This window comes from Vanacampus margaritifer, chromosome 14, assembly GCF_051991255.1.
Source record: "Vanacampus margaritifer isolate UIUO_Vmar chromosome 14, RoL_Vmar_1.0, whole genome shotgun sequence".
Taxonomy (NCBI): Eukaryota; Metazoa; Chordata; class Actinopteri; order Syngnathiformes; family Syngnathidae; genus Vanacampus; species Vanacampus margaritifer.
Window position 1 is genome coordinate 8016774 of NC_135445.1, and position 144179 is coordinate 8160952.

Sequence of the window (144179 nt, forward strand, 5' to 3'; positions counted from 1 at the left end):
GGATAAGCACAGAACACCCGGAGACACTCCTAACAAGGGAGACCGGGAGATAGAAGGATGAGGAGGGGGCGTCTAGCCCAGACATCTCTATCAAGCGGTGGGGGGGTGGAGCCTGCGGCAACATGAGCGCTCTCTGATTGGTTATTTGTTTTACCGGCGCAATTTGCTGGAGTTTAACCGCACCGCAGGATGTGGAGACGAATGCCATCTCGTAACGGAGGATCTTCGAATAGAAGAAGCGAGGAGGCTTCACTTTGCAATCATGATAGCAAAAGCACCTCTTAGCTTGTCACATTCCAGTCATCTATTTTCTATGCTGTTCAGGGTCACTAATGTGTTGGAATGTAGCCCGGCAGATTTGTTGGGAGAGGCAGGATATACACAGTCAGTGTGTATATATATATATATATATATATATATATATATATATATATATATATATATATTAGGGGTGTGAATTGCCTAGTACCTGGCGATTCGATTCGTATTACGATTCGATTCGATACCGATTAATCCCGATACAGCTCTATAAATTGATTATTGCGATTTTTTTTTAACTCAAATTTAGAAAATACTAATCAGTAAACGTGTACATGTACACTGTTAGATTTGTATGAAAATTTATTTATTCATCTGAAAATTCAGGTTGCAGTCTTTTTCATGTCTGAACAGCACTGAAATAAAATATTAAGGCTTAATGTTCTATTAATATAACATTCTTCCATGCTTAATGTGTGAATCCTAACCCTAAGTAAGACGTTTTGTTGAATATTCCCATAAAAAATTGATGTTCAAAAATCGATTCGGCCGCACATCGAATCGATTCGAGAATTGTGCGCTGTAATATCGCGATATATTGCCAAATCGATTTTTTCTAACACCCCTAATATATATATATATATATATATATATATATATATATATATATATATATATATATATATACATAATGAATAGCCTAATTCAAAATGACTATAATAAATAAGTTCACAAATTTGATCCCGCCAAGTGACAGTTTCCTGGCAACACAGGTGTACCAAGGATCCATTTCCGCAATCATGAACTGTGGGCTAAATGCCACTTTGTGTTAGTTAATCCAACTTTATGGTGTTAAAAGGCTAATTGATCATTAGTAAGATTCTGAGCAACCTTGCCAATACTGCTGGCAGTTGTTCAAAATGCACCTGAGACCCTCCAATGGCTCTCTTTTTTTTTACTCAGCTTTGTATTGGGCATTATTGGATTTAAATCGACAACATTCTTGATTCAAGGCTGGATTTCTATTTTGGACGCTTAAATTTGTATTAAAAGTTGCTTTCCTAGACTACACATTTGATCAAATCAAGTTATAATTAGGGGCGAAGTGTGGCCTCACGGCAAATAGGATTATAACACAAAATCTACAATCGGATGTTACAGCCAATGAAAATGCCGTGTTATGTCACATGATCTTCCACAACAAAACTTATGTTTCCAGATATCAAGGCAAACCTCTCTGTACCAGGTAGTGGACGCCATTTTTTTACCTCACTTCTCGATTAGCAAAAATTTCAAATGTAAATTGTAAAAAGTAAATTGGCCCCAAATTTTTGTCTTTAAAAATATTATTTTTTTTAAACATTTTCACTGACACAAAAATTTCAAAGATCTCTAAAGGTTACCTTTATTACTGTTCATGAGGGGGGGGACCAAATGCTCCCCCCTTTCTTTTCTCTCTCTTTTCTCTCCAGAAAACAAAACAAGAAGAAAAAGAGAGAAAAGAAGATGTAGGGGGGGGGGGGGGGGTAACAGTCTTCGCTATAGTCTTCGTTTCTCTCTCTCTTTTTTTTTTTTTTTTTTTAAATCTTCCCTGCCACCCCCGTGCCCTTTCCTCTTGATCCTCTTGAAGTCTGCTGACACCCGTCAGTGGAACCTTCATGTCGCATTTTAACGGATGACGAAGTCGTCACAAACACTTGTCTGCTGTGGTGACACGCATTGCGTTATAATATTTATATATATATATATATATGTATATTGGATAGAAAGCTTACATTTGTGTTCATGTGTGTTCTAGTCAGTTGTATCAAACTGTAATGTGAAATAGGAGCTTTGCCAAGTTGCCTCAGGGTTAGTGTGTGTGTGTGTGTGTGGTTGCTCTTTGTTTATATTTGGGTCAACCGACATCACACATCCTGTGCACCACTAGTTCCTGTTTGGTGTGTGTGTGTGTGTGTGTGTGTGTGTGTGTTTGCATTGCCTTCCCATTTTCACAGCTTGGCGATTGCACAGGCAAAAACCCTCATAAAGCTGTAGATAATATTTGTTTGTCCATAACTCCTCTTCCATATTTCTCAAAGAATTCTCCAATTCTGTTTATCCTCATTTTTTATTGTCTGCTTGACTGTCATGGTCTGGCTCATTTCCTCTCTTTTTCCACCCCTCCACCTTTTTTTAATCTCTTTGACCCCCGCAGCTATTTTCCCGTGCCCCCGGATCCCACTTCTGTCACCCCCCCAATTATATCCCTGAATGGGCATTTTCCTGGTCAGTTAACTTGATTTTGTTGAAACCAGCAACATCACCTCCTTGGTTTTCACAGGCATGGGATCGACCCAATCTCTTACTGTAACCTCAAACTTCAGGCTATGTTCAAACAGAATGTCTTTTCTTTTTTTTCTTAAAAAATGGAGGCAAGCTTCAAAAGTGGGGGGAAAGTGCTGATAAAGCAAAACCCTCCATCCAAAATCCTCTGGGGGTCAAGAAGCGGAAAAAAAGAGTTTAAAAAGTAGTGAAAGTCAACAGCATATTATATACAGTAAAAAATGAAATCCATACCTCTAAGGCCGAATAGCCTCCAATTCATTCAGGAGTAGGACGCGGTTGACCTCTGAGTTGTTTGTATTTTGAATGGGAATAGTCCAGTTATTTTGATTCAACCTTTGCAGGCAGTAAAGAAATGGAATGATGGAAGGAATAATGAAAAAAGAAAAGGTTTCGCACAACGGCAGTTCAAATGTCAGATTTTTGTGTGACTATTTTCATCAGACTCCAAAATGAGAATCCCGTACACCCCCCGGGATCGTGCAGTCATGTAACGCAGGGGTGTGCAATCTCGGTCCTCGAGGGCCGCAGTCCTGCAGGTTTTGGTGGTTTCTCACTTCCAACACAAGCTGATTCCAATCAACAGGATCGGTATCAGGCTTACGCAGAGTTTGCTGATGAGCTGATCATATATCAGCAGTGTTGGAGAAGGGGAACATGCAAAGCCTGCAGGACTCCGGCCCTCGATGCACACTTCTGATGTAACGGGAGTCGGGACTTGCCATTCTGTGAGCAAAATATCACGTACGCTAGGGACACGGCAATTTCACGGCCCGATAAAATGAAGTTATACCGGTTTTTAAGTCTACCAATATAGGGCCCCTTGTCATAAACCAAATTATGATGAGAATATATTGGCCAGTCTCAACTTCTGCAAATTACAGTGACCTTTACAACACGGACTTCCACGTGTTTTTATTGTATGTTTTAACTCATTCACTGCCAGCCCAGTAAAAAATGGGCCATTTGACGGCTATGGTCGTCAATGGCAGCGAATGAGTTGCGCCAGTTCGGATATTAACTCATTCACTGCCATTAACAGCTATGGACGTCAAAAATTTATTGTAACTATTTTCTATTAGTTAAGCTTAGATTTTTTTTTGTACATTTAGAACAGATGTAAAATTTGTGATTAATTGTGAGTTAACTAGTGAAGTCATGCGGTTAATTAATTACAAATTTTCATCACCTGATGCCCCTAATTTTTAATAACCTTTTCTTTAAAAAAAAATCTTTTACATTTTTTATGTTTTTTTTTAAATTACGATTACAAATGTTCATCGCCTGATGCCCCTAATTTTTAATAACCTTTTCTTTAAAAAACAAAACAAAACAAATCTTTTAAATTTTTTGTGTTTTTTTTAAAGAAAAAATTATTAAAATACAAATCTTTTACATTTTTAATGTTTTTTTTTTTTTTTTTAAGAAAAAATTTATAAAAATTAGGGGCATCGGGCGATTAGAATTTTTAAATGTAATTAATCGCATGACTTCACTAGTTAACTCACAATCCATCCATCCATTTTCTTGACCGCTTTTCCTCACAAGGGTCGCGGGGGTGCTGGAGCCTATCCCAGCTGGCTTCGGGCAGTAGGCAGGGTACACCCTGAACTGGTTGCCAGCCAATCACAGGGCACACAGAGACAAACAACCATACTCACAATCACACCTATGGACAATTTGGAGTGTTCGATTAACCTGCCATGCATGTCTTTGGAATGTGGGAGGAAACCGGAGTACCCGGTGAAAACCCACGCAAGCACGGGGAGAACATGCAAACTCCACCCAGGAAGGCCGAAGCCCGGACTCGATCTCACGTCCTCTGCACTGGGAGGCGGACGTGCAAACCAGTCAGCCACCATGCTGCCCTAACTCACAATTAATCACAAATTTTATATCTGTTCTAATACCAAAAAAAATCTAGGTTTTTATACTTTTGATAACAAAAGTGGGAAAAGTTTAAAAAAAAAATTGTTAAAATGAATTTTTGACGCCTATAGCCGTCAATGGCAGTGAATGAGTTAAAAGGCTCACCAAAATGGATGCCGTGCCGAATGGACTGCATCAGCCAAATTGCCCATTAAGCCAAGTCCAAGGCTCCTTCTTCTCTGCAGCCTCCAATCCTCTTTAGCGCCTTCCTTCCTTCTCTCGCTCTCTCCTTTTTTTTTGCTTTTTTACTTTCTCTCCTCTCCTTTGGAATGGCGGGATTATGGAGATGTGGATGTCATTGTTGAAGACAGGAAGTCATCTGCGATTCGGTGACATTTCTCAATACAGCCGGGAAGAGACTTTGGCATCACCAGTATGGAAACGAGCATACCTCAGAAGAAACCACCATTATTGTTGGAATTTGGATGTTTCTGGGGTTGGTGAAGGACTCTTACTTTCTTTTCTTTAGTCCTTCCTCGGGTCTCCTGACGGCCTCACGGCTCTGACTGGGTTCTGAAGTGTTCGATTTAGGTGAACGGTGTGGGATTTTTTAATAGGTTTTAGGTTAACTAATGAATACACACTCACACGCACGCACATGCACATACATGCACATAATCACCCACATACAAAATAAAAATAATAAAAAAAGAGAGAGCAATGATGATGACATGATGAATGAACAATACTGAGCTCTCCAGAAAAACAGGAAAAAAAAGAAAGAAAGAAGAAACTACCATTATAGATACATAAATATAAACACGATCAGACTGGGGACTTTTTATGAAAACACATATAAGCAAACGGCAACACAGTTTTAATTTAACGAAGCTGTCAAAGTGGTGGAACGAACTCGATCTGGCAACCGCCAGGGGGTATCATACTGCAGAGGGGAGGGGGGGCTGGGGGGGGGTTTCTTTGTTTATGTAGCTCTTCCTGAATTTACCCTTTTGAAGTTTTAATTTCCCGCTGCTCTTGCTTGTTGGTGCACCGTATTAGGGAGCCGACGAGGGGGGGCGACTTCGGAGGAAACGTGATCCATTTGTTACAGTTACAGTCAGGCACTCAAATAATTTCATTTAATACAGGTTGTGTCTGGCTATATATTATATCTGCCTGCATTATTAATGGTTTTGTACTGAGCACGAGTTTATTTCCTTTGTAATGAGCCGACGCTGTAGGCAATGAAACGAAATGTGATTATGCTGTTGATTTCATACACTATCGCAATGTACAGGATAAATGACCGGTAGCAGGTAGATGTCAATAAAATATACGTCCCAGTCTGTCACAGTCCCATCTTGATTTTTGATTGACTTTGGGTTTATTGTATCGGGTTTGAACTGTTTTAGTGATTCTGTTCCTGTCTCTTCAAGTCTATAAAACCGGAGCAGCAGTCTCTTGTTCCATGTCTGTATTAAGTCAAGATTCTGTGGTAGCACATGAGGTACGGGTATGGCAGTCCAGTCTTCTGACCAACTTCCTTTTCCCAGTTTCTGGTTCAGTCCATCCAGTTTCTGTGCAGCGTCCTGTACAAGCTCCTGTCCAGTATTTTTTTTTTTATAAATTTATCCTGCCTTTTTTTTTTTTTATCGTCAGTCCTACCCGTTCTCGTTCATGTCTCCTATTATGTCTTTTCAGTCCAGTTCAGCCTAACCATTTTCTCATCCAGTTTTGTCAAATAGTCTTACAATGCTATACAATCAGGGCTGGACTGGCCATCGGGTATTCAGGGCAGATGCCCGGTGGGCCGGCCTCTTTTGTGATTTTTAATTATTATTTTCCTACATTTTACCCAAATAGACTGGCCCACAATTTATCCCAGTTTGACTATGGATAGCAAACTGAAACATCATCAATAAACATCAGAGTCAGGTCGGGCCGGTGGGCCAAAGTCTAAATGCCAGGGCTGATTTTTTTTGTTTATTTTTTTGCCAGTCCAGCCCTGGATACAATATGTTGAGCTAGCAAACTTTCCCATCTGTCCTTTCCGGTACAACGAGTCCAGCCTGCGTATTTCCTTTCCGGTCCGGTCCCTACTCCATCTCCATTTCAACCTGGCTCGTCTCTTTTTCCATCTGCCCAGATTTCTCTTGAGGCTTTCAGTCCAACGATCCAGTCACCTGTCCGGCGAAGTCTGTCTTCAGGCAACTGTCCCAGCTCAAGTATTGCATCTCGGAGTGCCATTTTTCATGAGGGCATCCATCTTCCACCCCTGTTTACAGTAGATTAAGACATTAGACACCTTTTGGGTTTTTTTTCTCCAGAAAAAAAAAAAAGACACCTTTTTTTTTCTGATGATCTCACACCTAATCAATTGGCAACCGTCAAGCATTTGGGGAGCAATTTAGAGATTAATTAGTTTTGAATAATGACAATCAGGGCGGATCAAAGCGTCTTGAACCCACTCAATCGCGCCTCTGTTTATTAACTGAACACAAACCATCAGAAACTTTAGAAATGATGACAAAAATATTTGGATGCATCGTGTGTCACATATCTGAATTTTGTGGGGGGGGGCTACTGTCTAAAAAAAACAAAAAAACATGGAAGATTGGTTTCGGCGTGTTTTTTTGTTACAGCGCAAAACAGAAGCTGCTATGTGAATTGTCGGTGAGGTATTTAATCCCTTTTCTCTTCCAATGACATTGTGACAAGTTAATACCAAATTATTTTCCACATTGTTTTACAAATAAGGCTTGATAATGGAATGCAGCACCGCCTTTGTCATCTGCACAATATATGCGGAGATGCACTCCCCGAACCGCCATAAAGCAAGATTAAAATAAGCCGGTCCATTTTCTGTTTACACAAACACACACACACACACACACAACAGTAAATACGCAAACATAAATCACCTTGTTAAAGCCCCGCTTGTATCTGTGAGCGTGTTTCGTTTTTATTTAGAAAAGGAAAGCTCAATGGTAAATTGGAATGTAACCACTTTTACACAATAATTATTCAAATAGTGACAACAAATCCCTGCAGTGATTTGGGCTAGTTTGGGAAGGGGTGCGGCTGTTCCTTTTTCATCATTTCCATATGGTACGTTTTAAAACCTGAGAAATTAAATAAATGTCGAAATCCGAGACGTAAATCGGTAGTTTGAGCATGTTGGGCCACACTGTCTCCTTCCAGATGAGAGAAATTTCCAGCCAGAAGGTCTTTTATGGCTCTTTTCATCGCTGTCCTGAATGTCTGACTGCAAGCTGTTCTTGCAGCACAACTGCAGCGTCACCAGCTGTGCTGCCGCCCCCCCCTGGAAGGTAAATGATGAGAACTGATGAGACGAGCCAGCGTTGTTGCACATCAGCTTTTTAAGTCAAAAATTGCTCAGCGTCAGTGGCTGCATTTAACCTTAAGTAGGGGGAAGAAAATGAATGTTGGCAAATGAAAAAAAGAAATTATACTCACCTACATACAAAATAAAATTAAAAATTAAAAATTAAAAATTAAAAATTAAAAATTAAAAATTAAAAATTAAAAATTAAAAATTTAAAATTAAAAATTAAAAATTAAAAATTAAAAAAATAATAATAAATAAATAAAAATAAATAAATAAATAAAAAAATAAATAAAAATTAAAAAAAATAATAATAAAAAATAAATATATATATATATATATATAATAATTAAAAAAAAGAGAGCGCAATGATGATGACATGTCAAATCGGTAAAATTACCAAATGAACAATACTGAGCTCTCCAGGAAAAAAAAAAAAAAGATTACCAAGTTGACCTTCAGGCAATCTAACATATTAACATGAAAAGAATAGTAGTTCAGTGTAAATCTGCTATAAATAAAATACATTTAAACAATAGTAACACAAATAAAGCCTACTTCCTGGTTAAATGAAAAAAGCACCCTTAATCCAGATTTTGGACCAAAATGAATCGAAATATAATTGGTCATTGGTTTGTTTTTCCTCTACAAAGTTTTGTGGATCTGCTGCATCCTATTTTGTAATGTTTTACAAGTCGCACAGACTGCTGTGAAGAAGGGTCATTATAAAAACAAAGCTACTGGTGAGCTAAAATTGAGGCACATAAGTGTGGATGTTAATGTTTGTCCACCAGTATGGCTACTTTCATTATAACAAACAAATGAACAAAATCTTCTAGCATTTGTTGTCTTGGGCAAGTGTAATGGTTTTATTCTGCTTGCAAAGATAAAAAAAAAAAAAAAGAGGAAACTTTTATGGACATGGGTTGGGCAGGTTTTCCAAAACCGAGAAACACTTCTTAACATACTTTTGCTTTCCAACTTTGGAAACACAGAGTAGACTTCTTTGCAAAGGAAAAATTAATTATATAAAAGTCAAAGAAACAATTAAAAAGTGAATGTATTTTGTTGCAGAAATTAGTACGCTGGCAATGTAATGTAATGTACACTCTAAAAACAGTTGGTTCAAAAATGGACCGATCCTCTACTTGGGTCTATTTGACCCAACTTTGAGTCAAGAAATTGGTCTTTTAGTGTAAAACAACTCATAAATATTGGTCAGATCCTATACTTGGGTCCAAAAAAATGGGTCCTTTTGTATAAAACAACCCATAAAGTTGGGTCAGATTGACCCATAAAGTGGATCGATCCATTTTTGATCCATAATTGGTTTACCTTAGACACAACTGTTTTTAGAGTGTATTGTATTACCCAACTTTGAGTCAAGAAATGTGTCTTTTAGTGTAAAACAACTCATAAATATTGGTCAGATCCTATACTTGGGTCCAAAAAATGGGTCAGTTTGTATAAAACAACCCATAAAGTTGGGTCAGATTGACCAATAAAGTGGATCGGTCCATTTTTGATCCATAATTGGTTTACCTTAGACCCAACTGTTTTTTAGAGTGTATTGTAAAGTGTATGATTAAGACAGACTGAAGTGGACCTTTTGGATTGTGGGCTGATAGAGAAAGGTCCATTGTTCCAAATAAAGCCCCCCTAACTCTATTTCCATTCAAATTTATTGTAAAATTGAAGTGTTTCTTGCTCGGCACTGAAAACACTCTCGTACAGTGTCAGTAAAATTGACACAAAAATACAATCAAAACAAGCTAGTGTAAAACAACTCATAAATATTGGTCAGATCCTATACTTGGGTCCAAAAAATGGGTTAGTTTGTATAAAACAACCCATAAAGTTGGGTCAGATTGACCCATAAAGTAGATCGGTCCATTTTTGATCCATAATTGGTTTACCTTAGACCCAACTGTTTTTTAGAGTGTATTGTAAAGTGTATGATTAAGACAGACTGAAGTGGACCTTTTGGATTGTGGGCTGATAGAGAAAGGTCCATTGTTCCAAATAAAGCCCCCCTAACTCTATTTCCATTCAAATTTATTGTAAAATTGAAGTGTTTCTTGCTCGGCACTGAAAACACTCTCGTACAGTGTCAGTAAAATTGACACAAAAATACAATCAAAACAAGCTAGTGTAAAACAACTCATAAATATTGGTCAGATCCTATACTTGGGTCCAAAAAATGGGTTAGTTTGTATAAAACAACCCATAAAGTTGGGTCAGATTGACCCATAAAGTAGATCGGTCCATTTTTGATCCATAATTGGTTTACCTTAGACCCAACTGTTTTTTAGAGTGTATTGTAAAGTGTATGATTAAGACAGACTGAAGTGGACCTTTTGGATTGGGCTGATAGAAAAAGGTCCATTGTTCCAAATAAAGCCCCCCTAACTCTATTTCCATTCAAATTTATTGTAAAATTTAAGTGTTTCTTGCTCGGCACTGAAAACACTCTCGTACAGTGTCAGTAAAATTGACACAAAAATACAATCAAAAAAAGCCCAAAAACTGTTAGCATAAAAGTCTAAAACAAAAGTCAAAATTCTACATTGCGTTAGCACACAAACCCCTGCCAAGGCTAAACTATTAACATTCCCTCCTTCTTTAAATGCATTGATATTTTTGTCAAATAAATATAACCCAACCAATAAATCAATGCATATTCATGAAGATTTACATATCAGGCAATAGATGTTCAAAGGCTTTATCTAAAGATCTTGATAGCATTTGAATCTCGCATACTAACCAAAAACGTTTTTCTTTATTTGACCCATATAGAAGCATCAGTTACCAACAAAATATTAGCATGATTAATGATTTACCCAGCACAACAGATTTATTTATTAATTTATTTATTTATGTATTTGTGATTCAACTGGGAGCATCGGTTGGTTCCATATTGAAGGTGTTATTAGAGATCCTCTGCAGCGTCCAGCAGCTGTGCCAGCTCCCTCCTGGCAACCGCACGACAGTCATGAAACCATCTGTGTGCGCAGGCAAGCACAAGTATATATAAATGTCCTCCTTAGAACTCGAAGCCTACCACGATACCACCTCCGCAGCTATGATCAAATGCTACAGTCTTTAGTCCAATTCCGTCTATTTTTTATTTTTTTTTGCATGAATCTGTTTTTACCTTTTTGCTATTTTAGCTCAAAACCAGATTAAAATGCCTTCAAGCTTCTTTGCTCAGGTGTTTGATCCGAGTAGCAGTTATTCTCCAAGAACCCTGGAGAACCCACGGAGTCAAATTTGGCCCCTATAAATTCTGCTACTCAAATAACAAAGACCTTCTTTTTTTTTTTCCAGCAGTGATTTTGTCCCTGTGTTCTTGTTTCCATTGGCCAAAGTGTGTTTGTACATTCAAAATCCAGTTCTAAAATGCAACAAATAAAACAAAAAAATGATATTGTATTTGATTGATTATTTTCTTAAATTCTAAATAGTTTACTGACAGTTTTTGTTATTCTGATTTTTTGAAATGATACCCCTAAATCCCAAAAGGGTCAAATTTCGCCCGAATCCTAAATTAGGGAATAAAGGGTTAAAATTGAAAAAAAAACATATATTTTGGTGTTCAGTGAATTTATAGCAGTCATTTAATGTATAATTCATAATTTTCCAAAGAAGAAAAGGGTTCTTGGGTTCTCCAGGGGTTAAGATGTTGAAATAGTAAAACTGCAAGGTGAAATATTACGACGCAAATAAAAGATTAAGAGGAGCAGCTGAAAAGCAAATGAAGAGAGGTGGCAAGGCTGAAAGTTATATTATGGCCAAATTATTGTATGATATTATATATAGTGGCTACAGTAGCTATACAATGGCATGTTGAATCAATTTGGCTCACTATGGGGTAATACAGGTGCCATGTGGAAAAAGGCAGACTGAATACAAGACCACAGTAAATATCCGACTGTGGCAAATTGGAGTGTTTGGGACTCAGGAGGCTCGTGACGTGACCTTACCTAACATGTTTGCCTTTAAAGAGTTTATATTATGTACTTCACTACGCGTGATAATGCCTATTGCTCGCTTTCCTGTCCAGACATTTTCCTTGCCAACCAAGTCCAATTCATCCAACCTCATTATCACACCTTCCATGCCTACGCAGATTGAAAATGTTCCGCTGGCTCTTTTGTCTTCCCCTAGTTCAAATTATACTGAAATCATTATGAAAATTGGCTGCCGTATGCGCTCGGCATAAAAAGAAGAAGAAAATTCAGCGATATGAGCAAGTGGTAGATTTTTCCATGTGAGGACAAATGTATTTTTGTGACTTGGGTTCTTAACACTGTGAGACTTTAGCGCAATTAGCTTCGAAATGATTAACTCCACTCGTATTTTCTTATTTCACGTGTCCGGGTCCGTTTTTTTTGTCAGTAAAATGTCACAAATATGATTGAATTCACTGCAAACAAAGTGGGGGAAAAAATCATTGAAAAAAAAAGTATTAAGAAGCCACGTTTGGTGGCCCGGTGGGTGGTGTCTGGTCGGTGCTGGATTTTACTTTTCTTTCTTTTCTTTGGTCCTTCCTCTGGTCTCCTGACGGCCTCACAGCTCTGGCTGGGTTGTGAAGTGTTCGGTTTTAGGTGAACGGTATGGGATTTTTTAATAGGTTTTAGGTGAACTAATGAATACGCACGCACACACGCACATGCACATACACACACACACATACAAAATAAAAATTAATTAAAAAAATATATATTAAAAAAAAAGAGAGCAATGATGATGACATGTCAAATCGGTAAAATTACCGAATGAACAATACTGAGCTCTCCAGAAAAAAAGAAAAAAGAAAAAAAAGAAGAAGCCAAGGTTTGAATTTTTTATTTTTTTTTAAAGCTGCTAATGCGTAGTATGTACGTGACGTTTAGCATCTTTCTTATGCCTACACATCCCTATATTTGGTTAGGCAGTGAAAACATATGTACTTAAAACCTCCAGTTGCTGTAAAGTGTTCTATAGATATTTATTAGTTGTAGTAGTACAGTAGTACAATATCCCACCAAATCGTTGCTGGGTTTTTCGGCGTTGTAACGAATAGCGTAGCCACCAGCTAGCTCGCAGGCTAACAGGCTCTATGATGCCGCGGATAGGACACGATAGCCCAAATAACTCAAAATACACTTTTTTTGGGTGGTTAGCTAACTCACAGTCAGCAAAGGTCCCGAAAGGTCCCTATATCGTGGAATTAATTTAAAAAAAAAACATAATATTTTAAACGTAAATAGCATATATCCGATAGTATAATGGCTAGCAATGACACCATTTTATAGTTGAAAACACTTTTTTTTATTTTATTTTACAACCAACCACTGGATAGTACTTTACATAAACTACAACATAAGCTACAATGTATTTTTTTCTGTTACATACTTCTTGCTAAGGCTACATGCTAATTATAATTTTAATGTAAGCATTACCATAACCACATGTCACATATATAGAAGCAACTAAGGATGCAGTATATGCAAATAGACTGCATTCAATGGATACGTTGAATTTTTTTCAATTAAAGTCGCATATTCAGAATTGTTTAAGTGCATCAGTGTGACAGTTGTTCATCTGTGTGTTCATCTAAAAAAAATTAAAAACAATTCTCACACACATAAAAGCGCATGTGTACATTTGCGCATGATTGCTTCCCTTGGGTGGGATTCAAAGGCAAATATGGTATGTGCTTACTCCCCAGGGAACCTCTAATGGTCCTTTTCCTTGCATGCATCAACACACACCTTGCAGTTCTTTACGGGCTCTTCTCATCTTCACACACAACGTTCAAACCAATCCTGAGGGGCAGGAAATGCAGCTCATATAGAGATTAAATAAGAGTGCCGTAATGATGTGAAATTATGCGGTCGAGCTCTTTAAAAAAAAAAAAATCATTAGATACCTTTGCACACGCTACTGATATCCAATACAGGTCTTTGTTTACAAAAATAATGATGCCAAATTTTGATTGGCATTCGGTGTGCTGTAAATATGTGGTACAAATGAAAATGGGAGTCGGAATATTGAAGAAAAAAAAACGGTTCAATTAATTGATTTTAAATATGACTCAGATGGTTTGATGTCTGCTAATATCATATTCATAAATGAGTTGTGTCTGACATCTCAATCTGTCTGCCAGCGCCCCAATTAAATTCACCAAAATCACATTAGACTACCTGTGCGAGTGTTTACACATGGTCTACGCACGCATATCCTTTAGCGCAGTTCTCTGCCACCATCGTCATTCTAAACATCGTTTTCTGCACGTGCCTTCTATGACAACAAAGTCCATAATGTTGTTTTTGTCTTTGTTGATCCATCTGGTCGATATTTTTGCGGCTAGGCTAATTTCTTGTTCATAGAGTAAAAATTTGCCGGCCGTACCAATTAGTCTAAATTCCACTGATGTCATAGTGAGAAGAAAAAAAATCCAGAAAAAATTTCCATCAATATTCATGCGAAGTATTTCTGTGCTCCAATTTATTATGCTACAATATGAAAGAGATGCTGTGAAAAACGTGCACAGTAAAAGACAAATTAAACATAAATTACGGATGGTTTACAGGGTAGCTCTTGTCACTTTCTTTTAATCTTTCTGGACATGTGATGCGTTATTGTGTTTGTCCTTGCATGGAATAAACACAATGCCACATCTTATTGTCCAACTCTTTACTTCCCTGCAGCAAGAGATAAGCTCTTCTTCTTAGCGGACATTACATTGTTCTTTTGTTTCTTCCACTCCCTAATTCTTTTCAGGTCCATGTTAAAATGTTGAGCAGTAAGTTCTGAACTTCAGCTTCCCAGATGTTGTCTGATGTGAAAGCGGTGTATGTCGTGGTAAACACATTTACTACTACACTTTTTTATTCAATGCAATCTCCTTAAAGCAACACTAAGGAACTCTCAGTTTACGTTGATTATGAATGCCGCCATATGGACAAAAGCGGTATTGTCATGCCTGAAGGAAGACCATATTTCCCATGAGGACAAGCGCATTGCCGGGTAGCTTCCCTTTTTCTTTTTGTCTCCTCAAGACAAAACTTTACAGTTGTTTGACAGCTTCTGCCAGGAAATCATTAATCGTGTGTCGACATTCAAATTGACTTCCGTCTTTATAACGAATGGGGAAAGGGGGAAGTGACGCATGCCATAAAGCATTCAGCACATTTGTAGTTTTTTTCAGTGGCAGTGTTCCTACCATCCTCCTCAAAGTTGCTTAGTGACAGGAAAAATGATACAGACCCCCTCAGGCCATGGCAAAGGTGCCATTCAACTAGTTTTAAGTCGATGTTTCATCAGAAGAGTTATGAAAATATTTTATTAAGGTTGAAAAATTCCTTAGTGCTACTTTAAACAGGGCTCTGTATTTTTCAGAGCATAGTAACTTACTTTTTGAATTAGATTATGCTTTCACCTTTTTACCGCTTTCAGCTTTTTCCACTTAGTTTCAACATTATTGCAAATCAAACTGAAATTGGACTCTGTAGAGCGCAGTCTAATTTTGATCTTCTCCAAATTGTCCGCCTTACCTTCTGCATATGGCATTATTTTCTTTTTCTCTTGTCTGAGAGAAGAAAAAAAAGTGAACAATCCAATTTAGCAAAATGGAAATTTTATGGATGTGGACCTCTAACCAAATCTATCACGCAAAAATGTAATTGGTTGTTCCTTGGTCTCCTTCAAAGTTTAGTGGAATCTGAGTTAGTAGTTTTTACGCAGTTGTCACAAAAAAATAATGTGCTGACTGCTTTATGGCATACGTCACTTCTCCCTTTACCCATTCGTTACAAAGACGAAAGTCAATTTGAATTCCTTCATGTACAATGTTACTGGCTTTGTCCATATGGTGGCGCCATAATCAACCTAAGCTGAAAGTTCCTTAGTGTTGCTTTAAATCAGTGGTGTCCAAACTCGGTCCTCGGGGGCCGGTAGTCCTGCAGGTTTTGGAGGTTTCCCTGCTCCAACGCACCTGTTTCAATCAACAGGATTGTTATCAGGCTTAGTAGAGCTTGCTGATGAGCTTCAGCTGTGTTGGAGGAGAGAAATATCCAAAACCTGCGGGACTACCGGCCCCCGAGGACCGAGTTTGGACACCACTGCTTTAAATAATATTTTTTAAATACAGGAAAAAAAGTACAATAAAAAGGAAAATTCTGTTGTTGTTTTTTGCAGTGTATGAATATACTGCATATCAACTGAATGTTGTTTAATACCTTGCAATGAGAAATTGCATTGAAAATAAAACCCTGTCAACAGAAGCCATACGAAATTTTGTGTTCGACTACATTTCAAATAGAATAGCGCATTTCATTTACTGTAATAAAATTATCATAAGCTCCACTTAGAGTCTAAATGAGAGCACTTTGTCTTTGAGGGTTTCTGCGGAAGCTTGTCATGCATTCCCAGGCTTCTTTCATTCTGCTTTTCTGAGGATTGCACTTAGAATAAGTTATCCCTGTGGCCCTATACGCAGCCCTTCTCGCATGAAGTATATATTCTGTAAGTCCTGAGTTGGGAGATAAAATGTGTGAAAAAAGAGCAGCAGGATTTGGAGCAGCATGCAGAGGGGGAGCAGCCAAAATAGAGCGAGAATATCAGCAGCGCTGCCTGCCAGACTCACTGAGCTGCTAAGCAGGGCTTAACGATGCCCAAGGGTGTGTGTGTGTGCGTGTGCAAGTGTGTGTATGTGCGTGTGTATTTTTGGGGCGCTTTCCTTCTCTATAAGCCCAAAAACATGAGTTCCATGTTTCGGGTTCAACTGGAGGCCAAAGAGTCTGAATAGCAGAACTTTGGTTGAAGGTTGACAACATGACAATTAGTTGGTTAGTCAAGTGTGAGTATAACTAATTACAAGGGTGGAGGACAGTGAGGTGGTGATTCGTCATCTTTTTGCACATGCTGAAATAGTTTAATTCAAAGTAACACACTCTTGACGTTCATCATAGTTAACTTTAAGGATCCTTGTGCAGTTTGTCACTTTTTTTTACTCGTGACTGTCACCTCTGGCCCAAAGCGTAACTGCAGCATCTGTGTCAGGCTCGTTCATGGTGTACGATCTTAAAGCGACAGCCACAGTTGAAAAACAAAGACATGACTTCAAGAAAAACTCCGCCCCGCCCCTTCCCAAAGAAACCGCGGAGTGTGCGAGTCCGCGCATTCTACTATAAAGGGAAGATAAAAGCTGATAGGTGCAATCAGAGTAAAACGGCTCTTCATACTCATTTGGGCATTGGTGGAGCATGCATGATGTGGAAAAAGCTTAAAGATGATCTTTTTAAACGTCACAATGTACCTTTAAGATGTATGTAATTTTTTTACGTGACAAATTCCCACTTACTTATTTACTTTTAGATAATTTTAACACAAACCTATCAAATAAACCTTATATGATACATATTCATTAGTCTAATAAAGCCTATTTATTCGAAATGCATAATCCTCAGGTTTATGTACTTATTAAAATATCATTACTTTAAATTGATAATAATGAGAATATTTATTTAAAATGCATAAAGTATATTGTTTGAATTGCTTAATAATCAGATTACCAATACAATAAATATACTGCTATGTGAAAAACAGTTATGTCGATTTTTTTTATTTTATTTTATTTTTTCATATTTTTACATTTTTATGTTTTTGGGGTGGCAGACAGCCCAAAAACGAAAAATAAAAAAAATACTTTATTAATACTAAATACATAAACCTAAGGATTATGCATTTCAAATAAATAGGCTTGATTAGACTAATAAATATGCATCTTATAAGTTTTATTTGGTAGGTTTGTGTTGAAATTATCTAAAACAGCACACAAAAAAAAAAGGCCAAATGTACATTTTTAAACTTGTCAAAGAAAATCAAAAATACAGAAAATGTTGTCCTTCCAAATTTTTTTTGGAAACCATTCAACTGTCTGGACCGGTCTCCAGTCAATCGCATGGCATAACATATATACCAGCTGCGATCAACCCTCATAATCACACTAATTGGCAATTCTTGTAGTCAAACTAAGATGCATGATTTTGAAACGTTTTCCACAATGGACACGTTTTTTGTTCAGCTGCTTTGGCAAAAGAATACCAGCCAATCTTATTATCATCTCACAGCTCAGGGTTCTGCTTGAGAGCACTTGCTGCTGCTTGTTTGACAACAAAAAAATTAAGAACTAAACTTTCCTTGATCAGGTAAGATATCCGGCTACACGTTCGATTGTGAAAATTCTAACTCAACTTCAGTGAGTCAGTGTAGTTTTCTTTCCCCCCATGCAAAAAAAAGCATCCTGTGATTAGTCAAAGTTGTGCCGCAGTTCTTAGAGGAGCATCGTGTAATCAGCACTTCTCTGCACTCGAGGCCAGGTGGTCAGGCCCTTAAAGCTGATTATAAAAACTATAGTGTGTTAGGGTGCGCATTTCACAGAACATGTGGGAAGTCTTGTTGGAGGGATAGCATCCTGTTTTTTTGCTTCTTTCTCAAAACAACCGAGATCGTAAACCATCAACATTAGAGATCATTATTATATAGTACTGTAGTTAGTAAGAACACAATAAAACAGTAAAAGGCACAAAAGTTAATTTCATTAAAGATCATTAAAAACTATCAGAGTAACAAAGTCAACTCTCTTAACTCCTTCACTGCCATTGACGGCTATAGACGTCAAAATTTCATTTGAACTATTTCTATTAGTTTCACATTTTTTCCCCACTTTTGTTAACAAGAGTATGAAAACCTAGAATTGTTTTTATTGTACATTTAGAACAGATATAAAATTTGTGATTACTCTTGAGTTAACTAGTGAAGTCATGTGATTAATTACAATTAAGAATTTTAATTGCCTGATGCCTCTAATTAAAAAAGAAAAGAAAAAAATAATTAATAAAAAAAATTAGGGGCATCAGAGGATTTTTTTTTTAAATTGTCATTAATCGCATGACTTCAATAGTTAACTCACGATTAATCACAAATTTTATATCTGTTCTAAATGTACAATATTTTTTTTCTAGGTTTTCATACTCTTGTTAACAAAAGTGGGAAAAAATGTGAAACTAATAGAAATAGTTCAAATGAATTTTTGACATCTATAGCCGTCAATGGCAGTTAATGAGTTAATAGCCAGTGAGAATAAATGACTTTTTAGCAATTACTTAAATATGAATATGAAAAATGAATGGGAGATTGTTCCATCATAGTGTTATGAAGAGAAGTGTTGTTACTAGTTTAGTAGAAAATAGTTTTTTTGGGCATCTTTGCCTATTTAGAAAAGCTCTAGAGTTATGTAAAACAACGTTATTAGTGGGCCGCTTAAAAATAGAAGCAGGGCCACAAATGGCCCCCCGGGCCATAGTTTGGCTACCACTGGTTTAAAACATGAAAATATAGCATGATTCAAAAAATATAGTGTGACTCATCTTCACTCGAATGCCCAAAAGTATGCATCACCGACATTTTGACGTGTAAACGAAAAAGAGTGAAAAATGACTAACAGCTCCGATTATAATTCAATGCTATTTTTACACCACTGCCAACTGTACTGCAAGCCCCATATTGTAAAATTAAATCTCTGGCATGAAAAGTTCATGAAAATTAAAGATTGTTATCTTTGTAAAAGCAGACAGTTTGATACTTCTTTTCCGTTGGGTCTCGTTACGTTTTACAAGTAGCCATAATGTTGTGGCCGCTTGTCAGTTTAGATCGTGTGTCACAGTTGACCTTCCTTCCTCATTCGCTCCCCTCAGCGTCCCACATGAGCGAGCTGGCACAAAACAACAGTTGAGCGTTGAGCCCACAAGGTACCATCACTTCTCATTGCGCCCAATCAGTGTGTTTGGAAATAAAACGCTGCCGCATCCTGGAGTCAAGCCAGTTGCTACTCACCTTTCGAAAACTGTGAAAAATGGTTCACGTGTTGAAGGGCATGGCCTACTTTGACTAAAGCAGGGATCGGCAACCTTTTTTTTTGGTCAAAAGAGACGTTTTATTGTCTTAAAAATAATAATAACAATAATAAAAAAAACATTTTAAACAGCAGTCGGCCCCTTTTCGACACACAATTGGGTTATTGGGGTTGTTTTGTAATGCTTTTATTTATTTATTTATTTTAACAGCAGTCATCCCCTTTTTGACAGACGACTGGGGTATTTTCTTTTTGTAATTTGTTTTTTGTATGAAACAATCAATTTTTAGTGTTAAAAATAAAGTTCGATTAAATTGATCCAAAGCAGTTGGCCCTTTTTTTGACACATAATTGGGTTATTTTTGACACAGGTCTTTTTTGTGTGTGTGTGCATGAACAAAACTACGGAAGCGTATTGCATTCACTTGAAAAAAAAAGTCCTGTTTTTCTGACTAAGTTCTGAGGGGAACTATTTTTTTCTGATTTATTAAATATTTTCCCCCTATTTTTTTGTATTTTTTTTCTGTTTGAAAAAAAATATTTCCCTCTGTTTTTCTGAATACTTTTTTTCTGTTTTTCAGATTTTTTTTAAAGGCGTTTTCCCTCAGAGATTAGAGAACAAACCACTATACAGTATACACATTCATTCCTTTATTGAGAGCCAGTAAATAAACATGACCATCTTATTGCATATGGAGGTATGCGGGAAAGTGTCCGCTTTTAGCGAAGAAGTCACCTGGAGTTCAGAGGTTAAAAAAATAAAATAAAATTGCGATTATTTTTTTTCTATTTTTTTCTAATATTTTTTTCCTATATATATATATATATATATATATATATATATATATATATATATTTTTTTTTATAATTCCCCCCTATTTTTCTGAATATTTTTTTCAGCCTGTTCTTCTGAATATTTTTTTGACAGACAAAAAATATTCCGTAAAACAGAAAAAAATATTCAGAAAATGAAAAAAAAATACTCAAAAAAACAAAGCTCCCCCAAATAAATTTGTCAGAAAAACAGAAGTTGTACAGATGCAATACGCTTCTGTTCAAAACTATACAATTTTGTTTTGATTTTTTTTTCACAAACAAAGAAAAAAAGAGAAAAAGTAGCGGTTGATCCGTTTTGACCCATAATTGGGTTATTTCTGACCCAACTGCTTTTAAAGTGTATTGATAAACCATGCAAGAACACAATCAAATCACAATCACCTGAGAATGTGCTTTTGAGACTTTAATTGTTTTTCTTTCTTCTGGCATTATTCTCCACAAACATTGTGGAGAATTAAGCAGCAACACCTTCAGAAAACCACACTTTTCTGGCATCCCACAACCACCTCCACACCCGCTGTCACATGCGTAATACACACACACACACACACACACACACGTGAACACCCTGGTAATACACCTACGATGCTTATCTTTCACATGAAGATGCAAGCGATGTTTAAGATTCTATTTCTGACTTGGAAAGAGGTGAGAATGTTTAGAATGCACATGGGAGGTGATGCCGGTTGGAAGGTAGCATCCCACATTTTTCTCAGGAGGTGTACACAAAGTGCACGGGGGTGTCAGGAATGGTGAGTACAGTTCGATTGTTGATAATAAGAGAAATAAAATATCAGAAAATAACAGTTGGAAGACTTAAATCGTGATTAATAAAAGTTTTAATGAATCAGGAGATTGTGCCTTTATGACCTCACAAAAAGGGATCTTTAGTCTCAACAAAGAATATTTATTTTGATTTTGTTGGTACAAGATTATCTAAAGTGAAAGCTACAGTGAGAAGGTCAAACTAGGGAACCAGTAGACAATAAATGTCCTATTTAATGTTTTCAATTGAATTGTAGTGAGTGAATATTGTATACATAAAATATATCAAGAAAACAAACAGGCTTACTGTGTGGTTAACAACAGACATCCGAGTAGGAGTGCGGCACTTGTCGGTGAGTCACGATTCCTAAAGTTTACACCACAGATTTGCACCTCGATTAGCTGTCGCCTGAGGGTGTCTGAAAAGCCAACAATGACACAATGGAGAATTCATCACAATGCAGTAAAAGTGATCAAAGAAAGGAAGAAGCCAGGAAAGTCTATCTATCTATCTATCTATCTATCTATCTATCTATCTATCTATCTATCTATCTATCTATCTATCTATCTATCTATCTATCTATCTATCTCTTACTAGCTACTTATTAGAGCTAGCTAGCTTCTATCTATCTATCTATCTATCTATCTATCTATCTATCTATCTATCTATCTATCTATCTATCTATCTATCTATCTATCTATCTATCTATCTATCTATCTATCTATCTATCTATCTATCTATCTATCTATCTATCTATCTATCTATCTATCTATCTATCAGGGATGTAATGATAAATGTAACGATTTGATTAACCTCAAAGCCAGATAGCTTTTGGTGGGAGTCAGCTGTCATTTCAGTTAGCTGTAAACAAAATCATTCAGTCAATGTATATGAATGAGCTCTCTCTCATTTAGTGATTAAAGAATGTTTTGATGTTTTGGCGTACTAATATTACAGTGGTTAAATGAATATTTCCCTGACACGATCATGAAGCAAAACAGATCATTGTTATTTTTGTACAGGCAGATATTGAGGCTACTTTGTGTATACGTCACATTCAAATAAATGGCCGCACTTGGCGCAAGTAAAACCATAAAGAGGAGGAATTTCGTGCCTTTTGTCACGACGAGGGTCCTGCAGTGGGGTTTACCTGTGCGCGCCTCGTGATTGGAGACGTTCGGATCTTAACCACGCCCCCTTTCCGGCGGGCCGCCCGTCTCCAGCTGGCGAGCGCACAGTCGCTTTCAGCTCCCCGCCGCAGAACATGAGCTCGAACCCCACTGAGCGGACACTCCACGTCACTCATGCTTTCTCCACGCAATTACTGAGGGAACCTGCCGCTCTTTAGGCACCAAGTCACATTTCATTCGCCCTGCGTTTGTTTTCTTTTTTTTTGTTGTTGTTGTATTTTTTGGATGCGCCATGAAAGCGCGTTGGAGGAGTTGTGACGCTGGGCTGGTGGCGTGGACGTGGGTTTGGAGTGTGGCATGGTGCATCCCGGCAAATGAAGGTAAGCTCGTGTCTTCGTCTCATTTTGACCTTCTGGGCTTGAAAAGTGTTTCATCAGTTAGTGGAACCGCCGCGCGCGTGTCTGCTGTTGCACACGCGCGGCTCCATCTCCGCCTCCTTCTGACATGTTGTCAAACGTTTGACTTAAACATGCACCTTTACAGATAACCAGGAGCGGAATATGTCCTAAACGTTGACATTTAACGCCTTTTACTGTAGTCTATTTCATAATTGTTAAGCCTTATTTTTTTTAAAGAATCAAGTCATCAGCGTTGTTTATCTTGTACCATAAAGATAATACACGGCAATCATTTGTTAGTATCATTTCATCAGCCCACGCAAACATGACGACATAAGTGACACGTCTCATTCACCTGTCAGTGTGACATTCGACATCGAAAGGGTGATGTCAATACAGCATGGAACGGAGTGTCAGGTTGTGTTCCCACGCTGTATTGTCTGCACACTGTGCAGAATTCTAATAGTGTGAGATGAAGGCTATTGTTGAGGGCTATTAGGTGGCATTATCCTGGGAAGGAGAGAACATTCTTCAGCCTGCTTATTCTTCACATGATAGATTGATTTGGACAAAGTTTCGGGTGCACTGAAGTGCTTGTCCATTGTGTTGCTTGCTCCTGATGTTTTTTTTTCTTTTCTTCGTTTATAAAGTTGGAATTCACCTAATACATCATAAGAAGGCACAATAATCTGGGTTTATATCCTGTCACACACACAGCAGATGTGTCTTCACTTTTATAGTATGCACATTTGATGAGAGAAGTGATAGAGATAGACCAATATGTTTTTTTTAGGGCTGATACCGATACCGATTATTAGTTGTCAATGAGGTCGATAACCGAAATTTTGAACCGATATTTACTTTCACTAAAAGGTAATGTATTGGTGTAAAAAAAAAAAAAAAAAAAAAAAGTCAAATTTTTTTTTTAAAGATGTTTATTGGACAATTTTTCAGATTTGCAGAAATGTCGATTTAAAAAAAAAAATCCTGTTGTTTTCAAATTCTAACAAAAACTTCAAGGAGCGTCAGGGTCATTAATTAGCATGTCAAAGTTAACTGAAATCTTAAACAAGTAAATTGTTTTCTATAGTTAATCAAATGTTCCAAAAATTGCAATTTTTTTTCCACTTACCTTAGTTTCAATTTCAAACCTCCCAAAAAAACAAGGTGCCGAGAGTTCCCAGGGCCAGCAGTATCTCATAAAGTTAAGTGAAAATTTAAATAAATAGTTAACACAGTTTTAAATTGATCTATTTTCATTTAAAAAAAAAAAGAAAAAAAAAAGCTGATATTCATCAAAATGCTTAATATCAACGCTGATAATCAATAATTAGTCTTAGGAACTATGACTGACAGTGGCAGAGGCCCGATCAAACAATACATCGATTTTCTTTTTTTTTCTCTGTGTTGCCAAAAAAGACCCCGTGTTTACAGAACAGTTACTTCCTGTTTTGATTTCATTTGCAGCCCGTTTAGGCAACAAACTAGTTAAGTTACATGCTATCATGAGTGTTGCCAAATTGTGAAACCTGTCAACTGTTTCTTAATTTGGCATCTACATAATACAGTATATTGTTATTAATATACATTTCCCGACTAACCAAAAGTCAAATGATTAATAATCAACAGAATTATGAGCAGGTTTTACACGATTAGGATTTTTCAGCCTACCACTGATCAGCAATAAACGAGTTTGGTAAAGAAAAATAAAAGATCACCGATTTGATCAGAAGATGAAGCAACATATGTATTTAAAAAAACGAAAAAAATATTTACTTTACAGTCGATTGCTGCCATTCGCGTGTGATATTGACTGGGCCGGCCTACAAACACCCACAACGCTGATAAACATTAAATATAAAATATAATGTCTTATTTGATGGAGCCGATCAATTACGTCATTGATTGATTGGTCATGTTAACTCACTCACTGCCATTGACGGCTATAAAATTAATTTGAACTATTTCTATTTGTTTAACATTTTTTTTCCCACTTTTGTGAACAAGAGTATGAAAACCTAGAAAAAATATTGTTCATTAAAACTAGACTAAACTTAGATATAACATTTGTGATTAATCGTGAGTTAATTATTGAAATCATGCAATTAATTACAATAAAAAAAAGAATCGCCTGACGCGATTTAAAAAAGAAAAGATTATTAAAAATTTGGGGCATCAGTCGATGACATTTTTTAATCGTAATTAATTGCATGACTTCACCAGTTAACTCATGATTAATCGCAAATTTGATATCTGTTCTAAATGTACAATTAAAACAATTCTAGGTTTTCATACTCTTGTTAACAAAAGTAAAAAAAAATTTAAACTAATAGAAATAATTAAAATGAATTTTTGACGTCTATAGCCGTCAATGGCAGTGAATGAGTTAAAACATTACAGCTTAGCTGATCAGCAATTTTGCATAAAATGTAAAATATCGTCCGATCCAGCCGATCAGATCAGTGTAAAGTTTGATTATGAGTAAACAATTGTTTGTATTATTTTCATACAATTATATACATCTAATCATGCTTTGCAGTATAATTTGTTATTTCCATCAATCTAATAGCTAGAGACAAATGCAATTTTCATTCTTTTGTTTGTGAGACTCATGATTAATCGGAGGAACAAACTGTGAATACCAACGACCCTAATGGCTTCTTTAATATTTAAATACGGGCTCCAGGAGTGAGGAAACTTCTCGTCGAGTTTAGTCAAATCACTGATGAGCCTCTTTGGAGGGAAAACATTTACACGTTGATGAATTCCCGCTTCTGGAGCGAGTCCATGCTCATTTTAATTGATGGCTTTCTCCAAACATGTCAATTTGCTACAAAATGCTCACACATCTGTTTTAGTGACGATCATCGGGTCCTATTAATAATAATAATAACATGGGATTAATGAGGATGGTATCGGGTATGCGAGGGTGCACATTAATGGGGGGTCAAAGCCATCACGCTTAATGGTGTTGATTTGCCACATTTGGCTAAATTACATGGAATGAGTTGAATAAAGTGGCTGTGTGTGTAATGCTTGAGAAGGTAAGCCATTAAACTCATACCGGTGCGATTCAAGCTAACGGATCGTTTTGATAGGAGTGAGGTCATATAAGTGCTACCAATCTGAATTTTGAACAGGATTCCCCGAGCTAAAAATCTATGCACTCATCAGAATATGTAAAATATCCTTCAAAATGTCTCAGTGTGACATTCGAAAGTGCCCAGTCTTCTTTATTTATTTTTTATTTATTTTATTTTATTTTTTAATTTTTTCTGGAGAGCTCAGTATTGTTCATTCGGTAATTTTACCGATTTGATATGTCATCATCATTGCGCTCCTTTTTTTTCTTTTTTCTTTTGTGCCGAGTCTTCTAAATGCCCTGAGTAGATCATTGTCACGAGTTACTGTAGATGGTTGGAGGTAGAGTGAAAGCAGACACGTATCCCATATGATCTAGTTCAGCATCACTTATCTCTTCTTTATGGCCTAATTAGTTGACTAATCGCCGCCAAAGGACATCTTTTATTATTCTCAGCAGAGCAGTAGAGACTTTAAGACTAGCGGAGTGTGTAGGAAAAAGGCGTGGAGAGGGAGATAGTCTCAGGCACAGTACAAGGTTTGTCCTGTGCCTGAGACTGTTTGTTCTGTGCCTGTGGTCTTCTGCCATACAAAAGTCTTTTCCGTGTCCATTTTTGGAGTTTGGAGTTCTTCTTCCAGTTTTTTGTTGTTGTTTTTCTCCAGTCTTTATATCCTTGAATTTTGATGAAAATAAAATACTTTGAATCCTTGAAAACCTGTCCAATTGTTTCCAATTAAAAAAAAAAATTTAAAAATTTTTTTTAAGCAAATTTACAGAATTTTTTAAAGCAAATTTACTGAAAATGCGCAAAACGGACATGCGACTTATGCCCGCTTCCATCTGTTCTTTTTTTTGCAAATATTGAGAGGGGACTCCGCCGCTGTAGGTGGCGGTATACACCATAAAGATGGCATCCACCAGTAATCTAAAAGAAGAAGAAGAAGACAAGGAAGCAGCTGTTTGTTTTTGTAATTCTTGATAAACTGTAGCGTTTCTTTGCTGCTTTACATCTAAAATAGCGTTAATGTTCGCTTCTTTAATTAATTCCAAAAAGATTTCTGTTTCGTCGTCCCCCCCCAAACATACCTTACTTTATCGTCTGACATTGCTTTGGTTGCTTTGTGACGTAATATCCGGTCAAAACGTGCGATGTGTTTCCATAACCAAAATTTGCATGATCCTTTTTCCCGATACGCTTCAAAATCCACCCCCTCTAAGCCTAAAAACTTTTTTTGCGAATTTTGGGGCGCTTTTTAGAATTTGTAGCATTTCCGTTCAGTTTGAGTTTCACATTTCTTGAAAATTCAAATAAAAATGGGTTGGATGGAAACCTAACTAAATAGAAAATAAATTAAAAATAAAATAATAATATTCAAAATAATAGTGATGGCCTCTTAGGGGCAGTGTTGTGCCCAACATCCATGGTGTACACACAATGACATTGAAAGAAAGTTGTGATTCAGCACCATTAATGCAACTCGTTTTTCACAGATTGAGAATAATTTGTGTTTTTGAGTATTGTTTTTACTTATGTGTATGTGCTTTCACAGCATTTGAGTGTGAGCTTTCGTTATTTTGTAGGAATATTACTCCTAATTTTGCTGTTAGCATGTCAATGGGATTTTACATTGACTTTAGCAGTAGCGCTAGCGATGTTTTAAAAACGAAGCATGTCTCGTATTTAAATACACAATGTGTGTAATTCTTTTTTTGTGGCGTGCTCAGTTTTACAGTCATCTCCAACTGGTGTGCCATTAAACAGTTTGAAACACACTTTGACGGCAGAACCGCATTCACATCCCACATTTTCGACACAAACATGGTGCATTTAAGGCATTTTGACAACGTTGGGAACTTGTAAATGCTTTTGATTTATAATATTTTAAAAGTCAAGAGGAAAAAAAAACTACACATGAGAACAGGTTGTTTTTCTACTAACTAACTGGCAAACATGGACAGAAAAACAAAAGATCCTTCATGTTGGACTTTCACTTTTATTGTTTGAGTACACATGATTAACATTATCACTGATGAGATAAACACAAGTGAACTTTGCCCACAAGAAATAAAGCCATCTGTTTTTTACAGTGCATAATTTTCAATCATGTTAACAGTGTAGTATTTAATGTGAAAATTACCTTTGCACACTTAATTAGTTTCTCACTTGCCAACACATTCCACCTGTTCAAAGGCAAACCATTTGAAATGATAATAACAACAAAACGTTAAACATGACATTTTTGTCAAAGGGGTATTTTTCGGCAATGTGAGCGCCGCTGACAGTTACAGTGCCGGGTGTAAAATTTATGAGCACGGAGTAAAGGCTTTTTCTTGCATCACGCTGGAGTAAAAGTGACATATGTTGTCACCAAAAAAAAAAAAAGGTTTGCTATCATTTTGAAAGCGGCTACAGTACAATAATGACATTTTTTTTCATCTTATAAGTCACTCAAAACGGACGGACGGAAGTCACTCAAAAAGAACTAGGAAATAATAGAAATGTAATCAAACTGTTCCAGGGTCAACAATAGATTTTTTAATAGGTTTTAGGTGAACTAATGAATACATACACACACTCGCACGCACGCACATACACATACTCACCCACATACAAAAAAATAAAATAAAATAAAATAAAATAATAATAATAATTAAAAAAAATAAAAAATAAAAAAAAGAGAGAGAGCAATGATGATGATGACATGTCAAATCGGTAAAATTACCGAATGAACAATACTGAGCTCTCCAGAGAAAAAACAAAAAAAACTGTTCCAGGGTCAAATTGCAATCGCCGCCGTAAAAGAGGCAATGAATCCGAAGCAGTTTTGGGTATGAAAATGTGAATGCAGTTTGGAACGGCAAACTCACCGGAATTGAAACGTCCGCATTAAAGTAACGTCTCGTCGGTTTCGTGACAGGTGGTCATAAATGTGTGAAGCGCCGCACTTCATGTTCACGTCTTGCGTGACGTCATGCATGTCAGCGATATGGAATGTCGAGTTTGTGTGCAAAAGCTCGAAGCGTATTTGACTGTAAACGCTGCTCGGATTGATGTATGTAAATTGGTGGTTATGTTAATGTGATCACATTGGCATTTCCAACACCGTTTGATGCCTGGAATGCTGCTTTGCATTCTATCAGCAAGTGCATCACACAAAACCGACGCCACGGGGACATCAGCTATATGTGATACCCTTTCATGGGATGTCTTTTATTTCAACACGCTGCTATTGTCATTTTTACAGTTAATCTGCTGGATTCCCGCTCTGTGATGGGAGACCTCGGATGGGTGGCATACCCGAAAAATGGGGTGAGTGTGCATGAAAGTCATTCATTCACCATGAATAAGCGCATGGGGAAAAGTTATTGTGAAATGGCTGGATTTGTTATAGGAAAGTTAAAGGTCATTCAAGTTTTCAAGAACTCCTAGTTAATTATAAAGGGTGGATTAAATTTGAAAGTCGTCACTTAATTCTCAGGCCAAGAATTGGATTTCCATGTCGCGAGTGGATTTCCATGTCGCTAGTATTCCCCGTAGAAGGGCTAGTTAAAGATTGACTTGTTACTTTAAAAAGTAACTGAGTTACTTTACTGATTACTTGGTCTTAAAATTAACTGAGTTACTTTACTGATTACTTGGTCTTAAAAGTAACTGAGTTACTTTACTGATTACTTGATTTTAAAATAATGTAATTTAGATTACAAGTTACTTCATTAGTTACTTTCAGCAGACGCCGACAACTCCGCTTAACAAAAATGACAACTGCTTTTGCCAATACTTTACAAGTGCATTTTTAACACTAAGGATACAGCGTTAATTGAAATATGAAATAAAGAAAGACTTTTTGATTTTCTGTATTTCACTGAACATAAATGGTCTACTTGTTTTATATATATATATATATATATATATATATATATAAATATATATATATATATCCGTTCCGTTCCGTTCCATCTTCAATTCCGCTTATCCGGGGTCGGGTCGCGGGGGCAGCAGCTTTAGCAGGGAAGCCCAGATTTCCCTCTCCCCAGCCACTTCAGCCAGCTCCTCCCCTATATATATATATATATATATATATATATATTTAAAAAAAATCTTTCTAGACTTCACATATTCCAATATTTATGAAGTCAGTCTGTTTTGACCTCATATAATTAACTGGCAAAAGTTAATTTACTCAACTCTTGAGTGAATACCAATACCAAGTACCAATTCTGGTAGTACTTTTGATACGCGTCATTATTTATTATTGATAAATAACACAGTTGTCACGAAAGAACTAGCTATCCCAATATAGCATTTTTCCTTCAAATTGCATGAAATTAATTTTCAATTTTTCTATTAAGCCACAACAGACCGGCGCAAGTACTGATACCTTGAACTAAGCCCGAGTATCGATCCGATATACCGATACCTGGTATAGATACTGTACAAACATCAATGTTAGTCGTATTGTTGAATGCTCGTCTTGCAGTCAAATGTGTTATGATTCCTGGGATAAATATAATCTCCACAACATCATCCCAGAAAGCTCCATTTAATCCCCATTGATTATCCCATATATGGTAAAGGCTCCTGCTTGTAAATATTCAGGTATACCTGTCGTGCTGACCATAGTGATTTCTCACCTCTCTTTTTTTTTCTTCTAAATTCTAATCACGGCTCCTCTAAGGCTGCTTGTTGCTCGATGGTGGAGATGTGCTTAAACTGCAGACATATTTACAGTCATATTAATCCAGTGTGATTATGCCTCATGGTTTTATCCAAGTGCGTATATATCTACATTCATGAGAGATGGTAAATAAAAGACCCCCTAACAACATTTTCACATATTAAATGTTTTTTTTAATTTAGTGCAAGCTGGTGTTTGTTTTCTATTTAACATATTGTGTCATGATAAAATGATTTGTGGGAGGAACAGGAATTACTGTTGTTCGCTAGTAGAATTCTTATTGTGGAAGCTGTTTACAATGGAACCAATCTGGAGCGCCCTCTATTAGTTTGCGCACACACACACATACCGGCATCCACACACACACACACACCGACTTGGCAGCAGCAGTCTTCTACGGCTAAATAAGATGTTAAGGAGGGGGATTTTTTTGGGCTCGTATTCCAGATGGTTTGTTTCATTCTCCTCCTCCTCCATCCACACTCGTATCTTTTACATTGGCTTCTTCTATCTATCCTGTTTGCCTCCCGTTTCTCCTCATGTCCTTGTTGCCATCTGCTTGTCGTTTTATCTCGCCATCCTTCCTATTCTCTTGTCTGCGCTCCCCACCAAATGCTTCGGTTTGCTTTCAACACAAAGCACATGGAAGGTGCGTTTAAGGACAGGCCTACTCGGTCCCATTATCATTTTAATGCAGATTTTCCGTTCAAAGTCAACCGTGTACGACACTTTTTAATTAAAGGAGCAATATTTTATGAAAAACAGTTATAAAGGCTTGATATCAAGAACATAAATCTACCTTTTCAGCAGCCATCTCTGAATGTTGTTTGTATATATTTCATATCCAAGTGCATGTTGAAAAAATGGAGGACAAGCCATTTTGTTTGCCGCAGATATTGTGTATGAAGGACCAAAACATGCAAGAGTAAAGTTAAGTCAAATGATTTTATTTATGTAGCCCTTACTCACAAAAGAGTCTCAAAGGGTTTCACAGGCCCTAAATTGACTATGATTGTTGACATCCCATGATGCAATCCCCCAATTGGGCAAAGAAAAATTCATTTTGGGGAAAAAGAAGAAAAAAGAAGATCCATTTGAGGTTTAAGCGCAATTAAAAAAAAAAAGAAGTTATAATTCCAACGTGCCAGTACGCCACAGTGGCCTGGATGGCGAGGGTCCTTCATAGCTGCTTGCAGCTCTAGTTAGGGCCCGAGCAGCGACCGCTGCGAGTTCCCTATTGTTTTTGTGCCACTATTTTTTTTTTAATTTTTATAGTGGTAGCGCAATTACTAGTTTTATAGCGCAATTACTTGTAATTCCTGCACTGGGGGAATTCCAGTCGCAACGCACCAGACACGTCCACGTCAAAATCTAGCAGCAATAAATGTAACAATAATGCATATATTTGTGGAGACTGGGGTCAAGTTTTATTTTACAATTTTTTAAATGTGCAGAATTGCACGAGGCACTTAATGTTAAATATTAGATCGTTTTTAATATGAAAAGAAAAATGCATTGAGCTGTAACCGTTTTACAACTGCAATTATGCCATCTAGTGGCAGAAAAATGACCTCAACACAAATCAAAGAAAACACAAAGCACATTACAAGTATAAAATATAAGTTGGAGTAAAAAAGAAAAACGAGAATAGGGAGAAAGAAAAGAGTTTATATGTTCAAAAGTTTTTATTTTATTTATTTTTTTATTTTTTTTTGTTTTTACAGTACAGAACAGTACATCAATTTTATGAATTATTATGAAGTTACTGTATCAATGACTAAAAGATGTAGCTGTGTTTCTATTAATTATTATTTTTTAAACTTTTATGTTAAAAGAGTATAAAACTTTTTTATGGCACATTTTATTGTACATTTAGAATAGATATAAAATTTGCAATTAATCGTGAGTTAACTATTGAAGTCATGCGATCAATTATGATTAAAAATTTAAATCGCTTGACACCCCTAATTTATTGATTTATTTATTCATTTGATTTGTAATTGTCGAAGCATGTGGTAGTGTTAATTTTATCCACCATTTTTAAAATTTTGTCTCAGTTTGAGTCCAGTTTCAAACATGCTTGTTAGTTTTCATCATAGTCATACGTAGTCAACCTCATCCTGTTTTTATTTCGTTAACATTTAGTCGACTATAAATCTAGCATTTTAGTCTTTGTTTTAGCCAAAGGAAAACGTAATTTTATTTGTCTAGTTTGAGTCAACAAAAACGGTCAACATTTTATTCTAGTTTTAGTCAGGACAATCACTTAACCGTTAGTTAACGGTCGGAGCAACATTAGCAACAATGTTGGAGCGTTGTAGCCGTTAATATTACATTATACTATAGTTTATTATTTTTTATTTTTTTTACCTTTCATCTGTGAATCCACCTCCTGTCTATCCCACGTGTTTGTGTTTGTTGCACTAGCTAGCTGCAAATTTGAAAGCGGGGGGAGGGGGGGGTCACAGTGACAGATTAGCAGAGATAAGATCTTACAAAATAATATAATTTTCGTCTCATTTTTGTTCACGAAGTAAAACGTCCATAGATTTAAGTCCAGTTTTTTTTAAGTGAAGTACATTTTCGCCTCGTCTTTGTTAGTTGATGAAAATGCATACTGATTTAGACCCAGTTATTGTTTATTAATGAAGGAAATTAACACTAGCATGTGGGAGCGCTAAAAGTATGTATTGTACATTAAAAATGAAAAAAAACTCTCCTATGGTCTCTTTATATCGCAGAAGTACACAGCTTGTAGACGGGTCTGGAATGTATCCTCCACAATAAACAGGGACTAATGTACTCCCAATGCACCATATGCTTTCAAAAATTGTTGCAATCTGTAATTTTCTTAACTTTAACGTGAAGCGTTTCATGCGGTTACCAACAGATTGATATGCCAGCGTCGCGCCAACCGTTGTAAAAGAAAGACAAAACGAGCACAACGTGGATATTTAGAGTTTTTGGATGGAAGTCAACCCTGAAATATTTGCAAGTTACGGCCAGGCCGCAAAAAAAGCAAGTTCTGGCAAGAACACTTAACTTTGTTCTTTCTTCCATTGGGACCATCCCTCCTCCATTTCGACTCCCATATTGTGTCGGAGAGTGATGGCAGATTAGCTGAGCTGCTGCTCGCATGCCATTTCGTAAAGGCTTTTATCGACTGCATCTTCAAGCGAAAAAAAATAATAAAAGAGGGCACTATAAAAGGGATGGTTGTCACAATAAGGATTATTTTTCCCCATCAGCTCCATCCATGTCACCTGTCTCCGTTATTCTAACCAAAACCAGGCCCATTTTGATCCGTTATCTGCGCCGTCATCTACTGGACTCATCAAGCGTGTTGACAAAGGCTGACTGATGGAAATATTTGGGCTTTAAAAACTGAAGCTGAAAACTCACGTGGCAACTGATTGCCAGCTGCCAGCTGGCGTGAGATTGGAGGGAACAAAACAACTCTCAGAACAGGCAGGCTACAGTGGCTACTTACTTTTTTTCACACCTCGAAATCTGATGGGGTTTGGTGCATGCTTGGAATATGAACTGCCTTTCTGTGGAGGCCTCACGGTTGAATGATTTGAAAATCAAAATCTGGCAAGAAAACGACAGTAAATGTTGTACAGAGACGATTTATTGCAGGGGATATGTTCAAAACCTGTACTAGAGAAAAATCTATATAATTAATCAATATTATATACTATTAACTCATTCACTGCCATTGACGGTTATAGACGTCAAATATTCATTTTAACTATTTCTATTAGTTTAACTTTTTTTCCCCCCTCTTTTGTTAACATGAGTATGAAAACCTAAATTTTTTTTATTGTACATTTAGAACAGATATAAAATTTGTGATTAATCGTGAGTTAACTCATGAAGTCATTCAATTAATTATGATTAAAAATTTAAATCGGCTGATTTTTTAATAATCTTTTCTTTTTTTTAAATCGCGTCAGGCGATTAATTTTTTTTTAATTGTAATTAATCGCATGACTTCAATAGTTAACTCACGATTAATCATAAATTTTATATCTGCTCTAAATGTTCAATAAAAAACAATTTTTAGGTTTTCATACTCTCGTTAACAAAAGTGGAAAAAAATGTTAAACTAAATGAATTTTTGACGTCAATAGCCGTCAATGGCAGTAAATTAGTTAATATTGTTTACATGATATGTGTTTTTGTTGGTTTTGTCTTGTTGATATGTGTTTTTGTTGGTTTTGTCCTGTTGTCCATGTCTGTGCTCGTTATCCCGGTCCTTTTTGTTGACCAATCAGCTCCTTCAGCCACGCGTGTCTTGTCAACCAGGTGGTCCTCGTTACCTCGTCAGTTTCTTGTATTTACGTTTCCTGGTTGGACTGAAGATGACATCAGTGTTGCTCAGGGCTCAGGCGACGACCAATCGCAGCTCACCTGTTTTCTGAAGCAGAGCTGTGATTGGTTGTTACCTGACGTCATCTTCAGTCAACAGCAAGTGGCAAAATGGCCGCTCCCTAAAATGGCTAAAAATGGCAGGATTTTGCTTCATAACTCTTATTCCACAAATGTTATATTAATCAGAATGTCATTTAGACTAGTGAAGTCACACATAACATATTATTGTCAAGAAATGTTTAAGGTTGACTTTAATGTCATAACTGCTTTGCGCTTGCATTATAATCATCACATGACCAAACCAAAATGTTATGGTAACGAGCAAAACTACAGGTTGAGGACATGATGGACCATTTTTAGCATTTATGTACGTATTTTGGGCGACATTTAGTTTTTTAAATTAACCTTATTACTTAAAACTAACTAACTTTCTGACTGCACTATTAGCAAAACTAACAGACTTCCAGGCACTCATGCTGGTTTATATAAAATCCTTTCATCCTAGACAAAGAACACATCTGGCAGTCTGAGAGCGTGATCTCCTTCACTTTTCTAAGGTCCCGATTCAAACCATTTGTATGTAAACTTACACGTGATCACTCTTCAGCTCAAGTTGAAGATTTGATCACTGTTCACCTGCTGCCTGTCCTCCGCTCTCAAAATCTCCCCCACCAGCTCGTCTATGAAAACACATTGGCGCAACGACGGATTCACTCGCCTGAACAAAAATTCAGGCATGCGTCGACTGTCTTGCTGATTCAGCACGAGAAGCCCGAGATAAGGGCGGACGAGTGACAAAAGTGCTGAACACACACATACACAGTCACAAAAATGGCTGATGGTTAAGCACCAATGCTCAATGGCAGACTACCAGCTTGAATCTAAAACGAGGAGAAAGTTGAACGATGTTAAATATTAATGACCTTCACTTACTCTTCATTATTGTAGATTTTTCTTTATAATGAGTCGAATTTGCATGTGCATGAGGACGACATTGTTGGTGCCCTTTTGTTAAAACCCCTAAATATTCTTTACAAAAATATGTTAAATGTGCTTTCACGAGTCTAAATACAGCATTCTGATTAATATTGCATTTGTGGAATATGAATTAAGCGGTAAAATCCACCTGTTTTCATGCATCTCTGGAGGCGGCCATTTTGTCTCGTGCTGTCAACTGAAAATGACTAATCACTGTTTTCCGAGTTTGGTTCACGTGACATTTGCAAGCTGAGCCGTGATTGGTTGTTTCCTGGGCCCAAAGCAACTGTGATGTCATTTTCACATGTCGGCAAGTGACAAAATGGCCGCCCTCTGAGTTGGCTAAAGACAGGTGGATTTAGCTTTTTTGGGACTTTTTTTTTTGGTGGGGGGGGGGTGCTCTCTCCATGTCCCCATGTCCTCTTAAAGGAGCAAAATATTTTACAGGTAGTATGAAGAGCTAAACCTAGCTAGGAAATCTAGACCTGTGATGTTGTGTATTTTAAACCGTGTGATTAAAGCAATAATAGAGGACACGTAGTAGCAACATGATTATAGTGATGGACAGCAGAGTCAGCTGGGAAGTTTGAAAAAAAAAAAAAAAAAGTGAGGGTGTTGCCAGTGGTGGTCGCGGTGGTGTTTATTTCATGGATAAAGAGCGGGGAGGGCCGTTCTATTACAGTGTCATGGCGGTCAGCTGTAATAGGCGGTAATAATAAGTTGGAGACAGCTTCGCAGTGCCGGGAGGGCACTCGGCGCAGCCGCGGGGGGTCCGCTGACTGATGTGACAAACACGCATGCACGTAATAGTCAGCAAAACAAACACACACACTAATGAGGAGCTGGAGGGAAGCCTACAGGGACTCTGGAGTGTTTGCATGCCAGTGATAAGGACGGCAAGTGGAGCAGGATGCTGAGGTGAAATAGAGGCTGAACGGATGAACCTCCGGTGATCAAAACCTTGTCATTATTTTCCCAACTCTTCAGAGCAACGTCTGCGATTTATGTGGAATATTTTGCTGCATTTCTGTTACAGAGAAGATAAATCTCTTGTCTTGATGTCTTGAGGGGGTTAATTGAACTGCATCAAAAGGGAAGTTGGTACAGTGAGATTTAAGTTTTATATATTTTTTGTTTGTACCTCAATTACTTATTATCCCTTAAGGGTAACATGCGTTCTTCTAGATGTTTTATTTTTTAATTTTTTTTTTTATCACAGAGCTCCAGATCACAGACATGCATGCGAGAAGAGAGTGAAATAGGCACACAATCACTGATTTTCAGGGGTTTTAGGTTGTGGGATCGGTGCCTTGCTCAAGGGCACCTCAACAGCACACAGTCAATTCTGTAGAGTATATTTGACTCTATTTAGAGCGGGACCAAATAGACTCAGTTTTAGAGTCATAGTTACACTTGGAAGAGAGTTAAAATAAAGAATTGAAGGGAAAAAAAAACCTAATAAAAGTCACTCAAGGGTTGAGGAACAAACTGGTGTGATTCTGAGTATGGTTGTTCGTCTTTGTGTGCCCTGCGATTGGCTGGCAACCAGTTCAGGGTGTACCCCGCCTACTGCCCGAAGCCAGCTGGGATAGGCTCCAGGATAGGCTATATATATATATATATATATATATATATATATATATATATATATATATATATATATATATGTCTCTATATATATATATATATAATTGTCTTAATTTTTGAATAAAGGTATCCCAGCATGATAACTTTTTTATATGATTGTAAGTCAGCAGTGGTTTAAATAAATCAAGTGAATTCTTGACTTAAGAAATTAAGAAACTTAAAAAGTGTGATCTTGTTCTGCCGATACCGTTCAGCTCAAAATCACGTGATCGTTGCAATTTCTCAATTCTCCCTAGGGGATGAATAAAGTTATATTGAATTGAATTGAATTGAATAAATGGTTGGAATTTTGCTTTCAAATTATGAATCGAAAATAACTTCTTTTTTTTATAAACACTCACCATCAGGTCCACCTCCACAACTTAATAACGTCCTCTATGAAATCTGTATCACACGGTCATACTAAAAGGCAACCGAAATGGTGAAAACATTATTCATAATGACCTAATACAGTTCTATTCCACAGCAATTTACGACCACAATAATGGAACATATTGATAAATGATTACCTCTTAATTAAAACAAAACATTTAAGCTTGTGTCACATTAGTCAAGTGGACCTAAATAAATATCCGTTGAGGATTTATTTAAATGTAAACCAGTATTGCCGTTTTGTTTCATTTTACCACCAATTAGACACTATTTATTGAGACTCGTTGTGTCCGTGCTCACTGGTCGCCTCATGCCTCAATGCCTAACACTAATTCACTAATCATACTCTTAATTAAAGTTTTAATGGCAAGGGCCTTGTCTCTATTCTTTGTTTCTCGTCAAACAAATTGGTCTTTGATGACTTATTAACTTGGTTCATCGGAATGTATTTAGCTCCCATCACGTTCGTAATACAAGATTTTTTGCTGCAGGGGTTCCAGCATGTCAATGTCTGTGTATGTGTGTTTGTATGTGTGCTAAGCTGCGTGTGTGAAGCTCACTGAAGGCTGCAGGATCTGTGTGTCATCTAACCAGTAAGAAGCTTAATGTCTGCGCAGGGGCTCCGGTCTGGGACGCATAACTGTCGCGAAAACCCATAAGCATGCGCGTATGTTCAATTCTTACTAGCAGCAAAATCAAAATCAAAATCAATCAACAATACTGTCTACAATACGGAAATGGCCCAACAAAGTGGATGATTACGACCTAAACAAAAGGAAGAAAGATGGGGAGAAATGAAAAGTAATCAGGTGGAAGAAGAGTGACGCAGAGAGACGGGGGGGAGACAAAGGCACAAGGTTGTGTACAGCAGCCGCAGAAAGGATGATTAATATGGGCTATTAAGCTATAACACCAGATCATAGTCTGCTCCCTCTGGCCATATTACGCTGACATGATAAAGCGCCTGTATTAGCCATGGGAGAGTGCTAGCGATGCAGATAATAGCCACATCCCAGGAGAGTTGCAGAAGGAATTAATGCCACTGTCTGACACATACACACACTGGGAATTGTTCGCATCCAAACTCTCTAAATGCACACACACACACACACAGTTGGGTTTACATGTCTAGTGGGGATATTTGATTGACATAATGCATTTCCTAGCCGCTTCCCCAACCATCAAAAATGATTGCCTACCCCCATTCCTTACCCTAATCTCAACCATAACCCAATTCAAACCTAAACTCTAAAACCAAGTCGTGACCCTCAAAAAGAGGTTTGGACTCAGGGGGACCACCAAAATGTCCCCACAAGGACACGTGGTCCCCACAATGATAGTAAAAACCCAGAAAATAGTCCCCATGATGTGATATAAACCCGCACACACACACACACACACACACACGTAGTTGGGTTTACATGTCTAGTGGGGATATTTGATTGCCTAACCCTATTCCTTACCCTAACCTCAACCATAACCCAATTCAAACCTAAACTCTAAAACCAAGTTTTGACCCTCAAAAGGAGGTTTGGACTCATGGGGACCACCAAAATGTCCCCACAAGGACACGTGGTCCCCACAATGATAGTAAAAAAACAGAAAATTGTCCCCATGATGTGATATAAACCCGCACATGCACACACAGTTGGGTTTACATGTCTAGTGGGGACATCTTCATTGAAACAATGCGTTTCCTAGCCACTTCCCCTAACCCCACCCAAAAAAAAAAAAGATTGCCTACCCCCATTCCTTACCCTAACCTCAACCATAACCCAATTCAAACCTAAACTCTAAAACCACGTTTTGACCCTCAAAAAGAGGTTTGGACTCATGGGGACCACCAAAATGTCCCCACAAGGACACGTGGTCCCCACAATGGTAGTAAAAACCCAGAAAATTGTCCCCATGATGTCATATAAACACGCACACACACAGTTGGGTTTACATGTCTAGTGGGGACATCTTCATTGAAACAATGCATTTCCTAGCCACTTCCCGTAACCCCCCCCCCCCCCCCCCAAAAAAAAAAAGATTGCCTAACCTCGTTCCTTACCCTAACCTCAACCATAACCCAATTCAAACCTTAACTCTAAAACCAAGTTTTGACCCTCAAAAGGAGGTTTGGACTCATGGGGACCACCAAAATGTCCCCACAATGATAGTAAAAACCCAGAAAAATGGTCCCCATGACGTGATATAAACCCGCACACACACTCAGGGATGACTAGACTGTAACTTTTCAGCAGGTTTGGCTGTTCAAGACTCACAGATGAGCTCATCTACAAGTATGCTAATTCAAAAAAAATTTGCTGTCAGGAACGCCGCCCCTCGTTTATGGTAAATGTATAAACTCCTAACTCCCTCTACTCTTTTGGACTGAGGGGAAATGAGGTGGAAGGGATGAGGATTAGTTTGCTATCCACATTGAGCCACTCACAGCTTTTTATATACTTTCCTCTTTCCATGTTAAGCCTCGTAAAAGGGCTTCGCCGTGCCTCATTTTGACTCGATTTTCATGGTTCTTACTCTCTTCACCTGTGTATAATGTTAAATCATTTAACTTCCTCAAAACGCAGATGAATGCTTGAAATGGTTTCCAAACCGGCCCGTAATGGTCTGGAGCCTTTGTGAAGCTATTTGTGATGAAATGTAATCTGAGAAACCCTGTTAGATTTGATGATTTAAAACTAGACTAATAGCCTTTCTGCCGTTAGCTAATGCTAATAGCTGAATGCTAAGATTTGAATGCATGTGGAATGCTTATGAACTAAATTGAGAGATAAATTATAAAATTATGACCTCCTGCTGCTATCAGACACCTGGTAATGATGTTAAGTTATATATATGGAAGTGAGCGTGGAAAGTGATATCAAGTTCAATGTCTGTCCCATTAAAAAATGAATGGGGAAAAGTTATTTAATGTTAAATTGTGCGACTACTGTAAGTCATGTGGAATCAGACAATATTTACCTTGGGAGGCGTGAATATTTGAAGCAAGTTGAAATTTGAACAATGTAAATCGGTTTGTGGAATGCTTCCGCGTTCCCACAATCAATAAAGTTCTTAACACACTGATTTTGAAGAAGAGAAATTGTGTCCATTAGGGGTGTTAGAAAAAATCGATTCGGCAATATATCGCGATATTACAGCGCACAATTCTTGAATCGATTCGATATGCGGCCGAATCGATTTTTAAACATCAATTTTTTAATCGGAATATTCAACAAAACGTCTTGCTTAGGGTTAGTATTCACACATTAAGCATGGAAAATTTTTATTTTAATGGAACATTAAGCCTCCACGTTGAGAGGAACCAGTTGAGGTGGCTCGGGCATCTGGTTCGGATGCCCCCTGGACGCCTCCCTGGGGAGGTGTCCCGGTCATGTCCTACCGGCGGGAGGCCCCGGGGACGACCCAGGACACGCTGGAGAGACTATGTCTCTCGGCTGGCCTGGGAACGCCTTGGGATCCCGTCGGAGGAGCTGTCTGAAGTGGCTGGGGAGAGGCAAGTCTGGGCTTCCCTGCTAAAGCTGCTGCCCCCGCGACCCGACCCCGGATAACCGGAAGAAGACGGACGGACGGACATTAAGCCTTAATATTTTATTTCAGTGCTGTTCAGACATGAAAAAGGCTGCAACCTGAATTTTCAGATAAATAAATACATTTTCATACAAATCTTACAGTGTACATGTTGACGTTTACTCATTAGTATTTTCTAAATTTGAGTAAAAAAAAATCAAAAATAATCAATTTATAGATTTGTACCGGGATTAATCGGTATCGAATCGAATCGTGACCCATGAATCGTGATACGAATCGAATCGCCAGGTACTAGGCAACTAGTGTCCATGGAGTCTGACTTGAGTTTTTTTCTTCTATTCCTGCACCAGTGGGAAGAAATCGGGGAAGTCGACGAAGACTACGCCCCCATCCACACCTACCAAGTGTGTCGGGTCATGGAGCAGAACCAGAACAACTGGCTTCACACCAACTGGATACTGACCGAGGGAGCCCAGCGGGTTTACATCGAGCTCAAGTTCACCCTGAGAGACTGCAACAGCCTCCCCGGAGGCGTGGGAACTTGCAAGGAGACGTTTAACATGTATTACTATGAAACGGACGGGGGTGAATTGGAGGATGGAGAAATGGGGGACGGCGAGGGGATCACGGAGGAGGAAGACAGAGCGTTGAAAGAGAGCCAGTACATCAAAATCGACACCATCGCGGCTGACGAGAGCTTCACTGAGCTTGACCTCGGGGATCGGGTCATGAAGCTCAACACCGAAGTCCGCGATTTGGGCCCTTTGACCCGCAAGGGCTTCTTCTTGGCCTTTCAGGATTTGGGAGCCTGCATCGCTCTCGTTTCCGTGCGGGTTTTCTACAAACGGTGCCCGCTTCTTGTGAAGAGCCTGGCCGAGTTCTCCGATACCATCCCGGGTTCGGAGGCCTCGCAGTTAGTGGAGGTGGTGGGTCGCTGCATCAACAATTCTCTGCCGTTATACGAGCCTCCCAGGATGCATTGCAGCACCGAGGGCGAATGGCTGGTTCCCATCGGGAAGTGCGTCTGCCAGCCGGGATTTGAAGAAATCCTCGGATCCTGTCAAGGTGAGCACAAAAAACTTTGCTTAACTTGTGATCGCGTTGCCTGCTTTTGTTCATCTGGTGTCTTTATTTATCCGAGAGTGTTTTTTTTTTTTGTTTTTTTTACTGAGTGCATGTTTTTTCTTGGCTTAGTGGAGGGTTTGTTTCCCCTGAGCCTCGAAGCACTTTGCTGCTCTCTTACAGTTGCCTTTCCGCTAAGCCTGAAGCCAAACATTCCCACCTCCGACGTCAACTGACATTCCCATGTGCACGCTGTCCTCTCTTGTTTTCTCCGATGCTCTTTTTAACAAGACCGTCTGCGCGCTGTCACAGCATATATGCGATTATCGTTGTTATTCTGTACATCTTTAAGAAAAGTTCTGACCACGCAAGCACAAAAAAATCACTCAATTCTCAAACGACAAGCAACACTTGAGACGAAAACCCACATGCTTTTTTTTTTTTAGTTTCTTGTCATTCGCCAGCAAAACGGGCACCCTCCTCTGAAATAATTTTGGGGTTTTCGAGACATTCCTCAACGTTGTTGTTTAAAATGTTTGGATACGCCGAGTAAATTGAAGCCATAACTTGCTGAGGGACGAACGTTTAGCGATGCTAGCGAATGCTGATTTCCTGTCAGGGTTCGTTCAAGTTCGTAACGTTCTCTTATTTTAAGGTATCAATTCTCGTGACGGTGGCCAATTTCAGTATCAGCCGCCCACTTGTGGCCGAAATTAGAAGGTTAGAAAATTACACATTATGTTATGCAATTTTAAAGAAAAATGCTATACGGTATAAAATGATCTCTAATTGTTTTTGGGTGAATTTTATGTTGTATATATTTTTTTATGTGTATCAAACACCATTTCCACCAAATGGTTTGATTTGTATCAGACTCGAACTGAGCTAACTTTCAGTTACCCTTCTTTAGGTTGCCAGGTGCAGTGGAAAAACAGCTAACGAGGTAGCTAGCTAGATAGCTAATTGCTCAACAGAGAATTGTTCACCTTTTTTTTTTTTTAGATTTACAATAAAATAAATTGAATATTTCTTTACACACTTACAGTACAGTTTTGTCTTTTTTGTATAAACCGTATTTGAATAATTTATTTAGGCACTGTCTCATGCTGCAGTGTGGCTATTTGCATGTTGTAGCTAGCTAGCGCTGAACCATTTGGCGGAAACAGTCATACCGTTAAGTGAAATATAAGGTCAAATTTGTAAATGACGCCAACCTATAAATTAACTTTGGATAGCAGTTTTATCAGAATCAAACCTCTTACTAACAAAAAAGAAAAATTCAGCGCAAAAGACTTTTGAGTCATTCTTTGCTAGCTCAGGCTACATCTCGACCCGATTATCCGCTTGATCTTGAATCCAAGTACCAAGAAAACTTTTCTATACAATCACTTTAAAGTGCTCTGTTCTTTCCCAAACAGTTACTGGGACCTTTTGACTGTATCACAATCCTAGACTAGTATTTCACGCACATGTTCCCGCTCCATCGCGCACTTGAGTCGTTAGTCATTTGGGGTTCAGTGTTGCTCAAGGACAAACAATATGAGCTGTGGAGCTCAGCGAGTCGAGTGACCTTCTGATTACAAGACAGCCAATCTACCCCCCATGTGTGCCCCGCCGGTCCACTTTGTTGTTCCATTGTCCCCAAGCTGTGTGGCGGGTTTTTATCAAGGACCATTTAGCACGTCTAGTTTTCCATCGCGCAACCCTCCCGGAAAGTCGCGATAAACTACTTTAAATTACTTTGCCGGCTTCACTTCAGTTTGTGATTAAAACCCTGGAGAACACACAGGGTCAAATTTGGCCCCTATAAATTCTGCTACTCAAATAACAAAGACCTTTTTTTTTTTTTACAAATTTTACTTCAAAAGTCCAGAGTGCCACTTCTGACCCCTGCATGGGGCCATCTAGTGGATGAATATTGCACTTACATGAGCCAGAGTGGCGGTGACAAGATGGCTGCCAACATGCTGTTTTGTTGAGCTGGAAATCAATCCAAGCAAAACCATCTTCTCAGCAAACCATCAGATGGTAAAATTGTGTTTTTTTTTTTGTTAATCTATTTCATATCATGTTGCAGAATGCCTAGGAGTATGTTTTATATATATATATTTTGATAAATTAGCAACTCTGAGCTAGTTCAAAAAACAAGGGTTAAAATTTAAAAAAATATAAATATAAATAAATATAAATATATTTTGTTGTTCAGTGAACTTATAGCAGTCATTTAATGTATAATTCATGATTTTCCAAAGAAGAAAAGGGTTCTTGGGTTCTCCAGGGTTAAATGCGACAAGCTAATATGTAGCGTAACAAGCTTAAAACCACATCTGAGGAAATAGGGTGTCATAGGAGTAAAATGAGTTACTTGAGAAGACTTGTAAATTCAATTTCTCATAAAGGCGTGGTGCGAATATCAGCGTTTTATAACTGACAGCACAAAGTGCAGACCACGTTTTGTCTGAGCCTCAAGGAGAATTTCTCCTTCTGGCATGAAAACCACAAAAACAAATTTGGCTGTCAACGTAAAATACAATGTGAGTCCCGTGTCTTTGCTGCCTTTTTTAGGGCACGGACATTTGAAGGTTACGGAACATTACGTGCTGTTCATTTGAACGCGTATTAGTGTTTTCCGCTTCAGGAGGAAAAAGTTGTGTTAAATGCTAATTATTACTGCTTGTTCAACATTCATTTCGGCATAAAAGATGTCTCACTGCTCGCCAGTGCACATGGCTGGCATCGGCGATGGAGCAAAACAAATAAATGTGACTCGTCGAACGATTAATGAAGCTACAGTAGTTTTTACGCTTCTGCATGCAAATGAGGCTGTCACTCTGCCAGCTCTCTGAAAGGTTCTAATGAGAAAGAAAATATTTTCTCCATTTGAGTTTGATATCTGTGTCGTGTGTTTGTTGTTGTGTTTGTTTTGCGAGGACTTCCAGAGAGTTTATTTGAAAACAAGCTGAAAAAGATTTTGGGAGGCGGGGGCTGAATGTAGATCAAATATATTTAAATTATAGTATTTTGCTGTCTACCCCTAGGCGTTATTGTGACCATTTTTTGGCTTTTTGTTGGTTCTGACCAAGCCATTTCAAAATAAAATACTGCCCACGGGTTAAGAATCATTCTCCAGTCACGTGTGTGACGTTCAAGCTAAAGGTAATAATTGAGAACTTATAAATTCTCAGCTACAGTATTTAGTGTGTCTTAGTTTAGCTCTGTCAGCACATGTAAGTAGTTTCACTTTCTGAGATTATACTGAGGCAAATGTGCTGCGTTTCAAATTTTGCGAAGTTCGCTTAATCAAGTGAAAAACTCAGAGAGGACAAAAACAATGAAAAATACAAGAAATGCGATATCACCTAACACGTTATTAAACTATAATTTAAAAAAAATATGAATAACCAAAAGTAAGTGTATAAGAAAAAAAAAAAGTTGTGTGTGTCACATGACCAAGTGTGAAATATAATAATAATAATAAACAATATTATACAGTCAGTTTGGCTGACGCCAATGCAAAGTAGTAAGCCGAACATTGTTCACCAGTGACCCCACAGTTACGTACGGCTCGGAAATTTTTTATAATATGCGGTTGCCACGGCAACGGCTATAAAGTTTTGCATTCACTTCAATTTAGACCTTTCTTGCTGTTTTAAAAAGAGAGGCGATGCTGTGAAAATAATCCAATTGCACATTATTGCCACGTCCAGCCTATTCAGCACCTGTTTTAAGCACGCATGCCTGACTGAGTGGGAATTGCTGCAGGTCAGAGGGCAACACAATCTGGGGAAAATGTTGCCCGCTGCCTAGCCGAGCATGATTTAACGCGGTCTTTGTAAACGTGGGACACAACCGGCGGTGGGCAGCTCGTTCGCACCTCCTTTGTCTCGCTCTCGTTTTATTAGCGTAGCTCATTCGCACGCCGCTATTTCACGGCCTCGTTTTTATCTTTACTTGACTTCCTCCAATCTTCCCCCATGCTCGCGTTGTCTTTTCTTTTCCATTTGCCTTTCTCAGTTTATCTCCATGTCACTGTCAATCATTTATTGTCTCCCAATTTCTCACTTCCTCCCTCTTTGGCTTTTTTTTAATACAACCACCTACATTAGCACTCCAACAGCATAAGCAGCAGGACCCTCTTCATATCGCTACATTATGTCTCTGTTTGTGGAAAACAATCACTTGAATTACAGTATACCCGCTCAGTGTTAAGTGGTTTTCACAGGGAACATATTGCAACGTAGGTCGTTGTCACTTCCCTACGCGGTACACACACATTTGGAAATGCATATTTGGAGAGATACGAATTTGCTGTATTTGTCCCCCCCTAAATTGAGATTTTCAGTTTATGCAGCATGCTTACAGGATAGACTGGTCACTTTAATTTGGCCAAATAAATGTCCAGTTTCCACTCTATATGACTTAAGGTAAAGTTAACCATTTACCGGTACATTAGGGGTGTCAGGCAATAAAAAAAATTAAATCGTAAATAATCGCATGGCTTCAATTTGTATCCGTTCTAAATGTACAATAAAATATTTTTTTCTAGGTTTTCTCACTCTTGTTAACATAAAAGTGGAAAAAATGCTAAACTAATAGAAACATGGCTGCATCTTTAAGTCATTGATACAGTAATTTCATAATAATTCATAAAATTGAGTTACAATTAAAAAGATGTACTGTACTGTAAAAAAAAAAAAAATGAGTGTGATATTGATTTGTGTTGAAGTCATTTTTCTGCCACCAGATGGCACAATTGCATTTGTAAGAAGTTGGCGACAGCTCACGTGCGTTCTTCTTTTCATAGCAAGAGCTATTTAATCTTTAATATGAAGTAACTTGTGAAATTCTGCACATTTTTAAAATTGTAAAAAACACAACTTGACCCCAGTCTCCACAAATATATGCATTATTATTACAATTATTGCTGCTAAATTTCAACGTGGACGCGTCTGCTGCGGTACGACTGAAATTTCCCCAGTACAGGCTTTCCAAGTAAGCGGCAGTCATTAATTAACCTCGCCAGCCAGATTGATAATTGTGATTTACGCAAGGGAGTTTTTCACATTATCAATCTGGTACTTAACGGGGCAGACCCGTTTTGGGAAAGGCGGGGCTTGCTATACAATACGTCGAGCTGATTGGACGATGCACATTTTGTTTCAAGGCAACGGATGAAAATCTCTTTGGGGATCACGAACATCTTTACCAGATAAAAATGCACAAAACTCCTCACGCTGTTAAAATTCAACAAAAAAAAACGGTGAGAAATTCTGCGAGAACATAATTTATTGCAGCATCCATTCGTCTGTTAGGTTTGTTTCCGGCCGCCATCTGCGCTCATTGGTTTCGTTCTGCTTAAACCACGCCTGTTTGATCTGATCGAAAAAAAGATCGGCTGTAAACGTATCGGCGGGAGCGGTACAAGATGTATTGGGGTTAATCGTGCGTTAAAAAAAAAAAGAGAAGCACACACACACACGCACATACATATTCTCACCCACATACAAAAAATAAAAAATAAAAATAAGAGAGCAATGATGATGTCAAATCGGTAAAATTACCAAATGAACAATACTGAGCTCTCCAGGAGAAAAAAAAAACACACACACACACACACACACACACAAAAAAAAGAGAAGCGTTAATGGAACTTTAAATTAACTCAAAATTAACGCACTCATTTTGCCCCCCCTAATTTTCATAATTTATTTTGTGGTTCACACTACATGGCAGACTTCCTGCTAGTTAGCATTCCCACTTTCGACATATTACCGCGGGTTCAGGGTGGCCTTGGAATTCACTTCCACACGGTCTTTAAAACTTATATTACACGTAATGACTGTAAAACTATTATTTAACACTTTAAAAAAAACAGAACAGTAAAGTCGTTTTCTTTACGTTACGGCCCAGGAAAAGACGACTAGGAAGTAAATAGATTTGCATATGAAGCACGTTTTGATACTTCCTTGTTTGTTACATTGCAGTTGTGTGAGGTGGCAGATACTGCGCATTCCTTTGTGAAATGTATAAACGTTGGCATAACTTTATCCGGGATAATTGGTACGAGCCGGCGGCACTGTCAGCACATTGAGCCTATAGAGCAAGACAAGAACGGGTGGGGGGTGGGTTTGGGGGGCGTTATACTGCAAACAAGGGGGTGTGCATAGATGGACGGACAGATAAAAAGCACGAGAGAAGTGATGGGAAAACAAGTGGATGGGAGAGAAATGGAAGATTTCGCACCACCGGGTGTGAGGCCAAATAGACAAAGAGATGGATGAGTGTTGTTTCTGGGGCGACGGCCGCTGAGGACGGATAACTGAGGACACAAGTGGGCAGATGGATGAAGAGAGAGATGAAGTATGGGAGGCGTGGGTAGAACTTGGAGATTGAGTTCGCTCTCCCAAACTCAGGCAATGAATTTTGGATGTAATATGAGAGTAAAAACATGATTCAATTGAATTTGGGGAGCAGGTGGAGAAAGGGGGAGAAACTTCAGTAGGACTTCAATAGCATGTGTTTGAGAGAAACTTATGTTGCAGTCTCATCTCGCCTTTTTACACTTTATACTCACTATTGAGACTTTCCATTGGGAAAATTGGGTATAGGTGCAATTTTAGTACTTACGCTCTAAAAACAGTTGGGTCCGAAATTTAAAAAATTATGGGTCAAAATGGACCAACCAATTTGACAATTTGATCCAACATTTTCTCTTAGTTATTTTTTTTTTTGTGAAAAAAAAGAAGAAAAAAAGACCTGGGTCAAAAATAACCCAATTATGTGTACAAATAACCCCCCAAAAATTATTAAAAACAACAACAAAAAGAAAAAATAACCCAATTGTGTGTCAAAAAGGGTCTAACTGCTGTTTTTGTTTTTTTGTTTTTTTACAGACAAAACAACACAAAATTTTGATTGCTTTGTACACAAAAATTGACTCAAGTAGCGGTCAGTCCCTTTTTGACCCGTAATTGGGTTATTTTTGATCCAGCTGTTTTTAGAGTGAGGTATCATAGAATGGGTTATTTTGATCCATTAACTGATTTAAAATGTTTGAAGAAGATCATCAAGGTATTGTTAAGTTAAAAAAATAAATAAAATAAAAACTTTTTTTTTAAATAGTTTTGTACAAAAAAAAAAAAGAAAAGACCTGGGTCAAAAATAACCCAATTATGTGTCAAAATAGGGCCAACTGCTTTCGGTCAATTTAATCCAACTTTTTTTTTTTTTAACACATAATACAAATAACCCCCCAAAAATTATTAAAAACAACAACAAAAAGAAAAAATAACCAAATTGCCTGTCAAAAAGGGGCTAACTTCTGTTTTTGTTTTTGTTTTTTTTTACAGACAAAACAACACAAAATTTTGATTGCTATGTACACAAAAATTGACTCAAGTAGCGGTCAGTGCCTTTTTGACCCGTAATTGGGTTATTTTTGATCCAGCTGTTTTTAGAGTGAAGTATCATAGAATGGGTTATTTTGATCCATTAACTGATTTAAAATGTTTGAAGAAGATCATCAAGGTATTGTTGAGTTTAAAAAAAATATATATATATTTTTTAATAGTTTTGTACAAAAAAAAAGACCTGGGTCAAAAATAACCCAATTATGTGTCAAAGTAGGGCCAACTGCTTTCGGTCAATTTAATCCAACTTTTTTTTTTTTTAACACATAATACAAATAACGCACCAAAAATTATTAAAAACAACAAATATCAACAACAAAAAGAAAAAATAACCCAATTGTGTGTCAAAAAGGGTCTAACTGCTGTTTTTGTTTTTTTGTTTTTTTTACAGACAAAACAACAACAAATTTTGATTGCTTTGTACACAAAAATTGACTCAAGTAGCGGTCAGTCCCTTTTTGACCCGTAATTGGGTTATTTTTGATCCAGCTGTTTTTAGAGTGAAGTATCATAGAATGGGTTATTTTGATCCATTAACTGATTTAAAATGTTTGAAGAAGATCATCAAGGTATTTTTAAGTTTAAAACAATAATATTTTTTTTTAAATAGTTTTGTACAAAAAAAAAAAGACCTGGGTCAAAAATAACCCAATTATGTGTCAACATAGGGCCAACTGCTTTCGGTCAATTTAATCCAACTTTTTTTTTTTTTTTAACACATAATACAAATAACCCCCCCAAAATTATTAAAAACAACAACAAAAAGAAAAAAATAACCCAATTGTGTGTCAAAAAGGGGCTGGCTGCTTATTTTTGTTTTTGTTTTTTTTACAGACAAAACAACACAAAATTTTGATTGTTTTGTACACAAAAAATGAAATAAAAAATTGGGACAAATTGACTCAAGTAGCGGTCAGTCCCTTTTTGACCCGTAATTGGGTTATTTTTGATCCAGCTGTTTTTAGAGTGAAGTATCATAGAATGGGTTATTTTGATCCATTAACTGATTTAAAATGTTTGAAGAAGATCATCAAGGTATTGTTAAGTTAAAATTGTTTTTTTTTTTTTGTACAAAAAAAAAGAAAAAAGACCTGGGTCAAAAATAACCCAATTATGTGTCAAAAAGGGGCATACTGCTATATATATATATATATATATATATATTTTTTTTTTAGACAAAGCATTAAAAACCAACACAAGAATTATTGGAAATAAAGGTATGAGAGTTGGCCGCCATGTTGCAAATAAAAGTGGAATCCAGTGATTGACAGCTTTGTGGCGTTCAGATTCATGCCAGCCTGATGAAAGATAAAGCGCTTGAAGTTGAGACGATGGCCAACGAAACTGAGCGCAAAGAAGTTGGGGGGGGGGGGGGTTGAGAGTAAGCAGGAAAGATGAAACGGGATGCCAGTGGATAAAGAATACAAATGAAAATGAGGACGCCGCTCGGTATCATCAATGAAAAGAAATTCCTGGAATGCTAAAGTGCCGCGGAGAATGCTGCTTCTATTTATGTCGTCCAAGTGTGTCATTTGTGAGGCTGGATGTCCCTTTGCGATACTTGAGCTCAAGAGGCGGGTCTTTCCTCGATGCTCTTCTGTGTTTGCATGCCTGTCAAATGTCACCGCAGCATACGTCAAACTTCATCTTGTCAAACCAAACTGTCCGCGTTGCTGGCATCGGTACTCGAGGAAGCCTTCTTCGGTCTCCCTCTTGGCAATCCTCGGCGACGAGGAATGGTGTGGTTGTCGTCGTGGCGACAAGGGTGTTGCGGTCGATATATACATATGCATCTGCTTCATTTCATACTTGTCAAAGTGCAATTACTGAAGAAATTGCGTGGGAATGATGACAAGCTGAATGCTAAGTAAAAAAACTAATCATTTGAGAGAAATTATAATCCATTTCCTGATATGATAGCCAGTTAGCATCGAACCATCGAATGTACTAAAATAATAAATAAATAAATAAAATAAACCTAGGCTCAATCCATCTTACTTGTTGCGTATGTATCACTTCATTATCTCTGCAAAACTCTGGGAGTTATGATTTTTTTTTCTGTTACTCTGCAGGATTACACTACATTAATTTCCACGAAACTTTGTGGAAAGTAGGGATGGTACGACAACGGCAATATCGGGATATCGTGATATTAAAACTGCCATGATATTGTCGTCCTCATGTCACAGTATCATTCACTGCCATTGACGGCTATAGACGTCAAAAATTTATTCGAACTATTTCTATTAGTTTATTTATTTTTCCACTTTTGTTAATTTCTTTTTCTTAATCTTTTTTTTTTTTTAAGAAGAAAAGATTATTAAAAATTAGGGGCATCAGCCAATTACAATTTTTAATTGTAATTAATCGCATGACTTCACTAGTTTTTATTTATTTATTATTTATTAAAAAGAAAACATTTAACAAAAGAAAACATAAAAAATTAGGGGCGTCAGGCGATTAAAATTTGTAATCCTAATTAATCGCATGACTTCACTAGTTAACTCACGATTAATCACAAATTTTATATCTGTTCTAAATCTACAATAAAACAAAATTTCTAGGTTTTCATACTCTTGTTAACAAAAGTGGGGGGAAAACGAATAGAAATAGTTCAAATGAATTTTTGACGTCTATAGCCGTCATTGGCAGTGAATGAGTCATAAGGTAGTTTGTAAAGTTTTGAACATTTATTTCTGTAATTCTTTTCCGTACCACTAGAGGGAGCAACATACTCCTAGCGCAGGGGTGGCCAAGTTTGGTCCCCGAGAGCCCCTATTCAGCCTGTTTTCCATGTCTCCCTCCTAACGATCAGCTCATCAGCAAGCTTTGCAGAAGCTTGATAACGATCCTGATCAAAAGTCCAATTCCTATTCATTTGCCATGTGAAGTGGTGTAAATTTGGGAGAAAAAAATCTAAGTAGAAAAGAAAATTGACGTTCTTTCTTTGAAACTGTATTTGTTTGGTTAGTCTACTAACATGAATACATTGCCTTTTTACTGCCATCCATTATATTCTCAGTTCAGAGTAGCCTTTTTGGTAACGATTAAGTAGAAATGCCCTCAGAGAGAAGCGACCTCAGCCAAGGCATATAATCCCCCAATTTTATGCAAATCCGATTTATAATGTCACCTTCGGTGTGTCTTATTTGTATGAATGGCAAATGGTGTTTCTGCATGTTTGTACTAGATTCATGTATGAAGTTGTTCACATTAAAGAAAATTAATATATATATTTTTTTATTAAAAACAAAATATTCCCCAAATTTTCTTACCACCTTTTGCTTTAAACAAACAAAATTGAGCTCAGTTTTTCCGCATAATTATCGTTATTTTTAATATCAAACCATTTATTTGTTTTATTTTTCCTATCTCATATAAATAGGTTGTGTTATGAAAGAAAATAAATAAAAACAAAATATTCCCCAAATTTTCTTACCACCTTTGGTTTAAACAAACAAAACTGAGCTCAGTTTTTCCGCATAATTATCTTTATTTTTAATATCAAACCATTTATTTGTATTATTTTTCCTATCTCATATAAATAGGTTGTGTTATGAAAGAAAATAAATAAAAATATATATATTAAAAACAAAATATTCCCCAAATTTTCTTACCACCTTTTGGTTTAAACAAACAAAACTGAGCTCGGTTTTTCCGCATAATTATCTTTATTTTTAATATCAAACCATTTATTTGTATTATTTTTCCTATCTCATATAAATATGTTGTGTTGTGAAATAATTTTTTTTTTTTTTTAAATTATTAAAAACAAAATATTCCCCAAATTTTCTTACCACCTTTTGGTTTAAACCAACATAACTGAGCTCAGTTTTTCTGCATAATTATCTTTATTTTTAATATCAAACCATTTCTTTGTATTATTTTTCCTATCTCATATAAATATGTTGTGTTATGAAAGAAAAGAAAAAAAATGAAAAAAAAAATTCCCCAAATTTTCTTAACACCTTTGGTTTAAACAAACAAAACCTAGCTCATTTTTTCCGCATAATTATCTTTATTTTTAATATCAAACCATTTATTTGTTTTATTTTTCCTATCTCATATAAATATGTTGTGTTATGAAAGAAAAGAAAAAATTTTTTTTAAAAAAAATTCCCCAAATTTTCTTACCACCTTTGGTTTAAACAAACAAAACCTAGCTCCGTTTTTCCGCATAATTATCTTTATTTTTAATATCAAACCATTTATTTGTTTTATTTTTCCTATCTCATATAAATATGTTGTGTTATGAAAATGCCTGGATCCCCCACCATGTTGCCCGAAGCTTCAGTTCCCCTTTTCCTAATGTCCCTTTTGAGTAAAACACTTAGAAGTGAGCTGGAACAAAAACGGACGAGCCATCAGGCGGCACTAACAGAGACGGCCAGTGAATGATAGCATAGAAATCTGCAAGGGGCGGATGGAAGCCTTTTCCATCATCTCCTCAAGTATGAATTGAGTCAATTTGCTGCAAAAAGAGCTGCCGTTCATCATTTTAGATCCTGCTCCATTGGAAACCGACAGGCTGCTTTCAATGCATGCTCCCGTTTTGTGAGTCTCTCCGTCGCTCTCCTCCTCTATCTTCCCTCCCCCCCTTATCATCCCATCATCTAAACATGGCGATGCTGTCATGACAACTAAAGTGCTTCCTGAGTGCTTGTTGGGTAAACCAACTTCCCCACCAGGGCATCCTCTAGTTTACCCTCCCCTGCTGCTAGCATCCACACACACGCACACGTTTTACTGCACATGTGAAGCCATGCAGTCACCAACCTACAAATTGGGTCGGTTTGAGCCCACCTGATTTAGCTCATTCATTGCCATTGACGGCTATAGACGTCAAAAATTCATTTGAACTATTTCTATTAGTTTTAACATTTTTTCCCACTTTTGTTAACAAGAGTCATCTTTATTCACCACTGTGTTATAAAGAGAAATGTTGTTGCTATTTTTGTTGAAAAAAACAACAACTAGTGTCTTTGCATATTTAGAAAAGCTCTAAATCCATATAAAACAAAAGGTATTAGCAGCAAAAGTCATTTTTAGTTCAGGACGTGGGCCGCTTAAAAATGGCCTCAAATGGCCCCCGGGCCATAGTTTGGACACCTATGAACTTGGTTGAACTGAAACTAATCTATTCAATTTAAGTGTGGTTCGAAATAAAATAGCTGATCCAATTGTAAGCCAAACCAACTTCCACCCTTTTTTTTTTTGTTTTCAATTTTCTAAACATTACAGGAGGAAATTGTTTGCTTAATTTCTCTGACTCATGCATGAATTTTAATGACATCATTTAGGCAGCAGGTGTGTATCTATGAAAGTTTTCAATTTGGTACTCATCCAAATTGTGATGGTTCAGGCTTGGCCAACGTCGGTGCTCTGCTGAGTTTGCTAATGCATTCACAATGCACTCAACGATTCTACTATTCATCAAATTGTTCTACAAACTGGACTGACATTCTGGCCCGATGATGATCTTCATCATTTTTTAATACGTTGACAGCTGTTTCGGTGTAAAACGTCACCTCACGTGCGCCTTTTCTCATGCATTTTGTTGTTTTGCTTTACAATAGCCTCCTAATATCACATTTGTTTTGGAGGGAAAAAATACATCCATAACAGCTTCCTCATTATCTCTTTGTGTCCTGAGTCGGAGTGCGTAATATATCAGCGACGCCGTGCATGTAATGTTAATGAGTTCCAGCTGCACACACGGAGCGCACACAGACACATGCGTTGCTTTATATGCAGATTGTTTATTGTGAACGGTCCACATGTGAGGTGCTGAGGTGACGATGTTCGCATGTTTTGTTCTCTGTGAGAGGATTTCTCTAGAGTACTGTGATACCAATGAGGTCCTGACCCTAGTTCACCTCATTTCTGCCTTGCAGTTGGTGGTCCTTTGTGAGACATTTTTACCCCCCCCCCCCCCCCTTTCCCTTACTAGCTAGCTAGTTATCTAGCTAACTAGCTTGCTAGGGTGACCAAACGTCTTTTTTTGCCCAGACATCCACTTTCTGGAGTGGGGGTTTATAAATTCATAAAAATGTCCGATTTTCATTTCAGGACAAATATGAGGCCGACTGCTCACAAGTGTGAGAGGATTTTTTTTTTTTTTGTCTTACCGTAGGTCATCTTTTTATGTACCTCACTTCCTCAAATAAGGTCATAAGCTGTGTCAGAAGCCCAGAATTTTAGCTCAGTGGTAATGCCCTGTGCTCACAAACCAGAGTTGTGGTCGTGTGCGGGTTCGAATCACACCCTCAAACCCCCATTAACTCATTCACTACCATCTATTTTCACTGAAGCAACCCCCTTCGCTCCCAGCTGTTTTAGTGGAGTTTGACAGGTTTTTTAAGGTCCACAGAATATTCTGTTCTATTGCTATAAAAAAAAAACATGGAACCTACTAAAATAAAGTCTCTTCACCAAGAAAAGAGTATATTTGTATCTGTTTCCATTTTGCAGCATGAGAACATAGCTAAGTTTCATCATTATTCACAAACCTGTTGAAAATAGTGGGAAAAAAAGCTTGTTGCAACATGGCCCTGGCTGATCTCTTATACTCTGCTGCCACCTGCTGGCCGCTTTTTGTAATAATTATCATTGCATTCAGCGACCTGTTCATGTCAGAAGCTGTCTCAAAGCCTTCTGTATGCTCTAGCGTAAAAAAAAAAAACATAGGAAGTGCAGAACAAAGTATTAAAAAAACATATTTATACGTTTTGGGTTTGAAGGAGTTAAATAAAAAAAAAAGAGGATCGCGGGAGCAAATAAAGTTGGGCTTAGAACGTTATGTCATTATTTATACATTGGTCAAGTAAGACTAGTTTATGTTTTTTGCTTTATTTTCTACCCAGAAGAGGCATAAGTTAAATAAATAATTACGATGTCATGTATGGCATCTTTGAGTAAACTTCTGAGTATCATTTAATTTCTCAAGGCCGAATTTTTTTTAGCTAGCTAGTTACCTCCCTACCTAGCCGCCTAGCTACATACATAACTAGCTTACTAGCTAGCTAGTTTGCATAAATATTTAATCCAATGTTATCTATATTTGTTAGATATATTTTGTCTTGGTATTTAGCCAGCCAGTAGTTACTTATTTATGGTGGTGATGTATTGCTAATGTCCAATCTTCTTCATTGGTGCACTAAATTGGTTCAGGTTCAGAAGCTATTGTGACCTTTTTGCTTGGCCTTTTTAGTTTTGTGCTGGTGGACTGATTGTTTTATGACAGAGAGGACCATTGTCCTGCATGACAGGAAAGCCCGATTGACTCGATTGTATATTGCTGCATTATCATCTGGCATTGTTTGTGTTCACACAATCTTATTCACAAATACGAACGCACACTGGCACGTAGACTGGGAATGTACACAAACAGTGGATGAACAACAATACACACGGCTATGGAATCCTGATACATGCCCATACGCGCGCACGCACACAAACATTTAAATATGTTCATGTATTCTTTGTTTGTGTTGCTTAGTATCTCGCTGTGGGACAAATACAGGAAGAGGATATTTACTTTGTTTCCTAATGCGTTTTTTTGGTCCACAATCCTATCTGGAAACGCACTAGTGTTGTATTAGGGTTCAACCTAACCAAATTTGTGTCCAAGTTTACTTTGGCGTCAATATGTCCACAATCCAAGTTCAAATACAACCGTGAGAAGGAAAAAAAAAAGTATGTTTTGCCCTTTATATGTTGCCAAATAATCCCACCTAAACATTAGAAACACCTCCTAGTCCGATCTAAAAAAAAAAAAATAAAAAAAAATAAAAAATAAAAAAAATGGCGTCAATATGTCCACAATCCAAGTTCAAATACAACCGTGAGAAGGAAAAAAAAAAAATCTACGTTTTGCCGTTTATATGTTGCAAAATAATCCCACCAAAACATTAGAAACACCTCCTAGTCCCATCTAAAAAAAATAAAAATAAAATAAAAAAATGGCGTCAATATGTCCACAATCCAAGTTCAAATACAACCGTGAGAAGGGAAAAAAAAATCTACGTTTTGCCCCTTAGATATTGCCAAATAATCCCACCAAAACATTAGAAACACCTCCTAGTCCCATCTAAAAAAAAAAAAAAAAAAAAAAAAAAAAAGATCTTGCAGTATGAATCAACATATTTTAAGTGACATCTTCAAGTGAAGAGGATGCTCGTTAAGAGCCGTCATAGGACACCACCGGATGCTTAATTGCCTGGGATTGTGGTTTGTGTGATGCATATTAATTACGTATTAGGCACACACATATACACACAAATGACGCATTAGCGTGGATTGCATATTAATTACCTATTAGCCTTTGTTCTGTGCATTAAAAGCTGTGTGGCATCAAAAAGACAGCTTGGCCAAGGGCACGCGCACGCGGGATGCGTTTCAGTCAACCAGCCGTGACCATAAATAGTATCGCCGCAGAAAACACGTCAGAATGTGTATGTTGGAATTTATGACAACACCCATTGGATTAAGTATGTAAAAATCATGATATCATGATAAAGGATTATGTCATAGTAGTCCAAAACCACGCATGACGTTACGTCCTGCCACGTTTGACAAATCCTGCTTGTAAGTTAATTTCCACTCATGATCAGTGTTCACTTTTCATGTCGCGCATGTGTGATGAATTTAACATAAATGGAAATGAGCAACACGTAATTAATACCTCAACATCAATAATGTTGGTTCCTATGAGATTTGGCCTTCTGACTTTCATTAAAATAGCGTGCAGGTGTGTGTGTGTTTTTTTCTTCTTCTTTTTACCGCTTTTGTGTCTCTCCTCTCATCATTTGTAACATTGCTGGATATACATTTCCTTTATTTTTATTTTTATTTTTTTCTGGATATACATTTCCAATTGAGTACTTTAGTACTTATAGTTTAACTGACATTATTACCCTAAACCTTCAAACTACTACTACCAAATACTTGAGGCATGTATAGACAAATTTCCGATATATATATATATATATATATATATATATATATATATATATATATATATATATATATATATATATATATATATATATATATATATATATATATATATATATATACTACAAATGAACAGTTACTCCTTTGTAATGTGTGTGTGGGGGAGTTAGAGGTTGAAGTCAAGGGGAGCTACCGGAGATGATGGTGGTGATAAATTTTGTGTGTGTACACGGGGGGGGAGTCTGGTTTGGTCTGTGGGTGTTTATAAAGAACAGATCAGGTGTCCAATTGTCTCTCCCACAAACTGGGTTATGCACACAGAATGAAATAGAACTTTATTGTGGCATTCATAAAGTCTCGGAAAGCAGTTTAGCAGCTCAATGGTTTGGACCGAAACTCCCGGTCCTCAGTCGAGCGTAGACAGTGATGACCACCGGCAAGGTTGTTAACCGTTAACAAAAGAGTTTTCTTAGAATGCTGCTTCCTCCTTCACTGAGAATGCCGTAAACTCTTATTTTTTTATGGATGTGATTTTAGTGGGAGGGGAAACTGCCCATTATCACTTAAATGTTAGGAAAAATAATGTATCTAAAATAACACAAATAAAATAATATTGATCACCATAATGTCTGTGTTTTTCTCTCAATTTGCTAGTTAGCAGGCTACTCTTTGGTTTCACTTCTAGCACAAAACAAATGACATGGTTAATATACAATCAATTCCACACAAGCCTCTAAATTTAACAGATAAATTAAATGACTAATTAGTAAAAACAATGCCCATCTGTTTTCCATACAGCTCATCCACGGTAGGGGCGCGGGTTAACTGCAGCTCATCCCAGCTGACTTTGGGCAAGAGGTGAGGTATGCACTGGGCTGCGAGCCAATCTAATCACAGGGCACTTAAATAAACAAACGGCCATTCCCGCCTATGAAGAATGTAGCCTTCAATTAACCTAGCAAACAGCCTAACCAACAATTCAAACCTCAGAACGGTAAGGTAAGGCAGGCGTGCTCACCACTACCCCACCGTGCTGTCATAAAAACAAACAAAAAAGCCAACTCTAAAACATCTAGCTCATTGTTACTTAAATGACAAAGTGTTTTCTAAGTTACTTTAATATGTTGAAACGTACCGTATACTATATGGCTATATGACTAGCGCGAGCTAAGTATGTAGCTTTGTGTCTGCTAGCAAGGAGGAGCCCGAGTTAGCTTGCAAGCTAGCTGGTGGCTAGCACCTCTCATTGTGTTGTAGATTAGTCCCGCAATGTCCCAGTGAGATTATTACAGTTACGGGAGGCTTAAAGTGGAGATATTTTGTCAGTTCAAACACCTAGGAATGTGCTGACGTAAGAAAAATGTGTGGTATTTGATTGATAGTTGTGTAGTAGTAGTGTGTGGTTTCAGCACACTTAGCGGAGATGCCCACAGAGTTTCAGCATGAAGAGAAGTAGCCTAATTTTTTATTTTCTTGACGGCTCATTTTATATCTTAGCAAATTTAGCATCGCTTAAAGCATGTTTATTTTCACTTTACAGGAACTTTACGCTCACATTCATCGGTAGACTATGTGCGGCATCTTATACGCCAAATGGATTTGTGTTTGTCCGTATGTGTGTGTGGGGGGTTTGCCTGTCAAGACAGCAAGGTCAGAGAAAGAATTTTTCAGGCCTAACGTTCCATGACAACTGGCCAAGGTTCCATCAAGGTGACTCACTGCTGCCTGAGACGCACACAAATCTTCCACATCTCTTTTGTCCCGCTTTTCTATCCTCCCCTAATTTCCTCCCTTCCTTACCTCTCTGGTTTTATCTACGCTTAATGTAGTTATTAATCACAGTTGCGGCCTGAATGGTCCACAAAAGAGAAACAAAGGAGCGATCAAGCACATAGACTTAAGAGGACGAGGCTCCCCTGTGGAAGCTCCATTATCACACGTGTCTATTTGTATCTGTCTGGGAGCAACGGCAACACAAGGGAGAGGATGTTGCAGCGATAAGTCAGTGACTGGATAGCTGCGGGGACAGAAGTTGTTGATGCATTCTTGCGTGTTAACATTCTGTGTGTGTCAAGCCACCCTTACACCCGAATGTGTGTTTGTGTTGGGGAGATTACATCTGTTTCTTGCATTCTGTTGTGCGATGTCGCCCATCTGAGATGTTGTGTATAGCACATGTAAGAGCAAAAATTCTTAATCAGCTTTTGCTGCTGCTGGTGGTGACAAATCAGTGAGCTGGAGAGTGACAGGCTGAGCGGCAGCAGCGGCAGTCGTTTGAATCGTCCATCGGTGTCTGTACATAATGCATTCAAGTTGTTTGACAGCCACGTTCTGACAGCTCACAGCCCAAAGCACAATCGATATAGTGTGCAAAACCACTTGCTAAAAGTATGGTTGAAAAGAAAAAAATGAAAGTCCCCAAATTATACTTTGTGGTTCTTAACCTGGGTTCAATCGAATATATGGTGAAACGTATGTTGTTCCACAGGGTTCAATTCTGGGGCCTCTGCTGTTTTCATTGTATCCGCTGCCCCTGGGTTGAAGCAAAACTAATGGAACACTTCCTTAAAGTAACACTAAAGAACTTTCAGTTTACGTCGATTATGGCGGCGCCATATGGACAAAAGCGGTGTTTCTATGTCTGAAGGAAGACCACATTTCCTATTAGGACAAGCGCAGTGCATTTTTTTTTTTTTTTTTTTTTAGCTCACTCCAGTAAGTGAAATCCGGGCCAATGTTGATCCTGACGTATACCATAAAGCAGTCAGCACATTTGTGTATATATATGTTTTTTTTTTTCCTACCATCCTCCTCAAAGTTGCTTAGTAAAAATGATACAGACCCAATCCGGCAATGGCAAAGGTACCATTCAACTGGTTTTAAGTCGATGTTTCATCAGAAGAGTTATGAAAATATTTTATTAAGGTTGAAAAGTTTCTTAGTGCTACTTTGAGATGCATATCGATGGGGAATATACTGTACATGAGGCGATCACAGTAACCCCTTGAGGGATACTGACAAAACCATAGAACAAAAAACAAGGTAACAAATGGTTTTATTTCTCCTTTATAGCTCTACTGGTAACATCAAAACTCTCTGGGAAAGTGTGATTGCCACGTTGACCTCTTTTCCTGTCAAAGCAACTAACCGCACTGTCCTGCTTTCTCTTCTTCTCGCACTTCATTTAACCTCTATGACTCCCTTTTCTCTCCGTACTGTACATCTGCTGCTATCATCTCATCTTTTTACCCCGCTTTTAAACACCCCCCGCGGCATCCGCTCACTCTCTCTTCCTGTCTTTCAGCTTGCAAAGTGGGGTTTTACCGCTCGCTGCTGGAGTCTCTGCTCTGCAGTAAATGTCCACCCCACAGTGTGGCTCGGCACACTGGAGCAACTATATGCAGCTGTGAAGAAGGATATTACAAGATTGACTCTGATCCTCCCAATATGGCCTGCACACGTGAGATTCAACTTCAAATTCAAACACCGCCAGAAAGCTTTATTTACAGTATTAAAAATACAAGGTTTTTCTTTTGTACGGCCAATTTTTATACACCTCGTTACATTGTGTGGATGTTCCTAATGAAGTGGCCTCGCTGTTTCTTGTACTCTCAGGGGCACCGTCAGCGCCCCGCAACGCCATCTCTAACGTCAACGAGACCAGCGTTTTCCTGGAGTGGTCTGTCCCCATGGAGTCCGGTGGCAGGAAGGACATCCGTTACAACGTCCTTTGCAGACAAGTCTTGCCAGACGGAAGGGGCATGGAAGAGTGCGGTCCCAACGTTCGCTTTCTGCCACGTCAGGTGGGCCTGTCCAACACCTCGGTGATGGTGGCAGACCTGCAGTCGCACACCAACTACAGTTTCCTGCTGGAGGCCATTAACGGTGTGTCAGAGCTGGCCAAAGACCGCACCAAGCAGTATGTGTCACTCAATGTGACCACCAATCAGGCTGGTACGTACTCCTTTTAACTCATTCACTGCCAGCCCAGTAAAAATCGATCGTTTGACGTCTATAGCCGTCAATGGCAGTGAATTAGTTAATTGCATAGTTGTTGCGGGAATGCTGAAGCATTTATTGTGATTTTTATTCTCCACACATATTTGCCGTGTAAGAACTCCCACATAATACTTCTGATTTATGAGTTATGTCAGATTTTTCATAACTTACAGTTTTTGCACAATTTAACGTTAAGTATCAACTTTTCCGCATTCATTTTCAAGTGGACAAACATTGAACTTTTTCTAAGCATCACTTCCCACGCCCGCTTCCATACATATAACTTGCCGTCATTACCAGGTGTCTGATACCGCTCGGTGGCACAGTTGGTAAAGTGCATTGTTCAGTAACCTATTAGCATTAGCATCAGCTAATAGCATCAGCTATTAGCATTCATCTTTCAGCATTCCCACGTAATATCTCCGGAAATTGCACTTAGTCTAGTTCACAAAGTCCTTTTTGAATCTCTGCGTATCCACTGGGACTGTTTTGAACTCCTGGTATGAGTATTTTGTAAACACCAGATGATCATGATATCACTGTATAACTAAGCAAGTCTGTTACCGTGTTTACTTTTACTCACGCCTTGAGTCTCAGTGGAAGTTTCTTCATTTTTATATTTGAAAGAAAACTGCCACAACTCTTGAAAACACAGCTCCATATTTATTACTATCTGTGTATAAAAGGCCGTGTATGGGAGCAGGATATTATATATTTATATTTTGCATCGAATTTTTGACAATATCTTAATGTTTGCAACAACAATGCCATAGTAGACCATAAAGGAGAATACATTGAGACAATGGACCTCATCCTAATTGTAAATTTGAAGAGCTTTCTTGGCTTTTCTTCAAATGGAATTTTAGCATCTGCTTGGTAAACCCATTTTTTTTCTTCGTTAACAAGCAAATTGTGCTCGCGTAGTTTAGATTTATTTGTTGGTAATGAAATGGCAAGCTCACGGGATGATGGAACGAGCAGAATAGAATGTCTGTGTTCTCTGCAATGCTTCCATTTAAGGGGGGTAAATTGCAAAAGAAGACTTTTAAAGAAGCTTCGTGATCCAGTTTATTGACAGATGGTTTGCATGCTGTTGTGGAATAGGAGGAAGTTGTAATAGCGGCGGACGGACGAGTGTGGATGACAGAGACGGTCACTCGGTCAGGGAAGGAAGAGACAGATGGTTGTCTGACAGTCAAGAGAAGCGACAGACCTCTAACCCTGCTGTCACTGTGACTGTCAGCAGTCTGAGTGGATTACACCGGACCGCAGAGCTCGCTTTGAGTTCATCGGAGTTGTAGCGGGATTAGAGTTAGCCAATTGGAGATTAGGGATTGCGTTAGATTACATATGACAGGCAAGTTTTCTGCTCCCTGACAATGGATGCAATCAACACTGGTTAAATGAAACTTTTTCATTTACTTCATGTGTTGAAGACAAGTAACAACTGGTGAGTAAGATCCGCTGAGTATCGTGGCTAGTCGTTTTAATTGAATTTAATCCTTTTATTTTATGCCTATTAAAAAAACTCAAAATGTAAAATATCGATTTCGCGAACATATCTTCAAATAAGGCAGGATAACCTCAAAGTGCAATTTAAGGGCACATCGTCTTCCTTTAAACATAGAGCGTAAATGACAAAGTAGCCTATGTCCACATCATTGAAAATAAGAAAGACAGAAAAATAGCAAAGCCACAGCCGTCGGACTACTTTAAAAGTAGCTTGTCGAGCACTTGCTGCTAGCAACTAGCTGCTAGCCGCTAACGCCGCAGATTTTTGCTGTATCATACAACGACGGCATAATTAAATAGCGGCTTCTTAGCGTCCTTAATTTTGCGACTGAATATGAATATGAAGTCAAGCTAGCTGTCACGCGACCATGCACAACAAAGGCTAACTTCGAAGTTAACTTTTGCGTTTTTTCTGCTATGAATGTTGCAGCTTCCTTGACATGTCTTTCTGACGGCGTAGAAAAAAATCCTTACTCAAGACTCATTTCACCCCGAATTGCCAAAATGCTTAGATAGTGTTGAAGGAAAGAATCTTTTCCTCCGTGTGTTAATTTTCTTTTCGGGTAGTGAGAATGTTGGTTATCCGAATGCAGGCTGGAGATCGATGAACAGTCACTTCGAAGCTTTCATTTCTACAGAATATTCCGGGCACAAGTGAGTTTCCAGAAAATGGCAGCCTCTCACTAGTGTGAAGTTACAGCGGACTCACAACATTCTTATACTATCTTGAAGGCCGGTACCACAAAACCCCCAAACCCCCAGCCCACCCGGAGTTCACCAGACATGAGATAAAACTTTTACAGACATCATTCAATACACATTGACTTCGACCACAGACAAATGGTTTATTGTTGTGGAAATAGAGGAGGCCCCCCAGACAAACCGACAGCCAGCATAAGATAAGATTTACAAAGAAATCATACTAACACATTGACTTCAACCACAGACAAATGGTCTATTGAGGTAATAAGTAAATTAAAACAGTTATGACTAAATCTGGGTAGAAGACCGTCTTCAATAGATATCATAACTTGTTAATCCATTTGGGTTAAGTAGCCCTTAGTTTCACTATAAAGTTATATGCTCCCTTTTACCAAGACATTGTGTAGAATTTGTCGTCCATTCTGTTAAATTATTAAAAGTTACTAATTCACACACAGAAACACAAAACACAGCGATAATTCCATTACGGCATACAGCAGATGGACAAGATTACTCAAAAGGTATACTGTTATTTAGTGACAGCAGGTTGTGTATAGTCAATGAGAAAAGATATTAGTATACCCTCAAAGGACACAAAAATGTACTCACAGCAGTTCAATACAATGTTAATTTCCTGATTGGTGTGTTCAGTTGCTTGATTAAAGCTGACAGCGTTGTTATTTACCAGAGCTGAAAGCAGCTGCCACCTTTACCAGATGTTGTCTCACAACAGCCATCATTCCACTCGGGCTTTCTTTCTCCACTCTAACGAATGTTTCCTCCGCCGAGCCGAGCGGCGTTGTTTCAATCCTATTTTCTGATGCACCTTAAAAAATGCCGAGCCCATTTTGTTCATAGCTGCACCTACAAGAACCACTTGCCTGTAATCGCTCAACGATGGCTGTGATCAACTCTGCGAGGATCTGTGACACGCATATGTGTGAGCCACCAAGAAATGGGCAGAGAGAGAAGGCCATTCGAAGAGCTGACAGGCAGAAGAAGAGTAGACCTGCAGTGTGAAGTGTAGGAAGTGTCATACTTGATAAGGGGTCAGATAAATCGGTGGTTTCGCAGTGTCCCTGTAAAGCCCTGCTGAATAATAAAGTGCCGGTACTTGTGCAGAAGAGGCTACCGGTGGTGAAGGGCAGGTGGGACTCAGGAGAGGCGACGTTCCAAAGCACGGAAGCGGCATGTAGATTAGGGAAACTTGAACAAGCACGCTTAATGTCTTGCTATACTTTGCGCTGCTTTCTTGTCATCCGAATGCATTTACAGTACTCCGTTACTTCCCCATAATTGATCAAGAAAATTTGAAAAAATGCAGATCCCTACTCAACCCAGAAATCCCCAGAGAAGTCTTCACTGATTGAGCTACACGGACTCCAATTGCTGATTTAGATTTATTTCAATTTGATATATGCGTATATAATACAACAAAATATGAATTGTTCTTGGCATAAGTCATTGATGGATGCCACCTTTCAGCAAGTGTTTCTGCATATTCGGCCAGTGCTTGTTTTGTGGAAAACACTACTTCACTTTTATATTTTTATGCAGGATTGTGAGTGATCGGCGGCAACAATGAATACAGACTGATATACTGTGCTAGAATAATTGTGCCTTTTATTCCCCGCAAACAGCAATCAACACACTTCAACGCTAAGCAGCATAATATGATCATCATCAGCGCTTACCTTGACACTAGACCGGAGAGCCGACGGTCCGGGTAGAACGAGCTGCAAAACGGCTGGGCAATCGTACGTATTCCACAGCTGACTCTGCCCGGACCGTGTGCCGCTCCGTCTTTTATTCGTTAACAAAAAGTTGTGAGCGTGAGAAACCGGGCTAGCCAAGCCCTCTCCCAGGCACTCTCGAAAACATGTTTGCGACGCACGGAAGACTGTAGTATAAACAAGGCATTCACTCCCAGGCTGATTCCGCCCTTTATTTACAAATTGTTGGGCACCTGGATTCGTACAACAGTTCAGGACAACAACATATCCTTATATAAGAGATTACATGAGGACATATCAAACCATGGTTATTTTCCCTTCAGTGCTTTATGACGAAAAGCCTCGTAAAACTACACGGACTCCAGAAGGACCGTCTGTACTGACCCGGATCGACGGACGGTACACTTGATTACGTCGGTACTCTGTCCGTGTATTTTTAAGAGACTTCGCTGTCATAAAGAATTCACCGAAAATGCGGAAGCACTGGCCAAAAGGTGGGCATCCATCAATGACGGGCTGATGTAACAACGGTTTTGGCCAGCTCTGGCAAGAAATTCTTCCTGAAAGCATAGTGAGAAAGTTCTTCCTATGAATGTATGCGAGAATATTCTTCCTACAAACGTACATGAGAACCAGAGCTGGGAAAAAAACGGTCATTGACGAATGCCACCTTTTAGCGCGTACTTCCACATATTAGGCCAGTGCTTTATGACGAAAAGCCTCGTAAAAAATACACAGACTCAGAAGGACTGTCTGTACTGACCCGGATCGACGGACATACATCTGCTTTTGTCCTTGCTCTGTCCGTGTATTCTTTTGAGACTTTGTGTCATATAGCACTCACTGATGCTGGATTTCACTTTCCTTTCTTTTCTTTGGTCCTTCCTCGGGTCTCCTGACGGCCTCACGACTCTGGCTGGAAGTGTTCGGTTTAGGTGAGATTTTTTTAATAGGTTTTAGGTGAACTAATGAATACACACACTCACACGCACGCACATACACACACTCGTAAAATTACAGAATAAACAATACTGAGCTGTCCAGGAAAAAAATTTAATAAAATAAAAAATTTAAAAAAATAAAGCACTCACTGAAAATGCGGAAGCACTCGGCAAAAGGTAGGCATCCGTCAAAGACGGGCCGATGTAACGACGGTTTTGCCCAGCTCTGGCGAGAACGGTCTTCATAAGAGCGTACGCGAGAACGTTCTTGCTACGAACGTGACTTTGAACGGATGTGGACTTTTTAGCAGGTGTTCGTTTTAGAGTTACTTATGTTATCAAGGCTTACCCGCCTGACTTTCATATATCACATATAGAAAAACATTATTTATATACGAGCCATTATAAAGAACAGACACGACGTTGGGGTACTTCATGGAAGGACAAAATCCAACTTCAAGTGAATGCAACTCGCCGTTCATTTCATTTGACATCTTGATGTAATTCTTAATTGAAAATGACCTTACTGTGTACATTCCATTCTGGCCTTCCTCATTCTTAACACTTATCTTTTCATTGCTTTTATGAATACCTTAGCGAAAAGAGGTGCGCTGGTATCTTGTTTGTCTGGGAGAGTTGCATTGCAGATGCTATAAAACAAAAGATTGGCATGAAATAGAGCAAGTTAAGTTCCAAGAAAACAAGATGAAATCAGCTTCTCTGAAAGGTTATCTATTTTTCTCACACTTTCGTTCTGCTGATGATGAAGATATTTGTCTCGGTGTACTGTACTTATAAACCATAGTTAGATATTCGAGTGTCTGTATTGATTTTTTTTTTTTTAAAGCTGCGAAGTGAAAGTGGTTCTCTATTTTATTTTCAGCACTGTGATAATGCTGTAAGGCGGAGGTACTTCAACTTGACAAGTTGACAGCCATCACCGTGTCTTAAGCGTTTGGTAAAGGTGGCTTGCAATTTAAGATTAAGTTATAAAAATATTACAACTTGTTGCAGAAATCGGCAACATTTTTGTTCATTTGTGCTTTTGTGAATTACTAAAAAGTTTGAGCTCAGTAGCAACATACACGAGAAGTGTGATTGCATCTGTTGTTTTTTGGGGGGGGACCTGTCGACGCACTTTCAAATATCTCCCACGCGTTTGTCAAAACAATCAACTTGTCCCCTTGCTGCTCCAACTGTCTCTCTAAAACGTGAGGTTCCTTGAATTTTGCTTTGAATCAGAATCAGCGTTATTGTCTATGTACTGTTTAGGGATTAATGAAAATACTGAATAAGATATTGGAATATCTGATGGGTTTTGTATGCCTACCCGGGTGAAGGGGCTGGAAGAGGTGGTGACCAGGATGAAGAGGGTCAGAGAGAATTATAATTCCCAATTCCCACGTCAACTATATGTACAGTATGTTCTTCTAAATGTTGTTTTTGTCTTTTTTTGTAAATTTAAATGTACTTTTGCTGCATTATCAGTTAACCTGCAGGACAAAATAAAGCCACTCTGTCATCATGACAGCCAAGCCTTTTACAGTATTTAAAAACAGAGCGTGCGCATGTGTGTCGGTTTTTGGTTTCAGGCTTTTAAGATGTTGCAGATAGGACTTTTGTGAAACATCTACTCAGGATACAGTTACTGTGTTTGTAGCCATGATTTATTCCCTGTAGAGTTCTGCTGAGACTATTGAAACCTAAACGTTGTTTTGTGTCGCACGCACACGCACACACACACACACACACACACACACACACACACACACACACACACACACACACACACACACACACACACACACACACACACACACACACAGTGTAGACGTTGCCAGAAGGAGCATTTTGCCCGGTTAAAAGCCTCTTGTCGTAGATTCTCCAACTGTCCCTTTGTGAGATGGGCTAACAGTTCAGGTTACAACAGGATGGCTCAGTGACGGATGCAAACTCACGCAAGCCAGATCACTTGACTCGAGAATAAATTACCTCAAAACTTGTGTTAAAATTGAAATGATTGCAAATCCACACTCCACTTGAGGCTATTTAAAGCATGCATAGAGCTACTCCTTCCACATTTGTCAACCAATTCTCACCATTCCAAATTCAGCATGCTCCAATAATTCGCACCAAAAGTGCTTCCATTATTCACATTCCAAAAATCTGCAGCTTTTCAAAAATTCCAAATTGTTCAACCAAAAGTTCCCCATTCATTCCCAATGGTACATTCAACAATAAACATTCAGCGATTTTCAATAAATCAAAAAAATTCACACATAACTAAAAGTTCACATTTTTCTAAGTATTTTTTTTTTCTAATTTTCACTTCTTCTTTTTTTTAAAAGTCACAAATTCATATACTGTATTCTACGTTATTCATCCCTATTTCTACATGTATTCACTGATTCACACATTTCCAATTGCAACATACTCCCAAAATGCGTGCTATTCAGGGCTACTATTTTTGTCATTCCAAAAATTTCAATTTTTCACAAAATTCAAGTGATCCTCCAAAAATTCACTGTTAATAAATACCATGTTCAAATTAACAGAATCAAATTGTTTCTATTTAAAATTTAAATCATTTTGCATTTTCAGTTCACTCAAAAACAAAAAAACAAAAAAACAAATCTCACTTAGCAACAAGTAAAAATGCACACCATTAAAATACCCACCCCCCCAAAAAATCCCTGATTATGATTTTTGTTTTGTTTTTGGAGTGATTCTAACCGTTCTGACTTTAACTTAATCCCTACTGCAATTTCCCAAATTTTCAAGTAAAAGCCAACAATTAATATTTTTGTTTGTTTTTTCCCCTCCAATTTCTATTTTTTTTAATCCAATTCAAACCGTTCCAACTTCAACATGTTTAGCACATTCCAGGCCTTTGCATATAATTTCATATCATTCAATATAATTCCACATTTTGCATTTTCAATTTTATTTGATCAGATTCTCAACTATTCCACTATCTATTTTCTTACGTCACCATACATGAACCAGGAAGTAGCCTGCTAATATTGCTCATAATATTTTGCATTGTTGCGGCTCCCTCAGCACCGCGACAGATTGACAGAGTCGCGGTTCAACTCGCCTTCTCCACTGCCAGCATTGACTGAATTGCTGAAGATTTAACTGGATAGTTTAATTAGGCACTCACGCATCTCAATGCCAAAATTGTAGCTGAGCTGCCTTGGCCTAGAAATCCTCTCATTGGCTGGAACGGCTCAGCGGAATGAAAACAATCACGCATCCCCGAAGGAGCTTGAGTAACGAAAAGTGTTGGGGACACACGAAGGATGAAATGAGTCAAATGGACGCATACTCATAGTAATGGAGCACAATTGGTTGGAATGATCTTATAGCGATTTTGGCCTTTTTGTGACATTTTCTGTAACTAAGGATGAGGTGCCATGAAACATCCTTGTCAGATGTCAGCTCTGTTGTTGCCATCTTTTTAATTGTGCGTGTATGTGTGCAGCACCTTCCCCGGTGAGTGTGGTGAGAAAAGGTCACGCTGGCAAGAGCAGCATCGCGCTTTCCTGGGCGGAACCGGACCGACCGAATGGCATCATCCTGGAATATGAGATCAAGTATTTTCAGAAGGTAACGCTATCAAGCTAATCTTCTCATTAAAACTTAGCAATTGTGTTTGCATTTATGTTGTACTTACACCCTGGAGAACCCAAGAACCCTTTTCTTCTTTGGGAAATTATGAATTATACATTAAATGACTGCTATAAATTCACTGAACACCAAAATATGTTTTTTTTTTTCAATTTTAACCCTTTTTTTTAACGAGCTCAGAGTTGCTAATTTATCCAAATATATATATAAAACATACTCCTAGGCATTCTGCAACATGATATGAAATAGATTAACAAAAAAAAAACAATTTTACCATCTGATCGTTTGCTGAGAAGATGGTTTTGTTTGGATTGATTTCCAGCTCAACAAAACAGCATGTTGGCAGCCATCTTGTCACCACCACTCTTGCTCATGTAAGTGCAATATTCATCCACTAGATGGCCCCATGCAGGGGTCAGAAGTGGCACTCTGGACTTTTGAAGTTAAATTTGTAAAAAAAAAAAAAGAAGAAAAAAATGATCTTTGTTATTTGAGTAGCAGAATTTATAGGGGCCAAATTTGACCCCGTGGGTTCTCCAGGGTTAATTCGGCACACTGTTGACTTTATTTGCTTTGCCTCAGTTGCTTTTTTTACAGTGTGCAACGCCATCATTTTGCTGATGTTTTCACAATTAAATGGCACCTTGTGAAAACAGCGTTCACTTTCCCCCAAAGCTGTTTTTAAGGTGGACATTGTTAAAGAGATCAATTTAATGCTTCAGCTCAGTTCAGTGATCCTGTGCCCTTCCTCGTCTCTTCCTTTCATGCTTGTAAGCATTCTTTTCTGGGAAGGTCATCATAAAGGTATACCGGAGAGGGAGAGAGAAGGGAAAAAAAAGCTAGGTTTTGTGGTCAGTGGTTAGCTAATGGTTTCTGGCTAATGGAGTGGGCATTTAGCCTTGTTTAAACCTGATGAGGTTACAGTTGGAAAACTGATCCTTACACACGGGTGTAACACACACTCAAACAAAGCGGAGTGAAAAAAAAAAAAGATAGATGTCTGAAATGTGCACTTTACTCTTTCTCTTCCAACAGGAGCAGGACTCAAGCTACACCATCATAAAATCCAGGGAGACGGAGATGGTGGTGGAAAGCCTAAAACCTTCTTCAGTCTACATCTTCCAGGTCGGACACAGGCTAAGAAAATCCATAAAAGATATTGATTAATGATAATGAGATGACACGAAAAAGAAACATCAGGGAATATATGCGAGACGAATAAGCACTTGCGAAGATTTAGTTTATGCCAAAGTGACGTATAACTCAAATAAAAGATCCCTCAGATATAATATTGTGCTGGACCAATAAAGTCAGCCAAAGATTTTTTGGAAATGGTTCTCGTCAGCGCATTCTCAGTAGAATTCAATATAGGAAGCTGACAGTGGACAATCTCTTCCAGGAGGCTGATCAATTTGTTCACACTTCATATTAATTTTCCCCGGGAGAAATGATAGAAATACAAATAATCTCTTCTCAGGATTCAACTTTCTTTGAAATAATGTTAATTAATATTTTCATTATAGCATGCGGGAAAAAAAGAGCAAAAAAATATATAGACGTATTTACTGCAATGGAAAACAACGCATTTGCGGCACTTTTTTAAACCACAAATGACATAGCACGATTGGTTAACGAATTAAGTAGTGGTAAAATGCAAAACTTTATTGGTTGCTTTTCTCATATATATATATTTATATATATATAACCAGAATCAATAAAATACAAGTAGCTGATGGTCAGCCAGTCATGAAAAACTACACAGTACATTTAAAAGTAAATTTGGGACCAAATAATGTGTCACTGGTCTTATTTTCATCGCACCTAGATTTATAACTATTTTATGTGCTTCACTCAAATGAACATTCTCAAATTGAATTAGTATCGACCTGAAAGAAAAACCAGACCCAATTTTTTTCCTTAATTATTGAAAATAAATTCAACCGTCAAGGGGTTAGCTACTTCCGTCATTTATATGCATATACGGTATTAGAGTATCTATTGCTTGAGATAAATCAATGTTTATACCTCCACCTTGTGTATTACAGGTGCGAGCCAGGACATCTGCAGGCTATGGCGCGTTTAGCCGCCGTTTTGAATTCCAGACGAGCCCTTACTGTGAGTTCACAGAGAAATGTTGGATGAGGGAGTGCGAGTGGGCAAGCGTGGGCAATACAAAAAGCTCACACCTGCACTTGACGGCATTCTGTTTTTGAAAGCTGTATCGGTATCACAGTCCAAGTAGATGTGTTTGTAAATCTAGTCCTGTTTTTATCTCGCTCCATTGGCAGTAACTGCGACCAGCGAACGTGCCCAAGCTTCTATCGTAGCAGTCGCCATCACTTTGGCGCTCGTACTCCTGGCAGTGGTGGCTGGATTTCTACTAAGCGGACGGTAAGGCTACTAAAATCAAGTTGTAGTCTGATGTTATTTTTGCACTGTAACCCATTCTAAAGAAAAGACGACTTTCAAAACGATTCATTTGCGTTCCTAATACTGTATGTTCTACTGGTTGATCGAGCGGCTAAGTAAAAAAAAAAGTAATGCTTCCCAAGTATATGGAGGACTAAAACTGCCAAAATTAAAAATAAATAAATGAATAGAAGTGAAAATAAAAACGGATGTATAAAATATAATTCAAAAATTAAATACAAAAAATAAATATAAATGGAAATAAATATATATATATATATATATATATATATATATATATATATATATATATATCCATAAATAAATGAATAAAAGTAAAAATAAACACAAAAATAAAAAACAAGATTAAATAAATAAAAATAAATATGAAATAATTGTTGAAATAAATATAATTAAATATCAATCAATAAGTTAAAATGCTCTGCTCTCACATTTATTTAGTCCATGCTGCACACGTCAGGTTGTTCATGTCATTCAATTTTTATTATTTATTATAGTTATAATGAAATATAATTATATTTATATATTTATTATTTTATTTATTTCGACATTTAGTTTTAATTTTTGAATCTCGTTTTTAATTTTGTATTTATTTTTACTTTTGTTTATTTATTTATATATATAGATGCTTATATGTAGTTTTTATTTCCATTTATATTTATTTTTTGTATATAATTTTTGAATTATTAATTTTTTTACTTGGATTAATTTATTTATTATTCATTCATTTATTTTTAATTTCTGCAGTTTTGGTCCTCCATACCCAAGGGATTTGCCCTGCCATGGTCTACATTGATGTAGCTCAGCCTCATGCGGTTGGATAGGAATCACAGATCTATGTTTTGATTACCTTCAGGTCAATGTAGTAGCTCCCATTTGTGGCTTGCCGTTGTTTTGACAGCCTGTTTGTCACAATGTGACGAGCGTGACAGCAGTCATAGGTTGCGTTATGTGCAAGTTCACAGACACAGAAACCACTTCATGAGGAATTCCTTCCTCATTCCAAATGAGTCAGGGATTCACATCAGGAGTGTTAAACTTATGTTGTTTATATAAAGGGTCAGTAAAAAGCGTACGCAGCGCAGCCGACGCATCCATCAGTATCACAGATACAACCCGCAGCCCTCAGCCGCATCCTTTGTGGAGGTCAAGTCGAGCAGCTGCTGTGGTCACAATGCTTTACTGTCAGAGCTTGGACTCATGAATATCATTGATCCTTGTTCTGGAAAACGCTGATCCTTACTGTTTTCTGGCACTGTGTTGTGTCTATCTGGGAGAGTGCCCAATGTGCAGTACCTACAAAGGATGGGGCATCTTAAAAAAAACAAGTATTTAAACAATACAGCATAATCAAAGTGTGTCAATCATTAAACAGTAATAGGTTGTGGATACAAAAAAAATGAATAGGAAGTGTTCAAGGATGGCGCAAAGTGGAAAAAATGGAGAGCAGAAAAAAAAATCACTGTTGAATTTGGGCCACGCAATCCAGCGCCCATCTACTGTACGCCCGCAGGCCACCCCTCCCCATCTTAACTGTCCAGACTGCTAGCACACATCCGTTGACATAGAAACTGGGCACGCATGTGTAGACACACTTATACGCACTGATGCATGTCCACACGAGTTAACATGCATACACATACACCGACATCCCCATACAGGAAGTCTGAAGGCCGAGTGGCCACTGGGCAGTGGGCACGCTCAAATCCCTTGACTCAACAGATCCGGAAAAGCTAGACAACCCCCAGGCAGACACAAAACACACACGGTGTGTACAGTGAATATCCAGCTGCCAATGTAAAGCCTCTTGTCTTCTCTGCTCTACCGAAAGAGAGAGAGAGAGAGAGAGATGCATGTGTAAATATTATATTATATATATATATATATGTATGTATATATATATATATATATGTATGTATATATATATATGTATAAAAAAATTAAAGAGATAAATAGTACTTTGCCTTCATTTATTTTGTTAAACGCCTTTTCTGATTAAATTTTAAAAAATCAATTCAAAATGTCTAATATAGCCGTTTAGGATTTAGGAACACAACTTTAAGTGCAATCTGAGGCAGAAACATTCTTATTTTATACATCGTCCATGTGTAAAATAATAAGGTATTAATGGCTTAAAGTTGTGTTCCTAAAATCTAAATGGCTATGTTTGACATTTTGAGTTGAATGTATGTCTTTTTTTAATGGGCAAAAGTGTTTTATAAAATAAAGACAAAGTTCTATTTATCTTTATTATTTTTTTTATAATGAAAAGACCTCAAAATGCAATTCAAGGCACATTCCCTTCCTTTAAACATGGAGAGTGAATTACAAAGTAGCCTTGGTAGAGAATATTGAAAAATAATTAAAGTAAGCCAGGTACCAGCTGTCAAACTCATTTACAGCTACCAGCCAGGTACTCGTTGGTAATGCTAACGGCTAGTTGCTAGCTAGTAGCCACTTACGTCGGAGACTTCTGCCTTATCAATACAGTTAATTAGCGGTTTCTTAGCGTCCTAAATTAACGATTGAATATGAGTTCGGGATAGCTTTGTGTTGATGTTGGTCGCAACTTTAATGTCAATCAAAAATACGATAAAGAAATCCTAAACATCTAAAAGGGAAGTCAAGCTAGCCATCGCGCCACAACGTGAGCCAACTTCAAAGTAAAAGCCTACTAAGGCTATTTGCATTGCTGTCAATGTATATTTGGTAAACTTTATTTTGAAGTTAGCCTTAGTGTGTTACGTTGAGTATGTTTCAGCTTCCTTGACATAGCTGAATGGTGACAAGACACGCGGCAGAAAAATCATTCATTTGAGGACTAATTTCACCCCAAATTGCCAAAATATTACATTATTGAGTTTTATTACATTTTTGATCAAGTTAGGTGAAAATGTTATGACATTTTTGGGGCGTTATGACATTTTCAGGAAATTGTTATATTATAGGGTGCTACAAAGCTCCTGTTCTTGGTCCGTGTTGAACATTTTTGGCAGGCATAATAAATTTCCTAATTGGATCCAATTACAGCTAGTTAGTTGGTATTACAATAATTTGAGTTTCTGCTCGCTCTGTGGCGTACCGTATGCGTCTGCGTGCGTATGAAATACAAAATCAATCTTGTTTGTTTAATCGAGGTTATCTGATTGTATCTGATGGGTCGGCTGTGTAAATATTGACATAGAGGAATTGTTTGGAGTGGCACAAACCCGCGTGGGAGGATTTTGGGATGCAAAGAAGAAAAAAAAAAGATACGTAACATTTGCAAAGAAAACCCTAAAAATGATAACAAACTGCATGTTAGACCACATAATGCACATCTTTCTGTCTATTTTGCATTTAATTCTGTGACAAAAATATTGAATGACACTTTCTGAACTATAAGAATAAATACAAGAAAATGCATTGAACAATAATAACGTATTTTCTTTTTTCTAGGCGGTGTGGCTACAGCAAAGCAAAGCAAGATCCCGAAGAGGAAAAAATGCACTTCCATAATGGTCACAGTAAGTCCACATTGCCTTTCATCATTAATCAAAGAAAAAATGTTTATCTCCACAATTATGCCCCATTAAAAAAAAAAGGTGTAATTGGTGGTGAAAGAATTTGTCATCAGCAGTTTGCAGTCGAGGGTTCAAACAGTGGCCATGTCGGTATGGGTTAGTTTACCCCTGAAGGCCTGACCATGTGTGTCTGCGTGACAGTACAGTCAAAGATCCAGAGGGCTTTTCATTGTTGGCATACTAGCCCAGTCCAAACATAGCGATGATCATTTATCCATCTTGACAGCTTCATATATTTGGCAACATTTTGGCATTGTGCTCTGCACCCCATCTGTTGCAATTAGCGATGACCGACACTGCCATGTCGGCTCGTAAGAAGCACCGTGGTGCCAGTTTGTGTTGCTGTCACACTGAAAGACAATAGTTGCATTGTGAACGAACCCTCACTATTCACAAGGGTTAGGGGACCAAGACTTGCTAGAAATAATTCGAATGAGTGAATAATAAACATCATTCTAAATTTCTTGTAATAATGGTTTAACCCTACAAACGTATTGTATTAAATACAAGACATTTTGAGCAATCTAGTTCATGAGTATATATTTTTTTCCCCAATTAAAACTCTTGACGTATATGACACATGCATTGCACTGATAATCCACTAGAGGGCAGTAATACCACCCAGCTGATGGCTTTTCCAGCGACCTTGCAAGATCGCCCCAATTGAGAAACGAGAGACACCTATACTTATTAATTGTGGGAAATGTTCTTTCTGATGTTTGGAAATACTAATATGTTTGATATGTCTGTTTATTATTATATTTTTGACAATTATAAATGCACGAATTTAAAGCAATCTGACCGGATGTATCAAATATGACACAAATTAAAAGTCATATGTGGAAGTTGATTTTCCCCCAAAAATGTTTGTTTATTCAAAAGGACCAATAAATACTCTACTCACAAAGAATCTGAATTTTCTCTCATATATTTTATGGTTCAGGCTTTATAGGGTTAAACCGAAAATACTGTGAACCTAAATTATCATCCGAAAATATTTTTATATCATGTCAAAGTAATCTTACGACATTTCCTTTGAATATAAATGCGGTGCAGATCATTTGATTTCAAAACAACCTGCAACAATGTCAGTTATCACAGGGAAAAAAAATGAGTGTTAAAATGTCAGTGTTAAATTTTTGGGAGCTGATTTTAACTCCTAAATTGTCATTTTAACATGTTCAGTGTTAAATTGTGTCCAGAGTAGGTGTTATTTTACAGAGTTGACCACTTGGTGTCAGTTTTAACTCTACATTTTCAAAAGTATTTTAATTGTATTTAGTATGGATAATTATAGGCTCGTTTGAAGTGTTAAATCAACTCTGTAGGTGTTGAATTAACACTGATGATTTTGCTGTTTTCCTTCATTCTCTTATTACATTTCAGAGTGTAAATGTGTGAGCGCACAAATAATGTCTCCATTGTGAAGCGTCTTTGAGTGTCCCAAAAAAGCGCTATATAAATCGGATCCATTATTTATTTATTTTTCTGACTCACTCATACATACAGTAGTCTTTTTAAAAAATAAAAAAAAACATGTATCGCAAATGTTTATTTTGGATCAACTTGCTATTACCAGCTGATCAACTGTTAACTACCCTGGCGAATTTTGTATGCAGCTGTTCGCTGTCAGGACAGCAGGCTATCATGCTAGTGGCTAGCGCTTAGCTACTCAGCCGCTAAAATAACGCTAGAAAAGGAGCAAGGCATTTTGGTAAATAGATTGAGTTACTTTCTACAGAAAAAACGCGAGTAGGTGGGATTACTGGTAGCGAATTGCTGAATTTGCAAATCTCCGGGGGGTTTATATGAGTAATTTCTGTGTGTGTCTGCATTCTAATGTTACTCGTGTGCCTGCAGTAAAGTTCCCTGGAGTGCGTACCTACATTGACCCCCTCACCTACGAAGACCCTAACCAAGCTGTGCATGAATTTACCCAAGAGATTGACGTGTCATTCATCTCCATTGAAAGGATCATCGGCGCTGGTAAGTTGTATGCACTATTTTAGGTATTCTATGAGTAATCAAAATCAGATCAGGAACATAAAAATGACTAAAGTAATTTATGAACACCATTAATGCAAATAATCTGTAATTAACTCTTTGACTGCCAAAAACGTTAAATAACGTTTAGTAAAATCCTATGGAGGGGTGCCAAAGACGTTAAAAGACGTTTTTTTTCCAAAACAGAGGTGAAACTAACCATTTTCTATTGTTGATTACTGAAAAACGGAATTAGGTAGAAACAAACTTTTTTTTCTGATGAAAGATGAGAGTCCAATCTTCATCTATCATTTGGTAGTATGTGTGTTTCCATAGTCCAAACACATCATTTTCTGTGGACCTTGAAAGATCAGTCAAAATGCTTAAATCGGCTGGCACCCACGGCATCCCTTTTCTGAAAACGTCTGGCAGTCAAAGTTAAGCCTATGATGATTTTTCCGAAGTCAATTTATGTTACTGTTATTTTTAATTTTTTTTGCCGTGTGATAACTCCCACATAATATTTCCGATTTGCACCGTTCGAATTTCAACTTCAAAAATTCACGCCTCCCGGGGTATATATCGTCTGATTTCACATTACTTACATCAGATGACACTTTGACAAAAAAAAAAAAAAAAAAACCACCATTAGCCATCATTTTGAACAAGTCAAGTTAGCCCCGTCCGTCCGTCCGTCCGTCCGTCTTCTTCCGCTTATCCGGGGTCGGGTCGCGGGGGCAGCAGCTTTAGCAGGGAAGCCCAGACTTCCCTCTCCCCAGCCACTTCAGCCAGCTCATCCGACGGGACCCCAAGGCGTTCCCAGGACAGCCGAGAGACATAGTCTCTCCAGCGTGTCCTGGGTCGTCCCCGGGGCCTCCTGCCGGTAGGACATGCCCGGAACACCTCCCCAGGGAGGCGTCCAGGAGGCATCCGAACCAGATGCCCGAGCCACCTCAACTGGTTCCTCTCAACGTGGAGGAGCAGCGACTCGACGCTGAGTCCCTCTCGGATGACCGAGTTAGCCCAGTGTTTAGAGCAATTTCCTTCCACCACGGAGAACCTGGGTTCAACCCCTTGCTTGGACCACATTTGAGTCATTTATCTTCCAATTTAATTTCATAAACACACGCATTCAAATCTTAGCATTCAGCTTTTCAAGCATTGCCACGCAATTTCTGCCTGTTTGCCTCAGGGGAGTTTGGCGAGGTGTGCAGCGGACCACTGAGGTTGCCAGGGAAACGGGAGATGCAGGTCGCCATCAAGACGTTGAAAGCAGGATACACGGAGCATCAGAGGCGGGACTTCCTGTGGGAGGCCTCCATCATGGGGCAGTTTAACCATCCCAACATCATTCGCCTGGAGGGCGTCGTCACCAAGAGTGAGCGTCTTCCAATAACTTAAACGAATAGCTTTCATAAATCATGAATTAAAAATGCGATAACTAGTTGGTTGGTTGTTTTTTTTGTCCTTTTCAGGCAAACCAGTGATGATCATCACTGAATACATGGAGAATGGTTCACTGGACACATTCCTCAAGGTAGGAAAACGATGTTTGTCAAATAAAGGAAGAGAGTATAGTATATAGTATATAATATAGTATAGTAGATCATAATAAACAAATTAGGCTGTGGTAAATATGGTGCTAAATATAGACAATAGGGATGAATGGATAATCGTTGCCAAAGTGGAAAATGTTTACTCCTCTGAATATTTAAAGAAAAGAAAAAAAAACATAATTCGGGGGGGGGGGGGGGGGGGAGTATTTTGTTGAATGCTGCACCACAGTTGTTGGCAAAGCGGATCAACACGGAATGACAATACACCCAATTAGCTTATATTATTCCAGCTAAATGCCTCGTTAACTTCAGACATTCAAACCGAAATGTACCTACTCGGTGCAAAACATCACTTCACATGATTGGCACGACTGCGAACTGGAATCATGTTCAATTCAGACCTCACATTCATGTGTGTGGATGTGTCTCGCCGCGCGCTACTTCAAGCTTTTCAGAGGTTCCGATGGCACCTCGTTCAATCGAGGCAGTTGGTGTGATCCTTAAAAAAAAATCTATAAATAAATAAGTACATATATACTGTGTTTATTGACTGATTGATATTTTATTTTATTTATATATTTATTTTTGTATTTATTTTTATTTTTTGAATCTCGTTTTTAATTTTTTTTTTAATTTTTAATTTTAATTGTTTATGTATATATATATATATATATATATATATATATATATATATATATATATATATATATATATATATATATATATATATGTGTATATATATATATATATGTGTATATATATATATATATGTGTGTATATATATATATATGTGTGTATATATATACTGTATATATATATATATATATATTTTTTTTTTTTTTTTGTGAGATGCAAGACAGTAGAAAGTGCTTGCAGGACGGTCCTGAGCGCCAAAGGGAGGCAGAGCAGCAGGCAGAGCAGCTCGGTAAAGCCTGTCAAGTAATTACATGGATGGCTGCTGTACTGAGGACAATATAAATGACACTGCCAGGGTCTGGATGGGCTTCCGGATTAGTTGTTGCACCATTTTTGACAATGCAGTAAGCGATGCTCGAACCCGTACATCAGGCTTAACATCTAATTTAATTTGTAAGTGGAATGTTATACTGTAGATGTTTTAGCCATAACAGTGATGGAAACACAGACTGAAGTGTTACAAGGGTCGCAGTTTCGCAGTGAAATCTGCCATATTGTTAATGGATTCTATTTTTCTGCTCTTTTTGGAAGGAGAGTCTGGTAGGAAGGGAATAGCAGCATTCATTTTCTTTTGTTCACTTCCAGAAAAATGACGGTCAATTCACTGTTATCCAGCTGGTTGGTATGCTACGTGGCATTGCATCTGGCATGAGGTACCAACAGACACACAATTGTACATCTAAAAGAAATCCCCATCACCTTTTTAGGTTCTAAAACCCAGTTCTCTCCTTTTCCACTAATGAATGCAGGTACTTGTCTGACATGGGCTACGTCCACCGCGATCTGGCAGCTCGCAACATCCTGGTCAACAGCAACCTTGTGTGCAAAGTGTCTGATTTTGGCCTGTCGCGCGTTCTGGAGGACGACCCTGAGGCTGCTTACACCACACGGGTAAGGCTGTGCATTTTGATTCGGGGAAGCAGGCTCGCATCTGGCAGTTTGTTTTCATTTTCACATAAAAAGAAATTGCTTGTCCTGGAGCCCAAGGTGACATTTAAAAGTTGACCAAGTACTCTGTTTACAATAAATAATAAAACACATATAAATCAGAGCAATGAAATGCTGAAAGATGGACATTGTCTGCAGTTGAATGAGGAAATGAAAACTTGGGGCAACCAGATGATAAAGTGAAACCTCGAAAGTTTTTACACAGTTGTTGTTAATCAGCACCACTGCACTACTGTACACCTTATATTGCTTAATTGCTCTAAACTTTCAATCTTAGTGAATATTGCATTCAATACCCGGCCTTATTTCAAGGTATCAGTATGACGGTACTGGTCTTGTGGCCGTTTTACGATCAGGAATTAGAAATTAGAAATGAGAAGATTTGAAAATTGTCATTCATTTCATGCAATTTTAAGGAAAACGGTCTGTCATTGTTTTTTTGCGGGGGAATTTTATGTATCAAAAGTGCTAGCGATATCGGTACTTGGTATTCAAGAGTACTCGTACTGGTGTTGGTCTGAAAAAATCAAGCAGTCCTATTTTCTAGTTCTCGTACTTGACGCCAGCGTGACAGTTGTGCTGAATATTAAAAATATGATGCAAAAACGTCACGTCTTATTTGTATTCATACAGATGGAAATTAGCCTATGGCTACCATAAGGCAGATTTACATTCAAAACTGTCCGTATTTAAATAAATGCATAGAAATCGGCAACAGAAATCACTTTCACGTTACATTTTTTTACCTACTCTACATTACTGTAAAAAATTAACACACAAAAACAAAACAAAAAAACTAATTGAAGGATTTTTTTTTTTTTACGTTGTTTAAATATTTACCAAACCTAGATGATAAGTAGTGGTTGTAAAAATAATAATAATAATAGCAGTAGTAATAACAATAATAATAATAATAATAATAACAAAAACAAAATTTGAATAATTGATTTATGAATCCACAAAATGTAACTCAATATATTTCACATTTCACATACAGTGTAATTAAAAGTGCAGCATTTATAAGCAGTTAGCGGTACAGAGCTTTTTCTTTTTTAGGGTGATTTTCCAAGGCCGTATTATAGACGAGAGTTGACTGTGGTTAATTTGTTACAATTATGACAGTAACGAATGCTAAATAGTTGCTTAACTAATTTGCTCCCAAAAATGTATAAATACATTCAATTTTAAATGTTTTAGTGTCCCAAAGACCTATTTATATGTTTTTTATATATTTTATGCTCGAGTATACAGAAGGCTTTGATACAGCTTCTAAAATGAAGAGGTCGCTTAAAGCAAGGGTAGAGGCTAAAAAACGCCAGAAGGTGTCATCAGAGTATAAGAGATCAGCCAGGGCCATGTTGCAACAAGCTCTTTTTCTCAGTGTTTTCAACAGGTTTGTGAATAATGATGATACTTAGCTATATTCTAATGCTAATTGCTGCAAAACAAATACAAATATACTTGGGTAAAGAAAGTGGAGGAAAAAAAAGTGAAAGAAGAGACTGTAATCTTTCTTTTGGTAGATTCCATGTTTTTATAGCAATAGAACATAGAATATTCTGTGGGCCTTGCAAAATCAGTCAAAATCCAGTAAAACAGCCGAAGGGGGTTCTTTCAGTGAAAATGGCTGGGAGTGAATGAGTTATTTTCTGATTTTTTTAAATAAAAAATTAGAACAGTTCCCTGGTGTTTTTTTTCACATATGTGAGATGTTTTGTCAAAAATACCCCAAAGATAAAAAAATAAAATAAAAATAAAATTAAAAATAAAATAAAATAAAATAAAATAAAATAAAATAAAATAAAATAAAATAAAATAAAATAAAATAAAATAAATATGTATGGACAATTTCCCCCCAATTTCTTGTCTTGCTGCAATTACCCCATTTGTTGTGACTTGCTGTCACCCGGTGGACAAGCACTCCAGCGAGAGACCTTCCCTCTTCACTTTTTATAATGACAACAATTTGACCCTGAAACAGATTTCCATTAGTACCTGTGGGAAAAATAGCTGAGAGATGCGCCAGCAGAACATATTGCGTTTCACCTTCGAGGTAGTGCGTTAGCGGAATAATGACAGTGTGATGTCAGGCAGTCAAATACACACTGTGAATGGCCACACAGCAGCGAAATTATTTTGTGAGCTTTGTGACTGAGAGACATCCTTTCGGAGGAATCTCCAGCTTCCTGCAGACCGAGGGCCAATTAGTACTTGCGTCGGCCTCTCCAACGCTCAATTAGCACTGAGCCTCGCTGCCGGAGCGCCAAATATCCCGTCACTCACCTCTCCCCGGCAGGCTGCGCATCTTGCTCTCAACTCGTTCGCACTCTCTGGCACTTCCTCGCCTCTGACGGAACAGCATGAGTAACATCATCCCCACCCTTCAGATAATCAGACCCGGAGATATCCCGCTGCTGTGTTCATCAATGCTGCATCAAGCTAATTTCACTTCTCATTGACTGAAAGCACATTTGCCTCAGCAGTCATCTCGGGAAATGTTCGATCTTAGCAATGAAAGCACGATAATGAACTCACACACACACACAAACACGCGGCATCTGGCTATTTGTAAAAGAATATCAACCTTGTTATCCGTGTTCCTAAATTAGTATTCATTAGTATAACAGTGGGTTGTCAAGTCAGTTCTGGATTGGGGTCTTTGATTTATGACGGTCTTGACATACAACGTTTCGAGGTTATCTTTGGAGGACCAAAACTGCCAAAATTCAAAATGAATAAATGACTACATAAATAGATAAATGAAAGTGAAAATGAAAACAGATATAAAAAATATAATTCAAAAATTAAAATGGAAATAAAAACAACAAAATATATATATTTGGGGCGGAGCCCGATCCAAGACACGTTTTAGGACCGCCCCCTCATTTGAATAACATTTCGTCCTGGCACAGCATCTGCAGCATGAGATAAATAAATGTGAGAGCAGAGCATTTTTATTGATTGATTGATATTACATTTTATTTATATATTTATTTTTTTGTTATTTATTTCAACATTTATTTTTATTTTTTTTAATTACTTTTATTTATTTATTTATTTATTTATGTGTATATATATATATATATATATATATATATATAGGGAGTCATTTATTTATTTTTAATTTTGGAAGTTTTGGTCCTCCAAAGTTCTGAACCGTTCGCAATGAAAAAAGTAGTAGAAAAAATGAATATCAATTTGCACTTTTGGTGGATTTATATTAGAGCCATGAGAATCCAGCTAATATAATTATATGTCCCACTTATTATTCTGGTTTCACAGGGCGGGAAGATTCCGATTCGCTGGACAGCTCCCGAGGCGATCGCATACAGGAAGTTCACTTCAGCCAGCGACGTGTGGAGTTACGGCATAGTCATGTGGGAAGTGATGTCGTATGGAGAGCGGCCCTACTGGGAGATGTCCAATCAAGATGTAAGTGTCATCATGTTTGGTTGTTCTGCTTGGATGATGGATTCCAATCAGCAGCTTTTTTTTCCCCACTCACCCATGATGTTGAGCTGCAAAGTCAGGTTGCTCCATAAGCAGTTTTAGGCTGTCAGATTTTTTATCTTATTTTATTTTTTATCCATTTATTTTGAAAGGAAGCGTTGAGCTGCCAATGTGGAGTAAACATTTTTGTCTGGCAAATATGTATTTGCAAATACTTTCGTATGTATTTGAAATACCTCATGAATACGTTTGAACATATTTGCAAGTACGTTCAAACGTACTTGTAAGCTAAATGCTAAAACGTAGCATCTATCAGTGACATTATGGGGAAAAAATAACGGAAATCATGCACTGCAGACATAATAATAATCATAAAAGATATGAATAAACAATGTTTGAATAAACAATTTTTGAACGTATTGAAATAATGTATTCCAGATGCTAAAAAAATAGCATTTTTTAAAACTCGCAAATGCGCAAGCCCTGTGGAATTAAGGGGGGAAAAGTTCAATAGAAATAGATTTTTTTTATAAAGATTTTGTACATACGTCCCAAAAAAAAATTCTAAGATTTGTCCATAAGTGTGACCCAAGAAAGCAGACATATAGATGCAACTTTTATTTATTTTTTGTAATAATTTTGTATTTGAATTTTTTCGCCTGACACGATTTAAAAAAGAAAAAGAAAAGATTATTAAAAATTAGGGGCGTCAGGCGATTACATTTTTTATTGTAATTAATTGCATGGCTTCACTAGTTAACTCACGATTAATCACAAATTTTATATCTGTTCTAAATGTACAAAATTTTTCCCCCCTAGGTTTTCATACTCTTGTAAACAAAAGTGAACTAATAGAAATAGTTCAAATGATTTTTTGACGTCTATAGCCGTCAATGGCAGTCAATGAGTTAAAGTCAAGCTTTTTTCAAGTCAACTTTTATGAAAACCTGTATTATGAGTAGGATTGTGCATTGGGAGCTTTTTCCATGTTTTTAAGATCGAGTATGAGATATTACCTACACCACACACAGCTTTGTCCTCAGTATTTCCACGCCATATTTGCTGACAATTCAGGTAGACAATAGGACGCCGTTGAATGCATTGTTCCCATGTGCAAATTCCGCACAACAAAGGCTAAGGGAGAAGAACGAGACGTGTAGGCGAAATTCAAGAATTTCCTTTTCAGTGGATGATTGGGGGTTCCTTTGTGTGAGGGAAGTGTCAGAACCAATTTTTGTCAATCTATTACTGCAAAGTGTTGACAATGAGAATGAATAGCTTTAATGGAAACACGAGACGCGATATTGTAGCATGCGTGGAAAAAAGGAGTGAAGCGCGTGAACCAACGCAAACTTGCAGAGCTAAGCAGAAACTCGTGGGAGGGAATATCACACACTTTTTTTTTTTTTTTTTTTACACTCACTTGCCCCCGTAAAGCTTCCATTTTATTTTAGCCGCCACGTCGGAGCAAATTACATGACATTTTTAAGTGGCTGCGGAGCGGCGGCGACTTCAATCATTTGCGAGCGGGGAGGACGACCCAGAAGTCATCCTAGAGGGAAAATCTTCAATGGCGTGGCCTGGTGACGAGTGGGCGGGAAGCAGACACCCCACCACGTGCGCTCCCACCACACGCAGACGGCCACGTGCACACGCAGCCCTGCGGTGACCTCCTCATCCCTTGCTTCAGGGCCCCTCCCACCTCTTTTTTTTTTTTGCTTATGAGGCCGTCTGTCTACCGAGAAGCGGAGAGACGGGAGGATGAGAGGAGGGCAGTAAAGGAGAAGACGTTTGATGTTTAATTGAAAGCGTTATGCCGGATTTTCTCAGATCTGCAGGAGAAATTGCAGCTTCTTCCACCCTCTTTCCGTAAGCCCTCTCCTTCTGTTTCCTATTTCTCACCCTCTCTCTCACTCTCTCTCTCGTCCTGTTTTTTTGTCTATCAAAACAAGCATCCTTTCTTGCTTTTTTCTTCTTCTCTGATCTCGCCCTCCCTGCCACTCAGCTTTGTGTAGTACTTCTGCCTCTTGGCACGCTGGCCTTCTCACCGCACACTCCCACGCGTGTGTGTTTGAGTGCAATTGCGTTTCTTCCCCCTTTTTTTTGGGGGGGGGGGTGGATTTGACACAAGTAGAGGCTGTCATGAACTCAGCAGCCCAATTCCCTCCAGTGTCTTTGGACGAGAAGAAGAAGGCTGAGACCTCCTTGCGCTCCACTGCGGCGTCAAACTCGGCGAGCCAATATTTATTCCTTTGATTCACAGCTGCATCTTGCACAAATGATTAACCGGGCTATGTAGTGTGGCCAATAGATGATGCGTTTATGAGGTGTTGAAGCACGCAACTTACTTTTATTCCAACTACGCGAGTCTGTTCTCACAGGGATTAAGTTTTATTTTATACAGACTGGATTGTAATGAGTGGTTGACAACTGACATTTTGCATTGCTGTTGAGTTTTATACTGTATACTAGAGCATGGACTCGTACCCCAAATCCAGGCTTGCTGTTCATTCGCAGTTTCGCCACTGAATTTTGAATCTGTTCAAATGGTTTACTACTCAGTACATTTTTTAGAGTACATTTTTACTCTAAAAAAAGAGTAAAGTTTGGAAGAGAGTGAAATATTCAGAGTAAATTTTACTCAAAGTACTTTTTTATTTCACTTAGAAATTATAATAAAATTTTAGAAGGACATTTTGTGAGTACATTTTATTAGTTTATTTCTTTTTTTAAAGTGATGAACGGACGAAGTTGAGCTCGGTAGACGACCATTCTATCACCTGAGCTACGCCACTCCTACTGTTTGCTACTTTCCAAAAAAGAGACCAAAATAGAACCAAAATAAACCAAAGAGAGTATTTTCAGAGTAAAATGTACTCTACAAAAGTCGATCTTGAAAGAGGAATAAAATTATTTGTCCTCTTTGCGTGTTCCAAAACTTGAAGACAGATTTAATGTAAGAAAAAACACCTTTGCAAAAATGAATTTAATCTAACAGAGATCTCTGGACATCGTAACAGACTCCAATTCATCACTTAACAGGTGGAATTCAGAGCGCCGAATGTGCATTTTGTAGATATAACAATAAATGTGAAGCCACATTTTTATGTAACTATATTAGCAGCGCCCTCTTTAAATGTGCCAACATAACAAGGAACCACAGAACAAATATAAAGTCCATGAGAAACTCACTTACCACAACGCTATATTAAGAGCCGCTCGCCGCAGAGCCCATCATTCTCCGTTGCAAAGAAACGTTTTTTACTCATTTTGGTAACTTGTCGATTAGCATCAGTGCTACGCGACTGAGATAATTAGCATGCGTCGAGAGCCCGTCGTAAACAGAGGGAATCCAGTCACTTTTCAAAATAAAATATTTTTAAGCCTCTGCTAATCAATTAACCGGAAATATAGTACGTTTTTTATTCTTTCTACTTTGCGGCCCGGTCCAAAATGGCCCGCGGCCCGGTACCGGTCCGCAGCCCAGTGGTTGGGGACCTCTGGTTTATTTTTTATTTATTTTTTTTATTTTTTTTTTAATTTCTGGAGAGCTCAGTATTGTTCATTCGGTAATTTAAAAAAAATAATAATAAATTAAATTTAAAAAATAATAAAAAAGAGAGAGCAATGATGATGACATGTCAAATCGGTAAAATTACAGAATGAACAATACTGAGCTCTCCAGAAAAAGGGTACCTCTGGTTTAAATAACTTATAAAAGGGGTGTTTTTTTCTGTTTTGGTCAAGTTTGAAATCCATCCGTGTTCTGCTGTATTTAGCTAGCTAGCGCTAAGCTAACCTGCAAGGGTTAAGTTTGTAACATGCTAGGACGAAAGGTGTTGATACACTGCCTAGATGGGTTTTACTGACTGATTGCTTAACAATTTGATATGATGCTCATTAGAATTGTTTTTTTTTTTTTTTGGTCTGTTCTAGTAGTACCAAGTACTTTGTAACTGGGTCGCGAAACCGGTGCTTGCGGACCGCTGCGATAGAACATTACATTCACATATCCAATCATTCATCATACAACATTTCTGTATTTTAAGATAAAGGAATTGTCCTCACTCGGGTGTTGGCATCCTTTACCCGGCAACAGCTAACATCCCCCCCACTCAATTGCCGTTCTGCAGGTCATAAAAGCAGTCGAAGAGAGCTATAGGTTACCAGGTCCAATGGATTGCCCCGAGGCTCTCTACCACCTCATGATGGACTGCTGGCAGCGAGAACGCAGCAACCGACCCAAGTTTGATGAGATCGTATGTCTACTAGACAAACTCATTCGCAACCCCTGCTCGCTGAAAAATCTGGTCAACTCTTCGCACAGGTGAGAACTCCCCGCATAACGTGCATACAAGTAAATGCTAATTCATAGAATCAAGCCATGTTAAAACACTTGATGGAGCGTCTTGCATTAACCGTAAACACCCACACACTTAATGTGAGCATACATGGAGACCCAATTGAAGAAGTAGTCTTTCATCATTAAGCCCCTGAAATATATTATAGGTAATAATGTAACGATCTGAAGCTAATTTTGTAACACTGTTTAGTTTGCGCTATTATGTGCTAACATGAGCGTGACCAAATGTGCCGGTTTGTCCAGGGTGACCAACTGCTAATAAGCTGTTTTTTTTAGCCTATATATATATATATATATATATATATATATATATATATATATATATATATATATATATATATATATATATATATATATATATATATATATGAGGGCTGCTGACTAACATTTTTTGCGAGGAGCGCGGTAGCCCCTACCTTAAAATTTTAGGAGCACAGAAAGAAAATTTAGGGCTGCACACTTAAATTCACTTGCAAAGTAAATATTCACATTTCACAGCGTTTTCATTATATTACTGATAAATACTACAGTGTTTTTTTTTTTTTGTTTTTTTTTTACAAGTGCCTCCCCACATTATACACCATAAATATACATTTACATCTTAAATACTAAAAATGTTAAGTTAATGTTTGGACCAGAAATTCAAGTATTAACAAAACATTTCACACTCTACACATGTTTATGGGTATCAACAAAAGATTTTGCAGTGGTGGCCCGTACGTTTTATTATGAATTCATATTGAGCATTTTTTTATTGTACAACTGCATTCATGGCTATGATTCATACTAAAATCATTAAAACAAACTCATTAAATTTGAACACATTCATATTAATGCTTTAACGGATAATATTACAATACAATACACAATTACAATTATACACTGAAGATAGCAACTTGAGGCTAACAAACAACCCCGTGTGATGGTCGCGTTTTTTTTTTTTTTTTGCGTCATCACAACATCTTAGTTATGGGAAAAGTCTTTTTATTTCTAAGTGTTGACAACAACAAAAAGCAACGGTTCTGTGGTTTACAACAGTCCAGCGGCATGTTGTTGTCATGGTTACGGCTGACAACATCGCGCCAAACTCTCATTAAAGTTTTATTATTATTATTATTATTATTATTATTATTATTATTAGGACATGACTAACAGTCGCGGTTTTGAGCCTTGTATCTAGAGTCCCGACAGATTTCACAAGCCCCGTTGTTTTGTCCCGGCTTTACATTTCAACCAAGATAGCATTTAGCATTAGCTAAAGCAGATTGAGTAGCGATTAAATTTGTTATGAATGGTTCCTGGTGAGGATTTATTGTATATTTGATTGTCAGTGAGACTGGAGTGTTCGAATTTTTTAACTTTGAAAATCTGTTCACAGTAGCTAACACTGTAACTTAAACTTAAACAGCTTTAAAGTGTTTTTTTCTTGCTCTGCTATGAGGGCGTGGCTAGTATGTTAATTTGTCGCAATGGACAGACTATTTTCAGAAATATGTAGATAACCAAAAGGTTTACTCGGCTGTTTAATTTCACGCTCAATGAGTGGCAGGCACTTCGGACCTACAACTATTTGTGTGTAAACAAAGTAAAAAGCAAATTTTCTCTAATATGTTTCCTTTGAATCCGGTAACGGGTATTGAAATGCATTGTGCTGATCAAGGAAGTAATAATCACCAGTGAGAACGACACATTTAAGACAATCCAGCTGAAATGGTATTCGCTCTTAAAATGGGCTTTGCTTTTTCTTCAGCTTCAAGAAAAGGCACCTACGTCTTGTGAAACTGTTAAATTACACTTTCGACACCTTCTTCCCATTGCTTTACATATTCCTTCTCTAGTGAATTAAACTCTGAGCTAAACTCATCATCATTCAGATCGAATGTAAATAGAGTCTGTTGAATTCTTGTGTGGCTGCGTAATTAAATCACTTTGGACAAAGACCGCAATCGCTTCATGTTGGTGGGGGGGTTAACCAAAGGAATAAATTAAATAGATTTTCTTAAGAATAAGCAATAGTTTCAATTGTGTTTTTTTTTTTTTTGTGGGATGTCTTGGTTTTCAAAGCATTCCAACATCCAATTAGTTAGTTTTACATTAGTGTATAATGACATTAAAGTGTTGTAATGGAAACATTTAGTCCTCATTTCTTCGTAGAGGCAATGAAATAATGGGTGATCATTACTCGGCCCTTTCTACAAAGAGAAACACTGATAATAAGTAAATTCCCAATTGTAACAACCAAATGCAATAGCGGTTGACAGTTCAAAGGCGCTCCAACAAGGCCAGACCGTCCGCATAATGATGCTCATATTAGCTAGTTTGCAAGCTTCAACGTTTGTATTTCAAAAGCTTGGCGCTCGTTCTTTGCCGGCACGTAGAATGACCTGAATAATGTATTCTTCGTAATGAGTGGACCGTAGTTTCAGCTTTGCGTGAATTCATAGCATAATGATGGCAATATTATGTGTCACGTCAAAGCGCAGAAAATATGCTTATATGCTGAATTGTTATGTTTCTGTAATGGTTAATGGATGGAAGCTTTTTAACTAAAATTATATTTCTTTTGAATTATAAAAAAATGGTAGGTTTCAAAAAAATGCAGCCATTTCTCCCAGAGGACTCACAAACTTTGCTGATCTTGTATCTAAAACGAGGCATTGGTGTTGGATTTCACTTTCCTTTCTTTTCTTTGGTCCTTCCTCGGGTCTCCTGACGGCCTCTCGACTCTGGCTGGAAGTGTTCGGTTTAGGTGAACGGTATGGGATTTTTTAATAGGTTTTAGGTGAACTAATGAATACACACACACACTCGCACGCACACACACACACAAAAAAAAAAAAGAGAGAGCAATGATGATGACATGTCAAATCGGTAAAATTACCGAATGAACAATGCTGAGCTCTCCAAAAAATTTTTTTAAAAAAATTAATAAATAAAACGAGGCATTGATGTCATGACTGGTGTTTATGCATCAGTAAAGGTGTTTCCAAGTTCGACATTGACAGTGGAGCAGCAACAGACGATCGCCCGTCCATCCTCGCTAAAAAAAAAAAAATCGGAATTGACGACAATACCCGTCGATGGCATTGAATGAGCTTTAAAAAGGCCAACGAGTCTAACTTTCTGCTGTCATCAGGGTATCCAACCTGTTAGTGGAGCATGCCAGTGTCGACGCGGACTGCAACGTCTGGAGTAGAACAGTCGGCGAGTGGCTGGATTCCATTAAGATGGGCCGTTATACGGAACTCTTCACGGAAGGCGGATACTCGTCACTGGACACGGTCGCTCAGATGACATCCGAGTAAGGGAGCTTTGACAAGTATCATTTGGGTTTTATGATATCCTTAGGTTACGTTTTCATGTGTGACTGTTGCTGATGGTGGCAGGAAGCACTCAAACTACCTGGCAGAAAAAGAAAAAGAAAAAACGCTCAATGGCGTATTGCCTGGCTAAGTCATTATTAAGATTTAAGACACAACTAGTAGGAAAATTATTTGGGAAGTCTGAAAATTACAGCCCATTTTCACATTTTCAGCAAAAAGAGGCATAGCTGCCTTCCTTTGAACCCTTTTTATTACAAATTATTTAACTTTCAATGAATATTCAACTTTAAATGATTATGCAATGAATAGCGGAGGGTATTGATACTTTGACTCCTTATTGTTGCTTAAAAAAAAAAAAAAAACATCTCTGAAACTTTTATGTAATTTAGAAAACATATGAATGGTAGAGGATTAGGGCCAGTGAAGAGAAAAAAAAAGATTGTCTGACTTTATTCTCAGAATTCTGACTTTATTCTCAGAATTCTGAATTTAATCTCAGAATTCTGACTTTCTGACTTGCCCCGCACAATTCAAAGCTCTACGTCACAATGTCAGAATTCTCACTTTAATCTCAGAATTCTGAGATTAAAGTCAGAATTCTGAGATTAAAGTAAGAATTCTCACTTTAAACTCAGAATTTTGAGAATGAAGTGAGAATTAAAGTCAGAATTCTGAGATTAAAGTAAGAATTCTCACTTTAAACTCAGAATTTTGAGAATGAAATGAGAATTCTGACTCTGAAGTCAGAATTCTGAGATTAAAGTAAGAATTATCACTTTAAACTCAGAATTTTGAGAATGAAGTGAGAATTCTGACGTTAAAGTCAGAATTCTGAGATTAAAGTAAGAATTCTGACTTTGAAGTCAGAATTCTGAGAATAAAGTGAGAATCCTGCCCAACCCTCTTTTCCCTCTTCACTGACCCTAATCCTCCTCCGTACATATGAGATTACATTTTATGAAAAATGTTAAGGTCACGTGATCCAAAAAATGTTATCAAAATATGCACTAATCTTCTGAATCTTTATTGAATTCCCTTTCAAACAATATCTGTTTTATAAAAACTGACCTAGTAGTTCCTGAGATATAAGGGTTTTAAGGAAGGTGGCCACGCCTCTTTTTTTTTTTTTGCCAGAAATGTCAACATTCGGTTGGCTGTAGCTCCCAAGCCCCTCCTCCCATTGACCTAAAATTTAACATTTAATGTCGTGCCGTCACGATCAACAAGTGCACCAAGTTTCATTCAAATCAAAATCTGCTTGGTTAAACACATTTGGCAGGGAACAACCCAGCGTTGCACAACTATTAACAAATTTTCATAAAATATCACGTGTCTTCCTGTGCTGTTTCCAGAGACTTGCGGAGAGTTGGGGTGAACCTAGCAGGGCATCAGAAGAAAATCATCACTAGCATACAGGAAATGAGAGTCCTCATGAACAACTCCAATACCAGCGTCAACATCTGATGCATACTTTACGTGCAGGTGCGCGCACACACACACGCACAATGTGGACCTAAGTATGAAGACTGCAGTTGGACCTAGAGCGGCTTAGCACTTTCGGACGATGAGGAACACACTTTCTATGGACCAGTGAGTGGATTTTTTTTTATTTTTTTTTTCGTTAGTGGTGTCACAGACCAAACTGAAGGGAACTGGGTGGTTTTACAACAAAGGGAACACGGTGGACTAATTCAAAACCAAGACTTTCCATCCAGATGATTCCATTTGAGAGAGTCTACGGGACTCTCACAGTCAAACATGAACATAAGATTTCCAGAGCTACCAGCACTTTTTGGCTATATCACAACCAATACGTCTGTTTCGTCTATCGGCCTGTCTCAGGTTATCTGAGTCCAGCGAACGTGTATACTTTGCTTATGGTCTTCTGGAAACCAGTTTTTTTTTTTGCCGGCCATAATCGGGCTGTCAAACTCATTTAAGATCCACAGTCACGTTCAAGCACATTTCAATCATTACCTTAAAAGGAACGGCAAGCATGTAATACTGACTGGAACCCGAGATGCAAAGTTCTGACCACACGTTTCTGGGTCTGATTGTCTCCAGAAGAGTATGGACTTGTTTCTATACTGGATGAATGTAAAGCTTTTCAGATGCTCAGCTGTGAACGGCTGCTTTGTGTTCTCTTCTGATAAGCAAATGGAGATTTAACATCGGAAACCGGCTCTTACACTCTTCTCGCAGATTGCATGGACACGTCAGCTCGCTTTATGTTGTCTTAACTTGGGACAAAAAAAAAAAAACTGGAACGTGATTAATCATCTGATGTACACTCACCCAGCCATGCACGGTCCCAACTGTTGGATTATGGACAACGATGATTCTTCAAGTTCATCGAAGAAGCTCGGCGGATATTTAAACTGAAGGATTGCATTGAAACCTGTCTAAAAAGATTATTACAGACGAAGACATGTCAAGGACTTGGAAGTGGAATCTTAACAATATGTTCTATGCAGCCCCACTAGTCTAGACATGGTATTCTGATTAACAGGTTCCCCTCTAGTTACGAACGTACGAGCGTTGGCGGATGTCCAACAGAAGTCCATAAATGTCATAAAATTCTGTATCGCGCTCGCAAGTTCATATTTTTAACCCATTTGCTCCCAAAAAGGTATAAAAACATTCCGTTTTTAATATTGCCATGGTCCCAAAAACGTATTTATATGTTTATGTTTTTTCATGCTTGAGCATACAGAAGGCTTTGCTGCAGCCTCTGACCTGAAGAGGTCGCTTAAAGCAATGGTAGTTATTACAAAAAATGGCCAGCAGGTGGCAGCAGAGTATAAGAGATCAACAAAGGGTTTTGTTTGCAAAAAAGCTCTTTTACCGACAGTTTTAAACTGATTTGTGAATAATGATAAAACTTAGCTATATTCTAATGCTAATTGCTGCAAAACATAAACAGATACATATATTTTTTTCCTGATGAAAGAAGAGACGCTAATCTTTCTTCTTTTGGTAGGTTACATGTTTTTATAGCAATAGAACACAATATTGTGTGGGCCGTGCAAAATCTGTCAAAATCCAGCTAAACAGTTCGGAGCAAAGGGGGTTGCTTCTCTCTCTCTCTCTCTTTGATTTTCATGCAAGTAAACTTTATTTATCACGGCTGATAAAGTTAAGGCTAATGATAGTGGTGGTTGCAAAAAAAAAAAAAAAAGCACAAGTCAAGTGAAACCCCAGGCAATTTCCACCATCTTCATAGGCATATGTATTTTCTTTTTATTACGGTATACTGGCCTGTATAAATGTTAATTAATTTATTTTTTTATTATTATTTTATTTATAGACAGTGTACAGTATATAATTTTATTTGTTTTTATTGCTTTTTTATTTTTTATTTAATCAAATTTAATTTAAAAATGTCTCGTCTTACAAACAGCCTTTTGAACCCTTTTTTTTTTCTTCATCTAAGGCACTCGGCCATTTTGTCATTTGCTGTCAAGTGAAAATGACATCACAGTTGCGCAGGGTTCAGAAAACGATCAATCGTGACTTGTGACAAGTGAGCAACTGTGATGTCATTTTCGGTCAACAGCAAGTGACAAAATGGCCGCCTAACGAAATAGGGGAAAAAACGTGTGGATTTTGCTACTTAACTCATATTCCACAAACACGATGTTAATCAGAATGGCATGTTTACACTAGTGGCGGCGCATACAACATATTATTGTAAAGGGGGTGACGTCCCCTTTTAACTCACTCATTCACTGCCATTGACGGCTATAGACGTCAAAAATTCATTTGAACTATTTCTATTAGTTTAACAGTTTATGAAAACCTAGATTTTTTTATTGTACATTTAGAACAGATATAAAATATGTGATTAATAGTGTAGTCATTCGATCAAAAAATATATAATCGCCTGGCGCCCCTAATTTTGTATGTTTTCTCTTTTTTTCGTTTATTATTTTTTCAGGCGATAATTTTTTTTATTGTAATTAATCGCATGACTTCATGAGTTAACTCACGATTAATCACACATTTTATATCTATTCTAAATGTACAATATTTTTTTTCTTGATTTTCATACTCTTGTTAACAAAAGTGGGGAAAAAATAATAAAAATAGTTTTTGACGTCTATAGCCGTCAATGGCAGCGAATGAGTTCAGCTTGATGAAGCAGTTGTTTGTGCATTATTCGAACTCCCACGAAGATGCTAGTTGCGAATCAAATCCTCAATGGAGCCTTCACGTCCACCTTCAGGTACTACAGAAACCCCCTCAGCAGCTCTTCCGAACCAGACACTTCCTGTCTGCCACACCGCAGTGCACCTCATTCAAACTGAACCACTGGCAAACCGAGGCAATATTGAAGAAATCGATAATCACTTATTATTTATTGGTATTTATAGAAAATGCAAAAAAATGTCAGTGTTTGCGTTGTTTCTGTGAAGCTCTGCCTAACATGTATTTCGTGTAAATAATGTATTATATATATTCAAAGCAGGGAGCATTGTTCTTCAGTCTACCATCATGTGGTCAAGTTGGTATTGATCAAGCATCTCAGAGTAGAATATAGTAATTAATAAAAAAAAAAATATTCTAAATCAGCATTCTTAAAAGTTCAACCCGGGCCACGATAAATTAGGGACAGCGAGCACACCTGACTTTTGTATGGGTGAACCCCAACTGATTTGCAAACAAATACAGGTTGGATGTCATTTCTCACTTTTCAAAATCGAGTTCTATTTCCAGCACGCTATATACAAAAGTGGCAAATATTTTTCCTACCGTATTTAATGTCTACAGAAATGTGCGGATAACTTGCCATATGAACTTTTTTGTGTATGCGAAGGTTTAAAGTTAATGATGTCAATGCTCATTTAATCATCTTTGCAGATCGACCCTCCCCCCCCCCCCGAGCTTATGAAAGAGTATTAGGGCGAATAAATTATTTAAAAAAAAAATGTCTAAAGTAATACACAAACTTAAATAGTCTGGCACAATAAAACACATCAAAATATGGTGTGTTTATGATCATAATATTTGAAATTTTTCGTTGTGATATGACGATTAAAGGCCGTATCCCACTGAGGGGGCAAACGTTTGTAAATTGTGAGCGAATGTTGATTTCTCGTAGTTTTAATGTTTTGTTTTTTTTTCTTGTCTTGAACATGTTCAGATTTCATTGCGACAAGAAAAAAAGCAATAGAACATTTGGCGAACATCTCGCTAAATGTTCGGTGAACGTGAACGAACCCTGACGAGAAATCAACATTATATAAACGCGTACAGTGGGATATGGGCTTTTTTTTTTTTTCAAATTCTCAAATTACATAAAAAAATTTTTTTTTACGTTATTACTTTAGATTTTTTTCTCACTTCACTGCATTAGCCCTGACACTCCTTCATAGCTTTTTTTTTTTGAAATGAAATGAGATTGTAAAAGTAGTTTTATACTGTAATAGATGGTTTAGTGAGGGAGCACTCGATGGACTGCTTGAAAAGCACACAAGAAGAATGTAAGATTTTAAAAGGCTGTTTTCCCTTTTTTTTTTTTTCTTTTTTTTTTTCTTCTTCCAGAACATGACTTTTGAATAAGACCCAGAGTCAAATGGAAGCCTCTTCTGTGTTTTGGGAGGAGTTATGGTGTTAAAACTCCATCAACATTTTAACATCTTGTTTTACGTTTAAGAACATGGCGGCGGGAATTCTCTTTTGTGTCCACGCATTCTCTAGAAAAAAATGAAGAGGCGGAATGTGAAGAGAATAAAACATCTGTCACGTAATCACATCTACATTTACAATTTTTGATGTAATAATATATAATATGGCAATAAAGTCATAATTACAGTAAATATTTGTATGGGGAAAAACATCTTGGCCTTAAAGAGAAAACAAATTCAACCCACCGTATTTGTAGATTTAAGTATAAATATAGACTTATTGTGATATTTTCAAGGGATGAACATTTGGCTGTCATGGGGGAAATTATCAATAGACTATCAAATTGCTCTTTTTTGTTAACTCGTTCACTGCCATTGACGGCTATAGACGTCAAAAATTAATTTGAACTATTTCTCTTAGTTGAACATTTTTTCCCACTTTTGTTAAAAAAAAATGTATTGTACATTTACAACAGATATAAAATGTGTGATTAATCATGAGTTAACTATTGAAATCATGCAGTTAATTACCATGAAAAAAGAAACGAAAAATAAATTAGGGGCATCAATTTTAATCGTAATTAATCGCGTGACTTCACTAGTTAACTCACGATTAATCACAAATTTGATATCTGTTCTAAATGTACAATAAAAAAAAAGTTTTTCATGCTCTTGTTAACAAAAGTGGAAAAAAAAATCTAACTAATAGAAATAGTTCAAATTAATTTTTGACGTATATAGCCGTCAATGGCAGTTAATGAGATGGGAGACTCTCGCAAGTGTCACAGACGAGTTGCCATAGCGTGCGTGCGGCGCAGCTAACCGAAACCGACTGATAGCACCCTGAGGATGCAGCCAAAATAGTGCGCTGGATTTTGCCTCGCCCTTCAAAACACAATGAACCAATTCCATCATTTCCAAATAACGTCAGATTTTTGTGGGATTACGCACAAATTAAATGGTTACCTAATTTCAACAAGAAACCTATGCCTAAGGCATGAACAGTTGGAAAATTGTACACCCTTCGAAGTGCCTCGTATCTTTTTTTTAGCACCATCATTTCCTCCCCTGCCAAAATGCTCCGCCCCAGTTGTGTTTTATTTACTTTTGCCAACGTTATCTGCAGGCAATAAGAAGAATGTCAGACAATGTGTATGTTGGAACTAATTTCATTTGCACTTTATGATGAATCTGTTGCCCTTCTTTTTTACTGGAAAGTTACTTTATAGCTTTTATTGGGTTCCCTGCTTTTTTTTTATTGCCTGTTTATTTTCTGAAAATCATAATTCTGAAGCAGACCCAATGATGAAGAGCACCGTTATGACAATGACTTGATGTTTGCTCAAGCCAGATGTTTTGGCATTCCGGCAATTCCACTTTAAAGTGGCCTTGTGTTCACAGATATGAATTTGTTTGAACTTTTAAAAATCAATAACAAACGCAACAACGTCATAGCTTGTTGTCCCATAAAATTATTTTCAATTTGCAAGCAAAGACTTACTGACGTCTTGTTTCTCTGCCATGCCGGTGAACTGGAATGACGTCTGTTATTGTTTGGATGTTTTTCACATTTTGAAACCATTTTTAATAAGCAATTTATAGAAATTGGAATACACGATGTGTTTCTTAACTCATTCACTGCCATTGACGACTATAGACGTCATAGATAAAACATTTTAACTTTCTATTAGTTTAACATTTTTTTCCACTTTTGTTAACAAGCGTATGAAAACCTAGAATTTTTTTTGGGACATATAAATGTAAGTAATGCGATTAATTACGATTACAAATTTTAAACACCTGACACCCCTAAATTGTAATTTTATTTTATTTTTTTAAATAAATAAAACAATTGTAATTATTTTATTCAAATTTTTAAGAATCTTTTTTTTTTTTTAAGAAAAGATGATTAAAAAATTTGGGGTGTGAGGCGATTTTTAATCGTAATTAATCGCATCACTTCACTAGTTAACTCACGATTAGTCACAAAATTGATATCTTTTCTAATACAATAAAAAAAATCTAGGTTTCCATACTCTTGCTAACAAAAGTGGGAACAATTTTAAACTAATAGAAATTGTCAAAATGAATTTTTGACGTCTATAGCCGTCAATGGCAGTGAATGAGTTAACTGTTATACACATGTAAAGATACATGACCCGTTTTATAATAACGGCACATAAAACATCGTAATTATAAAGAAAAGAAAAAATAAACCACATTCTATTTGAACTTGAGGATCAATTTATCCACACGTCAACGTTTACCTGGGAGGTCTTCGTCACTTTAGCCATATTGTAATCAAAATTCAAAATTAGTGCGTTAATTTTGAGGTATTTTAAAGTTCCTTTAACGCCACTAATTTATCGATACAACGACCTCCCCTTACTTGGAAAATCTGCATTGGGGGAATTCCCGTCGCAACGCAGCAAAATACGTCCACGTCAAAATTACGCAGTAATAAATTAAATAACAATGCATATATGTATGGGGACTGGGTTCAAGATGTGATTTACAGTTTTAAAAACGTGCAGAATTTCACAAGTTACTGCATGTTAAAGATTAGACAGCTCTTAATATAAAAAGAAAAATGCACTGAGCTGTCACCAATGTCTTACAAATGCAATTATGCCATCTAGTGGCAGAAAAATGACCTCAACACAAATCAATATCACACTTTACAGTACAGTACATCTTTTTAATTTTAACTCAATTTTATGAATTATTATGAAATTACTGTATTAATGACTAAAATATGCAGCCATACTACTATTTTAACTTTTTTTTTTTTGCTTTTATCTTAACAAGAGTATGAAAACTTGTGAAAAAAATGTGTATTGTACATTTTGTTGTACGTTTAGAAAATATATAAAATTTGCGATTAATCGTGAGTTAACTATTAAAGTCATGCAATTAATTATGATTAAAATAATAATAATTACGTTTTGCCTTTAAATGCTCACTGAGATAACGTCTTAAGAGATGACACCTGATGGTTCAACCTCCACAATTTTGTCTCCCAGGCTTATTCACTGGTAAAACGTGAATTTTAATTTCATGGAAATGAGAGCAGGTTTTGTTGGCAGATAATATTTGTAGAGTTTTTTTTACCCTTATAGTTAATTGGGTTATTCAGTACTCAAAATATAAGCAATGTGCTCCCGAATTTTTATTTTTTTGGCGAATGTCGAGGTTTGTCAAGGTTATGATTTCTTGGGACTCTTCAAACCTTATCATCCATTTACCAATGCTCAAAATCATCCGCACAACTGTTGGTGTTTCCCTACTAAAAAAAAAAATGAATTCAATTTTCTTGATTCAGGCATGCAGGGGCCATCAATCGAAAGCAAAGATGGAGTGTTTGCATAGAAGTTGGCTTACGGGTCTATCTGGAATCTTTGTTGATGAATTGTCTTCTACTATTGACACACGTGTGGCGATCAGGTCTCCCCCCATGTTGAAAACAATAATTGTACTGGTGAAGCGCACATTTTTTAATAAATGAATGACAGTTTGGATTCATTGAAAGCACAGTGAAACATACTTAGTAACTGTCGTGATATTAGTTTGTCTTTGAGACTGTCATGTATTATGTTTGTGTTGCTGTTTTTGTAGTGTGTTCTCAAATGCTCTATTTTTTCAATAAAATTGTACAAAAGTAAGCGACTTTGTTTTTTGGGTTAGTGACATCAGGACCGTCTCGCAAAATATTGGAACGGCAAAGTCATTTCATCAGACTGTTGCATTATTTCCTTCATTCTTCCTTTACTGCGCCCTTTTTCAGTTCTTTTTCCAGCTCAACCAGGGGTGTAGTACCCCCGGCCGCCACAGAGGGCACTGTAGATAGTGGCCTGAGGCTTCCCATTCGGGAGCTCTTTTCAAGACAGGGCACCTCCAGGGCAGAACAAGGGAGGCTCGCCAAATTAACTCATTCACTGCCATAAATTCATAAAAAAAAAAAAAGAGAGATTATTAAAAAATTGGGGCTTCAGGCGGTTACATTTTTTAATCGTAATTAATCGCATGACTTTACTAGTTAACTCACGATTAATCACAAATTTTATATCTGTTCTAAATGTACAATAAAAAAAAATCGAGGTTTTCATACTCTTGGTAACAAAAGTGGGAAAAAAATGTTAAACTAATAGAAATAGTTCAAATGAATTTTTGACTTTTATAGCCGCCAATGGCAGTGAATTAATTAAAAAAGAAAAGATTATTAAAAATTCTGGGCTAAATTTTTTTATTGAAAACAATCGCATGACTTCACTAGTTAACTCACAATTAATCACAAATTTTATATCTGTTCTAAATGTACAATAAAAAAATTCTAAGTTTTCATACTCTTGTAAACAAAAGTGGGGAAAAAAATGTAAAACTAATAGAAATAGTTCAAATGGATTTTTGACGTTTATAGCCGTCAATGGCAGTGAATGAGTTAAAGTTGAAAATATTGAAAATGGCCCCTTGCATTCTTTCATTTCTCTGTACGCGGCCCTCAAATTGAAAAGTTTGGACACCCCAATCTTAGTCCTAATGAGGTCTAAAGAAAATGGATGAATAGATGTGAACAATATTTATTTCAAAAGCTGCATCCATTTCTCGGTTTTACAAAGACTCATATCATGAATATTATAACGTTGTTATATCGTTGGACCTTGCCTTGCGGGGGAAGAGAATTTATGCAGAAAATAGCTGGCTCGCAGGCTGCATAATAAAGGTGATGACCAGGAAGAGCATCCACTGAAGCCTGTGGGCTTGTTGAAGCAATCAGAAAGAGAAATGGCTGGATGAAATATCACACACAATAGATATTGTAGTTACATGGCACTTGATGAAGGATTTATAGAAATGCAGTGAAGCCAATTGTGTAATCATTTTCACAGTCGTCTGCCGGGTCAAGGGTGGAATTTGTCAAAGCTGGACTGCAATTCACTGCTCTCGAAGAGTTATTTTATGCTTACATCAGTTGTTTTTTTTTTAAGTTGAATTTGGGCTAGTACAAATATTTCATGACTTTATTTAAGTCGTTTTTTTTATTTATCTGAGTATTTTTTATTTTACTCGCTGCATTTGACTTTAGGTACCTTTAGATTTATATATTTTTTTCTTATTTGAACAAATAAGAGTTGATAGCTTTGATGAGCGTTGTTCTCTACCTATTGTTTAAAATGCCTTAAGATCATTTCTGTTGTGAATTGGCGCCATACAAATAAAAATGACCCGACTATGTAATAATAAAATGGAAGCTGTTTTTTATGTTGTCGTTCCAAAGGCTATGATGCAAGCCCAAGTAACAAGAGGGACATACGCTGTTGATGTCAGCAGCTCCCGTCTGCCTCTCAGTGTGTGTGATAGGCGTGCGAAATGCAAACAGTAACATTTTTATGTGCACAGGATTATTGATTAATATAGCTGAGTTCTTCCCACGTTTATTATAATTTTGGAATTATCATTACAGTTATTTTAAATTGTATTTATTATAATTTTTTTATTATTATTATTATCATTTGTGTATTTATTTTGTTTATTTATTTTTATCCATTTTCAGGGCAATTCCCATAATTTTTTACTAGTTTTACTTTTTTTTTAATGCTTAGTTTTAGTTTTTAATTTTTTTTTTATTAAATTTATCATTTTATTTTTTATTTTGTTTATTTATTTTGTTTATTTATTATTTTTTATTTATTTTCAGGGCAAGTCCCTTAATTTTTTATTAGTTTTAGTTTTTTCAAAAATGCTTAGTTTTAGTAATTTTTTTTTATTTTACTTATTTTTATTTATTTATTTTGTTTGTTTATTTTGTTTATGTATTTATTTATTTATTTTTATCTATTTTCAGGGCAATTCCCTTAATTTTTATTAAGTTTTAGTTTTTTTTTCAAAAATTCTTGGTTTTAGTTTAGTTTTCAATTTTGTTAAAAAAAAAGTGTAGTACTTGTGTGCAAGATTTACACCATGGTAAAATGAAAAAAGTAACACAATTCATCTGAAGTTGCTTTTCAACTGGCTGCTGATGGATGACATCATTTCTGTGCGACACACTTTCAAACGTCCTTATTCCGGTTAATATCGAAATAAGTATACTTAAAAATCACATTTAAAATCAACCCCTAAAGGCTCATATATTAAATTCCTCACCAAAGACGAAATTGAAGGACATTTACGCTATAATTATAGATAGTCTTGTAAACGTAAAATATAGTTTAAGTTAGTTTTAGTTTTTTAATAATTAAAGAGAGCACGGAAAAGATTATTGTCTTCACGCCAAGACAACAACCATGCTAACTATTGCGTAGCTTCTCCTCTTCCCTGACCCCTACCCTCCGACCTCCTCAATCCCGCTGCCTTCATGGCCCTACCAGACAATAGGAAACTACAGATCTTATGAGCTATATGAAAAGTTACTACATTAACCCGTGGGCAGTATTTTATTTTGAAATGGCTTGGTCAGAACCACCAAAAAGCCCAAAAATGGTCACAATAACGCCTAGGGGTTAAAAAAACGTTTGTGGTCCATGTAGGTTATAAATTCTCGTAGGTGCACGACGCGAACTTGGCGGATGCGTTAAGCATAGACCAAGCAGTCTGTACTGACCTGGTTATTGACCATTAAAAACACTTCCGTCAATGCTTAACCCGTGGGCAGTATTTTATTTTGAAATGGCTTGGTCAGAACCAACAGAAAGCCAAAAAATGGTCACAATAACGCCTAGGGGTTAATCTATCAAATTTTCCACATTCCCTGTCATTGTCCGTTGTTTTTTTCTGGTAGTAACCATCATTGTAATTTATTTAGTTTCCCAATCCCTCTTTTACAAAATTTCTACTTTTACCTCAAATCACACGTGAAGGTCAAACTGTTTTTCCAGCGCTTGTTTACATATGGTATAATAGATATGAAGACCGTGTGCATGTATGATGTCAAATCCGACCCGGGTGAGCTGATCTCCAGGGGAATCCCCCGCTTTCATAGCTCAAGCTGATTATAGCAGCCACACGCACAAAAAAAAGTGTCTGAAGGTGAAATTGGCCATCGCGCCATCAGTGCCGCTATGACTAAAACCTCTGTATCAGCGCCTTAAAGAAAATAGCTACGGAGTGTGTGTGCGCGCTGGGAATATTCCCACTGGTGCTGAGTGAGATTGTTCTTGGATGAACCAGATTCTGGCTTTGGGCTAGCATGTGGTCTCTAAATGCGCGCCGCCTGCCAACGTGCCTCCGTGTTTTGTGATCATCCTCATCTTTCCCGACGGCTTCAAACGTCTTCATCTCCATGTCGGGCGTTATCAAGTACTTCCGTGTGGCCGATTGTTTGCTGTCTTTATTCCTTACCGGCAACACTGTGTCCCGCTGTCTACATAACGACCGCTGTCAGTCTAAAAATCAGGCGTCCCGGGGCACAGGGAAGTAATTTTCTCTTGAAGACATGTCACTGGTCGAGATATCCCGAGGGTCATTTGAAAATCATTGCGGAGTCCTCTTTAATCATGATGAATGACCTTCAGCAGAACCTTGGCTGTCATTTCACAGCTTATGATGGCATTTCTGCCATATGCAGTCATGTATACAACCGAAGAAAAAGTACGGCGGCATTGATGAAGATTTAATAGTGGGAAGGAAATCCTTTCTCACTCAAGATGACAAACGCAAAGTCTAGAATGTTTGTTTAGCAATAAAAAAGTTCATTTTGGCTCTCACACCTAAACTAAACGTAGACTCAAAATCTTTGCTGTATTTAGTGTATTTTAGCCTCCTGAAGATGATTGCAGCATTAATTTCATTGTGCTTATGCTCATTTTAAAGATTTGGACATTTTCACCTGAAGTGTACAATCAGGGGCTGAAAACGCATTTAAAGCTATAAAAAGTTCATTTTGGCTCTCACACCTAAACTAAACGTTGTAGATTGTATTTAGTGAATTTTAGCATCCTGAAGATGATTCCAGCATTAATTTCATTGTGCTTATGCTCATTTTGAAGAAAGGAAAAAAAAGTCTAGAATGTTCTTCCTAAGAACGCTTTGTAAATTGGAGCGACTGCGTACTCGCTAACGCCACTCCTGACTGATGTATTTGCGCAATAGCTAGCTTTAAGCTAGCTGACCAGAAAAACATATTCCGCGTGTTCTCGGTTCGTCCGTGCTTTCAATCGGAACCGGGCTGTGACTGATGACGTTTCACGAGATCACAAGATACGTAAGAACGGATAAGAATGCCGATTGAGAAATGCTTGCTTATGTGGGGCGCGTTAGCTAGCTAAAGCAAATGCTAACTGTGTTTGTCATACTGGCTAACGAATGCACAAGAACACATTTTGAGAAGCTGCTATTGTCATGAGACTTTTGTAGGGGTTATTTTTTCCCCTGGAAATAAAATCTATTACAGAAATATAAGATGAAAAGACATTTTGGAAATGACGTAGTTACTTAGGCATAGTTTTTGTATTTCGGACTGTTCCTACCCATTACCATCTAACTCTAATGTATTTGGAAGTTGTTGTTGTTTTGTAAAAGTATTATCAGTCTTTCAATTTTATTTGGGTCACATGTGAGCCAAAGCCTATCTGCAACTGACTTTGGTTGATAAGTGGAGATCAGGCTGCATTCGGTTCGATACCACACTCTGAGTGGCCGCCTGATTAATTTTCCCTCAAAAAAACGTTTTTTCCCCAAAAAACACTTTGTAAATTTTTTTTTATAATTTTTTATTTTTATTTTTTTTTACAACCCGACGAAAAATTAGCCCAAAACACTGATTAGCATTCAATATACGATTTCCATTCGTTCCATATGTTTTCCAATTTTAACAAATTTTAAAATCTTGTTTCTTTTCTTCTTTTTGTCTGACTTGGTTCGATTTAATGCACTCGCATCTTTTAAATCAAAAAACGATTTTTCCGGGTCAAACCGTTTTTTTTTTTGTTACACCTCTTCCTATACCTATGATTAACATCTTTCAAAGTACATATTTTTTCAATTATCTTTTTGAAAAATGTTGTCCTGGCACTGTATGCTCTTTTAGTAATTTCAGTAGTTTACTTTGCTTTCAAATCTCTTTAACACTGGTTGTAACTGCTTTTAAATGTTACAGTAGGTGAAGCAAATTGAGTTACATTATGTATGAAATGCGCTAAAAATCAGTAAAAAAAAAATTATTATTATTTTTTTTTTTGTACAATCCCTATAGTTTGGTGGTGGTCTGGAGACTGGAAAATATCAAAACCATGTGAGAAATGTCCATTTCTTATGACATGCCCGGTACGTACCACCTCGATTTGGGATTATTAATGAGATTTGACTGTACATGATACATCTATTTTTGTCACTCTGCCCTCACGATTCCCCAAATGCAATTTGTGCGGATGTTAGCTCAAGGTGGACACGAGCAGATAAAGATGATCTCGTTGTAGCGGCAATCCTTCCACATGAAACCCTTACAGAAGGTCTGACCCCCACCAAATAAGCCGCCGGTAAAATAGCCTTATCCATTCTGCTAGTGATCCGACAAGCCTGCCATGAGAGGGCCGTGTGATGTCAAGTGGCTGGCTGGCAAGGACACACACACACACACACGCGCGCTAACGCACACACAGGCACGTCACTGGCAGGTCTTTGTGTAGCATTGGAGATAAGTCAACGCACACACATACCCCCCCCCCCTTTCAATTCTCTTTCTTACCCATGGTAGCCAGAGGGAGGTATTTGTCACTTGTCCAGATGTTTTCCCAAGGTCCTTTATCCTAAGCAGTCAATCACACACGCAGCGAATTGCCCCTAATGTGAGGTCCTTTCGACCAATGGGCTCTTGTCTGCGGGCGACCGTGTTTGAGATACGAGCAATCACACGCGTGCGTGCGCGTTGAAGGTCGGTCAAGGTGAGATGTGTAAAAATCAGGAGACACGGGGAGGATAGAAATATATTTTAATAACCGCAAAATGACACCCACGTGCACACGCAGGGGCAACTTTGCTCTTTGGGTAATGCGGTCTGACGTGCGCGAGCGCACACATGCGCAGTTTGTCAACGGCTGGACGTTCTTTGTTCTTCTCCATGCTGCATCCTAATTAGGTTTATTGTGGAATCAAAACCATCGTCACATCAGGTGATGAAATCTACTGTAATGGCTTCATAATAACGTATGTGCTGGCATGCATGAGGTGTAGCTTTTTTCACACTACGGAATAGATTTGAGGGCTTGGCAGCGTCTAGCAGACAGCACAATTAATTTACTCTCATGTTTTTGACTGAAAGGGATACTTGACTCATTGAGCCATTTTCAGCAGTAAAAAGTCAATTTTGTCCAGAATCAATGTGATAACTTCATTATTTTTCATGTAGAATTAATTAAGATGACATCACCCGTGCTGAGGAAAAAGGACTCAGTTAGCTGACCAAACCCAGAAAACAGGTAAGCCATGATTGGTCGTTACCTACTTCATCAGCACAGGTGATGTCATCTTCGGTCGCGGCAAGTAAAAAAAAAAAAAAAATTTTTTTTTTAAAGGTATTAATTGTGTACAAAAATAATGCAGTTTTCAAATTCATTCTGGACAAAATCTAAACTTTTTACTGCTGAAAATGGCTCGATGAGTCAAGTAGCCCTTTAAAGGTGCATTGTGGAACTTGTCGCTTTTTTTACTTGTGACTGCCACCTCTGGCCTAAAGTGTAACTGCAGCCCCTGTGTCAAGCTCGTGCAAGGCACCAAAACGAGTCGATACTGATACCAAGTACCGATACCACTAGTACTTTTGATACATAAAATTTCCCCAAATAAACAATGGCAGATAATCTTTAAAAAAAATGACCGATATATCCCATAGCATTTTCTTTAAAATTGTATGAAATTCATGGCAATTTTATATTCTTGTAGTTTCTGATAGTTTAACGGCCACAAAATGGCAGCTGCCTCTGGTATTGGTACTTGCCAAACCCTATTTTTGATACATAAAATTACCCATTAAAAAAAGAAACTAATGTAAAAAAAAAATAAAAATCCTTAAAATTGCATGAAATTAACAGCAATTTTTTTCTTTTCTTTTTTAAATAATAGGTGTCGTCACATTTACCAATATCTTTGAAATAAGGCCAGGTATCAACCCAATACCGCTGCCTGGCATCAGTACTCCCCCATCCCTATTTCGATGTTGCAATAACTGGCACTAGGTTGCAGTGGCATTTTGACATTTTCACAACAAGGCCTCAACTAAATGATACCCAAAAGACAAATTAGCCAAGAGACAGCGAACCACGAATTATTTGTGCTCGTGAAAAGGTTTTGTAGACTTTCATGGCAATTCTAAATTGTATCTTGCACGTGACACATTTTGGAGGTTGGCGGACCTTTACCTTTCTTTATAATTATTTTTGGTATTTCCTACAGTGTGCTATAACCGCAATGTGTTCTGGGAGAATTACAAGATGTGTGAGTAAAGCCTTCATAATAAAGATAAATCTTGAATGTGCACAAAGATTTTACAAAGGGCAAACACCTGTTGGCGTGATGAATTGCATAAATAGTTTAATCTGATTTGATTTCAATTCCGTTTTTTTTTTACAGCGTGATTATCTGTTGTGAATGTGATTTCACTTCCTGCAGCCATTGGCGGCGGTGTGGTTCGCATCGATGATTGCATGTGACGTCGAATCAATAACCACTCAATGCAGCATTCACAATCACCCCGTAATTGACTCGTGAGCAGCCTCGGGTGCAGCCCACCTATTGCCTTAAGTCAGCTGGGATAGGGTCCAGCTCCCCCAGTGAACCTGAACAGGAGCCAGATAAGTGGTATATAAAATGGATGGATGGATGGATGGATTTTTACTACCTCCACTTATCTGGGGCAATCCATTGTCAACACGACAACCTTCTCAACCGGCTTCTCAGGAAGTCGAGAGAAAGAAGTCCCTCCTCGGTGACCGAGCTGTTTAGCCTCTCATTTCCGACTGGGAAGTAGATTTGGAATGGATACTAAGTTTTCCCCTGTTTGGGGGTTGCCATCTTTCGCGGCTTTTCTGCATTTCCCACAATGCATTGCCCGGCAGCCATTTTGGGAGGTTGTATTTATGTTTCTTGTACTCATCCAGTGACAATGCCGCTACGTGTGCGGAAAGATGTCTTGAGAGTTCATAAAATGATCAGAAACGAGGAAGAAAAGCGGACTGCAAAGACTACTTTAGCTATTTTCAGAGAGAGAGAAAGACAGCGAGAGAGAGAGATGGGGATAGAGACAGAGACACAGAGAGAGAAAGAGAGAGCAAGAGAGAGAGAGACAGCGGGAGAGAGACAGAGACACAGAGAGAGAGAGCAAGAGAGAGAGAGAGACAGCGAGAGAGAGAGATGGGGAGAGAGGGAGAGACAGAGAGGGAGAGAGACAGAGACACAGAGAGAGAGAGATAGGGAGAGAGAGACAGAGACACAGAGAGAGAGATGGAGAGATAGGGAGAGAGAGAGAGAGAGAGAAACAGCGAGGGAGAGAGAGGGAGAGACAGAGAGAGAGACACACACACAGAGAGACAGAGAGAGAGAGAGAGAGATGGAAAGAGAGGGAGAGAGAGAGAGACACAGAGAGAGAGGGAGAGACAGAGAGAAAGAGACACAGAGCGAGAGAGAGAGAGAGCAAGAGAGAGATGGAGAGAGAGAGAGAGAAACAGCGAGGGAGAGAGAGGGAGAGGCAGAGAGAGAGAGACAGAGACACAGAGCGAGAGAGAGAGCAAGAGAGAGACAGAGACACAGAGAGAGAGATGGAGAGAGAGGGAGAGAGAGAGAGAGAGAAACAGAGAGGGAGAGACAGAGAGAGAGAGACAGACACAGAGAGAGAGAGCAAGAGAAAGAGAGAGAGAGACAGAGACACAGAGCGAGAGAGAGAGAGACAGAGAGAGAGAGAGAGACAGTGAGAGAGAGATGGAGAGAGGGAGAGAGAGAGACAGAGACACAGAGACACAGACAGAGAGAGAGAGACACACAGAGAGAGAGCGCAAGAGTGAGAGAGAGAGAGAGGGAGAGAGAGACAGAGAGAGAGAGGGAGAGACAGAGAGAGAGACGGAGAGAGCAAGAGAGATAGAGAGGGAGAGAGAGAGAGAGAGACACACACAAAGAGACAGAGACAGAGAGAGCAAGAGAGAGAGAGGGAGAGACAGAGAGAGAGACAGCAAGAGAGAGAGAGATGGAGAGAGAGAGAGACAGAGAGACAGAGAGAAAGCGAGAGAATAGACAGTCCCGGAAATGCAGAAGTGTTGTCCCTGACTTCATTGTAGAGATGTCCCCTTTCGTCTTTTTCCTCTACAAAAGTGTATCTATGTGTAAGTGTCTCTCCGAGGAGATCCTTGAAGTCTGCCTCGCAGTTCTGAGGTTCGGGGGGTTCAAACCTCGGTAGCAGCCTTTCTGTGTGCTACAATGCTTGCGTGAGTTTTTTGCACGTCAGGTTAATGAAAGGCTAAAATGTCCGTAAGGGTGAATTTCTGTATTTATAAAGAACGGATGGATGGAATAAATGACCGTTTTATTGACTATCATTATATGATCTTGGCCACAATTCCAAAATGTTTTACCTCAATCGTAGATGTGATGAGTTTTTTTTTTTTGTTCTTTTACCAATTTCCACCAATTACACGATATTAATACATATGGCTTTCCTCATAAATGTTGATATGTATGAATTGTATCATAAGAATGTCTTTTTGAGTGTGAAACATCCCATTTGTCTTAATATCGAACGCTTGCTACAAAGACGCGCTAATGACTGCCATGCATCACCTGGATTTGAAAGAGAACATCCATTACAAAAAGGGACGCCTTTCTGTGCGCTACCTTTAAAAAAAACAAAAAAAAACACACACATTTGCTATTCATTTAAGGCATTTTCTTTTTTTTCTTTTTTCTTTTTTCTGGAGAGCTCAGTATTGTTCATTCGATTTCACATATCATCTTTTTTTTAAATTAAATTTTTATTATATATTTAAGGCATTTTAAAAGTCTTCTTAATTGACTCATTGGCATATAAAAAAAAAAGATTTTATTTTGGGTTATCCCAAACTCTCCTGGGAACTGGTAACGTATATATATATATATATATATATATATATATATATATATATGTGTGTGTATATGGCATATCCTGCCAGTCTAACTCATTCCAGCAGCGCTCATGCTATGCTGTGCGTAAATCAGTCATTATTAAGTCATGTTTTTGAAAATGACTATTGATTTTTGTCCCTCCACACAGCCAGATTCAAGCTGCTCAGGGACACAACTAAATTTGTGCAACGTGTTCCTCTAGGGACTCTCCCTGCAGACAATCAGTTATCATTCACACTTTTTGATGAATGACTTTTGCTTGTGCTGTGATCACTTTGAGTGAACTCCCCAAGAGTTTTTTTTTTCTTTTTTTTTGTCTTCACAGTTGAAATATCATTGCCTCTCTAGAATGACTTGGGAGATGTGTTTTTTTTGTTTGTTTTTTAAGTGTCTGAAACAGATTTAAATTTGTGCTGTCACATTTTGCAACTATTAAACTCCATAATTTTTTTTTATTTTTTAAAAAAAAAAAATTATATATATTTTTTGATCTCCATAAAAAAATTAAACTCCATTATTAACTCATTCACTGCCATAAATTCATTTAAAAAAAGATTATTACCTCATTCACTGCCATTGACGGCTATAGACGTCAAAAATTCATTTGAACTATTTTTACTAGTTTTACATTTTCCCACTTGTATTAATACGAGTATGAAAACATAAAAAAGAAAATTATTGTACATTAAGAGCAGATATAAAATTTGTGATTAATCGTGAGTTAATTATTGAAGTCATGTGATTAATTACAATAAAAAAATGTAATCACCTGACACGATTTAAAAAAATAAATAAAAGATTATTAAAAATTAGGGGCATCAGGCGATTAAAATTAATAACTGTAATTAATCACATGACTTCACTAGTTAACTCACGTTTAATCACAAATTTTATATCTGTTTTAAATGTACAATAAAAAAAAATAGGTTTTCACACTCTTGTTAACAAAAGTGGGAAAAAAAATTAAACTAATAGAAATAGTTCATATGAAATTTTGACGTCTATAGCCGTCAATGGCTGTGAATGAGTTAAATGCAAGCATGTGTATATTGCGTCACACTGCATACCGCAATTCAATCCCTAACACTAATCTTAGTCCATTAATTCCATGGAACGAAACACTTATTGAAAGAGAACATGCAACCACACGCACGCACACACACACACACACACACACACACACAGATACGGCAGGGTATGTATCTGATAGTTTCTATTATCTAGGTCTCCCTCCTGGGCTGCACATCAAACATGGATGAGCTCCTACCATAAAAGGCTCCATTTTCCTTTGATTTATACAAGGAATAAAAATCGGAAAAGGTGAAAAGTCCAAATCATGCATATTTTATCAGCTCGCTGACACCAAAAGGCAACGCAGAACAAATTTTAACATGAAAAATCTGGAAAAATCTAGATCCTGATCGGATCAAACACAAAAAGCAGAAAGTCCATTGTCCTTGCTGGGCAAAAAAAAAAAAAAAAGTTTTTATTTATTTTTGCGCAAGTAACAATTTCACAACCATGTTTGATCCTCCTGTTGTTACTCAGACTGGTCTTTAGAGAAAAGTTGTAAACAACTTTACAAGCAACCCTTTTTTTTTTTTCACACCGCAGATTGAGAGAACAGATACCGCACGATCAATAAAGTCGCTCCTCAGAGGCCAACTCATTTTATTCCTTGTTTTAAAAGACAGCAGTGATTACAGATCAGCGTTTTTTGGCAAAGAGCAGCTTTCGTCTGCACTTTGTGTCCCCGCGGTTTTTGATTTGGCAGCAGTCGGTGGGGGGGGGGGGGCTTTGTGTGAGTTAGGGTGCTGTTCTTACATGCTACAATAAATTTCCCATCATTCCACAGAAGAATACACGTGCTGCAGTTGATTTAGTTACCAGCTCGAATTATCATAACAATATCGCTTTACATTTATTATTACAGTACAGTATTTAAAGCCATACAAGACTTATAACTCAGTTTCCGGTATTGGATTATTAGGCATTGTGTATAAAGAATAAAAGTGCAAATATCTCTGGCATCTTATTCCCTGAATTTTCTTTGAAACCGATTAACTCATTCACTGCCATTGACGACTATAGACGTCCAAAATTCATTTGAACTATTTCTATTAGTTAAAATTTTTTTCCACTTTTCTTAACAAGAGTATGAAAACCTAGAAATTTTTTTTGTACATTTAGAGCAGATATAAAATGTGTGATTAATCATGAGTTAACTATTGAAGTCATGAGATTAATTAGAATTAAAATGATAAAAAAGAAAAAAAATTAAAAGAGAGAGAGCAACGATGATGACATGTCAAATCGATAAAATTACCGAATGAACAATACTGAGCTCTTCAGAAAAAAAAAAGAAAAGAAAGAAAAAGAAAGAATTAAAATTATTTAATCGCCTGACGCGACTTAAAGATTATTAAAAATTAGGGGCGTCAGGCCATAAAAAGTTTTTTAACGTAGCTAATCGCATGACTTCACTAATTAACTCACAATTAATCACAAATTTTTTATCTGCTCTAAATGAACAATTAAAAAATCTAGGTTTTCATACTCTAAACAAAAGTAGAAAAAATTTAAACTAATAGAAATAGTTTAAATGAATTTTTGACGTCTATAGTCGTCAATGGCAGTGAATGAGTTAAGTATCAAAAGAAGAACATACCGTGGCGAACGCCATTATCCTGGTCACGTGATCGTGATGACGTATCCCGTGCGTGAACGACAGCTGCCTTCGTTTATTCCTTTTTCTTTTTTTTTTGCCTTCGTTTATTCCAATGGCAAGAAAAAAGACCAATTACTGCACCGATTCTGATCGAAGTTCGTCAGGTTTCATGTCATTCCGTGTGGGGGCGGGGCCTAATGTGGACTAAAAGGTGCTTAGCGCACAACATGTAGCATGGCATGTCAGAGTAAAAGTCACCCGGATGTTTACCGTCCACGTTAGGGACCGTCCACAATTTACATTTCCTGAGTGACCAATGTCAAAAATGTGATTAATCGCGATTAATTATAGAAAGTTGTAATTAATCAATTTAAAAAATTGTAATCGCTTGACAGCACTAATATATGTGTGTGTGTGTGTGTGTGTGTTAGAGCTGTCAAATTATTTTAAAAAAAATTATCAGATTAATACAATCTTAGAATTATGACTGATCACGATTAATCGCATTTTTTGAAGAGCACCTGTTATGTGTTAATTCTTTCGACATTTAATGTTATGAGGACGTCTTCACCATTTTTTGACCCACTGCACACACTATCGTCCTCCTCTTTTTCTATTACGTTAATTACTTGCATAATTTAAAATGGGGGAAAAAATTTGTTTGATATGAGCAAATATTCTGAATGTCATACGCAAACATTTATTAAATGCTTTATTTTAATGCATGTAGTTGTGTTTTTTTGCTCAAACACAACCTGTGCTACCTTTAACGTAACCGTCCGGTGTCAATCTAAAGGATCATCTGGCGTCAATTTTTTTTTTTTTAAATTCTGGAGAGCTCAGTATTGTTCATTCGGTAATTTTACCGATTTGACATGTCATCATAAAAAAAATAATAATAATAAATTTTTAAAAAAAATATGCTTCCTTCCCGTCCTACCCGTTCCCCGTTTTCTCCATTCATTCCTCCTTTGTGAATAATGCAGTGGCCATGCAGCTCCCCCCCATTGTCCCTGCTTCAATGTTAATCTTTTGTCCTTGTCGCAATTACTGGCTCACTATCGTCCATCACGGCTAATCATTGTCATACACATATGTAAAAAAAAAAAAAAAAAAAAAACACATTACAGAGAGCAAAAAGCACGTGTGCCGCAAGAGGTATGCGTGTAGAAATTTTTATTTTTCTTTTCTTTTTTTTTATGATTATTATTTAATTTAAATGATGCATTTTTTTAAAAGTTGGACTCACAAGGAAGTAGATTAATTCCAGCTTTTGTCAATTAGGGATCTGACCTTAGAAATGGTTCTCGAATTAAATCCATCACCTCCTAATCATACCTTAACATTTTTAGCATTATTTGCATGTCTAATACTCACTCTTTTTTTAATTTTTATTTTTTTATGGAGAGCTCAGTATTGTTCATTCGATTTGACATGTCATCATTGCTCTCCTTTTTTTATATATATATATATATATATAAATATATATATATATATAAAATAAACTAAAAATTTGTACGTAAAAAAAAAAAAATTCAATCACACCTTTGACAACATAACAGTGTTACGTGACTCGTCCCCGGAGACATCTTGACAGAATCTTCATTCACAAAACACGGTGACAGAAAGTCACTTTAGTCTGTTCATAAACAATAATCGGAAATCTCGTCTGAAGTGAAAGCCCGAGTGAAAGCCATTAAAGCTTGAAAGGGTGTTTTGATAACTGATATTAAGACATCCTCTCAAAGAGACTAAAGGGTCTCAAGATTGTGTATTTTTCATGTGTATTTGTGTGAAATGGATATAGGTCGACCGTGTGTGTGTGTGTGCGTGCGCTGCATCAATTAAATCGATTGCAATGAGAACAGGTTGGTTTCCATTACCGATTTAATTATCCTCCATCAAACAAACATGATAGGACCTTGAGATCACTTAGGCTACAGACTTTCATTCATTTACACACACACACACACACACACACACACACACACACACACACACAAACAGAAGTAAGCCTACATGGCTTTTCTTTGCTCTCTTGAAAAAAGTATTTAACAAAAAAAGTTTTTATTTGAAATACTGAATGAATAATGGAAGAGACTTACTTAGCCAGGGGTCACCGACCTTTATGAAAATGAGAGCTACTTCTTGGATTGTGACCTGTACCTCTGAAGTAACGCTTTGCTCAAATCTAATGATATGTTGTCATTAATGATAAATGATATTCGTCTTTATGAAGATACAGAACATGTTTTTTTCTGTTTTTTTTTTCTTTCTTTTCTGGAGAGCTCAGTATTGTTCATTCGGTAATTTTACCTATTTGACATGTCATCATCATTGCTCTCTTTTTTATTTTATTTTATTTTTTTTTAGATACAGATCATGTTGATGACGTCTGGCAAAGATAATCAACAATGATTTAATAAGATAAGAAAAAAAAATAAAATAAGAAATAATAATAATAATAAATAAGATAAGAAAAAATAAATACAAATACGCTGAATTGTATTTCCTATAAATCTCTGCAGTTGTTTACATTTTCAAATGATCACTTCTCCCCCCTGCGAGCCGTCACCTTACCGTGTTGGGGGGGGGTTCAAGTGATCCTAGGAGCTAAGTTGTCTGGGGATTTATGCAAACAGGTCATAGGTCAGGGGGGTCTTTAAAAGGGATGGATGGATGGATAATCACATTTCTTGGAAATCACAATGTCCCATCACTGGTGAGCTATTTTTAGAACAGGCCTGCCTGCCGGGCTAGCCGCTACCATGTCGGTAAGTAAGCTAAAAGTAAATATAGTTCTAATACTTTTTATAGGCCAAACTTTGGCGTGGTCTAAATGCGCCGAGGCAGGTTTGACCGTGTGTTGGTATTTTTGCAAACAAGCACCAGTATTGTGACCTGTACCTCTGAAAAAAGGCTTTGCTCAAATTTAATGATATGTTGTCATTAATGATAAATGATATTCGTCTTTGTGAAGATACAGATCATGGTTTTTTTGTTTGTTTTTTTCTGTTTTTTTTTTCTTTCTTTTCTGGAGAGCTCAGTATTGTTCATTCGGTAATTTTACCTATTTGACATGTCATCATCATTGCTCTCTTTTTTATTTATTTTTTATTTTTTAGATACAGATCATGTTGATGACGTCTGGCAAAGATAATCAACAATGATTTAATAAGATAAGAAAAAAAAATTCCTGGGAAAAAAAAAATAAAATAAGAAAAAAAAAATAATAATAAATAAGATAAGAAAAAATAAATACAAATGCGCTGAATTGTATTTCCTGTAAATCTCTGCAGTTGTTTACATTTTCAAATGATCACTTCTCCCCCCTGCGAGCCGTCACCTTACCGTGATGGGGGTGGGGGGGTTGAAGTGATCCTAGGAGCTAAGTTGTCTGGGGATTTATGCAAACAGGTCATAGGTCAGGGGGGTCTTTAAAAGGGATGGATGGATGGATAATCACATTTCTTGGAAATCACAATGTCCCATCACTGGTGAGCTATTTTTAGAACAGGCCTGCCGGGCTAGCCGCTACCATGTTGGTAAGTAAGCTAAAAGTACTGTAAATGCAGTTCTAATACTTTTTATAGGCCAAACTTTGGCGTGGTCTAAATGCGCCGAGGCAGGTTTGACCGTGTGTTGGTATTTTTTTGCAAACAAGCAGATTTTATTGGAGTGGCTACTTTTTCATGGTAGTAGAAGAAGAAAACTTTGTTTAAGTCTGGCAGCAACTCTAAACACACAACAAAACACCAGGAGCAAAAATAAGTTGTCAAGCTACCGAAGCGGACATTGAGCTGCTTAGCCGTGGTGGAAGTCGAGACAGACAGCTGTAAGACGTGTCAGCTGGCGTCTGTGTCTAATTAGGCGACAGATTCTGAGCTCTCACTCGCTCCCTCTCCGCTGTGATTACATAACGAGCGATGCGGTGAAATTTCTGCGTGTCGTGCGGGTACGCGTGCACCCCGGGTACAGTACGCGCATGAAAGTGAGAGCCAGTTTGTAAAATGCAGTGAGTCAGTGCATGACCTAGAATCATCGAACAGTCTCACATGGCTTCATTATATCACCCAGTTTCCCCCCCTTGTGTTTATTCTCCTCCCTTATTGCTCATTCCTTCTCATCATTTTTCTTGTCAAAGATTCGCCCTAACGTCGCCTCCTTGTCACTTGGAAAGTGCAAAAAGTCACTGACTCTAATAATCTATTCCCCACTCTGGATTTCCACTTTCAGAAATGATATGCTTAGTCGTTTTATTATTTCATCTTATTACTCCCTTGTTATCTTTGAGGTCGCATACAGTATTTCCTTTTTTTTTTTTTTTGTCCCGAGAGAGCTCAGTATTGTTCATTCGGTAATTTTACCGATTTGACATGTCATCATCATTGCTCTCTCTCTTTTTTTTTCTTTTTCTTTTGTATGTGGGTGAGTATGTGCATGTGTGCGTGCGTGTGAGTGTGTACTCAATAGTTCACCTAAAAACGATTAAAAAAATCCCATACCGTTCACCTAAACCGAATACTAAGGTCGTGAGGTTGTCAAGAGACCAGAGGAAGGATCAAAGAAAAGACAGGAAAGTGAAATCCAGCACCGACCAGACATTACCTACTACCCGCCGGGTTACCAACCAGAGTCTTTCACTAACCCCAGAATTTTTTTTTCCTGTGTTTGATTAAAGTCCCACATATTGCACTGCCTTGTTTCCCTGCATTCGGGCCCACCATCCCTCAACCGCTCACGTCCCTCATGACAAATATATACCGTACACACTTTTTTTTTCCACCAACACCGATTATTAGTAGTCAAGGTAAGACGATAACGGATAATTAGAGATTATATTTATTTTCAGTAAAAGGGAAATTCAAATTTTTAAAAAGCTGATATTCGTCAAAATTCTGGATATTGACACCGACAATTGGCCTGGCCAATAATCACTTAGTGTTAGATGACCGTGTATAAAGTTTGGAAACGATTAACCCTAATTTGGATGTTGTGACTTGCTGTGGACAGACAAGTGGTATCAGGGTGAAAGGTCATGCCAAGACTTGATATGACCTCTTCCAAAAAAAAAAAAAAAAACGGTCCCATTTTCAATTCTTTAATCTGCAGTAAACCCTTAAAAAATAAGCTACAGCTAACTCGTAATATTTGACAAAGTGCTTTCCATGTGGTCACTCACCAACCAGTACACATTGGGACTTTTTCGTCCACATGCCTAAAAAAATATTTCCACTTTCTTCTGAAGTGTATAATCCAGATAAGGATGGCGGTACCGGAGAATTATCACTTCCTACACAACAGAACCACTGCAGCATTTCGCTACCTCCTGCTCCCACACTCTTCACTTTTTTCCCGCCTCATCACCTCCCCCCCACCACTACCACCACCTCTAGCGTTCTCTCATCTCCCCCGCTGCCCCCCCCCCCCCCCCACACTCCCTGCCTCACTTGCCCCCACCTCCTCCCCACATGTCTGTCTGTTGGAAAACTGGAGCAACATCTTAATCGAGGCTCGCAGACGTGACGGGAATTTCTTAGCGTCCTCGTCTCTGCAGCAGAGAAACGCGCGTTCACGCACACACTTTCTGCTTGGCAGCCAATTAGCAGCCTGCGATCCGATGCCAACCGAATGACTGCATGTTGATGAGCTGGCGCCACTGTGTGTGTGTGTGTGTGTGTGTGTGTGTGTGTGCGTGAGCTGGTGCCCATCACGAGCGCTAAGGTATACAGTAGATGGGAGATTTTTATGTGTTTGGTGGAAAGGAAGGGATTATGGTGCATTAAAAAACATGTCCGTTAGGGACTGACGGAAACAAGACGGAAAGTAGGAGTTTGCGTCGCGAGATTGTCTTTGTGTACGCGTGTGGAGCTGTCCTGGTTCCTTCAGCGTATCCGCATGTGTTTGCCCACAAGCAGCATTACGAGAACAATGGAGATGATTTACATGGACCAGATCCGTCCTCTATTTTTGCTACCTATCGTCCCCCCATCCCCGCCCCTCACCACCATTTTCCTTTCCTGCCTCCACTTTGGGGAGTTCATCCAAAGGTGAATCCGCCTAAAAAAAAAAAATCTCAGATATTCTCTTTGTATGTCAAAAATATTGACACCAGCCTTGGCACAGTATCCCCCTGCAGTGATGTGTTGTTTGCCAGTAGAGGTTTCATCATTCTTTTTAGAGACGGGATATGTCGAAACAGCGAAACGAAAATCTGCCTTCTCAGTTGTTGTTGCCCTACTTTTTTGTATGGTTCCTCATACAAACGCGTGTCAAATAAATATGCATGTTGGCAGATGAGAGGTTTAAAAAGATTTTAAGTTAAGTAAACAGCCTGAAGCGATATCTGAATCGCAAAAGAAAAGTGTGATTATTACAACTGGATGTACAACCAATCACGGCTCAGCTTGAGAAAACAGGTGAGCCGTGATTGCTCGTTACCTCAACCCTGGGCAATTGTGATGTCATTTTCGGACGACAGCAAGTCGTAAAATGGCTGCACCCTGAGATAGATATAAAGGGTTTTTTTTTTTTTTTTTTGCTAACTCGTATTCATTAGACTATTGGGGGTGCATAAAACATTGTAAAGAAAAATTGTACACTGTAAAAAAAAAAAATATATATATATATATAATTTTACGGGCTACTAGGGACATTCTGTTAAAAAAAAAATAGTGTAAATAACGTTAACTGATATTGAATGTATGATAAACAGTGCGTCATTTGTATAGCACTTTCCTACCTTACAAGGCCCTCAAAGTGCTTTGCAATTTGACGACTCATTTCACCTACTGATTACGCAGCATCAGAAACAGCTGGTCGAACCGACAACCTCAGGGTTGCCAGATGACCACTCTACCACTAAGCTACGCCACCCTGTTGTTGTTATTTAATCAGTAAAGGACTGTTGAATCTACAAGTTTAAAAATATTACTTTTTTTATTATTTTCCACAAAAAAAGATCTTTTTAACATTTTCTTACTCACCAGTTGCGTTTGTTTCAGAGATTCACTGCCATTGACGGCTATTTACGTCAAAAATTCATTTGAACTATTTCTATTAGTTTACCCCCCCCCCCCACACTTTTGTTAACAAGAGCATGAAAACCTTCTCCTTTTTTTTTATTGTACATTTAGAACAGATATAAAATTTGTGATTAATCGTGAGTTAACTAGACGGCTATTTACGTCAAAAATTCATTTGAACTATTTCTATTAGTTTACCCCCCCCCCACTTTTGTTAACAAGAGCATGAAAACCTTCTCCTTTTTTTTTATTGTACATTTAGAACAGATATAAAATTTGTGATTAATCGTGAGTTAACTAGTGAAGTCATGCGATTAATTACGATTACAATTTTAATCGCCTGATGCCCCTAATTTTTAATAATCATTTTCTTTTCTTTAAATCGTGTCAGGTGATTTACATTTTTGATGGTAATTAACTGGATGGCCTCAATAGTTAACTCAGGATTAATCACACATTTTATATCTGTTCTAAATGTACAATTTTTTTCTTCGAGGATTTCATACTCTTGTTAACAAAAGTGGGAAAAAAATGTTTAACTAATAGAAATAGTTCAAATGAATTTTTGACGTCTATAGTCGTCAATGGCAGTGAATGAGTTAATGTAAATTACACAATGCTTTGTTTTGTCTTTACAATTTTTTATGCCACGAGTTAACAGAAATTCACTGTTAATTCTACAGACATTTTGACAGTGTAGTTGGACTTCCTCATTAAGAAATAATAAGTGAGCTAAATAATTCCTCTCTTTATACATGCTACATTCATAATGTGTGTGTGCATGTGTGTGAGTTTGTATGTTTGTTAAGTTTCATTTAACCTCTTGTTCCCAAAGTACACACACTTTTTGATCAAGCTTCTTTTCAATTTGCTGCCCCAAACAAATTGGAACACTGCAACAAATAATAAAACTCACCTCATTCATCCCAATATCATCGTTTAAAAACTTGGTGAGTGACACTGTACATGATTACTGGACTTATTTGTACCCTGTTTCAAACTTTTTGTTCAACATTTGCAATAAATTCACATAACACTGTCGAGTTTGTTGTCTTTTCTTTTGCTTTGTTTTTCCCTGCAGTCTGTCTGGCAGGTCAGCAATGCAAATGAAAATCTGTTCTCAACTGCCATAGCTGGATACTGTAAAAATAAAATAAAAGTTATGTGCCTTCTCAATGACTACATTGAGTTCAAATTATTCAGCTATTCTATCGCGTATCCTCTCTTAATCTTGATTCTTAAATGAGCTTGACCTCCAGCGGCTACCAGATTGAGCAAGAGCGTCATCATAGCGTCTATGATGATACATCATTGTACGAGGGCGCCACCTTGTGGATACATGTATTTGATTTCATTTTAAAACCACGACATACAAACACTATCGTTTTTTTCTCCCCCCTTTTTTTAAAATTGTTATTTATTTATTTATCCCTCTATTTATTTATTTTTCAATTATTATTATTATTTTTAAATGTTTTTATTTTATTTATTTATTTATTTATTTTTTTGTGTGTGCTGCCAGTGAGGTCCTGGGGTCATCCAACTGCTTAGTGGTCAAGTAAAAAACAAACAATACGCCGAGAAAATAATCGATTTTCATGACTTCAGGGACTTTGTAAGAAGGTTTCTTTCTTTCTTCAATAAATCAGCTTTACACAGAATGAGCAAGTTCAATATAAAAGTAGTTTTAACTGAATGTATACAAAGAGTATTCAACAAAATTTCAACACGTGGTTGCCATTAAGCAGATAATACATGCAAAAATATGACAACATATTCCATATGCTTAATTAATAAAAACTACAATGCATTAGCAATATTGTTTCAGCTCACAACATAATAACTTGAGAAATCATTAATAGTGAGATTAATATCCGAGCTGTATGGCAGTGACTGGCACAGGCTACAAACACGCACTACTTGTGAGCTTTTTTTTAATGTAAATAAATGAAGACAATATTTTAAAGTATTAAATAAAATGCTTAACTGGGGGGCTACTGACTTATGATTGGGCTATAGCACCCCCTAGCCCTAATGTAGTGCAATACATGTATGGCAAATTTTTTGAATGATTGTTTACCTATATACAGTATACCTGTGATGCAGGGTGTAGCCTGCCTCTTGCCTAATGACAATTGGGATAGGCCCCTAATTTACCTAAGATCCGAATGAGTCCAAGCACTATAGAAAATGGATGAGTACATAATTAAAATAATTTTATTTTAACTTTTGCAAAGAGGATTACACAGTTGTCCAGAGCCAACAAGCAGGTAAGTAAACACTCTTCAAATGTCTTCCAGGAGGCGTCTTGCATGCTTTTTTTTCTTTCACTGCTGTTTTGCTGGCAGGCAGCTCCTCTGGGGGGGACATGCCTGCTATGTCCAAGTAAAAGGAGTCTGGTCACATGACCAACACTCAGGCTCTTCCGGGATCTCGTGTGGAAGTGTGCTTATCACTACTCCCAAGTAGACGCCCGTTAAAGCCCTCGTAGATAATTCCTGCAGAGCTGCAGGCTTAACCTTTGAAGTCAGCAGACTAAAAACAGACTGAAATTCATCTGTCTGCACATTTTCTCCGCCACTTATCTTGTTAAAGTGTCACAGTGACGCTGGAGTCTATCCCATCGGATTTAGGGTGAGAGGCGGAGCACACCCGAGACTGATCACCTGTCTGTCAGAGGGCTGACACAGACACATTCAGTGGAGGCTTCAAAAAGACTAAAACATGTTTTGGATTGGGTGATGATGGATTCAAACTCAAAACCTTCTCGCTGTGAGGCAGCTGTGTAAACCAATAATTCACTGTGCTTAACAACATATTTTATGTTAAGTCTCGAGTTGAGATTTGTTTTGTTTAATTAGACTAGGTGTCAGGCTTAGAAAATACCACTGAGTGGAGTTACTACATGTACAGGAATTTAACACTAGATGTCACTCAATACCAAATTATCATTTTATCATGTGAGATTTGGAAGATTAAAAAAATATATATATATATTTATTGAATATTCAGGCCTGCAATCACAAAAGTGAACAAAGCAAGCACATATGTATCATTCAGATCAATTGTAACTGTCATGATTGTGTTAACAAACACAAATAAAGCAACATCATTTAATTCACACACAAGATAATTAAGCACTAATATGTCTAATCAAATAATGTATCATACGAAATTGTTCATTGTCATATATTTTGCTTTTATAGAATTAAAAGCTGATTTTGAAAGGATCCAAATGATTTTTTTTTTTTTTTTTTAGCATTTTAGACTAAGGACACTAAGGACCTTTCAGTTTACATTGATTATGGCGGCGCCATGTGGGCAAAAGCGGTAATGCTATGCCTGAAGGAAGACCACAATTCCCATGAGGACAAGCGCATTGCATCATTATAAAACATTATTTTTTTTTTAGCTCAGGCCAATGTTGATCCTTGACAGTCCCTTTGATCCAGGTAGCTTCCCTTTTTCTTTTTCTTTTTATCCCATCAGACAACGCTTTTCAGTTGTTTTGCAGCTTCAGCCAGGAAAGCAGTAATCGTGCGTCGACATTCAAACTGACTTCTGTCTTTATAACGACGTGACGTATAGCATAAAGCAGTCAGCACATTTGTCGTTTTTTTGTGTGGCAGTGTTCCTACCATCCTCTTCAAAGTTGCTTAGTGCCAGTAAAAATAATACAGACCCCCTCAGGACATGGCAAAGGTACCATTCAATGAGTTTTAAGTCCACGTTTCATCAAAAGAGATGTGAAAATATTTTATTAAGGTTGAAAAGTTCATTAGTGCTACTTTAAAAGACAGATTAGATGCCACCTCAGTTTTCCATAATTATTGATAGAAATAGCACGTTAGGATCCACCCAAATGATTAGCCTGTTGAGCAGTTCGTGCCGAGATTCTTTAATAGAGACTGAGTTACATCATATTTTACATTTGACACCAGTCAAAAAAAATCAGCATATAATTGACAGTCATTTTTTTTTTTTACAAACCCCCAAAATTGTTCCAAAAACGTTGATGAACATTCAATATATGTTTTCCACAAAACACAAAAAAATTAAGGAAACAATTGTGGAATGCCTTTAAAAAAAAGGGGGGGGGGGGTCTGTGAATATGTTAATTCCGGGGGGGGGGGGGGGGGGGGGGTATTAATAGAGACGGAGTTACATCATATTTTACAGTTGACACCAGTCAAGGATTTTTTTTTTTTTTTTACAAACCCCCAAAATTGTTCCAAAAAACGCTGATGAACATTCAATAAGTTTTCCACAAAACTTCGAGGGAAATTAAGGAAACAATTGTAAAATTCCTTCAAAAAAAAGGGGGGGGGGATCTGTGAATATTTTAATTCCAGGGGGAGGGGTGCTAATAGAGACTGAGTTACATCATATTTTACAGTTGACACCAGTCATGGATTTAAAAAAAAAAAAAATTACAAACCCCCAAAATTGTTCCAAAAACGCTGATGAACATTCAATATATGTTTTGCACAAAACTTCGAGGAAAATTAAGGAAACAATTGTGAAATTCCTTTAAAAAAAGGGGGGGGGGATCTGTGAATATGTTAATTCGAGGGGGGGGTGCAAGCGAGGGGCTGACTGTACCCTTATAAGAGTCACAAACACACACTCTCACCAAACTGACATGCGGTGAGTCATTGTACACAATACAGACAAACCACTTAAATGTGTTGCTGCATTTCGAGGATATCGCCTATTTACAACAAACCCACAGGCATCCAACCATCACATTTCAAGTCATCACGGCGGCATTCATCCTAACGAATCCAAATTATTCATAAACATCAACACTTGCTATGCAGATTCTGCAGCTTGTGCCATAAAGACAACATCTCTTTAGGACTCCGCCTGTGAACCAGCAGCACCGATTTATAAGCGCAGGGATTCTCCCTGTCTGTCTCGGGGAGATCAAATGTTAAAAAACCACGGTGATGACTTGGAGACAGTCCAAGTCTTTCCAGGCACATTCCCAGGTAGACATCATCGATGGGGAAAAGGCAAACTCTGGAAGACACTTCTTTGAGTCGTGATGCAAGTGAGCGAGAGTACACCACGCCTCCTCCTCCGGCATATGTCGGGTAGGCACCTTTGTAGAAGCTTTCTGGTATGTAGTATTTAGCAGATGGATCCCGTTTCGGCATTCCATTATTAATGACATCCCCCACAAACAAATCCATGTGAGTTACATTTTTAATGGCCCGCCGCAGTTTGTGTTCCTCCCATTGCTTGTTTAAGTAATCGAGTAAGGCGCCGGTTCGGACAAAGACGTCATCGTCCCCCTTAAAGATGAATACGGCTGCGGGGCAATATTGCTGCAGCCATTGCCAGAACAGCAAGTCCTTCAGGGTCAGGTTAAAGAAAGAGTCTCTCCACTGGAGGATGTCCCTGTGTTTTTGGCTCTCGAGGTCCAGAAAGTTTTTCAGATCTGGGTGAGGTCCCAAACTTGAGTCCTGCCTTCCAAGCAGGAACACAGTCCGCACAAATCCACCTTTCTTATTGAACTCCCCTTCCACGAAACCACTGCGGCCCCAGGTTTCACGGATGGCTTGCCTGTTTTCAAAGTTTCCCACCTGAGATTTGATGGCCATGAGGAGCGTTGGGTAATCAAGACCAGATTTCGTCCTGTTCCTTTTGCACATAGTGGGTTGGTTGATAAGGATCGGATAACTCTTGCAATGCATTGATCTGACAAATGCCTTCATTTGTTCCGGTATATTGTTGACATCATAGAGATGAGGGTCCGAACCCTCAGAAAGGCAATCGTCCCTCATTTGAGTTGCTAATTTCGCTCCGGGCTCCCTCGTCGCCCCGGTTGCATTTCCTCGTAGTATTGGATTGTAACGGCGGTCCAAGGAGTGCTGCAACTGGTTCCACAGCGCGCTGTGCTCCAGATGAAGCTTCCAGAAGGGGTTGAGCGGATGAGAGGCCAAGGCCCCGGAATTTGCTGAAATCCCCGGAGCGATGTAGTGGATGGCTATTTTGGGAGGCGCGTAGGAGATGGTGACGAATATGGTCACCATGATATAAATCACAAGGTGGCCGGTCATCATGCAAGGCAGCAAACATAGGCAAAGCAGCCTCCCGTTGCACTTGCAGCATTTGCCCATTGTATGCGGTTGGATCAGGCACACACCTGCGCACAATGCAAATGGACTGTCAATCTTTATAGACTTTAAGTATAAATGAAAAAAAAAGCCTCTAATAACTCTACTTTCTCAATGAATGTGTACCACTGCGGCAGCATGTTTATAACTAGCACTGCAGTCAAGCCTCTGGAGTTTTTGTCACCGTGGCGATGGCCCAGTGAGATTTATTAACTCAGTGCATCATTCTTTACCTACATGGAGCGACAAGAAAATGAACTTCAAACAACCGTGCTCTAGTTTGAAATATTTTGTCTTTGTCTCACAGTTATTAAATTAAATGTGACTTTACAATCAGTACAATATATTCTCTGCTTAGCTACTTTGACTTAAGAAAAGCCCTTCTTCTTCATGACCTTGTGTAAAATGAAAAATGCATTTTATACGTCATTTACATAAATAAAGTGCATGAAAAATGACCAGGAGAAGGACGGAAGACAAATCATGCATATACTTACAAGAAAATAAAATTATAAAATAGGTGAAGTCAACTGAGACTCAGCCAAGTAAAGAGTCCATCTTGTGATCTCATTCATCTGGATGACTTGCTACATATATAATTCTCCTCTGGTAAAGCATCACTGACGTCGAAGCAAAATGACGAACGAAAAAAAAGAATCCTCTAAAATCAAACAGTCCTTGGCATCTCCCGCGTCTGAGCAACAAGTCTCAGGTGAGACAGAGAAAGCACTGCGCATGCGCGTTATCAAACCAGCACACAACGTCTATATTAAGGTACATTTGCAAATATACTGAGGGTGATTTTAAACACAGGAAACAGCTCAACCTAGCTGTGATTTCTTTTGGAGAATTGATTTGCATGCAGGTGCTGCCAGGTGCAATAGTGTATTTGCATAATGCCACCAAATTACCGATGAAAAGCTATACTGACATCATACTTTGGTTTTAAAGTAGTAAACATATTATTATTTTTATTATCATTATTATTATTATAGGGCAATTAAGGTAAACTTGTAAACATCACCCACCAAAGTATACGTCACAATAGTATCCAACTGACATTGACTCCAACCAATAGAAAACATGTCTGGCAACAAGGTATTGCCTGAAGCAATGAATTCAGCCAATAAAAAGAGAGAAAAGGCGGGGCAAACGTGGGTTTGTGTTACTACTCCAAGCTTTACAGTTTGGTTGAGCTTTGAATGAGGGGCCATCATCCCGGTGGCTCATCGCCTGTATTTCGACTTTTAAGACTCGCTGGACCAATTTAAAATGAAAAAAATGGATATATTGACAGGTACCTAAGTGACCACCCGACTATCTTTCGCCTGCTCAGTCGGTAAGCATGTCTTAAACAGATAATAATATTACATTTGTAAGGGACGAAACACGCATCAGACCTGATTATTTGTCTGTCGGACAAAGTAGCAAGCTTGCTAGCGATTTTTTTTCTCTCTCGCACTCGCTTTTGAAGCCGAGGGGAGGTGGAGAAGAGAGGATCAGTAATTCCAAGACAAAGAAACTTGAATTCATTTCATGTATTGGCACTTTGGAATAATGTGAGCAATTGTCTCGCTTTCTTTTGCTGTTTCTCAAAGTCTAGACTGAGTCGTTTGCTGCGGAGAGCATTAGCTTATTCTTCGGAGCGTGTGTGCATGGTTGTTTTTGTGTGTGTGTGTGTGTGTGTGTGTGTGTGTGTGTTTATATTATGGGTGGTTGCAGAGGAGAAGTGATACAAACAGACGGTTTCTCACAATGAGGTTGGATATTACAGACACAATACGGTCGCTTATCTTGTCCACAAGGCCCTGCTAGTCGCGATTAGCATTTCATTTTGACATTGTAGTTCTATCAACACGGTTTGAGCTTTTTTTTTTTGTTGCGCCCATGTGTCATTTGGAAGGTTCTTCGCACAACACCAGCATCGTTGCTTGCCCCCTTTGTTAATTTCTATACAAATTGAGAAATTCCGTAATTGGGAGAAACACCAGTTTAAATATGTTTATTCCGCGGCTGATTAGCGGTTTATACAGTCGCCGTCTCTTTGTCTGGCATTAAACAATTTGAAGTGGTTATATTGCCGTGACCGGCAACTCGACACCTAGCGTTATTTTGCCGTGAACGGTGTACTGGCTCGTGGAACAATGGTTTAAGGCGGTCACCACGTATGTGCGAGGTCACATGGTTTGGATCCCGCTCTCTACTTTTTTTTTTTTTCAACTACAATGTCTTGACAACAGCCTAAATGTGCTCTGAGGGTAATTGATGCTGATGATAATGATACGCAATATACGGTACATATTACATAAATGGCAGCAACCTTGATGATGATGATGATGATGATGATGATGATGAATCACTGTAACAGTAAAAAAACAAACAAACAGGAAATAGGTGAAATGAATGCCAAACTGAATATTCAGAGGTCCAGTTAGCTTGAGTGTACTGTTGAATACCGAATGAAGTCAAAACATGTACAACAAATTACAACAGCTGCTGATGAGTTGTATTTTTTGATGATTTCTTTTATTATGTGAAACCAGTCAGTGGCGTATAAGAGAGGTTATGGCCTTATGCTGAATGGAATAGGATGAATCGACTTTGATGGAACTGTAATATAGTGAACTTTTTTTGGGGGGGGGTCTTTCAGCCCCCAATGATCTCTTTTTAATGCAGCTTGGGGATGAAGTGCTGATTCCACGAGGGAAAATTGGATGCATGGTCTTTTACAAAATCTGTACTTGCTGAAAGAGCAACCGACAAGGATCACTGAAATAACTTGAAACTGATAAGTGATGGGAGAAAAATAACTTAATTATGAAAATCGGACATTGCACACACACAATATGGAGCTTTTCGAATGACATTTTGTTGCACAAGCTTTGGAGGCAATCCTTCGCTCAATTCGTGTAACTGTGACACTGCCCTGAGCAGGATGGAGCAAAACAAAACAAACCCGCACTTCCTACATGTTTCACAGTAGGTACTAGATGCAGTGTCGTTTTCTCGACATGCTTTGTTTTTGTGCTAGCAAGCGCCAGCTTTGTCTCATCTGTTCAAAGGACATTTTCCCAGAAGCTTTGTGGCTTGTCAATATTCAAATTGTTTCAGTGACCATTTTGGCTTTTCTTGTTTTTTTTGTTTTTTTTAATAGAACAATTGACCCCCCCCCCCCCCCCCCCACACACACACACGCACACACACACACCACCACCACGTGTGTATAAAGTTAACCGAGGCACCACGTTTGACCCTGCAGCCGGCCCAGGTTTAATGCGGCCTGACACTGCTCAGCTTTAGCAAGTGAAGGTTAACTCTGGTTTTGATAATGGGATAGGTAACTTTGTATGGGATTAGCGTTTGATTAGTATCAGCATCAACACAGAAGATTTGTCACCTCTGTTAAGATGGATTAGGTTTTAGAGGCTGACCTAGTAACCGGAAGATACCCCGTATTGACGCAATTATTTGAACAGTCTGCACACAAATTATGACAACTGTCAATATGCCTTCACAAGCTTTTTTTCATCAGTTACTATTGTTTGAGTTTTTTCGTTTACGTGTCTTTGTCTCCTGTTTTTCAGGATTGGTTGGATGCTTCACTTTCTGCTCCCCCACATTTGCACATTCCATCGGATTTTTCATAATTTCCGAATTCGAATATTTTCCGGGCTTTTCCTCAATACTCATGACTTAGATTGCACTCCACAAAATACAAATGTATATTCTCCATTTGTCTCTTTTATTCCCTGAAGGGTTTTAAAAATACAGCCTAACAGCTTTAAACCCCCCTCCCCCTCCCTTGTTCCCTTTACATCAGATTAAGAGGCTAACTCAAAACACTCGCGTACACAACGTACATACAACATGTCCTCCATACTACCCTTCACTCCCCCGGTGGTGAAGCGGCTGCTGGGGTGGAAGAAGACTCCGGCAGCAGGCGGAGGAGCGGGAGGTGGGATCGGAGGAGTAGGGGAGCAGAACGGAGGCGGGCAGGAGGAGAAATGGTGCGAAAAAGCTGTCAAGAGCCTGGTGAAGAAGCTGAAGAAGACGGGGCAGCTGGATGAGCTGGAAAAAGCCATCAGCACGCAGAACGTCAACACTAAGTGTGTCACCATACCCAGGTGAGACGGGAACGCACACACACACGCCGTTATATTTGTTTTTATCAATGACTCTACTTAAAACGTGGCCATTACAAAAAAAAATATATATCTTGAAAGCCAACCGATGTCACTTTGGGGCTTCCCGTTGAGTAGGGCTGGGCAAAAAATCCAATTAATAAAATTAATCGTCATTTAAAAAATTGAATAGTTGAAAATGACCTAAATTGTGAAATTGAGGTGTATATGAATGCATAGAATTAGGGCCGCTCGATTATGGGGGGAAAAAAAATAATAATAATTGAAATCATGATTATTCAAACAATTATTTTTCTGGTGCAAAACAAGAACATGTTTTAAGTATTTAAAAATATTAAAACCAATTTAAAAAAAATAGAAACACTATAGTTATCTAATATCCTTTTGGATTAAATTTATTTTGGCAAAAACTTGAAGGGAGTGCAGTTAGTGCACTGTGCAGTAGGACGATCATTGAGTTTTTTTGCTACAAAAGAACAACATGTTAACACATTAAAAAAAAAATTAGGACCAATAAAAAAATTATAATAGAAACACTATAATTATGTAAGTTCCCTTTGGACCAAACAGAATTTATAATTGTATTTATTTATTTATATATGTTGGCAATAAATTGAAGTTGGAGTGCAGCAAGTGCACTGTGCAGTAGGACGATTTATTTATTTATTTTGGGTACAAAACAAGAAAATTCTTACACATAAAAAAAAAAAATCTAATTCTTTGAAACACTATAATTATGCAAGTTCTTTTTGGATGAAACATTTATTAAAATAGTTAATTAAAAAAATAAAATACGTACAAATGTATAGATTTAAACGACTCAAAAATGTGTATGAATAATCTTTTTTTTTTTTGTAATTGTGGAGTATAATTGTGTTGAAATTGTAATTTAATTGCGCAGTCCTACTTAGAATAGCTATTTTTTGTACAAGCTGAATGTTAAGTTTATGTTAAATTGTTTTCAAAATCAATATACGATATTATTGTCCCAACATTTTGATCAGGGTTTATTTTTGAATAAATGGAACCTTTTAAATAAATGTTTGTTGACTCAATCCTAATCCTCCAGAATGAAATAAAAATTTGGATTTTCCTTTTTCGTCCAGCTCTACAATTCAGCAAAAATCAAACTAATCAATGACCTGACTGACCACACAGCATACATAATGTCCCAACACCACAGACTTGCAGGAAAAACGAAAAGTTGTGCAACGGAAAGCCCACTTCTTCATTCAGGTCACACAGGTTAGCCTTGTAGGAGAAGTGAAACCGGCGTGGAGGAAACCAACATTTTACACGTGAAAACATCAAGCTTTAATTGTTGACGTTGTTAGTTTTAATAGTGCAACCATGCCTTTGAGAGTGGTTTGGCCAAACATACAGAATGAAATGACTTAGCTTGTATAGCTGTTACAGGATGTCAACTCATAGACATCTTCCCTTTCTGCTTCCATATTTACACAATCTGTCAATCACACATTTTAAAAGGATAAATTGACAATAATTTAAGTCTGCTATCGAGCGTAATGAGGGCAGGCAGATTTTGACAGAGGACCAGATTATTTAGATTTCCATTATTTTCCTCTTTTTAAATTAGAATAATTTAGTGGGGAACCAGCGTTTGAGAAAGTTTCAGAGTTTCCATTGCAAAAAAAAAATTGCCTTGGGTTTGCTTGGACCACCTCCATGGATCGTAATATAGGATTAAAAAAAAAATGTTTTTACAATTCCATCCATTGTAAGCACATGTTTAGGTGTAATGATTTGTTTTAACAAATATTAGTTTATTTAGATTAGAAGGATACTATTTCGAACCATTTAGGCTGGAAAATGATTCAAAACCCTTTTTTTTGGTCAAACAGTTCTCTTGTTTGTCAACAGAAATAAACACAAACGCTCAGTTCATTTTTATCGTACAGTGCGCCGGCCTACAAAGTGTCCGGGGAGCTCGACTAGAAGCACGCGAATATAAATGTCGAATGTCTGATCACTCTTTGGAGGATCTTCCTTAAAGGGAGATCATTCGGACAAGAGATTTTTGGACAAAGATGCGCCGACGCCAAACCTCTTTCTGTTCTTCACGAGAGGAATGTGAGAGTGATAACTGAAGTTAAGGAACGGAAGATAAGGTGCTGGTGCTTTTCAGATTCCTGTCGTCTTCAGTCTTGGATGTCGATTCGTCCCCCCAACCCCCCCCCCCCCCCCCCACCTATTATCCTTTTGCTGGTATGATCCTTGAGATAACTGTTCTCTTATCATTGGCTCAGTTGGTATTGCTGCATTTGGTTTTGATACTTTTGCAATACTTGAGCAAAACCCAAAGTATTGTGACGTGGGTGTGCGTGGTGCATTGTTGAGAGGAAACAGGCGGAGATTTTTGTTAGAACTCAAATGGAGGATGTAGCGTGTGAAAGATCAGAAGCATGGGTGGGGATCATTACGACGAGTACGAGTTTCATTGTTTGCAACTTTGCATGCAAAAAAAAAAAGGGATGGTGGTTAGTAGTGTTTGCGTGCATGTGTTGCGTTGTCTGTCATAAGCCATACACAGCACTTTTATACAAATTGTCAAATTTTTTTATGTGGTCTTGTCTTAATCTTGACGTTTGAAACGGTCATTTACATTTCTTTTTTTTTCATGTCACTTTTTGGGGAAAGTTATTATTTTGTGTGTAACAAAATAAAGCTGCCCAGATGTCCTTATAAACAATATACATAATATAAATTGCAAATGTGGATATGATCATGTGTTAAGAGAGTTTATTTGAAAGGAGCTTAGACATGATGAAAACAAGTAATGTGACTTTATGGACTGTCATGTTTTGTTTTGATAGGATGACATTTGGCGATTTAATTTTCTGTCTCCATTTCTGATACGAATCCAACTGTTGACGTGTCTGTTTGTAATGTCATCCTACTTATTTGGAATGGGACATCACACATTTACTGTCTGTTTGCTTTTATGTTTGCCATTTTTTTTTTGCTCATGTCCTGTATGTTTTGTGTGTGTGTGTCTGTGTATGCATGCGTGTGTGCGTGTCTATAGCAATTGCTCAGATCTATGGGGTCTAGGGTCAGGCCACATGATAGAGCAGTGGGACTCTTCAGGCATGTACGGATACGCTGACCACAACAGGTGAATACACTCACATGTATTATGCATTTTTGGGGCGGGACGGGGGCGGGGAGTGCTTCAAGGCCAACAATGATGGGCCATTTGTTTTCATGCCTACATTTAGAAACAATTCACTGATTCACTGCCATTGACGGCTATAGACGTCAAAAATTCATTTGAACTATTTCTATTAGTTTAACTTCTTTTTTTTTCACTTTTGTTAACAAGAGTATGAAAAAAATATTGTACATTTAGAACAGATATAAAGTTTGTGATTAATCGTGAGTTAACTAGTGAAGTCATGTGATTAATTACGATAAAAAATGTTAATCGCCTGGCGGGCTTAATTATAAAAAATAAAATAAGGGGCATTTAATCGTGATTAATCGTATGATAATTTCATATCTACAAATGTACAATAAAATAATTTCTAGGTTTTCATAAAAAAAATTAATGAAATGAAAAAAAAGTCATGCGATTAATTACAATAAAAAATTACCCTAATTTTTTAACAATCTTTTCTTTCTTTTTTCTTAAAAAAATGTCTAGGTTTTCATACTCTTGTTAACAAAAGTGGAAAAAAATGTTAAACAAATAGAAATTGTTCAAATGAATTGTTGACGTCAATGGCAGTGAATGAGTTAATAATGAACATTCTACGGTGTATTGGTCCATTTAGGAAATATGAAAGTAACTTACCAAAACATGACATGTAAATTAAAGCATTATACAATTCCAGTGCGTCAGCTCTAGTTAAAAATTGATTCCACGGTGAAAACTTTTGATGCTTCCTTTCAGGTCGTTGGATGGGCGTCTTCAGGTATCCCATCGTAAGGGCCTGCCGCACGTCATCTATTGTCGCCTGTGGAGATGGCCCGACCTTCACAGCCACCATGAGCTGCGGGCCATCGACAACTGTCAGTATGCCTTCAACCTCAAGAAGGATGAAGTGTGTGTCAACCCTTATCATTACCAGAGGGTGGAGACGCCGGGTAATGATCTCTTTGGAATTGATTTGAAATAGAAGACTGTATGTACTGATAGTTCTCAGCATCAGGCTGCCATCAAAAGTAGTGCTTTAAATGTCAGTATTCATGGCAGAAACGTTTTTTTTTTTTTTTTTGTGCTGCATAAAACCATGGAAAAAGACGCATGCCATTTTGGTCTCTTATTTCCACAGTGCTGCCCCCAGTTTTGGTGCCGCGCCATACAGAGATCCTGACGGAGCTTCCGCCTCTAGATGACTTTACAAACTCAATCCCTGAGAATACAAATTTTCCAGCCGGCATTGATCCTCCTAACAACTACATCCCAGGTCTGTAAGCATGGCAGCCCTCAAGGTATTCATTTTACAGTAGTGATGTGGATCAAAATCAAACCCAGCGAGTGGTAAAGCTTGAATCTTGAGTCCTTGAATGAACGATATCTTTGGACAAAACTTTCAACATACGTGTCTTTTTGGTCTCGAAATGATTTGTTTTTCAATGCTAAAAAATCCTACAGGACTTTTTGTTTTTATTTTTTAATTTTTTCGACATTAAAATTTTATTTAAAAAAAGTATTTTTTTTCAGGGCAAAAAAAATGTTTAAGATAATTTTTTATTTTTTTTAAATAAAAACAATGTGGTTTTCAGTGATGACAAATCAGCTCCGTTCAAAAACGTCTTCTGGTGCTTTAAAGCACAAAAGGAGAGGCAATAAATGCCAGGCTGAGACTTGAGTTGACGTAAAAATAGGCTTCCAGTATCAAAACTTTTATAAGTCCTTGGGTGTTTGGGAAAAATTGTAGTCAAGAGTCCAGCAGTGCAGCATTTACTTCCATACAGAATAAAAACGTGATTGGCCCCCAGAGCAACAAGTGATTTTCTTGGCAAAATCCCCAAATAAGTGCATTTTACAAATGTCATAAATATGACAAGTTGTCTTCATGACAGTGTCACGTTTTGACTCCAACCTCTCCTTTAACCACTGATTAGGCCTTCCTTTTTGGTGCCCTCCGAACAAACCCCTTTTAGTTTGCCTTCCGGTCATCAATATCTGCAACTCTTACAAACACACGTGCTGATCTGACTGTGATCGTGTCTGCCGACTCATTACGCACGTGTGGCCTTCGCTAAAGGACTCAGACACATCTTAGTTGGTGAAGTCTTATGAAAACGTTTTGAGTTGTGACGGGATCAAGAATAAAGGAATAAAAAGGGGAGGTTGAAGAAAATCACGATACAGTCATAGGCACATCAACAGTTATTATAAAAGATTTATAAAAATAAAACACACCACAGTAGCTGTCATTCAACTCCTATCTAATTATTTTATATGGCACGGTAATTACCCGACCTACCACTGGAAAATCTCATCAGCAAAATATTTGCTTTCTATTGCGTATGTAAAAACGTACATTAACGGCTTTACATTTTTCTTTATGTACCGTGTCATGCTTTTACAGAGACTCCCCCGCCTGGCTACATTAGTGAAGATGGCGAGGCTAGTGACCAGCAGATGAATCAAAGTATGGAATCAGGTGAGCTAGTTTCCTTCGGCCTGAAGTCTGTGAAACGTATCCTGACTTTTAATTGTATGAACACGCGTTTGCATCTGTTTGTGTGTTTGTTTATTTTTTATTTGTATTTTTTTTTTTTTTTCTGGAGAGCTCAGTATTGTTCATTCGGTAATTTTACCGATTTGACATGTCATCATCGTTGCTCTCTTTTTTATTTTTTTATAAATATTTATATTTTTTTTGTTTGTGTTTTTATGCTAGGCTCACCAGCAGAACTGTCGCCTAACAATTTGTCACCCGTCAGCCACGGCCTGGGTAAATCTACGATCGTTTTCTTTCTAGATTTCTTTCCATTGTGTTGAGAGTTTCAAGTGAAAGCTTTATTGAATTTCCTCTGTGGGGATCAGTAAAGGATGATCCTATTGGTTGGAGCTGCAATTATTATGTAATGGTGGAAAAACTAAGCCCAATGGGAGAAAGAAGACTTTTATATTACAGTATATTCGGTTGTATTGCATTGCTCGAATTAGAAACGGCAATTGCGAGATGAAAATGTATTCACGAAGTGCTTTTCTCAACAGACCTTCAGCCGGTCACCTACAGCGAGCCAGCTTTCTGGTGCTCTATAGCCTACTATGAGCTCAACCAGCGCGTCGGAGAAACATTCCATGCTTCGCAGCCTTCTCTTACCGTGGACGGCTTCACCGACCCCTCCAACTCGGAACGCTTTTGCCTCGGACTTCTCAGCAACGTCAACAGGAACGCAACTGTCGAAATGACAAGGAGGCATATAGGTATCTATTATCAACCTCTTCAAATTGTCTCCAATAAATGATTATTTGATGTGCTTTCATTTCTTTCCACTCTAACCTTCAGGTCGTGGAGTGAGGTTGTATTACATCGGAGGGGAGGTGTTCGCTGAGTGCCTCAGCGATAGTGCCATTTTTGTCCAGAGTCCCAACTGCAACCAGCGATACGGGTGGCACCCCGCCACCGTCTGCAAGATACCTCCAGGTTCTTACTTTTTTTCCCCCTCAGCAAACATTAGGAGGCGAAAATTGTCTTTGTTTCTCTATATCAGCGTCTCTAAAAAAAATTATTATTATTATTTTATTTTTTTTACACCAACTACCACAAACATGAAAATACTTAGTTGGGCTAAAACAAGAAGAATCCAAAATGTACATTTAACCCTGGAGAACCCTTTTCTTCTTTGGAAAATAATGAATTATACATTAATTGACTGCTATAAATTCACTGAACACCAAAATATATGTTTTTTCAATTTTAACCCTTTATTCCCTAATTTAGGATTAGGGCGAAATTTGACCCTTTTGGGATTTAGGAGTATCATTTTGAAAAATCTGAATAACAAAAACTGTCAGTAAACTATTTAGAATTTAATAAAATAATCAATCAAATACACAGCTACATTGAACAATATATATTTTTAATTTTATTTGTTGCATTTTAGAACTGGTTTTTGAATGTACAAACACACTTTGGCCAATGGAAACAAGAACACAGGGACAAAATCACTGCTGGAAAAAAAAAAGATATTTGTTATTTGAGTAGCAGAATTTATAGGGGCCAAATTTGACCCCACAGGTTCTCCAGGGTTAAGCCACTGTAATATGCAGTTTGAACATAAACACTGATCTTAAATATGGGAACGGCATTCATAGTATTTTATCTGTACCACATATTTATATTTAAAAGTAACTCTTCAATGCAAATAAGCGGAAGTTACTCACTCTAATTCATCATTACAATATAGAGTGCATTGTCTTAAATGCATATTTTCAGAGGGAATAATGATGGATGGATGGATAAACTGAAAAAGGGCTCAAGCAAGAATATCAGATCAGACTGAGAGTATTCAAGTCGACAGAAAAACATCAAGTAGGAATTTACCATTAAAAAAAAATCTGTACCAGTGGTGAACATCACTTAACGGAACCAACACTTTTGCTCAGTTATGTTAATGGCACTCTCAGTCTTTTGCAACACTTTCTGCCTAAAATGTTTCTGCTTACTAAACACAACTTCTAGTGGATTTGTGTCCTTTTTATGACTTCATTCCGGTGAAACTGTCCAGTCTTGAAAAGGCCAAATGCACACACACGGACTTCTTTTGATACTGGCTGAAATGAGGCCAACTAAGTGAGCAATGCAGACAGTTTGCGTATTATTTTTTTTGTTATGTTTGACGGTACGAGCTTTATAGCAAATGTCATACATAAGAGCTTTATGTGATTAAAAGTACACCATTTAAAGTACAGAAATAAAATGTACAATGTAAGAAAAAAATGCTTTACGCAAGCTTAATAATAGGCATAAAAAAAAGCATGATTGTGTTTTATTAACCTGCACATACATGCTATATTGTAATTTCAACATAATGTCCATTCGATGATGAGTGAAACCGTGCTTATTGGAAAAATAAAGCCCTCGAGGAAGAGTAGCGATCTCCACACAACATGACTTGTTTTTCCTCAGCCTCTCACCCACACAGGCTGACTAATCTGTACCCATGCAATTTTGAACATTTCATTCTTGGCTGAAGCGGTAGCGCGAACGCTGTCATTCTGCGGCGCACGTTTGCGGAGAAGGCAAAAGCAAGCGTCACGTGGCGACGTCGGGGTTTGTGCTGTCAGCCTTGGGAATGATCTCAATCGTGCAGTTTCGCATCACAGCAGCTTGTCATGTCAATATTTGTTTTGTAATCATGTTGACAAATGAACTTTGTTTTCGTTTTTGCAAGACTTACAAAAAATACATCAAATATAGCTATCACTTTTTATTTCAAACAGGAATGGTATGCGTGTCACATATAGACGTCCAGTAGAGATAGACATGTTTTTTTTAGGGCTGATGTTGATTGTCAGTAATCAAAGGGGCCGATAAACGATATTTGGAGTCCATATTTATTTTCACACACAAAAAAATATATATATTTATGTATTTATTTTTTTTATTTTTTTAATATTACATTTTAAGTTTTCCAAAAATGTTAAATATCTGCAATGTTAAAATTTCACTTATCTTAGTTTTAATTTCAAACTAAAACAGAAGGTGCAGAGAGTTTCCAGGGTCAACAGCATCTTTTATAAAGGTAACTGAAATTTTAAAAAAATACCTCATTCACTGCCATTGACGGATATAGACGTCAATTTAAAAAAAAAAAAAAAAACAGTTTTCTCTGATTTTTCTGTCTCATATTGTTCATGTAATGGAACTACAGTATGAATTATTTCTCTTTTGTTTAATTGTAAGTTGTTGCTTTAAATGAATGAAAGATTAATTTTAACTGGGCTGGCAGTGAATGAGTTCCCTGAAGTTGGCACAGTTTTAAATTAATTTTATTTTTTTTCCCCAAAAAGCTGATGCTGATATTCGTTAAAATGCTGATTATCGGCCTATCCTTAAGAACAACACAAGTTACAAGAGGAAAAAAAAACCCATTGTGCCCCAAATACAGAAACCTGTTTCTAGCAGTGCAAAGCATCTGAAGCCTAATCCCTAATCTTTCACTTCCAGGCTGTAATCTGAAGATTTTTAACAACCAGGAGTTTGCCGCTCTGTTGGCACAGTCCGTCAATCAGGGGTTCGAGGCGGTCTACCAGCTGACTCGGATGTGTACCATCAGGATGAGCTTCGTCAAAGGTTGGGGCGCGGAGTACAGGTATGTTTGTCTCCTAACGCATACAGTATATTTTATTATTTATTTGAACTAGAATCAGTAATCAAGGTTAATGTTTTGTTTGCGTTTCACAATTAAGGGTCATCTCACGCTCAATTTTTTGTTCATAATCACCCTAATCTATTCGTTGAGCGGCCCAGGGTGCAGTCAGACATCAGCACATAAGGCAATATGCACCTTAAACATAAGCCACGTGCATCTGCGGTTGCTCTATTGTACGCAACTTGATCTGAACGGTAATGCTTTGTAGTGTAAACAAGGATTAAACCGTAGTTTGCCATGCTGCACACATGTCCAATCCCTATTCTAGTCTCCCTTTTGTTGTAAAATGTGCACGATCACAGGACATTTGTCCATCCGTCTGGCCGTCTAACCATCCATCCAGCAAACATCTGTTCTGTCCCTGGCTCGCTTATTGTGTTGTAACCTCCCAGAAAGCCAGACAGCACAGTCAGTGTGTGTGTGTGTGTGGGGGGGGGGGGGGGGGGTTGCTTTGTCGTCATTGGTCGGCCTTAAGCTGCTGTGGAGCCTGTCTGGTTAGCCCACAGCGGCCCCCGCCGCTCAGGCCTACAGCGGTCAGCTCTGTTTGATTCATCATTTGATCAGACTTTGCCAATGAATTAGCTAATAAGTATTTTTATCCGGGGTGTCAAAATGAGTGTGTTAATTTAACGCCTTACTTAATTCCAGTCACACACACCTCCACGTCAAAATTTAGGAGTAATACATTTAATAATAATGCATATATTTGTGGAGACTGGGGTCAAGTTGTATTTTTTACAATTTAAAAAATGTGCAGAATTTCACAAATTACTTCATGTTAAAAGATTAGTTAGCTCTTAATATGAAGAGAAAAACGCAATGTGCTGTCACCGTTTTACGAATGCAATTATGCCATCTAGTGGCAGACAAATGATCTCAACACAAATCAACATCACACTCTTTTTTTTTTTTTTTTTTTTTTTTTTTTTGTGAATTAATATGAAATTACTGTATTAATGATGCAGCCATATTTCTATTAGTTTAAAAAAAATTCCCCACTTTTGTTAACAAGAGAATGAAACTTTTTTCTAAGTTTTATATTTAAATTAAATCTGAGAAAAAATATTTTATTGTACATTTTATTGTAAATGTACAATAATGTTTTTCTAAGTTTTCATTTAAATTAAATTAAAACTTAGCTTTCCACTTTTGCTAACAAGAGTATGAAAACCTAGGAAAAAAAATATTGTAAATTTAGAACAGATATAAAATTTGTAATTAATCGTTATTTGACTAGTGAAGTCATGTGATTAATTACGATCAAAAAAAATTATCGCCTGGCGGACCTAATATAAAGCTTCTTTTTTTTTTTAAAAAATAAGGAGCATTTAATCGTTATAATCGCATGATAATTTTATATCTGTTATAAATGTAAAATAAAAGAATTTATAGGTTTTCATA

At 37.6% G+C, this 144179-nt stretch overlaps 3 protein-coding genes and 1 long non-coding RNA gene across 7 annotated transcripts in view; 2 read left to right on the plus strand and 2 right to left on the minus strand.

Annotated features, from left to right (window-relative positions):
- Positions 1-7688: 7688 nt before the first annotated feature.
- On the minus strand, positions 7689-22795 carry LOC144063783 (uncharacterized). Of its 2 annotated transcripts, none has more exons than XR_013296634.1 (3): positions 22454-22795; positions 21610-21721; positions 7689-7774 (listed from the first exon to the last, which is right to left on the minus strand). It is a non-coding gene; the product is annotated as an uncharacterized LOC144063783 (long non-coding RNA). The 2 variants fall into 2 exon arrangements; XR_013296633.1 differs by lacking the exon at positions 22454-22795 and adding an exon at positions 22117-22245.
- Positions 22512-103047, plus strand: epha5 (EPH receptor A5). Its single transcript, XM_077585620.1, has 19 exons — positions 22512-22813; positions 29159-29223; positions 41854-42568; positions 62234-62389; positions 62545-62883; positions 71301-71425; positions 72482-72571; positions 73492-73561; positions 73735-73837; positions 77315-77382; positions 79300-79425; positions 80615-80800; positions 80898-80959; positions 82260-82327; positions 82424-82565; positions 85905-86054; positions 90206-90399; positions 93572-93736; positions 95111-103047. Exons 1-19 carry the CDS (start codon positions 22726-22728, stop codon positions 95220-95222), a joined length of 3024 nt encoding a protein of 1007 aa, XP_077441746.1. The 5' UTR covers positions 22512-22725; the 3' UTR covers positions 95223-103047.
- Positions 103048-127956: 24909 nt separating this feature from the next.
- Positions 127957-129894, minus strand: LOC144034026 (N-acetyllactosaminide beta-1,3-N-acetylglucosaminyltransferase 2). The gene is made up of 2 exons (XM_077542536.1): positions 129774-129894; positions 127957-129305 (listed from the first exon to the last, which is right to left on the minus strand). Exon 2 carries the CDS (start codon positions 129277-129279, stop codon positions 127957-127959), a length of 1323 nt encoding a protein of 440 aa, XP_077398662.1. The 5' UTR covers positions 129280-129305; positions 129774-129894.
- A 561-nt stretch (positions 129895-130455) lies between these two features.
- The window catches only part of smad2 (SMAD family member 2), a 17945-nt gene continuing 4221 nt past the window's right edge, over positions 130456-144179 (plus strand). Inside the window, exons 1-11 of one of the 3 annotated variants that reach the window (XM_077586186.1) lie at positions 130456-130615; positions 132861-132996; positions 133097-133400; positions 136465-136554; positions 137332-137525; positions 137714-137848; positions 138980-139054; positions 139295-139348; positions 139615-139827; positions 139910-140047; positions 142574-142718. In XM_077586186.1, the coding sequence (XP_077442312.1) occupies positions 133144-133400; positions 136465-136554; positions 137332-137525; positions 137714-137848; positions 138980-139054; positions 139295-139348; positions 139615-139827; positions 139910-140047; positions 142574-142718 (1301 nt within the window). In that variant the 5' untranslated portion in view covers positions 130456-130615; positions 132861-132996; positions 133097-133143. Of the gene's footprint in view, positions 130616-132860; positions 133401-136464; positions 136555-137331; positions 137526-137713; positions 137849-138979; positions 139055-139294; positions 139349-139614; positions 139828-139909; positions 140048-142573; positions 142719-144179 lie in introns of all 3 variants that reach the window. The other 2 variants (XM_077586185.1, XM_077586188.1) reach the window with 2 other exon arrangements.

Excerpts from the sequence above, each read along its gene's own strand:
- epha5 (XM_077585620.1), top strand. The coding sequence starts at position 22,726 with ATGAAAGCGCGTTGGAGGAGTTGTGACGCTGGGCTGGTGGCGTGGACG. Across the intron at positions 42,569-62,233 it reads AATCCTCGGATCCTGTCAAG|CTTGCAAAGTGGGGTTTTAC; the intron begins GTGAGCACAAAA and ends CCTGTCTTTCAG. Across the intron at positions 86,055-90,205 it reads GGGAGATGTCCAATCAAGAT|GTCATAAAAGCAGTCGAAGA; the intron begins GTAAGTGTCATC and ends GCCGTTCTGCAG.
- LOC144034026 (XM_077542536.1), bottom strand. The coding sequence starts at position 129,279 with ATGGGCAAATGCTGCAAGTGCAACGGGAGGCTGCTTTGCCTATGTTTG.